The sequence below is a fragment of the Microcebus murinus genome, chromosome 15 (assembly GCF_040939455.1).
Source record: "Microcebus murinus isolate Inina chromosome 15, M.murinus_Inina_mat1.0, whole genome shotgun sequence".
NCBI classification, from domain to species: Eukaryota; Metazoa; Chordata; class Mammalia; order Primates; family Cheirogaleidae; genus Microcebus; species Microcebus murinus.
The window spans coordinates 59,402,599-59,521,831 of NC_134118.1; the positions used below are offsets into that span (position 1 = coordinate 59,402,599).

General features: G+C 39.2%; 1 protein-coding gene across 3 annotated transcripts; it reads left to right on the plus strand.

Annotated features, from left to right (window-relative positions):
- The first annotated feature begins 54,496 nt into the window (after positions 1–54,496).
- On the plus strand, positions 54,497–118,338 carry TRPC3 (transient receptor potential cation channel subfamily C member 3). 3 transcript variants are annotated; one of them, XM_012784198.2, is made up of 12 exons: positions 54,497–54,741; positions 74,660–75,431; positions 82,857–83,045; positions 91,604–91,768; positions 94,744–94,960; positions 96,380–96,613; positions 99,310–99,574; positions 103,192–103,387; positions 104,699–104,908; positions 108,462–108,545; positions 114,192–114,267; positions 116,586–118,338. In XM_012784198.2, exons 1-12 carry the CDS (start codon positions 54,530–54,532, stop codon positions 116,726–116,728), a joined length of 2,763 nt encoding a protein of 920 aa, XP_012639652.1. In that variant the 5' UTR covers positions 54,497–54,529; the 3' UTR covers positions 116,729–118,338. The 3 variants fall into 3 exon arrangements, with proteins under 3 accessions (XP_012639652.1, XP_012639653.1, XP_012639654.1); XM_012784199.2 differs by having other exon boundaries at positions 114,195–114,267; XM_012784200.2 differs by lacking the exon at positions 108,462–108,545.
- The last annotated feature ends 895 nt before the right edge of the window (positions 118,339–119,233 follow it).

Here is a 119,233-nt window from a genome sequence, read left to right on the forward strand (position 1 = left end):
GGCTGCAGGCTATAAACTAGTTCCATGCTTACATTGAACAACTTCTATAGAATATAAATATACACTGACATTTTTGAAGTATTTTGGCTACAATAGTACCCCCATGGAAAGCATACACATTAAAACACATCATCTATGATGTCAACGATTAATAAAGGGACAAGCCCCTTGAGGGATTTAGATTTGAGCAGTGGAGAAGTATCTTTATCACAATCCCATATGGAGTTTATAAATAACTGAGAAAGCCCAGGACTCTATTTATAGATGTTATGTTATGTCTTTCATCTAGTAACATTATTGTACACTGCTGGGCCTTTTGTTAGTTCACTTACCTGTGGTGCCTTATAGGAACTTTCATCTCACTGTCTGGACCATAAGGTTCTTACTTATATTACTTATAAAAATATTGAATACCATCATCCCTGGTAATAAGGCAATTAGCCAGTTACAATGCAGTGGACTTTTTTAATAAGAAGGGAGATTTGTTTTGCACAGTAGTGTAGAAGAATAGTTCAATTCTTTAGCTAAAATTTCAACTTATTAAACATTCACATATAGAAAGTTCAGTTGAGTCAAGAATCTGTGAAAAACTATGGGACTGCAAACAAGTACAACCTCTATGGAAAGTAATGTGGAGATACCTCAAAGAACTAAAAGTAGAACTACCATTTGATCCAGCAATCCCACTACTGGGCATCTACCCAAAGAAAAAAAAGACGTTGTATAATAAAGACACCTGCACTTGAATGTTCATAGCAGCACAATTCACAATTGCAAATATGTGTAACAACCCAAGTGCCCATCAATACATGAGTGAATTAATAAAATGTGGTATAGGTATACCATGGAGTTCTACTCAGCCATAAAAAACAATGGTGAGTTAACACCTCTTGTATTATCCTGGATGGAGGTGGAGCCCATTCTACTAAGTGAAGTATCACAAGAATGGAAAAACAAGCACCACATGTACTCACCATGAAATTGGTACTAATTGATCAACACTTATGTGCACATATGGAAGTAACATTCATTGGGTGCTGGGCAGGTGGGAGGGGGAGGAGGGGATGGGTATATTCACACCTAATGGGTGCAGTATGCACTGTCTGGGGGATGGGTATGCTTGTAGCTCTGACTCAGGCAGTGCAAAGGCAATATATGTAACTTAGAAGTTTGTATCCCTATAATTTATGAAATAAAAATAGATAAATACATTGTTTTAAAAAGACGTAATGTCCTAAACAGAAGTTATAGTGAACTGCATACGAGATGGTCACTGACATAGAAAGTCAAGTGGAAAAAAGTGACAGATTCTGAAAACAGGACGTTAGCAATAAAAGAATTACTAGCTTTTCTACACATAGGTGATAGCAACTTAGGAAATGTAATAGAGAAAAAAGACTAGATTCAAAATAGTAACAGTAAATATAAAGTGTCTACAATAACACCTAACCAAAATAACCACGGTCTTTATGAAGAAAACTATAAAAAAATTAATGAAGTCCATAAAATAAAACTTAAATGAATGTGGAGTTATATTGTGTTCATGGGAAGACTCAGTGTTATAAAACTGCCAATTCTCTACAAATTATAAAAAGTTTTGCAAAAATTTTAAAATTTGCTAATGTCAAGGGCGGATGAGTGTGTGGGCACAGCACTCCCATGACTCCCATGTGCTGCTGAGTGAGTACAAACCACCACAGGTGCCTGGGTGGCATCTTGGTGGTAACTACTAAAATTTAAAACCTGTAACTTCTATCACCTGGAAATTCTGCTACTAGATATTTTCTCTCAAGAAATACTTGCACAAAAGGAGGCACATTGAATGACCTTCTGATACCCTCAATGGTCACCATTAAGGGAAGGACTAAAGAAATGTTGGTGTATTCACATTATGAAATTCTAATGAGCAATCTAAATCTGACCTGATCTTATAAGTATATGCCACTTCATTGAAACATGTGAGTTGTAGAATATGCACAATATGAGACCATACACCTAAACACACACACACACACACACACACACACAAACACACAGATAATCTGTGAAAAATCAATTTAATACTCAGAAAGCCAAGCTCTCTTTTCCCAAAGCTGCCTTCATCACCACTATGCTGTAATTCTAATGTATCCTCCTTTAAGACTGAAGACAGAATATTCAGGAAGAATTTATGTAGCTGAGACTAAAACTAGGATGTAGAGTATTAGAATGACATTTTGATAAAGTCATGGATCAAACTGATACTGTCAGTGAAAACTGGAGCATCTTGGGTTTCACTGATAAGACAAGAAACCCAAAAAGCAATGTTTGGCTACAAAGACAAATAATAGCAAATGTGCATATCCTGAATTTTTCTTCTAGTATTTATGAAGCAAAGCTACTGGCCCTGAGATGCCCCAGCCAGCCCTGCCCCCACTAGGCTTTATTCTAATCTATTCCTGGAAACAGTACAAGGAATCATTGACCAATCTTGAGCTATATTCATGCTAGTGACTGGCAGAGATTAATATCCTTTCTGAATTACAGTAACTTCCTCTGAATCAAACCATGCACAAAACCCCCACTCTGATTATAATATATAACTATGATACAGAATGAAGGAGCAGAATCTCTGGACAGTAAAAGCCAAAATAGATTCTTAACTCTTTTTCCTAAAATAGGTTGCATGAAACCTCTTTTTCTAAAGAGATAATTGGCTACCATAAATAGTATAATAAAAGTAGTCGAGTGTCTGCTGTAAAATTAAAATGTATTCATGACAAAAGAGAATACTCTGAATTCTAACCTTTGATTTTTAAGGCTGAAGTCATTTTGCAAAAATGTAAATGATGTCTTATTTTACATAGCAGTTAAACTAGCTATGAATTTACTACCAACTGATTACTTGCTTGGGCTCTGTTCAAAGGCTTGATTTCCAATATACTTCTTCACTTAGTAATAGGGCTGTTTGTCACGCTTTAGCCCATATAATTTATAAATGATTGATGTGATTAAAATGTAACTCATTATTGTAATTGTGAAAATATGCTTGTGTGCAAAGCAGAGGTTGCAGTGTTAGCACATATTAATACTTTTTAGGGTTGCAAAATATCCACTTGACTAGCCAAATCCTAAGTTTTAAACATTTTGTAAATTAAGGATAATAATGCTATCAAAATAGCAAATGCTATCAAAATACCATTCCTGTTTTGGGTTTTGGGGTTGTCTCTACCTTGTTATTGGAAAGCCAGATTAGAATCCAGTTCTGCTTCACACTGGAAACTCAGAGCTCTTGTCATGTGAGGAACGAGCAAAGACATGATGGCCACAGCTGAAAAGATGTGGGCAGCTGGTTCTACCAGCTGGTGGGGTGTAGTTGTGATGCTAAGTTAGGAGAAATGAGATTGGACAGAGCTGAACTGGATCGGGTTGGCAATTCGAATCCTCTCTCATTTCATGGGCAAGTGATGAGAACTATTCTGTGTATGAAGAATAAATTGAAAGGCAGGATAATGGAGATAAGGACAGTAGTTAGGAGGCTGTTTAGGACACAAGAGTGAGGTGAGTAGACAATGATTACTATGGTGACTAAGAAATTAGTAAGAAAGGCCTTAAAGGGGAAGTATTGAATGAGTTGAGGCAGCTGATTAAGGAAGGAAAAAGATGACAACAGGTCCCAGAGACAGTAACTAAGATGAACTTCAAGCTGGGATCCCAGAGTCCCAGAAGAAAGTGGAGGCCTTTGAATTTTACACAATTGTGAAAGAGCTGCAGGGTTGGAGAGAAGATAGAATGGGAGCAATAGATGTAAATCATCAATTCAGAAAATAAGCCTGTATTTCATGATAAAGAAAACCTTGAGTTGTATCTAAATATCAAAGGGAAAAAAAGAGAGATTTAAAATATTTAAGAATAGGGAAGAATTCCCAATGTGCATGAAAACCATGGTCAGGAGAATCCATGTAGTGAGGACACTACTGAAAAGGAGAAAATGAGATCTTCAGAGACACCTAATGCTATAGTGAGAGGACCCTGAGGGTAAGCAGGTGCAAGCCAGGACACAGTAACACAAGATGACCCCAGGATGTCAGCTTTCTGAAGGGGAGCTGACTGTCTTCAGACCCTAGTCCATCCTGTGATCCTGATTCATGGTAGTGCTGCTCTCCCTGTTCGTTCATTCATCCATTCACTCACTCGACAAAATAATTAGGCACCTAGTATGTAGCAGGCACATGCTAGGATATGAAGATACATAAAAAGATTGTTGGCAGAATCTTTGCCAACAAAAAGCTACCAGACTCACAAAGGCATTGTCAGGTAGGGAAGAGACAGACATGTCCATAACTCAAAGTGATACATTGCAGAAAGTGCTCACTTTGAGAACACCAAGGAGGGCACAAATAATTCAGACTAGGGAGTGAGCAAGACTTCCCAGAGGATATTTGTCAAAAAGTCATGAGCGTAGACACTTATCACCAAATGCTTTTCATGCAAAGACATGTACAAGCATGTCCATAGCAATATAATTCATCAGATCTCCCAACTGGAATCTATCCAAGTACCCATCAACGGTAAAAGGGTAAATAAATTGTGATATATTCGCATGAGAGAATAAGAATGAATGAACTACAAGTACACGCAACAACACAGATGACTCTTAGAAACATAATGCTGTGTGAAAAAAGCCAGATGCAAAGGATTACACACTGTAGGACTCCACTCATGAGATGTGGGAAAAGAGGCAACGTGAATCTGTGGCGTTAGAAGCCAAAGTGATGGTTGTCCTGGGCAGCAGGTAGTGACCAGGTAGGAGTAAGAGGGGTATTCTGTGGGGCTAATAGTGTGTCTTGATCAAGATGCTGTTTACATGGGTCTGTTGAGTTGTAGAAATTCCTCAAGCTATGCTCTTATTGTTTGTGGATTGTTCTGTATAAACCTTATACTTCAATAAAAAATATAATAAAGAGAATTCTTCAATAAAAAGAAGAGAGGTCAAAGTTTGGGACACTGAGGAGTATGAGCCAAGAAGGACACGATGAAAGGAAAGTGCGCTAATTCTTCTCTGTTTGTTCCTCCCCCTCCGATACGCACCCTTCTCCACCTGCCCATGCCCATGCTCTGGAAGGATGACTATTACGGGTTGTGTCCCTTCAGGAGGGATATGTTGAAGTCCTACTCCCCATGACCTCAGAATGTGACCTTATTTGGAAATAGGGTCATTGCAGCTGTAACTGGTTCAGGGGAGGTTGTCTGCAGGGAGAATAAACACATTGTGAAATGAAGGATTGGAGTGATGCATCTACAAGCCAAGGAGTACCAAAGATTTCTGACAAACCACCAGGATCCAGAGAGAGGCAAGGAAGGATTCCTCTACAGTTTAAAGAGGGAGAATGGCCTTGACGACACCTTGATTTTGGACTTCTAGCCTCCAGATGTGTGAGACAATAAATGTGGTACAGCAGCCTCAGGGAATGATTACCCTGACTTTTATAGATGGCAGCAGTGGGCCAATGGGAGGTAGCAGTGGGAGGCGTCACAGACCCCAGGATGGAAGAGCCTGGCTGTGCAGGCAGCTGCTGCGTTTTCCTACCAAAGGCAAGCTCTCTTTGTGGGTTCCTTAACTGCTCCTGCCTCTTAGGCCCAGGGGTGGTAATGGGCCCTGTTCTTGCTAGCTCCAGGTACTTCCCTATCCCCTACAACTCCCCCTTTACACAGCTTATACTTTCGTAAACAGTTTTTCCATTAAACTCTCTTCAATTACCCTATTTGAAGACCCTGAATTATATAAAGGAGGGCACTAGCACTTCCTAAGTATTATACATATGCATACGCACATTATTTTCAGAGCAAGCTTGTGAGAATTATGAAGAGAGGCCCTCAGGAAAATCTCCTACAAAGGACCTAAGACCCTCTGATACTCACATGTAAAGAGAAATGGGATTGACTCATCACAAGTACAGGCTGTTGTTCTTAAGTAAGGTATGCATGCCGTTGCCAGAGCCAGACTGTCTATCTGCAGCAAGAGAGAACTTCTACCTTCAGCAAAGCCCACTCCTAAAAACCACTTTGTTTAGAAATCATGCTTTTATCTCTGCAAAAAGTACAGGGGCAGAGAACTTCTCTCTCAATGTAAGGCAAAAAAAGTTTTGGTTGGCTGTACCATGGCCCATAATTTCTGCACTGGGAAGAGCTACCCAATTGTCTACATGGGCTTGGCTCCAAGCTATAAGCTATAAGAAAAAGCCCTTGGTTATTTGCCCTTAAGTGAGCCATCTACCTCTGGAGTTCAGAACCAATCATCAATTAAGAAGTCCCATCTTCATTGGCAAGAAGTATGCTTCGAACAGTATGGACAATAGCTTCACACTGAGTTTAATAAAGAAAGAAGAGTAAAAGAAATTTAGTCTTATAATTTCTGTCTCATTATAATTAAAAAACAATGACTATTCTGGTCCAAACAGAGGAGACAGCATCAAGTCTGAGATGTGCTAGGTAAAATATGTAGAATGTAGCATGTGCCAGGCTAACCATTTGACATGTTTATCTCTCCAACCCCACAACAGAGGTACTTTTATTATCCCATTTCATAGATAAGGGACCTAAACCTTAAAAAGGTTAAGTAAATTATCCAAAGGCCCACAGCTAGTAAATGTTATAATTTAGGATTCACACCCAAGTCTGTAACATAGACATCAAAGTGTCCTTGTCTTCCCATGACAAATGAGAGGAGAAAGCCTTAGGTTTCCTCTCAAGGACTGAAAAATGTGAGTGTGAGGAAGAACTGAGTTGCATTAAAAACAAATATATTTTTCTTCCAGGTTCTGAATTCTGGCTGAGTCCTGTGACAGACATAATACCCCTATTTTGCAGAAGGGAAAATCAGAGTTCCTAAGAGGTTAAGTAATTTGCTTGAAATCACATAGCTATTAAGTAGCATAACCCAAAGTCTTGCCATCCAGAGATGAATAAAATGTTTATACTAAATTAAGGTTGGTTCTCCACATTGGGAAGCTTGTAAGTATTAACCTTGGAAATTAAAGTGCTGATCAAAACGGAAAGTGTCTTTTGCAGAAAAGACCTCTGCTATTAACTGAATTAACAAACCAGATCTAGTGCCTCAGGGAGGGTACTTTTTCCTCGGGGTAATCAAGTTTAGCCTTTTACAAAATTTTGTGAAATAGAAGTTGGCAATCTGATGAAATATTCAGCAGAATAGATCCTACAGGCCCGGGATCACTCAAGAACTAGGAGACAAAATTGGATTTACTATGTAGTAACAGCTCAATGGGGCCATTATATTAATAGAAAAATTACCAGCCCAGTAGAATTGAACTTAGGTTCATAGTTTGTTATCACAAGTATCTTAAGGTTTATGCTTGTACATTTTATACTATATATTGATGCTAATTGATCGACTAAGATTCGATACATCTTTAAAATATATGAAGGATATTAATAGTATATGTCCAAGGTAACAATAAGAAAATTGAAAAGATAACAGATCACTGGATCTGTTGGATTATCCAGTGGATTATCATTGGATCACAGAGCCTTAGAGATAAGAGGGAATTCATTTTACAGAAAAGGAATGAGGCTCAGAGACATTAAACACCCATTGCCAAGTTCCCCTGGCTGGCAAGGAGTGACTTACAGAAGTCCTGGTGTTCAGATCCAGTGCCCTCTCCATGATGCCTGCCTACAACAGTTCTAAAGACTAAAGACGTTCGGGTTAAAATGGAAAATTCCAGGCTGGAATTTGGGGTCTGGATCTCCCCTGCATACCTGGCACATAATCAGTCTGGTTTCGGTTCCCTCAATTCTAAAATGGGAATGACAATTCCTGCCCCATAGTGTTCTGGGGATTGATGATGGAAGGACTATGATGTCACGTTTTGTAAACCAAAAAGTACTCCACAGATCACAAATACTCTGGTGGTGGATTTGGTATGACTGATAGGCCTGTTGGCATTTTAGAGCTAAATGGGAAGTTATAGACAGAAAGGGACAAGTGTCTTACATAAATAGATTATCCAAAATAAAGAGCAGGTAACAAGTAATTTTGAAAGAATTCCATTTCATATTTCTGGTGCTGAATGGCATATGCTGGCATTAACATTGCATAGAAGACCAGATTTGCATTGGGTTTTTAGAAAAGTCAAAAATGAGCAAGCAGAAAGCAGAAGATTTAACCAAGTCACATCCCATAATATCCAGGTTATCCTGTAGCTTGACATTGGCTGGGAGGAATGAACAGTCACTCTTTAAGCCTTCTGTGTTAGTCACATATTTCATCGAGTTCCTAGGTTAGCTGTAGCTATTCATGACAAGTTGTCTGTCTTCCTGGCTCATTTGGGGAAGTTCTAGGTCAGTAATAACTGGACCTCAACTTTGAAATGGCTTATGACTCTTGCAGTTACCAAGAGACTCCCAAGTGTCTGGTTCTTGGATTAGAATATCCGTGAGACTATCTAACAATACCATGGTCCTTCCAGCTAATGGTGAATGCAGCTGTGGCTCCAAAATCCCATGACTGCAGACACTGCTGGCCTGGGTATTAACTACGAAGCACTAGAAGCAATAGGGTGACCTTTGTGGACAGACTCAAAATAACCAAGGCCAAGCTGAGATGGAATAAGGAAAACTCGGCCTGAATTAGCACCCATAATATACAGCAAGAAAAACAGGGATTACTTGTCTCCACAGTCTATGTTTAGCCGAATGTGCTCCTTCGAAAGCTGGAATGTGTAGCTGTTATTTATAGAAAGCACTGTATGCATGTCCAGAACCTTTCTGTGGTATAAAAAAGTAAACTACAATGAACCATAGAGAAGAATTTCTTGTCAATGTTAATAAACTGAAACCCCGGTGATGGGGGTGTGATAAAGTACCTCACTGGAGTTATTAATATTTCCCTGTCAGTCTTGGGTTCCAAGAGGTAGTTCAGGGCAGTTATGAAGACAGAGATGGAGGAGGGAAACATTGATGATACATGCAACTTTTTAAAAGTTAAAGGAATTGTGTCACTCTTCTGGTGTCCCTATTTGAAAAGAAAAGAGACACCATAAAGATGTCATCAATTCTAATGCTGTTGGGTGGAGTGGGCAAAAAGCAATCATTAGGAAGAAATAAACCGTGAAAGGAAACAGGAGCATATAATTTGAGGCATTTGCTATCACTTTCCTTTTGGCATATTATCAAGTAAATCATTACACTTTTTATTCTATAATGTGTTCATTTAGTTTAATAAGTACTTATGTGCTTAATTTTTATAGGGAAAAGTTGATTTCTGCTACTTTTCTATTAATATGTGTTTCAGAAGAAAGTCTCTTTCTTTCAAGAGTGTTTAGGGCTCTGACAGGTCTGTTTTGCTCAGAGGAGGGCCACCACTGTCCTATATGGGGCCTTTGCGTAGGTGGAGGCAGACTTGTGGGCACATGGCTTAGGGTGTGTAGTGAGGGCTGGATTTCAGCTCCCACTTGTGCCCCAACCCAGCTGTCCTTGGGTAGTGAGCAATCTGCACACCTGCACCTAGTAGCCTGGCTTCCTATAATAAATATATTTCTGAATAAGTTGTATGTGAATTGAATATATGCGGACTCACTATTTCCTTTGGTTTCTCCATAAGGGGAGGTTTTGTAAATTGTCAGAGCAGGATCTTACACTCTAAAAGCAAATACTTGAAGCAGTTCCATGATGTATTTTTTTTTTTTTTTTGGCAAGGTGAAGAGTTACTGCCTAATTTCCTAATAGATCTAGTCTACAAATCAATAATTAATATTAATGGTAATATCATATCAATTATTTAATTATTGCAGAATCATTTAACAGTGAATTAAATTGAACTCTGTTTACTTCTTCATGCTCAAGGTGGCAAAGAACCTCCATCTATGCGCTCCAGAGTTCTTCAGAATAAAAACTTTATTATCAACTATTTTGTAGAAATATGTGGTACCATGACAAATTTATTTCTTGCTACCTAATGATCAGGAAAGCCTCCTTGCAAAATAAGTCTTGGCATTTGGCAAGGGTGACCAGAAAACAAGACTGTTGTTGGCAAATTAGTCCTAAAATGTGTTTCTCTGTCAAGTCTCACCACTCCCCTTCCTTCTGGGGCTGCACAGTCTAAGTTTAGGGATGGAGAAGCATATGCCATATGCAGAGATAGAAGACAGAAAGCATTTTCTCCTTTCTCTTAGGATAAACATGGACTTAATGCGCTAGCGAGAATTTTTATAAACCCCACTGTCTTGGTCAGAACTATTAGGTTGGAAGTGACTAAACCCAGCTCGGATTGGTTAAGGCGGTGCGAGGGCAAGGGTGGAGCTGGGACTTGAGAGCAAACTGATACCAGGTCTTTCTGTCTTTCAATCTCTCAGTTTCTGTTTATAGGTCAGTTGTATATTCTCAGACCCATCTCCTCATGGAAATATGGCCGCTATTATGCCAAGTATCTCCTAGCTTCACCACCAGAGGGAGACGGAGACTAGAGTCTGGTCCCCAGTTTAAACAGGGGGGTCGTGGGAGAACTCTCTCTGATTGGCCTGGCTTGTGTTCATCCCCAGCAGGGGCCCAAACATGCTCCAATCAGCTCTAAGCAGGGCGTGGTTTTTTCTCACCACCAGGGCCAATCAGAGGAGGCACAGAGTGGGCTTTGTACCTGACTGACAGCTTCTATTTGCATGTGCTTAGACTAGGGGAAGGAGCGTTTCCTAGAAGAAAGCTGTACAGTTGTGGACAAACAATGGCAAGTATGCCCATTCTGACACCAAATGATGGTTGAGCCAACAGACTCCTTCGTCCTTGTTTATTCATCACGCACTTACTGACCTCTTCCTTATGCCAGGTAGGAAGGTTGGATTTAGAAGGCATAGTCTATTGTCTATGTATTCCAGAGCATAGTCCAACAGAATGGCATTTAGGGGCAAGCTGCTGAGTGATCAAAAACTTGTGCTCTGAGTTAACAGACAAATTCAAATCTCGGCTTTACCATTTACTTGCTGAGTGATCTTGGGTCAGTTATTTAACCTCCCTCATGCTCAATTCTCCTTATACTCAAAGTACTGGCAAAGTACCTGGCATACAGTAAGCACGCAATAAATGACAGTTATTGTTATTATTCAAAAACATATTAAGAAGCTCTTATTATCCCTATTGTGTTAATAAGATGGTAGCATGGCTCGATGAAGACCAAATAGAATTTGGATCAAAATCCATACTGCTTTATTTGGGTGGAGGTAGGGGCCATAGGCACCCTCACCACAGCAGCCCCTGTTCTGCAGAGAGTACACAAAATCCCCTGTACAAACCAGAATTTACCTGGAATAATCTTCTCCTTATAGAGGCACCTTGTCTTAAATTTCTATGTATCTGGATTTTGTGCCTCTTCCTGCCCGTTCTAATACTTGCCTGCCTTGCAGTCTGTTACAGGTTCATTCCTGATATCCATGTTGTTTCTTACCTTCTCTACCTTCATCTTCCCGGCAGGTGTTCCTGACTCTCCAGACAAGTGAGGCCTACATGCTTTCATGCCATTGCTGGGGTAACTCACTGCATAGAGAGTTGGGAGCACACTGGGATGTCAGCACTGACACAGGAGAGCAAAACTGTAAACAGGGAGGGGTGAGTGAAGATACTGGACTAGAAAGGGATAGAATGTGAGTGAGCGACCAAAGCCCTTAGTAGAAGAGAAACATACATCCCAAGGAACAGCAAGTAGTTAAACTTTGGTGGAGGGGTTTCCATAAGGCAGTCTATGGTCTGGTCCACAAGAAAGTTGGGAAGAGCAAGGCAGGAAAAATACAGACACACAGTGCAAAAAAACATGTGCAGGTGGAAGGATTATTAGGGACTCACTAAATTGCTAGAAGGCAGAAGAATCAGACTTGGAAATGGGCAAGCACTAAGGCAGCTCTGGGAGACCAAAAAGGAGGAAACCTAAGCAAGATGTTCTGATAGGTCAGGATACCACTGGTAAAATTTGTAAAGCTCCTGTGTTCCTCTTGTTGCGTCACCTACTCCAGATTCAAGGCCCTTAGGAGAAAGCATCTGCCTGATGGAGCACAGATTAGTAGATCACCCCCTTGCTGTTCTAGGACTTTGAGAGGAGGGATCAGGTTACTTCAGCTCCTGTGAAGGGAGGTCTCCATATTCACCATCCACAAGCATCACATGCAGTGGACAGAGGTCATTCCCCAAAAAGAAACCAGGGTGCTGCTAGGAAAGGGAGTAGATCCCCGGCAGCCCACAGAATAGCCAATGCCCTCTGCACAGTTCCACAGTTCCCATAACATGACATTTTGGAGGAAAATAAATGTCAATTAATAGATTAATTATATCATTCCGGGATTTTAGGTTTTTTGTTTTGTTTTATTTTTTACAAAATCCATTTTTTAATTGTACATTGTAAAACAAATGTAAAACAAATAAAAAGAAAAACTGCTGGATTGGAAGGGGAGAGAGGGAATGAAGCCCCCACACTCAGCCCATTTTTGGCAGTCCTAAGGTGCCACCATGGAACACATGTGGCTTTGAGAAACAGTTTGAAAACCTCTACTGAAAGTCCTTAATGGTGGCTATTTCTTGTAAACTTCAACCACATATTAAAAGGCAATTCTCACATTAGAGTTTTATAGGGGGAAAATATATGAACCAGTGTATTTGTATCCTAGTTCTTGGCCTTCCTTCCTGTCAACTATAGGTTTAATTATGACTGTTAAGAAATAAAAATGCAAGAATGATAGGCTATCCATAAAATGTTTCTTTGCTTTTCAAATATTTGTGCCATGTTAATATGGTATTTCAAGTTATTCTTGAAAGGCTAGAAAATTTACTCTTCATCATTAATATGTTGTTCTTAGACTTGAAAAGAATGAGACTGAATGCTCTGTAATTGTTAGAACCTCTTATTACAACTAGCAGAGACTGATCTCTATACAAGTAGATTCGATGGAGAAGAAAGTAAAGCCTGGAGGGCATGAACTCTACAATCACAGAGGTATTTTCTCCAGCTCAGAATGAAAAGTGCGTCGACTGGCCAGCAAAGCAAATTGCTAGCACTAAGCCTTCCTGAATGAATAGAGAAGTTCAGAGATATTTGCACCAGTAAAGCCAGCACATTGCAACAGCATCAAAATTTACAGCCAGCGTTTTTAAAAAAATCATTTCCAGCATCTTCAAACAGCAACTTATATAAAATATTAGAATATGTACTTATTTCATATCTCATAGTTCTTAGTCTTTACATTTAAAACAGTTCTTCCCAAGCCCTTGGCTTAATTGCACAATAAATTATGGCTACCTAGAGATTCCCTGAATGATAAATGTTGGCAGCCTGTTCTTCCATCACAATTAGAGAAAGAAAAAAAGAGATGCATATCACTGCTTAACATCTTGGGTCAGAAAGAGGAAATTCAGAAATGTAAAGAAGTATTTATTATTATTATTCGTAGAAAAGTAGGCTCATAAAATCCAGCAAGGATTGTACTAAATCTGCTGACTTTCATTTCAAATGAAGAGCTAAATATGGGTGAGAGAAAATCAGTAGGATAGGGAATTTCAAAAAGATCTCACATTCTAATCCTGTCTTTCACAATTTGGGGTATTGTTTAATATACATTTAGGGGAGAGGCAGAGGAAATGCTAACATTAATTAGCCCTTGAGGAAAAAAGCAAATTGAATGCATTTCTGAACAGTTTATTTATATATAGGCATTAAATTTATCCTCAGAGAATTTGTTGTTGTACCTGTGAGCCTGAATTGCTTGGGTTGAATTTTTATATTTAGCCTATGCTAGAATGATACTATGCTATTTATAGGCCATCTAAAAGCCTTCTATGACTTCTGACTTTTCATGCCTGGTGTGCCACCTACACAGCTTGGTGACAATTGCTTTGGGGGCTTAATAATGATAATAATAACAATAATAATAGTATTTTCCAGTGGGGGATTTATAATCGAGTTGGGTAAGTAAACACATATACATTAAGGGTCAACAAAGCAAAGCAGTCATATTTAAAGTCTGAATAGTACATACAGCAAGTACCCTAGGAGGTCACTGAGAGCTGTAATAGTCATTGAAAAGTTTGTGGATTGGGTAGGACTTTAGTTGGATCTTTAAACATTGGTAGGATTTCGATTAGAAAAAAAAAAAAAATAGAGGAAAGAGAACATCCATTTTAGGCTGGGGGACTTCCGTGCATAATACTGAGGGATGTATTAGGGTAAACAAAGCTAGCTGCACCTCCAAATCTCAGTGGCTTGACACAGTTACCCGTTGTCATTTAAAAGTACTGGAATTCTCCCCTTAGAGAGTTTCACATACTGCAACATTCCATTTTTCATGCTTCTTTCACCTCTCCTAGTTTGCAGAGGTACACACTTTTGGCATCATCATTATGCTGATAGCAACAGCCAGAAGGTCATAATTAACAGTTATTCACATGCCAATCCAATATGCTAGGGGTGAGAGTTGGGGAGAATAAGAGGTTCATCTCCACTCAATCGTTCAGGGCCCTAGGTTCATTCCATCTTTCTATGTGGCCATCTGCCACATGTGGCTTCCAAGTTTGCCACAGAGGAAAATGAATGAATGGAGGATTGTGCACATGAGTTCTTTATACGCCAAGCCTCACTGTGTAAACCACTTCTGCTCGCATTCCACTACCCTAGCCCCAACCTAACTGCAGAGAGCCTGGGAAGTGCAGCTTATCTGTGTGCCCGAGAGCAAACTTACATTGTTGAACCAGGCACTCACTGGTTTTGTTGTAGGAGGTCATATGAGGATCAGTAAGAAGAGGGTATCACAGGGGCAAACTTCAATTGCTATTGCTGGCCACCTCCCTAGTACCTAATTCCCCCTCTTAACATTACCCCAATTCTTACACCCTATGTAACCTCCTTCACTTCCAGAGATATCGACACTACCTTGGAGTACAGCTGGAAGAAAAAGTTCAGTTCAGGCTGGGCGCGGTGGCTCACGCCTGTAATCCTAGCAGGAGGGAGGATTACAATCCTCCCTCTGGGAGGCCGAGGTGGGCGGATTGCTCAAGGTCAAGAGTTCGAAACCAGCCTGAGCAAGAGCAAGACCCCATCTCTACTATAAATAGAAACAAATTAATTGGCCAACTAATATATATAGAAGAAATTAGCCGGGCATGGTGGCGCATACCTGTAGTCCCAGCTACTCGGGAGGCTGAGACAGAAGGATTACTTGAGCCCAGGAGTTTGAGGTTGCTGTGCGCTAGGCTGACGCCATGGCACTCACTCTAGCCTGGACAACAAAGCGAGACCCTGTCTCAAAAACAAAAAAAGAAAAGTTCAGTTCAAGCTAGTTATCATAGGTAGAAGTCAGAAGCCATTTTTCGTCCCTTTGTCAATATCTGCTTTGGTAAAATGATGCTAGTCAATAATAGTATGAAGACTGATTGGAAAGAGGGTAGAGACTTGAAGAGGAATAATATCCTTATAATATTTTTAGTCATATTTTTCTTTTTTGTAATTTTTTTTCCTACTACCTCTTAACTATTGCTAGACCATGAGATTATGGATTATTGCCCTAGGAAACAGGAAGGCAAATACCACCTAAGGAAGGAGAAAGATGCCAAGATGATATTTAAGTATCTGAGAACTTACAAGGCCTCTGGGGAGAAGTGCAGAAGGGGAGGTGGAGAATCCAGACCGGCCAAGCTTAAATGTCAAAGGAACTGATGCTATTATAATCTAAAGAGCCTCTTTTTAACTCAAAGAAGCTGAGTTACCTTGAATACCTTAGAGTTACCCTCTAAGTACTTAGAGGGAAGTACTTAGATAAGTACTTCCCTCTGCCTCCCATTACAACATAGGAGTGAAAACTTGAGCTTTGTTATTGAAAATACAAATATATATATATATATATATATATATATATTTCAACCCACTGCATTTGATAATGAGATAAGAGTGTCTGTTACAGACCAGTTAGGAGGCTGGTTTAGCCTGGGTGTCCCCAGAAAGTGGAGCTCCGAAATAAGGTTTGCCTTCTCTCAGAGTTAGTTCATTTTGAGAAGTGATCTCAACAAGAGTGGGGAACTGGGCAGAGTGAAACAAGGAAGGAGGACAGCCAGCACAATGGTGTACTGTCCAGTTGTCACCACAGTGGGCGACTGGGGCTCGATGCTGATGGCACTGTCCGCAGACCACGTAGAAGGAGCCTCAGAGCTAAGCACTTGAGGGATGGAAGAAAGGAGCATTTTGTTCCCCTGTCCCCATGCACGCACACTTTCAGGCTGCAAGCGAGAGACCCAGCAGTTCCCACAGGCATCCCACGCTGATCCCCAGGGCATTAAGTGAGAGATGCTCAGTGTGCCAGGTGCTGGGTGCTGTGAGGTGACCCTGTGCAGAGCTGGGTGACCCAGCAAAGGCTGGGGCAAGAGGTGGGCTGAGCCGACAGGAGGTGTCTGGGGCAGCTGCGATGATCTAGTCACAGGATGACGAGGGCACAGGCTGGAGCACTAAGAGAGTTGATGAAAAGCCAAAGACATCACACTGCCCTGACCTTTCATCTGCAGGTCTCCCCCGTCCTTTTTAGAAGAGCAATAATCCCAGCCTTCACAAGAAAGCAAGATTTCACTCATGGACATTAATGGATATATATACTACTTAAGGAGGCCTCTTAAAAAAAACAGGAGAAAGGGAAAATACTACCAATTTTCCTTTAAAAAGAATCCCACGGATACAGAAAGTCAGACCAATTTGGGTGTCATGCCCCCTCCGTGTTATCACTTAGTCCAGTGTAAATTGTGGTTTCCTGAGGCTGTGTCTCTGATTAATGCACTTCAATGACTTTTTCGACAGAACTCTGTGATATTTGCTATTACACAGAAAAAAAAAAAAAAGCAGCTAAAATAGTTATGTCCCACATTGACCTCTTCCACCCTGCCCACTATAAATGAAATGTTTTTGGCTTATACCCACAGTCACACAAATGTTTTTACCAGATAATGGTCTCTGGGCACTGGAATTCTTCCTTTAGAGAGTTTCTCATACTGAAACATTCCATTTTCCATGCTGCTTTCACCCCGCTGACTTTCACAGTTACATATTTTTGACATTGTCGATATGCTGATAGCAACAGCCAGTAATGTCATAATTAATAGAGGCACAACTTTCCTGCAGGTTCCAAGAGAAGGGAATTTGACCTGAAAATGAGGATAAAGAAATATCTTGGTGGAATGTTTCTGTTAATCACTGCGCTCTCTTAGATTTTTGTAAGCACAAGAATCCATTTAGATAGTGACACCTACTTTAAATGATTACAACTTCAGTTATTCTGATTGAAAAAATTTCCATGCTGAGTACATAAGACAGAAAATTACAAGCAAGCTGTGCTTCTTTAATATATTGCTAATGTAGTCACTTTTAAAACTGCACGAAAAGGAACTTTTAAGTTGGTGTTAATACATCCACTCCTTCAACAATTATTGTGGAGGTGTTATGTACTAGGTGCTAGGGGTTCACATTTGAGGAAGCCCCTACCCTCAGGGAGTTTATAGTCTAGTGGAGAAGATAGAAAAATAAACTATTATACTACCCATGGAAAATGACGATTAAGAGTAGCGCGCATCATGTGTTGCTGGCTCGGAAAGAACCACTAACACTACCTTGGGTGTGGGGTGGGAGCAGATGAGGAAGAAGGCTGTGAAGAGGAGGCTGCTCCAGGGCAGAGCCTTGAAGGATAGAAGAAAAATCATCAGAAGAACAAGCAGGGGAAGAGCAAGTGTAAAGGTGTGGTGGTGTGACCGGTCATGGTTTATTTATTTAAGTGCTGCAAGATACAGAGTCAAGCTGCCCTGTAGGGTACAACTGGAGATTTGTAAAGAGGTGAAAGCTGATTATGAAGGGTTTGGGTGAGCTTAATATCCAGGCATTGGGAAGACAGTCTGGAGATTTAAGCTTGAGAACAACATCATCACATTTGCATTTTAGAAAGAAAATCTTGGTGGAGGCATGGGAAATGGATTGATAGGCTGTTGAAATGCCCAGGTCCTGAAGTCAGATTGTGGTGATGGAGCCAAGAAAAGGGTATACTTGAGAAATAGTCAGGGCATAAAACTGGCTTGTTCCATAACCAACAGAGGAGGGGATGATGGAAGGAGAGGATAGGGTTTGGAGTGACTGTGTTTGTCCTTCCTTGCCTTGCTGGCTTTGACTCTCCTGATTACAACTGCTGCCTGCTCTCCTACCAACAGTTCTCCCAACATGAGCAGATAAGTGACAGGCAAAAGGGGTGCTTGAGAATGACAGGTGCCTTGTTTGAATGTACTCATTATAGACTTACCTTCCGGCATTTGCCCATTGATGTAGGATGGATCATTTTAAAATATCTGGAGGCCAGTCATGTTTGCAGTAGAATTCTAGAATAATGTCTGGAATTTATACAACTCTTCTCAGTTTTCCATTTGCCCTCTCACTAAAGACTCACAGAGGTGCCGTAGTAGGTAAAGCCAGTGGCCTCACCAGCCCCATATTGCGGCATCCGTGACTGGGAGAGGTCAAGTCACCTGCTCAGGCCCACGCAGCTTCTGAGGACTTGACCCAGGAATTCCGTAGCACCTTTCTCACGCTGTGACTTTATAGTACTCCACATTAGCTGAGCCTTTTAGTTTTTAGTTTGGAATGCCATACACTGCTTTTTCTTTCTATTTTAGTATGAATAATATCTACAACTTGATTATAATTCTCATAAGACTAGGAATTGGGTATTATACTTTTTATTTTTTCCACACATACTAGGTAATCAACAACTGTTTTTAATAATAGTGATTTCTTTGAAAGCTAAAAATATCTAGAAATTCGGGACAGCATTTAAAACCAGCACTCAATGATCCTAAAGGAAAGGAGCGTGGATCGAAGAGTGCCAAGCAGGGCAATAGAGCTGATGGGGGCCCTGGAGAGGGAGTACATGTTGATACAAGCCAGTGGTTAAGAACATGGGCTCTTGTGGTGTAGACCTCTGTTCTCCATTCAGCTTCAGCATTCACCTTTGGCAAATTATTTAATGTCTCCATGTCTCAATTTCTTCATCTCAAAGAGGGAAAGTAAGAAAATCACATGGAATTGTTGTGAGGAATGAACAAGAGAGTACACAAAAGCTCATAGTCTAGGCTCTGGCACACAGTAGATCTTTCAATATATGTTAGTAACTATTAGTATGTTAGCAGCCCACATACCAACTCAAGCTCCCATGCCAGGGTTCGGTGCCAACCCTGGGCTATAGCTGTGACTCTGTGTCCCTGCTCTACAGAGCTCTCATCTCACTAATGCCTTATCTCTACTTCTCTGAGTCACACTACCTTATATGTGGAACACAAGCTGTTTTTCCTTGAATGGCAACCACACCCTCAAAAAAATTACACAATGCATTTCAATGTATAGCATAATTTTGTTAATGATTCAGAGACATGGCAAGAAGGTAACATCACAGGTTTTTAGGACGGACAATGTAAAATATGACGCTGAACTTTCTTCTTCTGAAGACACTTGGGACTTCACCAGCTGTAGCTTCCCCCCCAAGCTGCTCAGCTTTTGCTCTGCCTCCCTCCTTTGCTGCCACAACAACCAAAACAATAATAAGTATGGTTCTTCCAACTGCTCATGGGGTTGGAGAGAACACTGATGTTCTCTGAGCTCCCAATTCAGTGCCAAGCTCCCTCTTGAATGGCCAAAGACCCCACAGATGATGGGTCCCTGCTCCGGGTCTCACTCTCCTCCCCTCTCTCCATAATCCCTGGAAGGAGAAATTTTAGTAAATTCTAGTTTCAGATACTTTTATTTCTTCTTAGTAATATAGTGTTATCATGCATCACAATGATACTCACTGCCCACTTAATAAGATGAAAAAGGATGATATTGAGTGAATTGGGTTTTTTAAAGATATTTCTTAGCTTGATCAAGACCTTCACTCACATCCCAGGATGTACCATTTGCACTGTCTGTAACATTGCACAACTCAATCAGGTGATAACTTAAAAGGAGTTTGGTTTGCATGAGATGCAAGAAACTCCTTGCAAAGAAATGCCATAATTTTGACTCAGATAAACAACCTCTTAAATAGCTAATTTTTCTTCAGCCTTTGGAATAACATGGTGTCTTACAATTACATAGTATCTATAAATTACTGAAGTGTTTTCAAGTTACCTCTATTTGAAATAAAGGATGTCTTGTTATTTTGGGACAAGAAATGAATGTCTTTGTCCTGATGCCAGTGAAAATGAGGCAATCTGAAATTCATGCAGATCTGGAGATCTGGTTCTTAAAAAGGTGAATCCCTGAACTTACATTAAATAAAAAATGCAGTTAGAAATTTGAAGTATGCCTTCCGTTTCACAGGAACCACTTTTTGGGATTTTGCCAGTCACTCAATGTACTCAGTATCTCGTGACTGAAAGCTATTAATACAGGCTGTTTAGAGGAAAGGATGAAACATGCTGCTGCTTTCTAACATCTGATGTCAACTCCTTAACAAACTGTCTTTTCTGATGAGCAGTCAGAAATGTTGGTATGACCCCAATCAAAGTTATATGACTTTATATTTAGGCTTTTTAATTGCCATTTTGATGGAGAGTAATAGATAGTTTCACTCAGGAATCTTGCTTTGTTATCTCTAATCTGTCATCATTTTGATTTGGTAATATACATAATGTCTCTAGTTTCAATTTCATTCCTTTTTCAATTTACATTTGAGGTTCTAGACATATGTGAATTCATAAATCCCCCTCGATTTATGATAGAAATAAAATTAGCTTTTCCTCAGGCCGGGCGCGGTGGCTCACGCCTGTAATCCTAGCACTCTGGGAGGCCGAGGCGGGTGGATTGCTCAAGGTCAGGAGTTCAAAACCAGCCTGAGCGAGACCCCGTCTCTACCATAAAAATAGAAAGAAATTAATTGGCCAACTAATATATATATATATCAGCCGGGCATGGTGGCTCGTGCCTGTAGTCCCAGCTACTCGGGAGGCTGAGGCAGGAGGATCGCTTGAGCCTAGGAGTTTGAGGTTGCTGTGAGCCAGGCTGACGCCACGGCACTCACTCTAGCCTAGGCAAGAAAGCGAGACTCTGTCTCAAAAAAAAAAAAAAGAATTGCTCAACATCACTAATCATTAGGGAAATGCAAATTAAAACCACAATGAGATACCATCTTTTACCTGTTAAAATGTCATTTAAAACTTTTATTATTATTATTGTTTTCAGATCTATTCCTGCAGAACTTTTATTATTATTTTTTGATGAAAAGGAAAGAGAAGTTTATTAATTTGCCAGAAAATATTATTTTTTAATCATCCCATACTTTACTTCAAAACAGGATGTCTTTTATCCATTTTTTCTTTTTTGTATATATATATTTCTTTCTTTTTCTTTTTATTTTTTCTCAGCTGAGGTTGCATATATATTTTTTCAATTTTCTTTTATTTCAATGGCCTAACTAAGCATAGGATGTCTTTTTTTTTAACATTTTTAATTTTTTTTCTTTTTTTTTTTTTTTACCTTCATCAAGTTTTAGCATTAAGCTTGATAGATGTCTTTTGTCAAAAAAGATGAAATATAAATGTTGGTGAGGAGGTGGAGAAAAGGGACCCCTGTATGCTGTCAGTGGGGATGTAAATTGATATACCCATGTGTAAAACAATGTGGAGATTCCTCAAAAAACTAAAAACTACCATATGATCCAGTAATCCCACTGCTGGCTGGTATATATCCAAAAGGAAGGAAATCAGTATATTGCATATTGGGAGATATGCACTCCCATGTTTATTGCAGCATTATTCACAATGGCCAAGATGTCCAATCAACCTAAGTGTCCATCAATTAATTAATGGCTAAAGAAAATGTGACGTATATATACAATGGAAAAAGAATAGTTGTACATTTCAAAATTGCTAAGAGTAAATTTTAAGTGTTCTCATAAAAAATGTATTTGAGGTGATGGATATAGCTTGATTTAATTATTCCACATTGTATTTATAAATTGTAACGTCACTTTGGGGCAGGGGGGAGGGGGGAGGAAGAGTGGGGGTAGGTATGGTCACACCTACTGGGTGTGGTCTGGTCCACACTGTTTGGAGGATGGACACGCTTGTAGCTCTGACTCAGGCAGGGCAAAGGCAATGTATGTAACCTAAACATTTGTAATATTCTGAGATTAAAAAAAAATGACATCACTTTGTATTTCATAAATTAATACAATTATTGTAAATTGTTAATTTACAATAAAAAAGAAAAAAAACTTCAAAAAAAAAAAGAAGGCCGGGCGCTGTGGCTCACGCCTGTAATCCTAGCTCTTGGGAGGCCGAGGCGGGCGGATTGCTCGAGGTCAGGAGTTCAAAACCAGCCTGAGCAAGAGCGAGACCCCGTCTCTACTATAAATAGAAAGAAATTAATTGGCCAACTGATATATATATAAAAAATTAGCCGGGCATGGTGGCGCATGCCTGTAGTCCCAGCCACTCGGGGGGCTGAGGCAGAAGGATCACTCAAGCCCAGGAGTTTGAGGTTGCTGTGAGCTAGGCTGACGCCACGGCACTCACTCTAGCCTGGACAACAAAGTGAGACTCTGTCTCAAAAAAAAAAAAAAAAAAAAGAAATAAAATTAGCTTTTGGAATGATTAGACAAAAGACTAAAATCTTGAGCCAATTCTCAAAACTTAACTGATATATTGGAATCTTAACTTCAAAGTAAATTAGCAGATTCAGAATTCTTTGACTTCTGAATAACATTAGCCTTTTCCTGAAACACTTGCTATTAAAAAGCTAAAATTTCAATACTCATTCATTGCACAATAATTGAAATGTAACATGGTCACTTGTGGTTTGTGCCTTACCAGAATCCTTTTCTTTTTCTTGAGACAAAACCCACCTTCTCCTTGGGAAGCCACCCTTCCCTCAGTCAGTGTAGGTGCCTGGGGTAGGTGAGCCCCTCCTCCTGGTGCCAGGGCAGGGCATGTGAGGAGACCTGCCCAATCAGAGTATTGCATCTCTCAAGGAAAGGCAGAGCTAAGAGATGGAAAAAGAAAGAGCCTCAGTTACATTGAGCCTGGATCCAGCTGGCCCAGAATTCAGTCTACCTTGGAGTCCTTGATTATGTAAGCTTAAGTCAGCTTAAGTTAGTTTTCCTATTACTTACAATAGACAGAGTTCTGACCATAACAAATAGCTTCAGAATATATTTATCTGGCAGTATCGCAAGAAAGATTTCCCTTTATTTTATCTCTATTTCAAGTTTTTAAAGTAGATATAAGTCACTTGCGGTGGTAATTTCAAAGATGACCCGAAAAAGCACATTCAGGGGTTTATTGTTTCTATTTCTGGGTTGGTAGCTCTTACTCACACATTACCGTCAAGAAATCTTATTTGTAAGTCAAAGTTTCTATTATCAGACGTGTTTCTAAAATCTGGGTTTGCATTTCATTTTGTAGGTTTTGTTACTTTGCCTCCTGTTTCTAAACTTTCCATGCATCTGCTTTAACATCTAACCAGAGGGAGAGGGAAGGTAGACTGGAGGAGATGAGCTTTCAGGAGGCCTTAGCCTCCTGTGCTGCACCACGATGTGCATTACCTTCTTTGTTTTCTTCCTGCTCTTGTTTTTATTTAAGAATTTACTTACATTTAAAAATCTCTGATTACTAAGATATATTAATTAAGCCACTTTTGGCTATAAACAGAAAACCCCAACTCAATTGCTTAAACAATATGGAAATTAATTTTACATACCATGAAGTCTAAGCGGGAGTGACTTCGTGGCTCGTTAATTCAACAACTAATTCATAGATTCCTTCTCTTCCCATTTTGCTGACTTTGGGAAAGTGTCCCTCATTAGTAAGATGCCTGCACCAATGCCAAGGATTATTGCACAGGTGATAATGTCTAGGGGGAAAAAGAGCTGTTTCTTCTCATGTGATTCTTTTCATCAAAGATGAAATCAGGTCCCATTGACCAGAACTGTATCATGTGTTCATGATTAAACCAGTTGCTGACAAAGGGGAAGGGAATGCACTGTTGGCTTAATCTACTCTCCTGGAATTGGGGACGGTAACAGCTTCCTCCAAAAGGATGGCCGTGAAGGAGAAGGAATATCTGAGGAGTCATTTGGAAGGTGAACAAGGCTTCTGCCCAGGGTCAGTTTCAAGGGTATATGTCCTGTGCAATTGCACAGAGCCCAGACCCAGAAGGACTCCGTTCTTAGTTGAATGCTCTGATGTCATGAAATCCCAGCACATTTTCAACAAGGAGCCCTGAAGATTATGTAGTCTCTCTTAGTTCTGGCATATCAAATAACCACATCGGGGTCTTAGTAGAGTGTCTTCTTCCTTTTTTTCTTTTCCATCTATCCTTAGAATATTGTGGGGAAAAAATTTTGCTGTGCAGAGGTGAAGCAAAAGAAGCCAAGAGAAGGTGGAAGACAGTAGCTACTTACGTAGAGAGAAAGCTGTCAGTACAGATGTGAGCTGTCCAAAAGAGAACAGAAGGGATGGAGTACAGAGAGTAGAAAGCAGGAAAAGACAAGAAAGGGTTGTTCCCTGGGGATGAGCCAAAACAGGTCCACAGCCTGTTCTCAGGGGGCTTATTACAAAGGTGATTGTTCTCTATAGGAACTACTCCAGGCAAATGTTGTGATTAACTTTATAGCTATTTAATGATCCTTAACTTTGCTTACAGCTATTTTTGTTGGTTTGTTTTCCATCTTTTTTCCATCTCTCTCTCTCTTTTTTTCTGCTTTTGCTATTCCTTTTTTCTGCCGTCTCCCCCATTTTTCTGTTAGAGGAATGCTTTCCTCACATCAGTTATTGCCTCTCTCCTCTTTTTAAGAATAGGTTCTACTGTTTGGTAAAAGAAGGTCTACTTTACCCACATGTGCAAGGGCCTGGTGAGAATGTGGAATTGAAGCTGAACCATTGTAAAACACTCTGACCTACACAGGAATGCAGCACACGTTGTTGCTATTCGTGTGATTGACGCCACAGTCAACCCCATTTCCAGGTGGGCACATGGGGTCAGCCTGGTCTATCAGTGTAGTCCAGTCCTTGGACTCAGTGGTTATTGGAGGAATGGACACCTTCTTCAGCCATTTGTTGAAAAAAAAATCAGCTCTGATATATCTGCTAGAAAATTTGGGAAAGAGGTGCTTACTATCTTCTGGAGTTCTAAACTTGGTAGGCTATAAACCTGGAGTTGCTGGTTTATAGCCTATGACTTGGTCAGAGGCTAAGAATGTAGATGGCGTGGAAGAAAGCTGAGCTGAGAGGTGGCAAGAGAGTTTTGACAGCAGCATCTGAGTGCTCAAGTTCAGATAAGCCAGAACTCTCACCCAGACTTTCAGTTATGAGGACCAACAAATGCTCTTTTTGATTTAATACAGTTTAATCCGGTCACTTTTAATTTAAAGAGATCTGATACATATCATTGTCACACTAGACAACATAAACGTGTATTGTCAGCCACGTTTTAAGAAAAGGTGTTAGGAAATGCTATTTTATCTTTACAACTATTTAGTATTAATACTTAGAAAAATAACGAACAATAAACAGGACCTACCCTTGGGAACGTGCCCTCTGATTGGCCAGGACTAATCAGACCCACTGGATTCAACCAATCAGAACGGAGCAAGGTGCGGTCATCAGCAGCGAGGGCAGTGAGGACTGTTAGCCTTTGCAAGTTGGCAGAACTCAGGGAGGTAGTGCAGGTGCAACTTGATTCAGTGACTCTTGGTAAACAGCACAGACCAACTGAAAGAGTGACTACGCTCAAAATCGTTAGCTTATATACATGGCAGAAATGACTTCAAGTAGTGAAGAAGTTGAAAAGGACAGAGATTTTTAAAATCAGATTATGAAAAAAATATTTAGATAAGGAAGCAACTTTAGAAAAGTTAAACTTTCCCTCTTTTGGACTTGCACTCCATTTCAGCTGCTTTTGAGTTCCATTAACCTCCTTCCCTGTAGAAATAAAAGTAAAAATAAGACAGACATAAAAAATTGTTGTTAAGCATCACTAAAGCCTGTTTTCTGGCAATTTAGTCCCATTAGCCATAGAAACTTTTTCTTTTTCTTTCTTTCTTTTTTTTTTTTTAGAGACAGGGTCTCACTCTGTTGCCTGTGCTGGAGTACAGTGGCCTGATCATAGCTCACTGCAGCCTTGAACTCCTGGCCATCAGGGCTTCTCCCGCCTTGGCCTCCCAAAGTGTTAGGATTACAGATATGAGCCACCATGCCCAGCATACAGAGACTTTTTGAAGAATAAATATATTTATAAATTATATCCATTATGTTAACATCTCCACAATTCAGATTCTAGCATTATAAATGTGTAATGGGTCTTAAACAAATCATCTTCCCCAGGGCTTGAAAATTTGGCTTTACTTAAATAACTATAATCTGATTCCCTTCTCCTTTCCACATTCCCTACACATACAGTTTTTTTTTCTGCCTTCAGAAGGAAATTCTGCCCTGAACTTTAGTGCTAAGGAACCTACCCAGACAAAACAAAAAACAAGGTGGAGCAAATCAGGGAATTTCCAGAGGCCCAGGTAGGTGGAGGTAGAGGCTGGGAAGAGAGAGAGAGTTGGAATCTCACATTGTATTAGCTTCTCCAGCATTCAGGCAAAGTCATCGAGATGGCCTTCTTTTTGTCAAGTCCAGTGAAAACCTTTCAGAACCTAATCATACTGGGCTTCCCTGGGCCTTCTGCTATCGTTGACGATTTCTCTTTCCTGAAACATTCTTCTCCTTTGGCACTTCTGTTCCTTAGGCCTCTAAGAACACAGACTCTCCTGCTTATCTTTCTTTCCCTCCAACCATTCCTTCCTTCTCAGCCTCACATGGTTCTACTTTCACTCCTCTTCTAAGTGAGGCACTTCACTGATCTTCCTGACTCATCTCATCCATTTCCCTGGCTTTGATTACAACCCTTTGCCCAACCACATTCAAACCTTTATTTCTGCCCTATTCCTTGCAAAGGAAATCACTGCCTTGTCTCTCCATGGAGAACAGAACAGAGATGTGTCTGAGTCAGAGAGTGAGGGGCATTTCTTAAGACAAACCCAATATCATGTCTAATATGATTCGTATTTTTCTGAAACTCTGAGTTGAGACAAGACAGGATAGGAAAGTTTTTGCCTACCAGATATTAATGATAAACCAAATGGTATCTCCATCCACAACGAAGCAGTCACAATCAGACCTGTTTACAGTTTGTTCCTTTCACTAGCACTGAATAGAATGCATAATGCAGCAGCTTCATCAAAAGGTTGTAATGTAAGAAATTACATGCTGAACATTCCTAACCCCTCTAAACAGAGCAATAACTCCTTGGAATAAAAACTCTCTAGAATTATGAAAAATGATGAAAGATTGAGATATTTGGCAAATGAATACATATGTAAATTTTAAAAGACACTTGACCTAAGGTATCTTGTTTTTTAAAATTTGAAGAGAAGCATGTTTCTCCAAACATAGAAATAATGTGCTGTATATTCATGTGATTTGGGCATTCAATTGTAAAATTTGGTCTAATTATTCTTTCACTTTTCTTGGATTAGGGCAAATTTTTAATTTACTCTTTTAAAAAAGAATATGCTATAGAATAGACTTTGGGTTATTTATTTTTCACATAAACTGGCCTATTTCCAATTTGTAAGTTATTGGGATTGAGTCAAAGCTGATGTTTTTACAGTGAAAAATTTGAATACATGCATTTATTCAAAATGATATTGTTCAATTTACAGTGGTAAATAAGAAAATATAAAGCTTATCTTCTAAAAAGAAAACAATACTAAAAAAAAAAGATAATTTTTAAAAGTGCTAAGTGGCCTAAGGGAACACAATAAGGTGGTATGACAATACTAATAATTGTTACCATGTATCAAACACTTTCTATGTGCTGGCCCTATTCTTTACATGCAATCCTGTAATGTGGGTACTTTTATTATCCTCATTTATGAATGAGAAAACTGAGGCACAAAGAGGCTAAATAATTTGTCCAAAGTCACATAGCTACAAATGACAGAATGAGGATTTGAAGTGAAGCAGTTTCCTATGTATTGAATCAATAGTTTTGCTGAAAACAACCAAACTAGTTAAAAGAAACATCTTAAAATCATCAAAGAGGTAACAAGATAGTTTTTTAGAAGGCCAAAGGTGAAGGGCAAGTGAAAACTCTGAAGGTAAATGGATACAGAGGGGAAGTGGGCATAGAAACTGGTTTTGCCCTGAAGGCATTTATCAATCTGAGTAAATTAGAAATTTTGTTTTGATGGTCTTGCCAGACAGGAGAGTTGGCACAAAGTGGAGAATCTAGTAGAAGACGCTCAATAAATTCAAAGCCCTCCTCCATAAGGCTGCACATTTAGGACAGGCATGAACCAGAAGTGAAACAGCCCAGAAGAAAATTAAAGCCCCTGATTTAATTGCTATCTCAAGACATAAACTTAGTTTAAGGTGGACATGCCCCCAGAAGTCTAGCAGATACAAGCAAAAATCTCTCTAGACGTTAGTGAGCCTTCATTTGTGGGCCTCAAACTGTTGCCACAAATAATTTTTCAAATACAACGTCCTACACACAAATGAAACTGAAAACATAAGGAAACTAAACTTGAGTAAGAACCAGCAGAAACAATAAACAATTAGACCCACAAAGACTTCAAAGGCAGACAATAAAAGAAAGATATTGACCTTGTTGAAGTAAATAAAAATAAGCTTGAAGACTTCTGTAGGAAACAGAAAACTACAAAATATGGCAAAGTGGATTTGGAAAAAAAAATAGATCATCTAAAAATAAAAAAATATGATAACCAAAATTGAAAAAAAATCAATGAATGAATTTGATATCAGATTAACCTGCAAAGCTGAAGAGAGAATTAATGAACTGGAATACAGTTTGGGTAAATTATCCAGAGTTTGGATGAGGAGACAAAGTGATGAAAACTATAGAAGAAAATGAAAAAGAATTAGAGAATAATATGAAAAGACCTAATCTAAGTTTAACTGGTATTCTAGAAGGAGGCACAGAGGCAATATTTAAAGACATGAAGGCTGAGGATTTTCTGGAACTAAGGAGAGACCCCTAACCTACAGAATCAAGAAACCTAATGAATCTCAACCAACATGAATATAGTATTGTCTAACCTCCTTAGACATGGTTTCACTTTCTGTGGTTTCAGTTACTGTTGGTCAACCATAGTCTGAAAATATTAAATGGAAAATTCTAGAAAGAATTCCTAAGTTTTAAACTCCATGTTGTTCTGAGTAGCATGATAAAATCTCACACCATTTCAGTCTATGCCTCCTGGGACATGAATTATCCATTTGTTCAGCATATCCAGGCTGTGTATTCATTTTCTCATAGGTATGCATGTACTTATGTATAGGAAAAACACAATATATGTAGGGTTTGATATTGTCTGTGACTTCAGGCATATACTAGGGATCTTGGAACATATCCCTCTGGGATACAGGGGGATAACTATACCAAGAAATCTACCATTAGATAAATTAGAGTGAAATATCAGAAAATCAAAAACAAAATGAAATCTTAAAAAGCTTCCCAAGAAAATAGACAGATCACCTTTGAAAGAATAACAACCTGACTTCATAGCAGTCAGTGAATTGACTATCTTTAATGTGCTGAGAGGTGTGCAGAGGCCTGATAGTGTAGAGAATTGTAAACCATGGTAAGAAATTTGCATTCTAATAAATCCAAAGTCATTAAAAGGTTGTCAGCAGGTGGTGACATAATCTGATTGAAGTTTTATAAAGGTCACTCTGGCTGCTTTGTCAAGAAGGAATTTAGGAGGGAAAATGACAAAGACGACGGTTAAAAGGCCATTGCCATAGTTTGCATAAAGGATAATACTTAAAGAATATCAATATATAAATGAACATCAACCAGAAAAATGGATTTGTCTTGGCCATATCTTAACACTGATATTCAAGCTGTAGATAAAATTATAAAAATAAGTCTATCAAATCTGGAGATTATGTGTAGTCAGGAGCAAGGGAGACTACTTTAGGTGATAAAATTAGTACACAGGAAGATTTCAACTTCTTGGTGTGGTGGAACAAATAGAACAAGCTGATATTAAGCAGGGTAGCTGTAATTGCGGTAACAGGACTGAGTGCAGCTCATATAGGAAAACAGGAAAAGTTTTCTTTGAAAGTGAGCCCCAAAGGGTGAGTGAACAGTGAGCTTCATTGTTGGGCTCATTAATAACTGTTAGTGACAGTACCACATTTCTTTGTACCACTTAAACCAAACCTTAAGTGTTAAGATTATTTATGGGCACCTTGCCAAAAAAAATGGGACCAAGGATGATGAGGGAGGGCACAAAACCATATTGCATAGGGATTTTGGAGCAACTGGGAATATTTAACAGTGATAATTCGATTTTATTTCACCAACATTTGTTGAACATTTTCTTTATGCCAGGGACTGTCATAGTTAGTGGAGAAACCAAAATTTATAGGGCTGATTCCTGTTCTCATGGTGTTCATAATTTTATTACAGTGTAAATAAGAATAGAACATTCAGAATAAATTGGATAACTATCTTCAAATAATTTCAAGTTTATTATGTGGAAGAAGAAACAAGTATAACATCTAGGTAAGAATGAGGGTTTGTGAATAAATTATTTGACTTATTAAAACAAACTGTTTCCTAAAATTATAATTTCCCCAAGATGGAATGGATTTTTTATTTTTTTATTTTTTGAGGCAGAGTCTCACTCTGTCACCCTGGGTAGAGGGCGGTGACATCATCATAGCTCACTGCAACCCCAAAATCCAGGGCTCAAGTGATCCTTCTGCCTCAGCCTCCCCAGTAGCTGGGACTACAGGTGCACACCACCATGCACACACCACCATGCCCAGATAGACCTTTTATTATTATTATTAGTTTTGCTCCCCAGGGAAGTAGGGATGGACTACCTTTTATGTTAGTAATTTTTCCATTATTTGAGCCATTTAAACATAAGAAGAATCTTCTTTGAGGAGATTACACATTAGAAGATAAGGTTGAACTGTGTAGATTTTTTTTAGGTTCTTCTTACCTTAAGAATCTATAGTTCTACTTATTTGTTACTTATTAACAAACTACGACAAGCTTAGTGGCTTAAAACAATACAAATTTATTACCTCATAGTTTCTGTGGGTCAGGAATCCAGTAATGGTTTAGCTGAGGTCCTCTGCTTCCTGCAGTTAAAGTTTGACCAGGGCTGGCTGGAGTCTCATCTGAAGGCTGGACTGGGGAAGGATCTGGTTGTTTCAGCTCTTCAGTGGCTGTTGGACTGAAGGCTTCAGTTCCAGGCTGGTTATTGGCTGCAGGCCACTCTTATCTCCTTGCCATATGGGCCTCTCCAACATGGCAACTTGCTTCATCCAAGCTTGTAAGAGAGAGAGGCTGCTGACAAGACAGAAGTCATTGTCATATGTAACTCAATCATAGAATGGACATCCCATCATCTTTGCTATATTCTATTAGTTAGAAACAAGTCACAAGTCCTGCCCACATTCAAGGTGAAGGGATTAGACAAGGACATAAATACCACGAAGTGGGGATCTGTGAGGGCCGTTTCAGAAACTGTCTGCCACACTATAAATAAGGAAAACAAAGGTGTGTTTGGAGGCCTGAGGAAGTTGGAAAATTTTGGAGAATCAGAGTGGGTCATCTAATATAAGAAAGAAGGGATTGTGGAGTAGAATTACAATCCTGGCCAAATTTTAGCAGTCTTCAGAATAATGTTCTTTAGGACAAAATCTGTTACGTTGGAAATTTCACTCTGATAAGAGTTATAACTCAAATACCAAAATCTAACAAATGTAGCACATAAAAGAAAACTGCAGACCATTCAAAAAGAGATCAAATCTTAATACTAACAAAGAGAGTATCCACTGTAATAAAAGAAAAATAACCACGTTCAGGTGAGGTTCTTTCCAGGCATACAGGAAAGATTCAGTATTAGGAAATCTGTTAAAATAATCCACCATATGGTTCAGGAGAAAAACTCTAACCCATGATTATCTTAATACATGCAAAAAAAAAAAAAAAAAAGAAAAAAAGAAGAGTTTTTAGTATGGTAGATTGATCACCTAATGCTTCCAAGTAACAACCTGTCTATATCCACACCTTTTTAATGTGACTTTGCATCTTCTCCCATCAAGAGGTAGAGTCAATTTCCCATGTCTTGAACCTCAGCTGGCCTTGTTACTTGCTCTGGCTTATAGAATGCAGCAGAAGTGAACTTGTGCCAGTGATAAGCCTAGCCCTCAAGAACCCTTGCACGCTTCCACTTTCTCTCTTGGACCCTTGCCTCCACCATGAGCACGAGCTCTGGCCAGCCTGCTGAAGGCTGACAAATCACGTGGACGAGAGCCAAGAGGTCCCAGCTGACAGCCCGCCAAGCCTTGGAAGCAGAGTTAACTGGATGTCACGTGGCTGCACACAGACACATGAGTCCAGGTCAGACCAGCCTAAGTTGCCAACTTGATTTGCAGTGTCATGAGCTAAATAAATGGTTGTTTTAAACTATTAAGTTTTGAGGTTGTTTTTCATGCAACAATAGCTAATTGATACAGCTAATAAGTCCATGGAAATCCTTAATTGATTTCCTTGGTTTTGGAAATGATAATTTCTGGTTCAGGTTATTTTCAATTCACTAATCAATTTCTGAATGGTAACAAAGGGAATCAAGTAATGAAATAATTATTTCATATAGATAAGAGCTTTTATTATTGATTTTTAGATCAGACTCAGAATAGCATTACTTTGCTTCTCTTTTCATGATGAAGTTAGTTCTAAGAATACCTAGATGTATTTAAAAGGCAATTGGCCTGAAAGATAATTTTAGCTGGTTTATACCTTCTTCCCATACTCACATCCTTAAGTATAGAGTCATGATAATTGTGTAGGCTTCTTATTCATTTTTTGGTTTTTTGCCAAGATGCTTACTATAGGCTACAACACTTTAAATCACAGTGAAGACACTGAGTTTCCAGAACCATATTACCTTCATGTTTGGGTTCAAAATCCACCTGCCTCCAGCATATTTTTGTAGCAATTGAGCACTTTTCCCTCTTGCACAGTAAAATGGAAACCTTGTATTTCCATTTCCTTTTGGGAAATTTCCCACATTCCCTATACAAATAATAGTATTGGAAGGATGACTTGGGGAACACTCTCACACTCTCTCCTTACTACTTAATGCTTTCCGTTTTTATGATGTGTTACTAATTGTTCTGCATTAAATGCCCCCTTTCTCTTTTCTGGCACTAGGCAGGATTTGCTACAGTGTAAAATACAACTCAGATATTCCCAGTTATCCTCTGAGGATTAACTAGTCATTCTAATTACTATATGCCGTAAAAACTGGACCTCTAGTTTACATTACACAAAGCAATGAAAATCTGGGAAAATGGTCTGTTAAACAGCCAAAGTCACAATTAAGAAGTCATTGTGAGCTCCAGCCTCTTCTTCAGGAAGAAGTTTGGGGGCTTGGGGATCCTTCACAAGTCCCCAGTGATGTCCTTGAATCCAACAACATTGAAAGGAATGAATCTCTTAAAATCTGTTTAGCGTCTCTGGGACTGGGATTTCAATCTAACCTTACTCCCAACTCTTGAATCAAACCATAAATGAGTGAACCAAATAACCCTCAGGAGTAGATACCCTTCTTTCTTCACTTTTTTCTCTGAAAAGCTATCTATCTTCCAAATAACTGAGAGTAAGACAGGCTCTCCTGCCACAATAGCTTGAAAATTATATCACTGCTCGGGATTTTTCCTATTCTAGGTCTTTTCTTTTTGTTAGAATCTTTTCCTGATATTTATCTCATAGATATTTATAAAGCAACTGATATGATCATGGCACTAGACCCTGGGATAAAGACTATGGTCTTCCCTCTGGAAGAGAAGATAATGAAGTTATTCCTTTAAAATACTGCTTTAAAAGATATTGTTACCTCATCAAGAAAGCTTTTTTTTTTTGGCATCTGTTCCTTAAGGAACACATTCACCATTCCTTCTCTTTGCTAATAAAGAGAACTATGTTTTGGAGTCATGTTCCAAGCTCAGTGTTCTTGCTTAGAAAATGAATGCATTCTAGTGAGTAAACCAAATTCTGAAAAATTATAAAAAATATATCCTGAGTTGCTTGGCTCTGACTCAGTTCTGGCAGGTTCTGATAGTGAGGTGGGAGGACTGTGCAGGTGCAAGGAGCCCCAAACACACCTCTCTTTCCGTTACCATGACCAGATACACAATTTCACTTGGTCCAAAACAGTACTACTGTTAACCCCATGAGAGAAAGGAGTGTTTCTGGCGAACTCTTCTTACATGTAACACTTCATCACTATGTTTTTTTTGTCTCTTTCATTTTGCTACAAATACACTGCCAAAATAGTCTGCGAATTAGAAATCATTTCACTAGCAAGATGGCTATGTGGAAAATGTAACATAGTGTAAAAAAATTATCCACCCCTGGGAGCAGATTTCATGACAATGATGCAGCTCCTCTTAGTCCTGCCGTACTCGCCTGCAGTCAGATATCAACTCCTGTCAAGCTCACCTCCAGAAATTCTTTAGTTTCTCTGCAGTTGATCACAACAACCCTAATTTGGGCCCTCACTTCCTTTCCTCTGTTCTATTGCTTTTAGCTGTAACTTGGCCTCCCCATTTCCTGACTTTTCCTATTCTAGTCCATCCTGATTTTAATCATCTTGAGGCCAACTTCAATCTTATCACTGACGTGTTTAAAATCCTTAAGATTCAAACCTCTGCTGAGGCATTCACCACTCTCCTCCACCTGGACACAAATTCTCCTTCCAACTGTACTCACTCCTCCCACCCTCACACATCCTGCGGCAAACTGATCTACTCACTTTTTCCTATGTTACACTCTGCACTTCCCTGCCTTTTTCTGCCTTCTACCTTCAGTTCCCTTTAACATAAATATCCTTTCCATCACTTCAAATATAAATTCTATCTTTCCCTCACAAGTCACATCAGATGCCACCTTATTCACAAAGTCTCCCTGATATCCCTGTGTAAATGTAGCTGATCTGTCCCACTCCCTCAGCACTGGTGCCAGAAAGAACTGCATGCCCTGTAAATACAGCTTACATCACTCTGAGCTCTACCGCACATTACTGCAGAATGGCCTTCCCGTTGGAGAGTCCTCTCTCCGGTAATTCCCATGCCCTCAGGCATGCTTTCTCAGTCCTAGTGGGCAATGTAATTACTCTTATTTCCAGGAGAAAAACAAAAAGAAACAGAAACCTGCTTGCTTCAGCCCAGAGGCCCTTTCCAAGTCACACTGCAGTGCTGGGGAAATACCAGCAAGTCTGGTTACCCAGGTGCCTTGCTTTGTGTCCATTACTGGAGAATCTTTGCACCCTGCACATGTACTGCTACCAAAATCTGGCAACCTGCCAGCCGGAGCATCCTGGTCCTCTGAAGAAATGCCCCTGGGCTACCTAAGGTTACACCATTTTGTTGCTCTGACCATCCTTTCCTCCCCAGCAAGGACAGAGGAGCAGCCTCCCTACCTGCTGGCACACGCGGCCACCTTTGCCCCCGCCACTCCCAATGTTGCCGTTGTTCTGTTACTCGGTTCCTACTTGAGCCTACAACAAAGTACCCACAGAGCCTTTGCATCCCAGGGTACTGTGAGCAATGCCCAGACAGCTCACTCTTAAGGGCTTTTCATGGCAGCCCATGTTGGGGACGGAGCCCTCCATCCCATGCCACTCTGCCCCTTGCTGCCTGCCTGGCATCCCTTCCCAAGACCAAAGCTTCTACATCACCCTCCATTCAGTTAAATGTGCCTCCAGGAAGTCGTCCAAGTCCTTAGGAGATGTACCAGTTATAACGCTTTTAATTGTGCTTAAAAACAACAACAACAAGAACTCAAACTGGATTAAACAGTAATGCAATTTGATGGGATGACATAACTAGAAACTTAGGTAGGACAGGCTCCCAGATGACTTAGTCCAGTAGCTAGCCCTATTTCCTTGTGATTCTTGGCTCTGTCCTCCTTTTTGCATTCACTTCATACTCAAGGATAAAGGCAATAGGGCATCCGTAGAGGGCTGAGCCTCACACCCACACGTGACACATCCAGAAGAGTGAGCAGGTGACTTCTGCAAGAGTTCCTGGAGTAGCAGGCAAAATGTTCCCCACCAACCCCAGAAAGCCTCTTTTCAGCCTCAGTGGCTGAAATGGAGACTCCTATTCCTGAGCCAATCGCTGGTAAGGGGGAGCAGAATTACCAGTCAGGACGACCCCATCATGAGTCATATGAGCTTTCACATAGAGGGGTGGACACCCGAACAAAACTGGGTTGGTGGGAATGACAAAAAAGAATGCTGAGCAGGCAATCACCACTTCTACTAGAGAGGAATTGCACTCATACCTTATAATAGCCGCCTTCTTTCTGAACTGGAGATATGGAAAACATCTCATATACGTTGATTAAAATCTTAGATACTGCAATATTACCCATTTTTTTAAAAAAAAAAGCTTTTAGAATCTTACAAACATAATATTGAGCAAAAGAAGACAGACACAAAAGAGGATATGTACTGTGTGATTCCATTTATATAAAGTTCAAAAGCACTCTATTGTATTAGAAATAAGAGGAGTAATGACTGGAAAGGGGCAGGAGAAGGATTCTGGGCTCATGTTCTGTTCCTTGATTGATGCTAGTTATAGCATGAGTTTTATTGATGAAAATTCATGGAGCTGGACACATATGATTTATGTACTTTCAGAATGTATGTTCTACTTCGATTAAAAAGTTAATAAAAATGAAATTACAGTGGGAAGCATTGTGCAAGCTGTTACAGATCCCAAGATAAATAACACAGTCTCTTCAAGATTCAGGGACTTGATAGCTGAGTGGAGGAGTCATATGTCAACAGTCCATTACTATACAGTTTTGGGGGTTCTATGAAAAGAAACATCAAAGAAACCATGACACATAAGTGGGAATAAACAAAATGTATGGGTATGAATTTGCCTAGTGAGGGGTGAAGGAGTGAAGGGGTTGCAGCAAATGCACAAAAGTAACGGGGTACGTGAGAATGGTTCGGTATGGCTGGATCTGAGTGAGGAGAAGAGCAAACATAGAGGGTGGAGAGGTCAATGAGGGCCTTTTAGGTTATGTTAAGGAGGTGACTTTATCTTGAGGGCAAAGGAAAGGGGATTCCATGATCTGTCATCAGCTAAGAACACAGTCAGCACCCATAGTGAAGGGACATCTGTGTGTCTAAGAAATTGGAAATAACATCCATAAAGAGGTTGACAGGCAACAGGGCTTGGCTGAAAGGAATTAGCAGGACACCAACCAGCCTGCCAGTCAGATGATCTAGGTTCTTGCCCCTCTTTTATCTACAACCTGGTCTGTACCCTTAGACAAGGTGGAATGGGAAGGGAAAGAATGCTTACTATTTCATCTACTTGCGCATAGGAAGGGCAGACACATCTAATTCATGTCATTTAATAATCTCATTTAATGCATTCCCATGCCATAGCTATTCTTACTCCTGTTTAAGACGGAGCTGAGCGTTGGAATGGCAGAGCTGACCCAGGACTGCTGGGGCCCTGGTGCAGGCTCCTCCTGCAGTATGCTGCAGAAGATGGAAAGTTCCACCTCTTTGGGGCCCGGTTTCCCTCATCTATTAGGTGAAGAATGTGCTCCGGGTTACTTCCAAGGTCCTTTCTAGTTCCTTCCAAGAGTCTATGCTATAATTAGGCTACAAATCCATCACCCACAGATTAAATGAAAAAGAATATGTTTTTAACACACTTCATTTGCAAATTCTTGGCCATAAGTTATGTGCTGCTTTTATTATTTTTTATAAATAAAAGGATGGGCTTTCAGAGATTTGTTCTAAGTTTTATAGGAAATAAAATATTACTTTAATAGTAATTAGGGATCTATCATCTATTTGAAGCCTGGCCTCTATATGTTAAAAAGCAATAATGGAATGAATTTTCATAAAATATCAGTGGAAAAAAAAATCACCCCTACTTGACAGAATAATGACTTTATATAAGTACTTAAGCATGTATTGTTGGGTTTTTGGTCATTAGAGTCACTATTAATTACCCAGTCTTTCCTAATTCTTATGAACCTCACATAACCCATTCCATCCTGCTGTGTCCTGCAAAATAAAAATGTCATTGTTAGTATATTAGTATCCAATATCTTTGGTACTGGGCTCTCGGTATGTTTGTTCTGGTATTGTTGACATCAAATGAATAATCAATGCAGCCCAATAATGACCATATTCAGTGAAATCTTATAATTAGATAAAAATAATTACATGTTTTTACTGCTACTTTTATAACAATGTTTTATAATGATAATCCTGTTATTTTTTTAATATTTTAAACACTATTGATAGAGGGGAGTGCAACAAAGGAAACAACTCTATTAGAATATTCTCTGTAAATGTGAGGGACAAATGATATACACAAAGTTCACACATCTAAAGCCAAGAAAATCTTCTCTGAGCAATAATAGCAATGTCCAAGGACAGTCAATGCCTAAGAGAAGTAAATTAGCAGTTGAGCAACTAAAGCTTCAATCATGACTCCCACAATTATATTAAATTTTCGAAAGGTTTATTGAGTGGCCACATTATGCATTAGGGACACAGAAATGAATAAGATATGGCCCTTTAATACCAAATTGGAAGGCTGATCTCTACCTAAGTTAACCTCTCTGCTTCATTATCGGGGTAATGTTATTGGTGTATTAAGTAGGGAATAATTAATTCTGCCTTGGGAGAGGTGAGGTATGGCAACTAGTGGAGGTTTTCAGAGCAGGTGACTTTACACTAGACTTAGAAGATAGATAGGATTATTCCAGGCAGAAAAGAAAGTGTGGAAGTTCATTGCCTGAGAGTAGGGAAGCATAAGTATAAAGGCTACAGCACAAACAAAGGCATGTGTGTGCTCAGTGTGGTAATGCAAGGTGCCAGACTCAGAGTGGGAGTGCAGTGAGGGAAGGATGCTGAATTAGTGAGAAGCACCAGGATAGGAACTGGAAAGGTAACTTAGGGCTTGAGTTCGATTCTAGCCACATGGCAGACTAGAACCTTGAATGGCTTTCCACTATAATGTCCCCAATTCCTCAATACATCATTAGAAAATCATGCTTTTTAAAGAATTGCTCATCTCACATGAAATCAAGAGAAATAGACTAGGGCTGGCCTCTTCACCCTATACAAAACAAAAACAGTGAGTTGAAATGGAAATGGTGAGAAATAAGCCATCCCTAATCTGAGATTACTATCGGAGCAAGTGCCTATACCAGCATGCGGATCATAATACTAAGCCTAATTTACAACCCCAAACCCTCGGTAAGAGTTTAACCTGAGATTTCAACATTTAAAACTGGATCCTCGGAAGGGCTAGTGTCATCCCAAATCAGAAGAGCCCCCTGGGCCCCAATAGCAGGAAATCCCAATCTTCTCTGGTGAAACATAATCCCACTTCATGCCGTTAGAATTTCCACAGACTACATTCAATCTAATACAAGATTACCATAAAAATCACAATCACAATGAATATAAATGGCCTACTGCTACATACAAAAACACGGATGGATCTTGGAAACATAATGCTGAGCGGGGAAAAAAAAAACAAGTTATGGGAGACTTGATGCCATTTTTATAAAGCTTAAGAATAAGCAAAACTAAATATATAATTTAAGAAAATATACATATGCTGTTAAGCCTTTTTCCAAACAGCAAGAGAATGACAAATGTGGTTTTCAGGTCAGTGGCTATTTTGGGGGGTAGAGAGATAAAACTGAAGGTTCAGACAGGGAGGAGCACCCCGCATGGCTTCAGCAGTGTTGGTAACAGTCTAGTATTTAACTTGAGTGCTGTGATGGTTCATGTGTCAACTTGACTGGCCACGGGGGCACCCACATTAAACATTATTTCTGGGTGTGTGTGTCGGGGTGTTTCTAGATGAGATTAGCATTTGAATTAGTGGACTCAGTAAAGTAGAGAGTCCTCTCCAGTGTGGATGGGCATCATCCAAGCCACTCAGGGCCTGAATAGAACAAAAAGTGCAGGAAGGAGGATTTACTCCTTTCTGCTTCCTGCCTGCCTGAATGAGCTGGGACTTCTCATATTTTCCAGCCCTCCACCTGGGATGTATACCGTCAGCTCCTCTGATTCTCAGGCCTTCAAACTCCTTCTGAATTATACATCATCATGTTTCCTGGGTCTCCAGCTTGCAGACTACAGATAGTGGGATTCTCACCCTCCATATTCATGTGACCCCATTTCTCACAATCATTATCTTCATAGTAGATAATATATATCTCCTGCTGGTTCTGTTTCTCTGGTGAACTCTGACTAATACAAGTGGGTACGCAAGGGTCCGCAAGGGTCCATATTTTATGATGCTTCATAACTTACATATACACTACCTCTATCTACTTTTTTATATCAAATATTACATAAAAGAAAAAAGTCCCTGGCCTTAATTTTTGCAAGGAGTGGGTATAGTGAATCACATATAAAGCTCACATTAGATGATAAATGTGAAATCCTTTCAAACATCAAAAGGGTTATTATTCTTTTCAAATATATGCATATTTTTCTTAGTAAAGCTGTTAAGCTCTTTGAGAAGAGAGACTTTACATTCTTTTGTATTACCTATGATACATATTGAATCACATCCTTATTTGAATTGAAATGTTAAAAACGAAAGAGAAAAGAAAAATAACCTGGACTGTATCCAGGGAGCAACAGGAAGTCATTAAGGGTTATGAAAGAGTGATGGGATCTGGTCTGGATGGGAAAGATGACTGTGGTAGCAGAGATGCAGTGAAGTGGGAGTTGGGGAGGAGAAGAGACCAGGACTGGGGACACCGGACGCTGGCGGAACAAGTAGGAAACTTGCAACAACGCAGACTAGAGGCGATAGTACTGAACTGGGAAGAGGCAGCGGGAATAGAAAGAAGAGGCCAGAGCCAAGATGCAGTTGGGAGGCACAGCTGATGGGAGGTGGGGAGTGACCCGGGAGAGGCGGACAGCTGGAGTGACTTGCTTTCTCATCCTAGGCGACCAGGAGGAAGATAAAGGAGAAAAGGAGTGAGAAGGGCAGGGCTGTGAGGGCATCTGCCAGCCTTGTGACCTTGGGAAGCCAGTTGGCTTCTTCATAGCTCATGCTTCCCTTCACATGTTGGGTAAGGTGGGGCTTGACCCTTCTGACGCTTGACAGCAGAGTGTGTTTCCTTCCAAGCCCTTCAGTACACACCCTGGTGTTTATTCCTCAGATCTGTGCGAGGCAGGGAGAACTCTTGGAAAGATCACAAATTTTCCAGCATCATGTTTTTCTTTTCTGGCTGTCTTCTGGAAAGTTAGAGCCTAAGATGCTATTCAGGACATTTTTCAGGTAAAAATGTAACATCGAGAATATTCTGTTGGTCAAAAGTAGCAGGGAAAATGCAACTGCCATATCATAAAAATAAAAATCCTAAGTTTGCTTCAGAATTTGCTGAATATAAAGTGAATAATATAAACAGTGACCAGTGATTCCTGGTGAGGAGAAGGAAATACTTAGGAGAATGCTTATCTTTATTCCACCAATAATTTGATTAGCAGAATTTCTGGCTTCCGGTGTAGAAAGGTGCTGAATAAATATTATTTTATGTAAATGATATTGCATTCATTTACATGAGGAATGTGTGTGTTTTAATAGGCTTTTAATTATGTAAGAGTGAATATGATGTTGTGAAGCCATCCTTTAACAAAGACTTTTATTTCAGGGAAATAATTCTCCAAAATTATGGGAAAATAGTGATCTCAAATTCTTTTACACCAAATATATTACTTGAATAAAGAATTCATTGTTATATGCTTGATTTTAGTTCAAATTGTTTTTAGTTTTTAAAGGAGCTATTGAAGAGTTCTGTCTCAATAATGAGGCTACTGTTGTTTTTCTTTGAGCAATCATATTTGTTTTGTCCCCAGAGGACATGATTTATAAACTTTTTTATTTAGTAAAGCAATGAGAAAAGATACACTCTGCAACAGTAGCTGTAGAAATTTAATTATAAGGAGGGAGGGAGAAAGGAAGGGAAGAAGAAAGAAGAGAGGGAGGGAGGGAGTCAATAATAAAGAGGAAAAAATTAAAAATTCCTTAGATAAATATAACTCAAAGTGCTGTGGGGAAATATTTATCCCTACATCATTCTCACTTCCCAGGCATGAAGAAATGTCATTAAGACCCTGTTATCACTTTTATGGTACCTTTAAATTTATCCTGTGCTTAAGTCCCCTCTGGGGGGGAATACACATTCTCATGCACGGTTTTGAAAATCACTCTGGAAGGCAATCTTGGAAAATCTATATAGTGTACCAGAAGAATACTATTCAACAATTATTTCTGTACTTATCCGTTGATAACAATTAGGAAAATTTAAACCATCTTTTTTTGTTGTTATAGGTAAAAATACTATTTTTTTTTAATGATGCTAAGTAATGTGTTGCTTTATAGTAGAATTAGCTTCACTGAATAATAATTCTTTCCCAGTTCTTCGCATGGGAAGAATTAAGAAACATTGTTAAATACTGAGGGGTAAATAACCAAAGTTAGAGTTCTTACTTGAAATACATTCAGGTACCTTCAGTTCAACCCTCTTTATTTCGCCACTTCACTGACCGGCATGAAGCATTGCGCTTTCGTGCTAGTACGTTTCCATATATCTCTCGAGAAATACCTATTAACTGACTGAATTCGCTTACTGTACTTTTCCTTTTATGGCTTAAAAAATATGTCAAGAGCTCTGGTGTAAAAAGATGTGGCTTCCCCCTCCACAGCCCCCATCTTTTAATCCACATCAGGAACTAGAGAAGGAAGAAACTTTTACAGCCTATATCTAAATGAGAATCTCAGACGAAGAGTAGGGATTGAAGTGATAAATGTGCACTGTGAAGTTCTTACATGTTACTAAAGTGGCTGGCAGTCAACGAGCTATGAGGCTCCAAAACCGTGTTTTACTAAATGCCACTGACATTGAACTCCAAAACAAAATTATTCACTAATGACGAGGTCACCAGTGAAACACAACCAGGTTTTTGTACAAATAAGAAAGAATAATAAAGCATGGGTTGGTTAGATTCATATTGTATCAGATTAAACACAGGAAAATTAAGCAGAGAAGTGGACCCCCCCCCCAGCAATAACTGCCCCTCTAATTAATCATATGTTGCTTAGCACCCTTCTATTTCTGACTTGACTTATTTAAACCTTATTGATTTTTTAGCAGTTTATATTTTTACATCCAATTCTTCTAAAACTAAAAACTGGAAGCTCCTTGACTGTAGGAAAAACTGTCTTTTTAAAATATCTTCCTACAGGTCAGGCGAGGTGGCTCACACCTGTAATCCTAGCACTCTGGGAGGCTGAGGTGGGAGGATCGCTCAAGGTCAGGAGTTCGAGACCAGCCTGAGCAAGAGCGAGACCCCTGTCTCTACTGAAAATAGAAAGAAATTAATGGCCAACTAAAAATACATAGAAAAACTGAGCCAGGCATGGTAGCATATGCCTGTGGTCCCAGCTACTCAGGAGACTGAGGCAGGAGGATCTCGTGAGCCCAGGAGTTTGAGGTTGCTGTGAGCTAGGCTGATGCCATGGCACTCTAGCCTAGGCAACAGAGTGAGACTCTGTCTCAAAAAAAAAAAAAAAAAAACTTCCTACAGTATCTTGCACTAGGCTGGTGTTCATTAAATATTGGCTGATTTGGATAATGAAATTAAACAAAAGCATTTTAATTTGAGTAGTTAGGTTTAAAATTTTTTTCTACTTGTACAGTTAACAGATGGTCAAAGCTTTGAAAACCACAGAAAAACTAAAGGAAAATGTAAAAGTCATCAGAAATCCTAAACACCTGCCCCCAGAAATAAACATAAGTTCTTATAATCTTTTGACTATGTTGGTTTGTAGGGGGAAAAAATGGCATAAAGGTATAAAGTTCAATAGTCCACAAACTTTTAATTAACAGATATCATGAACATTTTCCCACATCAATAAATATTCTTTTGTGCCAGTTCAGTAATCTATTGCATGGAAACAGTGAATCTTATTTAACACCATAATCTATTGTTTCTAATTTTTTCTATTACAAATTATTGTACTGTGACTATCCATGTTCATTCATATTATATCAAATACACAGAGCAATTAATAATTAATCAAATGATTGATCGATCTATGATAAGGGAAGATGTTTAACAAGAGACAAAGAACAGGATTAAATGGTTTTGTACAATTATGTATTGCATATTTTACATTTTCACATAGGAAAAATACTAACCTATTGAGTTCTAAGAAATAAAATATTGAGATTTTCAGGGAAAAAAGTATGCCTTAAACTAATTGCTTTTCTTAGAGTATAAAATGCTTATAGAAAATCAAAGCCTTAAATAATCATCTTCTTCTTCTTCTCCTCCTCCTCCTCCTCCTTCTTCTTCTTCTTCCTCTTCGTCCTCCTCCTCCTCCTCACTCTGTTCACAGTAGCACATTGGCACAATCACAACTCACATTAGCCTTGAACTCTTGGGCTGAAGGGATCCTCCCACCTCAGCCTCCTGTGTAGCTGGGACTATAGTTGTGCACCACCACACCTAGTTAATTTTTTTTTTCCTTTTTTTAGAGATAGGGGTCTCATTAAGGATACTGTGTTCAAGTGATCTTCTAACTTCAGCCTCCTGAATAGCAGGGATTACAGACATGAGCCGCCATGCTTGGCTCAAAGCTTTAAATCATTTAATAATGGAGCAAACAAAAGGCTTAGAATTTATTTTCTGTCTCATTCATTTATCATATATCAGTGAATGACTAAAAAGAAACATAGGGAAGAATTTTTGCTAATTCAGGAAAGTTTGGAGACAAGTGCATTCTAGATTACTTACCTAAATGCTCAATACAGTGATAATTAATCATTGATCAATCTAAATCTTGACTTATGTCAGATGCAAAAACCTATATGGCTTTTTAAAAACTCTAAAATTCTAGATTATGATTAAGTGTTTATTTAATTATAAAGTATCAGACTGGGATCATCTGTCACATGACAACATCGGTTTTTAATAATTCCATCACCAACACAAATGATAAAAAAAAACCCTCAAAAATATCTCAGAATATGCTATTTAAAGGAAATCAGTTCATGGGCTAATTATTTCTATTCCTCTTCTTTGGTTAGGCACCCTGGTAAATGGTGACTTTTTTTCTAATCCAAAATCTTTTATAGTAAGTAATACATCAGATTATTTATAAGGTCTTATGTGTTAAGTAAAGGACATTATCTGGAAGCAATGAGGAAACCTTGAAGGGTTTTAAGTGGGGGAGATCATATATATTTGGGTTTATTTTAGGTATTCAGGCATCATCCTACAGGTGCTTACATTAAATAGAAGAGAATAGCTGTTGCTACTGTTGATGATGATGATGATGATTTGGGATTCTGGGAGACCTTCAGTGGTCTGGTCTTTACCTATCTCTCCAGCCTTGTCTCCTGCTACCTTTCCTTTGAGACTTTGTGTATGTGTTCCCTCTACCTACAATCCATTCATTCAAAAGAATTATTAAGCACCAACTACGTTTTCTTCCATAAATAGCTACCTGACAAACTTTTCATCCTTCCAGACTCAAAAATATCCTCCTTGTAGTTTCCTTCAAGCCATTTCCCCCTTTAAATAATGCCACCATTGTACCTTGTACGCAAATCTTGTGCAAACTGGAATCACATTGCAACTTTTTATTAAGGTATTGTGTTTCTTGAATTATTTTCCTCTATCTTGTCCTACACCCTACCTAAGTCATTACTCCATGACCATATCCTAGAATTTGTCATAACCACTACCTAAATCCCTGCATAATCTCAATTTCTCACTCTCTTACCTTACCAGCCTTTGTAGTTACACTGTAGACTTTAATCATGGCTGTCTCAAATGATCTACCATCTTATATTTTCTGTATTTAAGATCATTTTGTTTATGGCAACATTGCTATCTTGGGATTTTTAATTTTCTTAGGTATTGTGATTTTTTTCCTGCTTTCCACTCAATTTTGCATTTGTATAAAAGTAGGTTCTGAAAACACATCTGAAGTCATGAATAAGATTGTCTTATATGTTCTCCCAAAAAGTCATTCTATCTAAATTATTCCATTTTCCCCATAACAGTTATACCACATAAATTCTTAGTGCACTCCTGCTGATTGTTATGAGCTTTTATTATTCCTCCTAAACCAACTCATTTCTGGATGTTAGGTTTCTGCTGCATTATCTCCAGAGGTGTCTGTTGATATTTTAATATATTGGCTACAGTATACAAAATATTTCTAGCCAAGGATGAGCTGATTATTTTTAAATGAACTATCATTGGTGGCATAGGCCCTTCAATGCAATTTTGGTAAAAATCCACCTGTGATTCACTAAGCTGACTTCACATAAAAATTGGAGCCATTTATGGTTTGGGAGCCTGCCATCTCCTTTCTGATGTGTGAGAAGTCTCTCTCTCCTTTGGGATTTCAGAAACCGCTAGCCAAACAGTTGAGTGGGAGAAAAGTTCTCGTGAAACAAACAAAACATCCTAAAGAAATGACTCCTTTGTGTCATTCAGTAGCCAAGACTGATATATAACTTTCATGAGAAACACTTCGGTGTGCAGGAATTGTTTGTTTGCTATAGATACTAAGTCTTTTATTATTATTCCTAGCCTCTGCAGAAAATAACACCTTCAGAGGGTGCCAATAAAATCCATTGTACAAAGCTCATTTTCCAGGATAAATCACCTTTAAGCCAAAATTCAAAGCTTCCACTTTCCAATTATATTTTAGATCATTCTCCTCTTCAGTAGTCAAACCTAAATTTTTGCATACAAGAAGATACAACCTGTCTCCTTTTCTGGCTTATGATAACATAGATCCATATTAATTGCCCTCTATCCCCATCCCCAACTGATAATTATAACAGAATTTCCAACTGGGTTATAGCCACGGCTTGAACTTAAAAGGCACAAATTTTTAATAAGGACTCAATCATTTACTGGATTTAATTTTTATATGTCCAGTTGGACTTTTCTAGTCCTTGCAGATATAGGTGGTGTTGGACATCAGTGCTTTCCATGATGCTCATTGACATCACTTAACATGCCCCTCTGAGCACTTATTCCATCACTAAAAGTCACAGCAACCTTCTTTGTAAGGGCAGTTATCACAGACTTGACTCATTGATTAAGATGTAAGCCACACCATGAAATTTTTTTCCTGGCATCTAAACCTCTTCTAAGAAAGGATTTATTACATTAAAAAATAATCTGCAGAGACAAGTGAATTGTATTTTTAAAATGTGTTTACACCTGACTCAAGCATAACAAAAGTGATCCATGTAACCAAAACCATTTGTACCCCCATAATATTTTGAAATAATTAAAAAAAGGGAAAGAAACTATTTACACAATGAAGATATTAATGTGTAAGTAGGAACATTTAGCCAGGACAGTGCAGAGGAATGCAAGCATTATGAGGTGGTCAGACTAGACGAGATGTCCTTTAAAATAAGTCTCGACCCCACACAATTCGTTATTTTCTAAACAGCATAATCTCTTCCCTTTCCTTTATCCCTAAAACCCTGAAAGACATTATAATGATCATAATGTCATTTCAAAAGTATTAACAATTGAGTTATATATTTCTATGTTGCTGTGTGAATATCTCATAAATTTAATTTTTTAATCAAAATTTGCATTAAAATGAGACCCATTGAATATCCTGTATGGGCATTTCAAACATTTGCAAGATAACATATTCCAAGGGAATATAGGGAGAAGCAGATAACTTTTTTATTTTTTAGTCTCCTCTATTTTTCTTTCTTTTTGTCTTATCTTAACACTATTGCCTAACGTTAAGAGTTATAGTATAAAGGAGTTACATTTGGAGATTAGAGCTAATGAGGGTAGGAAGGGCATGGCTTATAGCAATGGGAAAACATTGTCCTTTATATGTCCGGAGTGTTTAGTGAGCTCCACTTTCCCTTCTCTGGATTCATATTTGGCTAAACTTGGGGCATCAGCAAGTTGTGTCTCTCTGCATCTATTGGTGGTGGGTAGATACTTGTGCTTTTAAACAAAATGAAGGACGGTGAAGTGGTTAATCACTAACCTGATAATATGGAGACTAACCAGTTAGCCTAATTCTATTACTGAGCAATTCAGACCTTAGAATGGTGTTGTATTTGGAACTTGTAAGAAATGTGCATGTAGCACAGAATAAATTTGACATAAAAAGGTTGCGTGAACAGGAAAAGTAAAGAGCATTACACTTCTACGTTTTTTTGTTTGTTTGTTTGTTTGTTTGTTTGTTTGTGACAGGACCCTCTCTGTTGCCCAGGCTGGCCTTGAACTTCTGGGCTCAAGTGATCCTCCAGAGTACCTGAGATTACAGGCACACACCACCATGCCTGGCTCCTACACTTAAGTTTTTAATTGACATTATAAATATGTCCTATGAATTCAGCCTGGATAGAATTAATATAAATAAGAAACTATTTTAGCTCATTTCACTAAAGGTAAAACTACCAGGACTGGAAAAACTGACCTACTCTATTTTCACAACTTCCATTTCTGACAGTGACATATATGACCCATTTCTGACAGTTTTTCCCTATTATAAGTGCTTGGTACTCCTTCTTTCCCTCAAGGAAGGACAACTATAACTTTGAGGAACATATCTTTAAATAGTCTTTGGAAGAGGGTAGGCAAGAATCATAGGGATTAGGATGAAGTAGAGTTTTCTTAACCTTGTCAAAAATAGAGCCTGGACAGATTTGATGTCTATATGTTATCATAAAGAGATGTTGAGGAAATGAGTATTAAGCCTTAACCCCCACTTTTCCTCAAATCCCCAAACACAATAGCATTCTGAGTCTTGGAGTCAAGTCACTTTCCAAATTGTCAATAAAAAAACTGTAAGCACTCATCAAGTCTACCTCTTACTAGGTAGAGAAAGCATTGATTCCCTTTGGGACTGATTAAATGTAAAAGAAATTGTATTAACAAGTTTCCAAAAGAATGCTTAGGCATAGAAAAATTGATTAATAATGCACTTAGTTGCATGGGAAAGTTATACAACCCCTCTAAGAACCTAATTTACTCTTAAAAATTTCTTCTCTGGAGAGAGCTGTGGATTTTTTTCATCTATAAAATGTAATAATTGTCAAGAACTATGAAGGATCTGAGATTTTTACCCGACTTGCAAGGTAACAAGGTAGTCAGCCACAGTTTCATGAATGCTGGCAGAAGGCACAAAACTCCCAGGCCAGAAATAAAGGACAGTTTATTACTCATAGCAACAGCAGTAGCCGGATAGCTGAGCCATTTGTGCCAGTTCCCTGAGTCCTAATTCCCACAGAGTGACATGAACCCGGCCAGATAATACCTGCACGTGCTGTGAGTTGCATTACAAGAGAAGAACCCTCAGCCCTGAGTTTAGGTAGCCTGAATCTTGTATAACAATCAATAAAATGCCTGACCTTTGCCCTGAGGGAGAGTGCTGTCTTTATTATACTAGACAATAAGCATATTTGCTCTTTGTACCAGAGAAGGACACTGTCTCTGTCTTTCAAGGCTGTTTGTCATATATACACATCCTTGTAAAGATATTCCAGAACATTGGCAGCCATTGCCTCTGCTTGCAAGATGTGTAGAAATGTAAAGCACTCATGGAGAATTGTCTTCAAACAATAATAAATTTCTATCTCTATTTGCTCAAGATTGAGCCTATACGTAAAGGCCCTAGCTCTACCCCTTAGCCCATTTTCCATTCCTCCTCAAACTAGGAGCCTTTCTTGGCAATGCTATTGATAGATGTTGATGGGGTAGAGGGTGGGGAAAATTTAAATGGGCTGGGAATTACAACTTTAATAGCAGGGAAGATGAAAGTCAGGAACCCTACAGGGGAGTTACCCCAAGTCTGGCCTGCTACTTGGCTGCTCCTCACCCTTCCCTGCTAAAAGCATCTTCCTTTCACTTCACTTTAATACATAACTAGTAATTCCACTAAATGGACAGTTATTGTAGGTTTTGAAAAATGTAAATCCCTTGGAGCATTAAGGACTCTTAGGTATTCACACACATTAAGTGTGAGTTTGTGTAGGATACTTTCCCTTTAACAGCTGGCTGAGACTGGCTGCCCTGAAGGAGGAGTAATTTTGACTGGCAGGGGAAAAAAGGTCGTTGTGAAGCATGGAGCACTTTGAGGGTACAGCAGGCCTGCAAGATAACATTATGGAAGGATTAAAACAATATGATGTCACTGAGCCCATAGGTGCCAGGGAAGACAGGCACCATAAGGTAAAGAAAGATATAGAGAAAGAGTAGAGAGATGCCAAAGAGAAGTTTTGCCCATTATCAAATTTTACTTGGGGTTGGCACAGTGTCCAAAGCAGAGGAAGAAAAGTTCTTCCTTCTTCTCTTTGGATCTCTTCATTTCACAAATATTTATCAAATATCTCTTGGATATTGGATCTCTTCATTTCACAAATATTTATCAAATATCTCCTGTTGCAACTGCCACTGCTGTTATTAGTAGTTATCATTTATTGCACACTCACTATGTTGCCAGATTTGTGATTACATTGGTGTAACATGGTCAAATAAGACACTGTTCCTGCCCCCAAAGAACTTACAGCCCATTGGAAGAGACAGACAAGTAAGTCAACAGTTACATAACTTAGCAAATGCTATCTTAGAGTGGCATCTAAATCAGACAGGATAGATCCTTGCTTTATGACCCAGACTTCAGACTTCTACTGTAGTTCTTAGTTCACAATAGTGACTAACAGTAGCTAATACTTGCTTAGTGCCTACAGTATGCCAGGACAGGTTTTAAGAGCTATTAACATAGAATCCTATAACAACCCTATGAAATGGGTACTATGATTATATCTTCATTTTACAGAGGAATAAACTGAGGCTCAGAGAGGTTAAGTAGCTTTCTCAGGGTCACAGAGCCTGTGGACAGCAGAGGGTAGCATTTGATTCTAGGCTAGGCCTACAGTATATGTTCTTAGATATCTCCCTAGACTGTCATTGAAACAAGTTTAAACTAACTGTCCAGAAAATATAACCATCATTTATAACTTATTTCTGTGTTAAAGTAAATTTTGAGTCTCAAACTTCTGACTTGAAGAAATTTTCAAAACACATGTTTTTATTTAGGAAACTTCCCGACCTGTGAGAGAACTGCAAGCGTTAGTGATAAATAGTTTATAAGACACTGTAAATTCTGTGTGAAAGGCACTAGAATGTTAATTACCACACCATAAGTTCAGGGATCCTGGTTTTGGGAGTTCAATTGTTCTGATATGCAGCATGTCCTATCTTATTAGTTTATACTGTTAACAAAATTAATCACTTAAGTTTACTTTAAAAAGCAAAGCAAAATCCATTTATAAAAGAACTTCTACTCTTAAGAAGGAAAAAAAATGTGTACCATTAGGAATATTATACCTTTTCCCATGCTCCCGCTCCATTCAGAAAATTGCTAAGTGTAACCACGCTGTGATGCAAGAATTACTGCTCAACAGTTCTTTTTATTAGATGTGTCACATATGGCCCTATTTACATGTTAAAATTGTTGTGACACATTGAAATGTTTAATCTTGACTTTTCATGTCTTTTGTTTGTTTGTTTGTGGTTCCTTATATTCCTTTTGAGATCAAACAGTTCCCTTCTATTATAGGCTGAATTGTGTCTCCTCAAACTTCACACATTGAAGTCCCATACTCAGTATGGCAGAATGTGACTGCATTTAGTCTATGGCCATACCACCCTGAACACGCCCAATCTCGTCTGATCTCAGAAGCTAAGCAAGGTCAGGCCAGGTTAGTACTTGGATGGGAGAATGTGACTGCATTTAGAAACAGGGTCTTTAAAGAAGAGATTAAGGTAAAATGAGGTGATGACTCTAATTCAATATCAGTGGTGTCCTTATAAGAAGAGGAGATTAAGACATAGGCACAAAAGAAAGGCCATGTAGAGACAGGGAGAAGACAACCATTTACAAGCCCAGGACAGAGGTCTCAGAAGAAACCGACCCTGTTGACTCTTTGAACTCAGAGTTCTAGTCTCCAGAATTATGAGAGATTATATTACTGTTGCTTAAGCCACCCAGTCTTTAGCACTTTATTATAGCAGCCCTAGGAAATTAATACAGGACCCTAGGATTTCCACAGAGTTTCCATCCTACCAAGAGCTCTGTAAGGGCACTTCATAAACTTGTTAAGGTAATAATAAAGAAACTGTAGATTTCAAGAATTCATTCAACAAACATTTATTGAACTTGCCCTGCACATCAGGAACTGAGCTAAAGGGCAAGGACAAAAAGATGAACCCCTCGAATCAAAGTATTATAGCTCAAAATAAATATGACCTCAAATCACCCTCAAGGAATTCACCGCTTAAAGAGGCACATAAAGAGTAAATTTCAATATGATGTGATCAGTGGTAAGATCTTGGAATGCACAGAGTGGGTAAGGACCATGGGTCATAGGAACTAGGCTGGGATGCAGGAGGGCTGTCAGATTGGAGGCCACAGCAAACCTAGGTCTTTAGGGAAAAGGAGAAGTGTGCGATGGGTGGATGAGGGAAGAGACATCTCAGGAATGCCATAGACAAAGGCAGGAAAGTGGGAAAGTGTCTAGAATGTCAGGTAATGAGTGAGGAGTTCAGGGTAACTGGAGTTAGGATGTGTATGAGAGAGGGTGGGAGGAGAGGCTAAAGAATTGGGGTCAGACAATGAAGGGCTGGCTTTGCCAAATTTGGGTTTTAACCTGAAAGCAGTGGGAAAGCTGCCAGAGGTTTTTATTGAGAAAAGTCATGTTCAGACTTGTTTTGAGTGTGTTCTCTCCAGTAGTGTGGAGAATGAAATGGTATGACAAGTGGGTTGCAGAAAGACTGGACGGAAGGACCATGGAAGCCTATGGTCTGAGGTGGTGGCATGGGATGGAGAAGCGCAGTCCTGCTTTAGAAATATGTCAGAGGTGGAATCTAAGAGGTCTGGTAACTTGCACTGTGAAATTTTTAACACTTTCATGTGTGCCAGCAAGTGAAAGTAACTTACAGCTATAAAGCACTAGACGATATTTACTTGCTTTTTGCTTTTCCCGTATCACATGTATAAATATCATTGCTTCCCTAAACTGTTATAGACTTATTGTAAATTTAATAAAATACACAGTATTTTATTTACTTTTTAAGAATTAAATTCAAAGGTGCTACATTTCCTTACTTGTGTCTTGCTTACGTTTGGGAAGAATTGTTCCTCCAGAAAGTACAGTATAATTGGATGCAGTTAAAAATAAATAAATTTTATTTTATCTCATCATAGCATGTCTGGTATTTTTGTGATTCTTCCAAGTTGTACTTGCTGGGAAGCTGCCTTGTTTGAGGAAATAGAAAGTCTTGGGGAATACACTCTCCTGGGTCTAATCTGAGATTTCTCACTACCCACCTACCTTGAGTAGTTTACTCAGTCTCTCTAGGCCTAGGCTTTTTCACTCCTAAAAGGATAGATTCCTTGATCTCTAAGAGTCCTACTGACTAAAATTCTGTAACTCTTTCCTCCCAGAAGTTTTAAAAAAGAGACTTTAAAATTTTGCTGAGAAATCTTTCTTGGAAAGTATATAAATCTTGTGAGATGCTTTCAACATTCATTAAAAGAACTGAAGCATCATGCGCGTCTAAAACATTACCATTCTGGGACATGAAGGCACGCAGGGAAGTGTACTTAACCCTCTGCAGGTTCAACTAGGGCTTACAGGAAGTAACACAACGAACAAATGATGCTTTTTGAACAAAACTGGAGAGCTGAATGGAGTAAATACGACTGCTGGAAGATTAACAAGCCAGTGGATTCCCTTTTCCCTTCCTCAGAAAACTTGTTATCTGCAGATGCAGAAGGGCCTAGATCTCTGGAAGAGGAAAAGGACCGCGAGGAGGGGAAGTTTCTCCGATTTCTTTACTGCCCACCTGCCGGTCTGATTTGCTCTCCAGCTCGGTCTGATAAGGAACTGATTCCCCCCTCCTCTCCCTCCCCCCGCTCCCTCCCTCCCGTTCTCCGGGGTAGCGACGCTGTCCTAGTAAGTGATGCTGTCGGAGGCAGGCGACGGCACGGAGGAGGCGTCGCCGGCGCCGCGGGGCTGGAGAGCCGTCCCCCGCGCCAGCGCCCCGCTCGGCCCCGGGCTCGCTACTGGCGGCCACGGCCGCGGCGGCTGCTCCCACGGTTTGATGGTGGGCGGCGGCGGCTGCTTGGCTTCGGCTCCCGCCTCTGACTGCTCGGTCGCGGGCCGCGCCGCTCTCTCCGCCCGCCTTCCCGCCCCGGGCTGCCCGGGACTGCGGGCGCCGCGGGAGGCGGGGAAGGGGCGCCGCGGGGCGACCGCGCGGCCGCGGCGGCGGGGGAGGCCGGCCGCCGGCGGCCCCAGGCTCGGACCGCAGCCGGCGCGATGTCCACCAAGGTCAGGAAGTGCAAGGAGCAGGCGAGGGTGACCTTCCCCGCGCCGGAGGAGGAGGAGGACGACGAGGACGAGGGCGCGGAGCCGCAGCGCCGCCGCCGGGGCTGGAGGGGCGTCAACGGGGGTCTGGAGCCGCGCTCGGCGCCCTGGCAGCGGGAGCCGCACGGCCACTGCGCGCCGCCCTTCTCCCCCGGGCCCGACCTGTGAGTACATCCTTCGGGCCGGCGGGGTCTGGGGGGCAGCGCCGCGCGGGGGCGGGAAGGCGCGCCTCGGGCCGCGCCGCGACGTGCCGGGACCTCCGAGCCCCACCCGGCGCGGCCGCCGGGCGACTTCGAGGGCGCAGACCTCGGCCAGGGGCGCGCTCCCTGCAGGGGCTGGCGGGGCGCTGCCTGGGCGGCTGGGGCTCAGTCCTGGCTCGGGCACACGGAACAGCCCGCAGACGGGCGCCCCGACGCCAGACGAGCATCCCGGCCGACGCTCACTCCCTCTCCTCGAGTCGCGGACGCGCGCCCGCCGCGGGGGCTGGGACACGGACCCGGGCTCCCCGAGCCTCCCGGGGAGGCCGAGGAAAGGCGAGGCGAGCGCAGACCCAGGCGCGCCCTCGACCCTGAACTCCCGGGGTCCCAGCCTGACACCACCCTGGGGACGTGGGTCCCCTCCGACGCTCGGGCCGGCGGGGCGGGGGCAGAGAAGCGGGAGTAGGGAGGCGACGGGCGCGACACAGGGTGTGGGCTGAAGGTCCGGACGCCTTGTCTCCCTGTGGTCCAGTCACAACTGGGGTAAAACTGGAAGCGAAGTCTGGGGTTCCCGGAGGGGGGAAGTGGGCACCGGGCAGCTGTGGGAGTCGCTTCAGTGATAACTTCGTGTGCGGTTCTCGGGGGCTTAGGGTCTGTGGCTGTTTTCCTTTTTTTCCCCTTTCCTATCTCCTTTCCTTTCCTCTTTCTTTGCTCTTCCTTCCTTCCTTTCTTCTTCTTTCTTACGTTTTCTTTCCTTCCTTCCTTCCCTCCCTTTCCCGCCCCCCCCCTTTCTTTTTTTCTTTCTTCCTCGAAGGAGCGGCCGGCGCTCTAGTGTGTGAGAAATAGCAACTTTTCTTAATTTTCAATCTGGGAGACAGCCCTTAATCAGCTGTGAGACGCAGAGGAGGTAAGAAGAGGGTGGTCAGTTTTACAGGGTGAGCTGCTCTGCATTTTTCTCGTCACGAACCCTGGGCGTGACGAGAAGCCGCACAGGCTTCCCTGTCTTTTTTAGGAGGAGCCCACGGAGCGCTAGGTAGAGAGCGCGCGTGCGGTCGGCCGGCGGGCGGCTCCGGCCGGCGGGGCGGGCACCGAGGCTCGGCAGCGCCCCCTGCTGCCCGAGGGCCGCCCGCAGCCCGGGGCCGGGCCTCAGGGGCGACCCCGGGACGCACCGAATCGCGCGCCGGCCCGGCCCAGCCCGACCTGGCTGTGGGAAACAGAAACTACCGATGGCTGGGAGTGGGTCCCGCAGGGAAGGGTTCTGATTAAGAATGAGCAACGCGACTGCTGAAGACTACGATGGCGTGGACGCGGCCCAGGAAATGGAGGGAAGGTACATCCTTTGGGGTTAGCTCGCTTCCCCGACTCCCTAAGGTTTTAAGACATTGTCCGTTTTTCCTTTGGCCAAATCGTTTTTTGTGACCTACCTCAGTTTCTTGACTCTTTCACAATTCTTTTCTTTTTTACCTTAAATCGAGACTAAATGGGACGCCCGAACACTCTCATCTGAGAAAGTAGGGCGGAGCAGAAATTACTTCGCCTTTTGAAATTTGAGGTCAATTACACAAAGCCCTGGGGCAAATTCTATTGTAGGCTTGCTGTCTAACTTCTGATGGATAACTTCTGATCTTTCCTCTTTGGTAACTTTACGTAATTCAACAAGTAAATGTGATGTATTGATTTTGTAGAGATCAAGAAGACCCTGTCATTTTAAGGAGATATACGTTAATAAATGTTTTTTTTTTTTTTTCTAGAGGTAGGGCAGCAAGCTCTTCAGGTTTATTTGAGGCCTGTCACTTGGTATCATCAGAGACTAACTTGATGTCTGCAGCAGAGATTAGCTCTTTATTCTACCTTCGAGTAGAATATGGCCACTGTGTAATAAACAGTGTTTATTTATCATTGTTTAAAAGTGAACATGACAGCCCTAGGAGGGACTTAGAGAAAGATACTCAAGGTCATCTTGGTAGGCAGCATAGCATGGTTGAATTTAAAATTCAGCAGGTTGCTGAGGATAGAATCCCACTTTTACCCTCGGGGTAAAAAAAATTCCTCGGGGTAATCCTCTTGCTCATTTTACTGCTCCATTTTTCCAGTATTCCATCTGGGAATTTTAAACAGACTGAGTTAGGAGGAAGAGTGTTATCTACTATACCACTAATGAGATTTTTTTAACCTTTGATAGAACCTGTAATTCAACCATTGAGTCAAACCAAGACTTTCCTTTATTCCAATTGTTTGCAAACCTGGGACCAAGTAATATGTCATCAGAGAGATGAATTCATTCTTGAAATTTTTCAGCTAGTAAATATATCTGATGAACTCCAAAATGGCATTTGAAGGCAGTTGTCATGAGTTTCAATTCAAACATTTCTGAATCATGTAAATGTGCAAAGTGCAGGCTAGGTACAATAAGCCACAAAAACACCTGCACTCAAGGAATTTAAAATCCCATGAGGGAGGCATGGGAATGAGACTAGGCATGAGCGATTATGCTGTGTTAGAATAAAATAACTATCTTTTAAATATATATATAGAGATAGATAGATAGAACTATAAAGTATCAAGTACAAAGAAGAAAGGGACAACATTAGGTTGTAGAGAAATCAAGAAAAGCTTTATGGGTCCTGAAGCATAGATAGGATGACAGGCAAAGATGGGATGGGGAGGGGAATAATTAAGTCAAATTCTGTCTCTCCCCAAAATGCCAGGCATGTCTAGGGAATATTAGTTGAGAATACAGAGTATGAGTAAGGGAGCAGTGAGATTTGACTGGACGTGTTAAGTTTGGGGCATTAATATAGAGGATCTTGTATGCCAACATGAGGCAATAGGGAGCCATTGATTGTTTTGAAGCAGCAGTAATGATCAAAGCCACTCTGAGAGCAAGATGGATTCAAGTGGCAATTGACAAAATGTGAAGAAACAAATGAGGATGTTATTGTAGCCATGTACGCTGAGATTAGGAGCTGTGATTGTGTCCTGTCAGTGGGATGGAAAGGGGAGAGATCGGAAGAGAATAGAATGCACAAATAGAATCTTTTCTATTTGAAAAGATTTTGGGATTTTGCAGCTCCCTAAAGAGAAAGCAGGGGTTTAAAGAGAAAGCAGGATCAGAGATAATTTGGTGATTTTGACCTGAATAACTAAGATTGTCGATATCATTGTTGAGAAGGAAAGAACAAAGAAGAGGATCTGATTTTTCAGATAACTCTGATAGAGGTGTCAAGCAGGAAGATAGAAATTTAAGGTTAGAGTTTGGGAGAATTTGAGAGTCTGCTGTGTAAGGAGAATCGTTACAGAGTTGTGGGAGGCTATGAGATTGCCAAAGAAGGAGTGTGAAGAGAGAAACAAAGACAGCTAAGGTAGTGTTTTGAAGGGAAAAATTTTGTTTAGAGGGCAAAGGGAAAGAGTAGCAAGCAAAGGATAGGGAAAGAGTGGAGGAGCAGGGTGGCACTATGGCAAGGCTACCCAGAGAAAAGAGTTTCAAAGAAAGAGAAAAATATACACACACTTGGCAAACTCTGGAAATCAAGAGAAAAACTTACGAGCCTACTTCTAGTAAGAAGAATCAGTCTTTATATGTATTAACAGAGGCGCACAAAATCATTAGATCTCTCAGCAATGTTATCTTTAACAGAGGAAGATGTCTAGAGAAGAGAATTCTGTTTAGTTTTACTCCAGAGGAAGTGATGCCAAAAATTAGTCATAAGCAAAGCAGTTAATTTGTGTTTGTATACTACTTCATATAGTCATTTATACTCATTAACTTGAATCATACCTCTTTAAAGCAGTTTTTATCATTGTCATCATTTGGAAAATGAGGAAATTGGTACACAGAGAAGTAATTCTGTAGCAATTACACAGCAAATCAATAATAGAGCTTCTATTATGATTGGGGAGCCAAAAATACACAGTGCCTTGTAACCCAGAGTATCTAGTTGTATGTTAGTTTCTGTGGCACTGGCCTTGTGTAAATGTTCCCAATTTTGACTTAGTTTAGCTGTGGGGTTAAGAATAGTGTTGTGTATGGGCATAGACATCAGATTGGAAGTAGCACCTTCCTCCCACCCCTGGATTAGAAATCAGAGATTCTCCAACTAACTGTTGAGTCTTTAGGGGACATGTGTCTGGATTTTGAGGACTAAAGTCAGCCTGACTAGTGTTGATAAGGAAGAGGCAGATTTTTTTCACAGTTGTAGTTTAGTTTTCAAGAGTATCGCAACAGCATGGCATTAGACATGAGGCCTTTAATAATCTGAAACTTTTCATTATATTGTTAGTTTTATACCCTAGAGTAGCAATTTAACTATGTACAGTATGGAGTTGTCATTTTGTTGGTTTGTTTTAAATTATTTTTATATAATCTCAAAGTATTAATAATATATGACTATAGTTTCTAAAGTTTGATAGTCAGCTATTCTGATGGGGAAAAAAGTTAGATAGTGCTAAAAGACATCTAAGAACATCAGTAAGCCCCCAGCAGTTCTCTGGTTCCCTCTCATTTTCTTCCTGTCCCTTGTATTTCACTCCACTGCTATTTTGTTATTCATATTTTTGATGTTATCAGTAGTCTCAGGTGAGAATTTTTTGCTCTTATTACATATACCTCTTAATCTCTCCCTATCTTCCACAACATGGCTTATAACAATTTTGGTAATTCTGGAGAGAGAGAGAAAGAAGAGAGAAAAGAAAGAAAGAAAGAGAGAGAGAGAGGAAGGAAGGAAGGAAGGAAGGAAGGAAGGAAGGAAGGAAGGAAGGAAGGAAGGAAGGAAGGAAGGAAGGAAGGAAGGAAGCTTCCTTTCTGGTTATTAGCTTATTTAATTTCTTCATTGTTATGACCATATAATCATGGTTCACTGCTAAGCAAAGTAGTGTAATAAAACTACATTTTTTTCTTTTGATAATTACCTGTTTTTCTTGGAGTATATATTTGTCACATCTTGTTCTTTCTTTAGCTAAATGTTCTACAGTCTCTAGCTGTGTGTATGTTTTCCTGAAGATAACCCTTCTATAGCCCTCTGACTTCCTTTGTATGTGGTCTTTAATTCATTTTTTGTTCCTTCAGGAAGGTTTTAAAATCGTCTCTATGTTAGTTTTCTTCTGAAGTTGTACCTTGTCATGGATCTTTTTTTCATTACTTAAGCTGGACATTTAGTGAACTTTTCAATCTAGAGATTATGTCCTTTAGTTCTGTGAGATTTACTTGTATTATTTCTTGTATTATTTCCTAAACACTATTTTTATTCATCGCTCTTTCTGGAATTCTTGTTATTAGGATGTTAGACTTCTTGGACTGATCCCCTAGTTTTTGTATCTCTTCTCTTTTGTTTTCCAGTGTTTATCTTCTGTGTTCTTTCTGAGACATTTCCTTGACTCTATCTTCCACCTCTTTCATTGAATTTATTTCCATTTTAGCTATTATATTTTTAATCTCTAAGAGCTCTTTCTTGTTTTATGAATATTCCTTTTTTGTAGCATTCTTTCTTATTTCAGTGATACAATTTAAAAATATATATATTTTAAATATATATATTTCTCAGGGGAAAAGAGATTGGGAAAATACCTGGCTGTTAGTATTGCGGAACTGGGCAGGGGTCCTCCTGTTCTTAGTACCTGGCCTAGGCCCAGTATCCCCATATCTAGAGCATGTCTGTTTCAATATCTCCAGAGAGTCCATATCCTATATCTCTTATAGGGGCGTGGGAGGGTTGTCACTTGACCATATCAGTTAGGAGTTAGTGATTTAGGGAAAAGGTTTCTACCTACTTCTTATATAAACTTTCAGCCAGTTCTCTCATTTTTAGGCTCCAGCCTCATCTTTACTTTCTGGAATTTCTTTTGCCTTCAATTTCTTTTTTTTTTTTTTTTTTTTTTTTTTTTGAGACAGAGTCTCACTCTGTTGCCCAAGCTAGAGTGCCATGGCATAAGCCTAGCTCACAGCAACCTCAAACTCCTGGGCTCAAGCAATCCTTCCACCTCAGCCTCCTGAGTAGCTGGGACTACAGGTATGTGTCACCATGCCTGGCTAATTTTTTCTATATATTTTTAGTTGGCCAATTAATTTCTTTCTATTTATAGTAGAGATGGGGTCTCGCTCTTGCTCAGGCTGGTTTCAACTCCTGACCTTGAGCGATCTACCCACCTGGGCCTCCCAGAGTGCTAGGATTATAGGCGTGAGCCACCACGCCCGGCCACCTTCAATTTCTGGACCCTCTCTGGCATTGGTGGATCAGCTTGCTTCCTGTTACAGGCATCATTCTAGCTAGAACTTCTTTCTCTCCACTTAATGATTTACTGTTCTTCCAACTGATCTCCTTTCTGTCTTTGTATATTGTGATTTGGGGTTACAAATGTCTTCTGGGTTTCATGGAAGATAAAATTTGTGTTGCTGTTCTTTTTTCTCTTTATTATTTAGGGGGTGATTTTGAAAAGAAGCAGGGGTGAGAAAGACTTTCGTTCCATCATCTTGAAATCAAGCATCCCTACAATTATGTTTTTTTTTTCTTTCTTTCTTTCTTTTTTTTTTTTTTTTGAGACACAGTCTCATTCTGTTGCCCAGGCTAGAGTGCCGTGGCATCAGCCTAGCTCACAGCAACCTCAAACTCCTGAGTTTAAGTGGTCCTTCTGCCTCAGCCTCCTGAGTAGCTGGGACCATGCCTGGCTAATATTTTCTATGTATACTTTTAGTTGTCAAGATAATTTCTTTCTATTTTTAGTTGAGACAGCGTCTAGCTCTTGCTCAGGCTGGTCTCAAACTTCTGACCTTGAGTGATCCTCCCACCTAGGCCTCCCAGAGTGCTAGGATTACAGGTGTGAGCCACCACACCCGGTCTACAATTGTGTTTGAAATGTTTATTTAAGCCCAATATTCTTTAACAGAACCAAGATTGCAGAAGGAAGAATATTCTGAACTCATGACTGATCTTGTTAGGCACATGCCATGGATAGTAACCTGCACCATGTGATAAGAAGGTCATCTGAATCCCCCACCTAAAATCATCTTAGCACCACACTTCCTAAATTTAGCTAATATAGAATATTTTAGAGAATAATAAAATGTTTGAGTTGGAAAGGATTTCGTCGAGTCCAGTCTCTTATTTCACAAATTAAGAAACGGAAGCTGCAGGTTGACATCTAATTCACAGCAGCTCCAGGCCATCTGAAATCTCCAGGTTCCCAGGGCTATACTGTTGCCTCGGTGGCCTCCTTTGGGTTAAGCCTCAAATAAATCTTAAAATGCTTTTACTCCTGGGAGGAGCAATACACCAAACTATTAATTAGTATTAATTCATTTATGAGATCCAATTAATTCATCATTTCAATTTGGCTGTGATGGCAGATCAACTTGTGAAAGTTTGTAAGCTAAAGAGGACAACTAAGAAAAGGGACAAAGAGGAGAAAATGATATTTCAATGCACAATTGACCCCCTGCCAAATATAAGTTATGATTATCTCTTTTTTTAATATCAAAGACATAAAAGGTTCCCGGTCCAGGACCAGGCCATCATCTAAGGACTAAGTTGAATTTTCAGGGATTTTTCATTACTGTGTTGGGTTAGCAAATGTCTCTCTGCTTTTCTCTGCTTTTCTCTCTCTCTCTCTCTCTCTCCCTCTCTTTCCTTTCTCTTTCTCTTTCTCTTGAAATTATTCTTAACCATTGAACTTATTCTTTGCCTACAATATCCCATAAACTCTTACCCCCAGTTACAGTAGGCAATTAAACTCCATAGGAAATGCAGAAGGAGGAAGAAGATGCTTTATTAAGCTCCTGTGCCCTTGATAGGAAGGACTATGAACTTCTTGGCTCGGGATTGAGATTGCCTCCTTCAGAAAATTTGCTTAAGTAACAGTGTTGAGCAATATTATAAGGAGGGGAGGCCACCAGTCTTGCTCTCAGTCCTTGCCCTATGCTGCCCTCAACATCGCATAACATTGCTCTAGAAAGGGAGCCGTATCAGTGGCCTGTGCATGGTGAACACAGAGGAGTCTGACCCTAGATAGAGGGTCTGGAGTTGTGGACTATGGGATGACCAATGTCACACTTGTGCATAAGGGGCTCAGCAGTGACTTTATGAGAATAATTAGGATTGTTATAGCATTTTTGTCTTTAATTGAGCATCTAGGTCAAGGATTTTATCTATAATTATATAGTCAAAAATTACCCTATTAAAAACATCTCACCTATTTGCAGTATTCAAATAATAGATGATAATATGGATTTGGTCCTAGAGCTTTTTTTTTTAATCCTTCTGCCTCAGCCTCCCAAGTAGCTGGGACTACAGGCATGTGCCACCATGCCCGGCTAATTTTTTTTTTTTATATATATATATATCAGTTGGCCAATTAATTTCTTTCTATTTATAGTAGAGACGGGGTCTCGCTCTTGCTCAGGCTGGTTTTGAACTCCTGACCTTGAGCAATCCGCCCGCCTCTGCCTCCCAGAGAGCTAGGATTACAGGCGTGAGCCACCGCGCCCGGCGGTCCTAGAGCTTTTTAAAAGACGAGATTTAAATGTCTGCAAATGTGTGACCTGTTAAGGAAAGAGTTTGACAGTGCTAATATACTATACCACTTTCACATTTTTAAACACATTTTGTCAAGTAGGACTGATGCATGTGGACTCTTGAAAAGTAGATTGCAAGGTGATGAGGTGGGAGCAAACATCTAAAAATCTCAGACTTTTGACTTCAGATATGGATGATAATGATAGAAAAATACATCCCTTCCTTCTAATAACACTAGAGGTTAAAAATATATATAATTGATAGTGACTAATATATTTAAATACCCAAATATGTACTTCTCTTGGGTCAGTAGAAATTTTTATTTTATTATTTGAAGTCATTTTATCTCAGTTCTTGTTCAAGTATAAACTGGATTCATATGACTTCTAATTTCATTGTCACTAATCTTCCTGAAATAATAAAAATTAGTTTTAAAAAGCATTGTGAAAATGAGAGTTAGAGGATATACTGAATTATTAATTATTAAATGTTATTAATTTTAAGATTTGTCTCCTGTTTCCCCCTAGATTATCCTAATAAAACATAATGTTATGTAAAATCAAAATCAAAAGACGTAGAATGCATCAAATACTTTGGTGGTGTAACTGAGAATTTGATGTTATTAAGCAGAAATCTTCACAAAAAAATATTTCCATTACTTTGATTTCTGATTATTAATTTATATTAAGGTATCCTTTTTTTATAGAAGGATCACTTTAATTCCTTTTCACCACTACTTCCACACATTATCATATGTGACCAAGGGTATTCTTTAATCTGGAGGGGAAAATTATCCCTTAGGTCTTCAGTGGTATGGTTTAAGTATGTGTATGTATATATGTGCATTTATCCCTCCAACAGATATTCACTATATACGAAAAGCCAGGCATATAGAGATAAAAAAGAAATTTCTGCTTTTATGAATGTTAAAATATCATTGAGGAGACAAGCATGAAGACAGATAATTACAAAGCAATGCAATAGTTGGTTTAATGCAGTTATACACAAAACACAGTTCCTGGAAACATAAACATCAAAGTTCTAGAAGGCATTTGCATGAATGCTGCCTTCGGTACATATGTTTAAGAAGTATGTCCAAGAAGTCATGCAGGTAATGGCTAGAAGTTCTCACTTCTGCTCCTGGTGGACTTTTAGAGGGAGCAACACACTGTTCAATGTCTGTTTGCTTTTCTGGTTTTAGCTGCTAAGGAGTCTGGCAAAAACCTACTCATGCTTTCATGAGAAGATGACAGGCAAAGCCATGAAGATGGCAGGCAGTGTTCCCCCACTTAAATAAACAACAGCTTCTTGTCTCTGACAGTCATTAGGGCAAATGAAAATATTTGCATATATCTAATAGATTTATTGAAATTTTACATAAACAATTGTGAATATGACACAGGCAACAGAGACTCTCAGGGAATTCATTACTGTGGAGACCTAAATATCTCTCTGGGCTTGTATGTGCTAGAATCTCTACATTTTAACTTTTTGTGTGGGATGAGAATCTTTAGAAACAAAAGCTGTGGTCTACAGCCGGACTACCCTGAATGTGCCTGATCTCAGAAGCTACGCAGGGTCAGGCCTGGTTAGCACTTGGATGGGAGAAATGAAAGCTGTGCTTTCCTCTTTCTTCAACGAGGCACCTTATCTTGCTGGTCTGGTTGTTACCATGACAATGTGTTATTGTGCTCTGTGGTGTGTAGGTAGGTGCAGGCTCAGCAGGAGGTGGTAGGAGACAGGACTACCTGTGGCCAGGTACCCTCACTACTAGACAATTGAACTGATAGGCTGCCTTTCCCTAGCCATGCATGCTAGTCACTTAAGGGACCACTGAAGGTCAGAGTGTCCCCCACTCCACTTCTTCCCCTCCCCAAATATATATATATGTATATATATACATATATATATACATATATATATATATTAAGAGATGTTCAAATGATGCATTTTTGATGATATTATTAAGACTGTTCGTCAGATTCCGTGTGCTCCTTCCAGCCCCACACACGGCCTACTGCGTAGATGTCAGATGTCTCCAGGGGCAGCCGCTTTGACTGACAGGTGCCTGCTTGCCAGGGGGACCAGGAGATTTTTCTATTTTTTGACTTTTCATCTCTGACTTTCTTATCCTCTGTCAGCACCTGCTGCTTCTCACCCTCGTTACCACTTCCAATTATCACCACCTCCAATACTGGCACGAACATGGTGGCTGCTCTCTGACACTTGTCCCCTTCTCCGTGCTTTTCTCACTGCTTATCTCTGTGGCTCCGTCTGCTCTTCGTGCCCTTCACACAATGATGGACTGGATCCTGGCTGGTTGGCACAGTCACCCTCTTCATTGTGGCAAACTGCTCGGTCAAAATATTTTGGGTGTTATTCTCATTACTTTAACTCACATCGGTGGTCTTCTCACTTTGCTTGCTTGGTGCACGGATAGAGTAGTTGGTTAATTCTCCACCTCATCTCAGTAAAGGATTTGAGGAGACTTCTTTAATAATGCTCATTTGTTGCAGGGTGCCAGGGAGCTTGTGATTGAATCCAAAAAGCCATTTTGGATGTTTGCAGATGGTTCTACAGCTATTCTTTGTAGAACCAAAATGTTCCAACACATAAGCTCAGCATCTATTTTAACAATGATATTTTGATTTACAACCCATTGTTCATTTTTCTTATTCCCTAGAGGCAACATGGTAAAGTAGAGAGCGCCTTTAGGAGGACCTCTGAGCTCTAATCTTCTTTTTCTTAATCCCTCGGTGACTTTAAGGAAGTTACTTCCCATTCTAACAGTCTTTTTATCTGCAGAATTAGTATCAGTTGATGAGTATTTTTTAGTGTATGCTGCATTGTATTAGGTACTATAGAGATGGCACACAAAGTGTAAAGCCTAACGTAAAAAGCATGAAACATTTACTGTCAGTTGAACTTGAGTACGGGTGTTATCACAGAAGGCAATAGTCAAGGAGACAAAAATCAAGGAGATGAAACAAAATCAAGAGTCTAGGTTCAGGGCAGACTACCAGTATTACAAAAGCTCAGGCTAAAGTGGTCAGGAATGGCGTGGAAAGAGTCAAAAGATTCAATGTTTCGGAATGAACAGTCTTGCAGGTCATATAGGCATTACCCCGTGATACTTAAATAAATAACAGCTTCTTTGATAGTCATTAGGAAAAATTAAAATATTTGCATATATCTAATAGATTTATTGAAATTTTACATGAACAATTTTGAATATAACACAGGCCAACAGAGACTCTCAGGGAATTCATTACTGTGGAGACCTAAATCTCTGTTTACAGAGCTGTAACATAAACTGGACCTTGGTAGGAAGATAGGAAGGATTTGAATAGGTGAGGGGCAGAGTTAAGAGTATGTTTGGGGATGGAAACAAAAAGAGGAACATCCCAGAGGCAAGTGTAGAAGTCAAGAAATCCCCCAGGCTGGGTGCGGTGGCTGACGCCTGTAGTCCCAGCACTTTGAGAGGTTGAATTGGGAGGATTGCTTGAGGCCAGGAGTTCGAGACCAGCATGGACAACATGGCGAGACCCTGTCTCTACAAAAAATTTAAAAATTAGCCAGGCATGGTTGTGCACATTTGTAGTCCCAGCTACTCAGGAGCCCAGGAGTTTGAGGTTGCAGTGAGCAGAGTGCATTCCAGCCTATGTGACAGAGGAAGACCCTGTCTCCATAAATAAATAAATAGATAAATAAAAAAAAGAAAAATCATCCACAACTTGGATGAGTGGCAACATGTAGCTCCCGTAATCTGCCTATTAAAAAAGTCTCCTGAGTCTCCCACCTGGTGAGTAGGAGAGAAAAAATAACCAAATGTCCAATTTGTGGTTTGAATTAGTTTTTAAATGTTTGTTTTGTTTTTTGCTTACTACACAGATACTTACTCTCATTCAACAAGTGAATTGAGCCATCAATAAATTAAGCAATTAAGTCAATTAAGCAATTATGTGAGTTGACAAGGAAGGAAGGCTTGTCCTGTATTATGGCAGGGATTTGGTCAACTGGTACAGTTCCTCCCTGCACCTTGAGCCAGTGTGTAAGGGGCTTTTGCTTTTTAATTCTTCCCCCCAATATCCAAAAGGGCCCAGTGTCTCTGTGGCCTGCCTGTCTGCCACCATTCAGCACACTGCAGAAAGAGGCTGGGAGGCCAACCACATTTATCTTAGTTTGATATTCTAAAGTAAATGTTTTTTTTTTTAAGAAATACTCTCTCATTTGGATAAAATTGTTCAGGCTATCAGGGAAACTTCCCTTTCCCCTGCTTTTCTTTGTAGCCTCTGGGCACTGGGGGAAGGGAGCTTATGTGTCCCTGGAGGGGTGTCTTCTGGTCTCTGGGTGATGTTCCTTGTCGACTTAGGTGCTGGCAGCAGAAGTAACTTGGTCTTGGCTGATTTGCCTTTGTTAGAAACCCAGATGTGCTTCCTGGTGTACTTGGTTTCAGCTCAGCTCCCACAGCTGCAGAGCTGAGTGCCTGTGACATCCTCCATCCTGCTCACGGCACCAGCCTTGGTGCAGGCTGTCTGGCTCTCATCACAGGGTCCACACCACGTGGGAACTGAGGGTGGCTGGAGAAAGCTCTTTGCCCACACCATTCCACTTCTCAACCAGACTGGGCTGTCCTAGATCTCCAAATAAAATAAACCTGGCAAGAACCCCCTGTCCTCAGTACTTCCTCACTGTCTTGGATCACATCTTGACTTTTACTTCCCTTCTGTTCTTTCTTTCTTCTCCCAGGACAGTAAGCATCATGGCTTTACTGTCAAAAAGTGAGAGAATTATCTTGTTTGCATGATGAGAGCTCCTATGATCAGAGTCCTTCAGGATGAATCAGGGAAATAAAGAAATTGAGCAAATCTTTCCTTTAGATAATTTCCCTTTTCCAAAATTCTGCTTGCAAAAATCCCATTTTTCCTGCAAAAATCTAAACATTCCCGTGATCTTTTTCTTTGCACTCCTCTAAAATTTATCTTCTATGCCCCCCCCCTCCAACACACCCACCCTACTCTATACTGCACCACTCACCTTCCGGACAGAGATGTCCTGAGTCAACCAGGGCAGAGATCTTGTCTTTGGAAAGGCGAAAGAGAAGAGCACCTTAATAAATGCTCCAAAAAAATCCTTGATAGTACAGGAATACCCTTGATAGTACAGGAATAGCAGAATATTATGTTTGCAGGACAGTGAAGAATGAATCTGAGGAAGAATGGCAGGAAGGCTGGGTAGGCAGGGTGGGGCGGGCTGTGACCATCCTGGAAAGTCAACCAGAGGAGTCTGGATTGATGGGATAAGCAGTAGGGGGAATAGTGACTTTTTTTTTTTTTTTAAAGAGAAGTGTACTGTGGTAAAAGCAGAGTTTACACAGAGCAAAGTGCTGGGGATGGTTGCAAGGTCTAAAGGGGGAATCCGGAGCAGTCTGAGGCACTGGAAAGAGCAGAAGTCAGACAGATTCCAGATTCCAGGTTGAATTGCAGTTCTGCATGTGACTCTCTGTGTTACCTTGGGCAATTTCCTTTGAGCTCAGTTTTCTTATTAATGAAACAGAGAAAATAGTACCTGTTTATAGCATTGTCAGGAGAATTAAATACGATAATGCATCGAAAATAGTACATACAGACCAGGTGCTCAGGAAAGCTTAGGTGCCTTGCCTCGTGCATTTCTGCTGGAAAGCTGTTGTACCATCCAGCTATGATTTGATAAAGATCTGGTGCTGGCAATGAGAATTAGGACGCATCCAGTGCAAGAAACATTCCAAAGGAGAAGCCTCAGAACTTTGTGACTGACAGGATCAAGACAATGAGTCACAGATGACCTTGAAATTTCTAAACTTGAAAAGCAAGTAGCCTGATATAATACAAATGTTAGGAGGGGGATCTGGTTTAAGAGAGAAAGTGATCTGGGGCATTTTAGAGTGACCAGGGAACAGATAGTTGTGCATATGAGACCTAAGGTCAGGTCCAGGAAGAGATTTGGGAACGTAGTAGAACAGATATTTATTGAGTACCTACTTTCTGTGGGGCACTGGGCTGTCCCCTGCTGGTGAAGATAAATCAAACATGACTTTACTATCCAGGAATGTGTGCTGTAGTGGCAGCTATGAGGGGGTATTTATTAATACCCTCTTTAAAAAAAAAGGATTCAGACAACTTAAAACAGGTTTAAAACGTATAGGATAATTGGTTTAAAATTTGTATGAGGAATCATTTGAAAAAAGGAGAAAGACTGTGTCAGAAACTTGGGATAAGATAGTAATGGTAATTGAACACTTTGAGATCTAAGCTAAATTCCTGGATACTCTGGGCCAAAAAGAAAAACAAAAGTGAGAGTTATATGGCTTATATTATTAAAGGATAAAAACTCATTTGGAGAAAGATGCTTCCTGATACACAATTCTAGGATCACTTTAGCACTTGAATTCTCATAAAAGGTACAGTGAAAACTATACTGAACAATTTCTTTAACTCGTTAATTGCAGTTTTTGAGAAGATACAGTAACCTTTTTAAAATTCCTTCACAAAAGCAAGATTATGACATTAAATGGTCACTGGTAAAGGCACTTCTGTAGGCTGCTAATTTGGTTCAGCTAAGTAGCTCCCTGGAGATGTAATTTTAAATATAATACTAGTAAAGCATAGAGAAACTAAATTAATGTAAGGCTACTTGTCCCTTAGCCTTTGCTGTTCAGACATACTATCTCAACCTCATTTTTGGCAGGGCCAGAGTGACCACTGCTTAACGACCTTTGTAGTCTGGGGTCTAGGATAGCTCCATCGTTTTTATACTGGAGGTTCCCAACCCTGGCATGCATAGGGATTGTAAAGGATGCTTATTTAAAGTGCATGTTCCAGGACCTCCCCACAAGAGATTCTGAGTTAGTCCATGTGGAATAGGGCTCAGAAATCTGATGTTAACCAAACACTCCAAGTGACCTTGAGGCAGGTGGTCCTCAGGTTGCACATAGAGACCCTGCTGGAGGGCATATGAGTCAGTGCAAAGTTGTGAAAAACTGAGGAGTGTTACTTGTGTTTTTGCTTCTGAGTGGAGCAGAGGGTTCCCTATGGCTACACCAAAATATTTCTCAGAAATAACTTTTCATCTGCTTAAGTGTTTGGGCAAATTCTAAGACTCCAGAAACCAGGGGGAAACTTTTTTTTTTGCTTTAAAATTTATGGTCAGTGTCTTAGTTCATGCCACATAACAAAATACCACAGACCGAGTGGCTTAAAAGACAGATGTTTATTTTCTCTCAGTTCTTGGAAGGTGGAAATCTGAGATCAGGATGCCAGTGTGTTTGATTTCTGGTGAGGGCTCTTTTTCTGCCTTGCAGATGGCCACTTTCTGGATGTATCCTCATGTAAGAGGTGGGCGGGTGGGAAGGAGCAAGCTCTCTAGTGTCTCTTCTTACGAGGTCACTAATCCCATCATGAGGGCCCTACCTTCATGATCTCATCTGAACCTAATAATCTCCCTCCCAAAGGCCCCATCGCCAAATATCACACTGCGGCTTAGGGCTTCAACATATAAATTTTGTGAGGACAAAATTCAGTCCGTGGCAGTCAGATATTACTAGCCATCCATGTTAGCCACACAGGAACTTAAACACAGCCCTTGTAGATCATCTGATTTTAGATCAGTGGTGCTCCAATGCTCTGACCAGAAAGAAGTCCCTGCAGACTGTACTCTCGCAGTGCTGAATGAGTTGACCCATTGGATGGGGATCTGAAGTAGGAAAATTCTTGGCAAAATGATTTTAGTGCCGGCATTACTAGAGTTAAGCATTCTCGTCCATTCACCCTCATTCCTTCCTTATTTCTCCTACTAGAAAAGATGAATTGTCAAGACCAGCCGAGATTGGGGCCATGTTTATGCACCGTGAATGATGTGAATGTTGACTCACACCATTCCGTCAGTCCAGATTAATGAAATTTATCTTAGTACAACAAGGATAGTTTAAAAAAAAAAAAAAGACACTTTTGTGGATTCACCATGAAGATAAGTAGCATTAAGTCAGCTCTTTTATTTTGAAATAGCAGTATAATTTATTCTAATTGAGATATCGGACTTCACACTTAACTCAGTGTTAGAATATTTTAAAGACAAAATAAAAATTACTCATATACTTTGTGTTGTATGGTACTAAAATCACACATTTCAGTTCAAATATACAATATGGAGGTATAGGTTCTAAAAGAAGAAATATTAAGAAAAGCTTAAAAATACTAAGAAACACAAATAAAAATTCATGAAAGAATCATTTCCTAGTATTCTCAAACTAGTCTCTTTTGGGGTAAATGTTGTAGGTAGCAATTATTAAATTAAAAAAGCCCTTCCACCAAGATGTGACACTTAAGAGTTTATTTCCCAAAGATAACCTTCTGAGTATAAATTGAGATTCTGCTGATATATACTTTGCATATATATTCTCTTTTATATATAATCTTTTATACAATATGGAAATTTTAGCCATTTGAAGAGTATCAGTTCATAGCTTAATAGTAAAAACCTTAACCCAATGAAGTCAATACCATTAATAGTAATAAAATGTACTCATTTATTACAATAATATTTACAAGATTTGTTTAAAATCCTTGTCACATAGAATTTGGTCTTGAAACAAAGTTCTCTTCTGTGCAGTTCAGTCAGTGCTATTTCCCAGTTCTTTTCCACCTAAAAATCATCGTCATACCGACACACACAAAACACACGCAAACCTCTACCCAGCCTTGCACTCCCCTCGTCTCCCACTCGCACCACACCCATACGCCCCACTCCACACCCTCCCTCACACATCACACACTGCTCTTAACAGCCAAGTATATGACATTTATTTAGCTTCAGAAAGATGATAATGTAATGGCTGCCAGTAAGTACCTGCACTTTAACACTTTTGTCAACTAAGGGATTAAAAGAAATAAAAATGTAAAACATTATAATAAAAATATTCAGACTGTGGTTAAAACTATTGAAAATGTGCAAGAGGGTATAAGTGAAAAGTAAAAGTCCCCTTTCCCCTGTGGCTCCTCAGTACCAGTCCTCAGAGCCCCAGGCAAATAAGCTTTTCCCGTCTGGGGGTAGTGGCTCACGCCTGTAATCCTAGCACTCTGGGAGGCCGAGGGGGGAGGATCTCTCAAGGTCAGGAGTTTGAAACCAGCCTGAGCAAGAGCGAGACCTTGTCTCTACCAAAAATAGAAAGAAATTAATTGGCCAACTAAAAATATATATAGAAAAATTAGCCAGGCATGGTGGTACATGCCTTTTAGTCTCAGCTACTCAGGAGGCTGAGGCAGTAGGATCGCTTGAGCCCAGGAGTCTGAGGTTGCTGTGAGTTAGGCTGATGCCACAGCACTCTAGCCTGGGCAACAGAGGGAGACTCTGTCTCAAAAAAAGAAAGCTTTTTGTGTTCATTTTGAGAAATTGCTATAAATACATGTATGTATATAAAATGAATATGTTTATTTGATTTTTGGAAGTTGATGACCTGACACTAGTTGAGCAGTTAGAATTGGGTGCCAGTCACAGCACTCTCTGGCCTTGGATAAATAAACAATCCTCTCTGGGGATCTCTTTAGTGTCCTTTCCTCTGTAGACTGAGGTTTGCCTGGCCACGTTTGCTTCAGTCTCTATCTGGGAAACCTTCTGCCAGTGGCTTCTGTGCCCATTTTTGGGTTGGAGCCCTCTGAGCTGAGAACGGAGTGGGGACTGGTAACCGCCTCTGATTCCTCCTGCCGGAGAAGCTTCCCAATTTCATTGTCTACCTCAGGCCCCCAGGGAGGCCAGTGTCCTCTAGTTACTTTTCAACTCCTGACTCTATGAATACAATTTTTTTTAATGGTAAGAGGTACTTGATCATAACTCACTGCAACCTCAAACTCCTGGGCTCTGCCTCAGCCTCCAGAGTAGCTACAGGCAGCCACTACCATGCCCAGCTAAATTTTCTATTTTGTGTAGAGATGGGGTCTTGCTCTTGGTCGGGCTGGTCTTTAACTGCTGGCCTCAAGCTTTTGATCCTCCCACTTCACACACCCAAAGTGCTAAGATTATAGGCGTGAGCCACTGAGCCCTGCCTAATCATTCACTTTTAACTTTGACTTATTTGCTTCAAAAGTCAGTAGTGTGAAAAAAGCTTTATCTGGTATATTTTGGTACAACTCATCACCACCACCCCCAATCACAGATTTTAAAAAGGAGGCTATCTTGAATGTACAAGGTAAAAGTAATGAGGCAGATTTGTACATTTGTGCAATATTTCAGCCACTGAAATGTTGTACAGCTCATTGAAATATTATAGATAGTCATAATGTTTGTTTATTTAGCATTGTTTTTCAGAGGCTCAGAATTTCTGGAAAAACTTTATTCACGAGCTCATGAGGAAAATCTAGAGAACTTTATAAATTTCCATTTTACAGCTAGGGTGAGGAAGCACAAGGAAATGAAATTATTTACCCAACATCAAAGAAATTAGGATGGGAACTCAAATCACTGCACACATCAGTTAATGATATGACTTTTATAATGCAGCTAAATCTCAACTAATGTGGTTGGTGTTAGGATTTCAGTGAGCATTCATCTGGATATACAATTAATGCCCAGTTGCTTTATTCACAAAATAATGCTAGTGATTTTTAAACCATAAATCAAACCATATCCTTTTAGTTCAAAGAGGCAAATATATAATGTTGGTAATTAAAGAATTCTTATTACAAAGGCACAGTTATTTTCAATAAAATAAATCTAGGTTGATGCTCAAATTTTATAATTGCTAAATCTTGTCTGTCTTTTAAAAGATGAATCCTGTAAATTGGAGGGCAGATACCCTTAAGAGAAAAAGATAATAAAACTAAGATCCTGCAAGACGATACTTGGCCTAAATACTGGGGTGTTTTGTTGTTGTCAATGATTTTATTTAGTTAAAAGTATTCAATGACTTGAGTGGACTGTGCTGGCCTAATTCTTTAAAATATTAGCTTCTTTTAGCCTTTAAGCCTAGTGTTTTGGTGCCAAGCACCTGCCAGACACTATTGCCAAGACTTTTAAGAGCAGGAGTAAGGTTATTGCCATAAGATGAGTCCCATCTTTACCAGGGTCACAAGGGAGGCTTGGATGTGTGGAGATTGTTTTTATTATTATTCCATCTGAATGCCATTTTCTAGAGGACAGGATCTCCTGTTCCCAACGAGCGGCTTCTCTCTGGGATAAAGCAGCCCATGTTGGACACAGGTGTCAATTTCAGGGGCGTCCTTAGCAACCGCCTCATTAGCAACTGAGCCGGCCTCCCGCCGGCCACAGGTCTGCAGAAAGGGCCCCCTGTGTGTGGGAGGAAGCAATATACCCTAATATTCTACAGTCGCTTTATCGTTGCTGCTGATTAGGTCCATGGACGGAAGCCCATCCCTGAGGCGCATGACGGTGATGCGGGAGAAGGGCCGGCGCCAGGCCGTGCGGGGCCCGGCCTTCATGTTCAATGACCGGGGCACCAGCCTCACGGCCGAGGAGGAGCGCTTCCTCGACGCCGCCGAGTACGGCAACATCCCGGTGGTGCGCAAGATGCTGGAGGAGTCCAAGACGCTGAACGTCAACTGCGTGGACTACATGGGCCAGAACGCGCTGCAGCTGGCCGTGGGCAACGAGCACCTGGAGGTGACCGAGCTGCTGCTCAAGAAGGAGAACCTGGCGCGCATCGGCGACGCCCTGCTGCTCGCCATCAGCAAGGGCTACGTGCGCATCGTGGAGGCCATCCTCAACCACCCCGGCTTCGCGGCCAGCAAGCGCCTGACCCTGAGCCCCTGCGAGCAGGAGCTGCAGGACGACGACTTCTACGCCTACGACGAGGACGGCACGCGCTTCTCGCCCGACATCACCCCCATCATCCTGGCGGCGCACTGCCAGAAGTACGAGGTGGTGCACATGCTGCTGATGAAGGGCGCCAGGATCGAGCGGCCGCACGACTACTTCTGCAAGTGCGGGGACTGCACGGAGAAGCAGAGACACGACTCCTTCAGCCACTCGCGCTCGAGGATCAACGCCTACAAGGGGCTGGCCAGCCCGGCGTACCTGTCTCTGTCCAGCGAGGACCCGGTGCTCACAGCCCTGGAGCTGAGCAACGAGCTGGCCAAGCTGGCCAACATAGAGAAGGAGTTCAAGGTAAGCTGTGCGCTCCACCCGGCCGCGCCGCGCGCCCACCCTCCTCGCGGCTGCTGCCTGGCCCCTGCCGTAATTTGCTCCAGAATCAGTTTTGTCTGGTGGATTTAAAATCTCGAGGCATTGGGAGCGTGGTCCAGAGCTGATCTGATGTTTTCTTTTTCCCTCTCAATGATGGTGCAGTGACAAATTCGCTTTGGGGATGTATATACAGTATTCTGGGTCAGAGAGCTGTAATTATGGTGCCACTCTATGTTCTAGGTAAGCATTAAACAAAACCGAAGACGTCTCCCCCCTTTTATTAAAAGGAGGGATTTGGTGTGACGTTCTCCCTTTCACATTCTTCCTCCTGTCTTGTAGATAGTTGTGTGGTGGCACCCAACACAGAAGTAGTAGTAGTAGGTTTCTGGTTTGTTTGTTTGTTTATTCCCCCGAGGGGATGCACCGTTCCTCACGCTACTGCAACACTGGGTCCACGGGTGGAGTGGACGGAGAAAGTTCCTCTTCTATCTCTCTGTAGGAGTATTAATTTTTAGTGCACTGTTCATTGACCCAAGCATTTGTATATCCCTTTAGAATGAAAAGTCAAAAGACCAACATAAAATACTGTGAAAGTAATTTCACTAATGTGACAAAAATTCCTCTCCTTGAATTCCACAAATATATATTCAGAGTGGTGAGCCGTAGATATCATGTCAATGCAGAGATAGAAGGACAGCAAAGTAGTTTGTTTTAATGGACTGTTTTTTCTTTTTATCCAGTGGATGTTTTTTCTGGACATCATTTCCCGTCAAACAATATTATTTATTTTTATAAAAATTATATATTAATGATAGACCATTTTTATTTTTTAATCAATTGCTACATCCTCCTGCGCATTTTGAATGGTTCTAGGCACTAAAACTGAAGCAAAGATTGTTTTGTGGTTCTGGCCAAAATCATTCAGACTCTTTTCAGCAGGTTCCTGTCTCCTGTTTTCCACCAAAGAGGATGATTGTAGAAACCAGTTTCTTGAATTATATTCCAGATGCTAAGTTAATATTTTTAGTTTAGTGTTTTAGTGTCAGATCACAGAAAGAATGATTATTCTGTCATTTACATCTTAATACAGTTTTCATACTTAAGGGAGATTCACACAAATGCAACTAGCAATGTAAGTCAGGGTAAGAAATCTTACCCTGGGGTTGCAAGAAAATGATGGGAAAGTGGTCCCTCCTCCACCCTTTCATACACACTGAATTCCCTAGATATTGGCGTCAGCCTCGCTCACAGCAACCTCAAATTCCTGGGCTCAAGCAATCCTCCTTCCTCAGCCTCCTGAGTAGCTGGGACTACAGGTGGGAGCCATTGAGGTCTAGCTAGCCATTTCCCCCCCTTTTTTTAGTAGAGATGGGGTCTTGCTCTTGCTCAGGCTGGTCTCGAACTCCTGATCTCAAGCAACTCTCTTGCTTTGGCCTCCCAGAGTGCTAGCAATATGAGTTTTTTTTTAAGATAAAATTCGGATAGAGCAAGTTGAAAACTTCAAATTCTGTTTAGAGAGAGTATAAAAGCCTTCAGGTAAAATGCTTCTAAATGTAACTTCATTATTTTGAGATAGTAATAAAAATATAATTCTAAATTTGTTTATTTGACTTTATGACTGCATGACTTCAGATGTCACACATACCTTGTTTTGATGAATTTTACTTGATATATATTGAAAGTCTGCAAAAGAGAGTCTATAAAAGGGAATATTTTCTAAGATTATATTTTAATAATTTACTAAAGATGATGATGTTTGCAATTCTATCCAGAGAAGTCATCTCAGTGAAGCAGTGGTAAGAGAATTTGTTATTCATAGTTTTCCTCTGAAGCTGGCTAAATCCATATTGGTAATGCTTAGAATCTTCTTTACTCTAACTTAAAGACTCACCTCTGATAACCTTTCAAAGGTGAGAAAATATCACAAGAGGCAAAAAGAGGCGAAAACACAACTGGGCTCTAGAGGACATCCATAAAGCTGCCAAATATCTAAGGATATGCAAAGATCATCTAAATCTCCAAGTTCTTTTTCCTGGATTATGTGGAAAGCACTCGTGTAGCATAGCCCTCACCGAGCCAAAATTAGAACAGTTGTTCAGCAGTTATGGTCTCTAAGGACTGCAAGTCTCTCTCCCCTGGCTGCGTGTGCCTTCTTTCCCCCCCTTCTTACCTGTTCTTATTATTCCTTTCTTATCTGCCTTCCTTTCACCTTTTCGCCCTCTCATCCCAGGCTCATGTCCATCTGTCAGGGCTGTAGACAGACAGAGAAAATAGTGCCTTCATAGCACTGATCCAGAGACTCTGAGCTCTGAAAGGGCAGTGAAAGTGAAACTCATTCCTGAGGCAAGCAGGTAACCTAATTTGCCCTATTCCATGATGTTCGCTGTATTCTTTCCATGGGGAGTTTAAGCTCAAAGTAGTAGCCTTGAAATGAAAAAATAGATAATGTATTCCCTAGTGGGAAAGAGGTGACTCTTTTTTCCCTCTTCAAACGCTTATCCCAATTTTATCCTATCAATGGCCTATAATATCTAGTACCTGAAATTGGCATCATGTAGGTGCTCCAGAGAAGATTCTCAGCTGTGCAGTTTCAAAAGTTTCTTAAGGAATACAGTAGGCTTGGGGCTGAAATATGAAGGTCATTACCCCAAGAGGTCAAACATTCTAGGATATAGATTTAGATAAATTAATGGAGGACAGCTCAGTGACAGGTTATTAAAGAAATATTCTGGATGTGCAAATGTTGTCTGAAGCTATTCTGAGAAACAGAATATTGGGCAGGATGGACTCTAGGTCTAATCCTCCAAATGTCAGTGGCAAGGAAGCCAGTCATTTATTAAGCCGTGAGAACACAAATTGAAATTTCCTAATTCTTAATCAAGCATGCATTTTTAAAAAAAAAAAACAAAAAACAAAAGGAAAAACCATTTGCTTTCTCTGCGCCTCAGTTTTCCTCTTCTTAAAGTAGAAAAGCACTTCTAATTTATATCACACTAGAGCTGTAAAGAAGAAAAAAATAAATATAATCCAAAAGCAAGATAACATTATATAGCAGGAAGATAGTCTAAGAGTCATCTGGTTATACAGCCCTTTCAGTTTGCAAACGAGAAGACAAAGGCTATGGCCAACATTCCATCTGCTGAGCCAAGATTTGAGTGTCTTGGCTCCCAGTCTTAGATATTATATCTAATATAATGTACCTGGTAATACTGAGGCACTTCTATGGTATTTAATGTGTACCAAGCATGTTCTAGGCATTTAATTCTCATAGTACAAATATTAGGTAGGCTTATTCTCATCAGAGAGGTTAAGTGAATTTCATAAGATCACACAGCTAGTAAGTGGTAAAAGCAGTATTTGAGCTCAGGAAGTCTGGCTTCAGATTCTATGCTTTTAACTACTGCAGTATCCTGCCTCTTTTGTTATTAGGGAAAGGGCCTAACAGAATTAAGCCTGTTTAGAATTGAATTTCAATTTTCCTCTTAAGGATAAAAAGGGATTAGGATGATGATTGAATCATATACATTAGAAGGAGTATGCAGAAACCTTTTGATAGGTGGTGGTGAAGACTGAACTTCGTTGCTCTTCGTCTGGCATGAGCAGATCCGCAGGGTTTTGAATTCCTGCTCTGTCATCTGTGCATTAGGTCCCCCTGTCAGCTTTGCGGAGGGCCGTGGTAATGGACGAGTGATACAATAAAGGCCAGTAAACAAAACTAAATTAGGAAAATTTGTTAGAAATATAGATCATACAAGTGGTCTGAGCTGTAAAGTAACCTGAGACAGGACCTCGTGGTGGAACTAACAGTCAGTGTAGACTTCAGATAGATAGTAGCTTTTGCACCTGAGGAGAGTCTGCCTTTAGCTGGAGCTCTCCGTCTTTCCCTAAGAACTCTGCATCTGTTTGAAAAATGGTATCGGTCTCCAATGATTGTAATAAAATAAATTGCCACTGTATCTAGTTCTGATTATTTTCTGTACTTGGGCAACAGACTTCTTCTAGTGGGAAATGTTTAAATTGTTAGTAAAACAAAGTGTTGTCTTTGCAACTTGTATGATTACCAACTTTTTTTTTCTTTTTTTTTTTTTTTTTCTTCCTTTTTTTTTGAAACAGAGTCTCACTTTGTTGCCTAGGCTAGAGTGAGTGCCGTGCGTCAGCCTAGCTCACAGCAACCTCAAACTCCTGGGCTCAAGCAATCCTGCTGCCTCAGTCTCCCGAGTAGCTGGGACTACAGGCTGCGCCACCAGGCCCAGTTAATTTTTTTCTATATATATTAGTTGGCCAATTAATTTCTTTCTATTTATAGTAGAGACAGGGTCTCACTCTTGCTCAGTCTGGTTTTGAACTCCTAACCTTGAGCGATCTGCCCGCCTCGGCCTCCCAGAGTGCTAGGATTATAGGCGTGAGCCACCGCGCCCGGCCAACTTTTTGTTTCTTGACTGATCTTTCAGTGGATGTGGAAAAAACACACAGCTTTTTTAAAAATTGGATGATTTAAAGTTTATAATTTTAAAGGATAATGAATCATTATTTAGGTATTACCGAAGAAGTGGGTACTAAGTTTTCTTCAACGCATGGAAAGTAGTCTCTTTTATTTCTGATTAATGGAGAAATGGCCATCCTATGTTGTACCAAATCTTAAGGAACAGTCTGAACTAAAGAATAACATGAGGAAATTTCATCTACAAAATTGTTATATTAAAAGGAGAGCTTTATATGGAAACAGGCATGGATTTAATACTTCTTCTGGATGCTATAATAAAATATTTCATTAGTCTTTCAGGAATGGAAGGCAGATGGATATTTAACTGACACTCTGCATAGAAACCAGAGACTGAACATTTTATTAATTTTATCAGTTGCATGGTACCAACTTGAATGGAAACCAAAGATTGAAGTTTTATTCATTTTATCTGTTCCCTTATGTGGGGAAAAGGATTAACTGTAACTGTTCTTTATCTGAATTTCTGATATCTGAAATGGAAACTATTCTAGTCTTTAAACAGTCTCTCCTCTTCTTGTTTATTTTAGTTGGTGATGTGGTTTTGCCCATTAAAGCAAATTAATTATTTAAGGAAAAAAAATTGGAATTCTTCATGTGTTTTTTTAATGCCTGATTTTTAGAAGCCCAAAATGTCACTGTGCTGAGTATTGCGTGGTTCTATAGACACATAGAGTGTTTCAGGACATGCTGAAATGAGGAATTCTGTTCTTTTCGTGTACCAAATTAGATAACTATTAATTAAAGTTAATTTATTAAATTAAATTACTAAAATTAATATCTGGTTAACTTTCCTAATGGGCTAGAATTAGTGAAAGTCATAAAAGTAGAATTGGGGTTTCCAAAAGTGAGACATTTCCCCAAGAGATGGTTGTGGACACCTTGACTGGAACCCATTGGCTAGAAGTCAAGCTCCTCCGCTCAGAAGGTAACAGGGAAAGCTACCAGCTGCCTTCCTTATACTAGTACATGGCGCTATATAAATATGCAAGTGAAATTAAAGATTCACAGATTATTTTTAGCAAGGTGTTAGTTCCAGTGGCCTGGAAATTTTTCTCTCAGGTATTGATAGTCTGTAACCCTTGAGAATTCAATTACATATAATCAGATATTTCTCTCCTTCCAGCTCCACAGGGCGTGGTAATATGCCCTTCATACAAACTAGGAAAAAAAACCCTCTCTATCCCAGTGGGTACCTTTTGACCTCTATTATCTTCACTATAAACCCGTCATTCTCAAGCATTAACATGTATTAGAATCACCTGGAAGGTGTGTTAAAACAGAGATTACAGGGCCCTTCCTCAGTTTCCAAATCAAGACATCTGGAGTAGGGTCTAAGAATTTGCATTTCTTTTTCTTTTCTTGTTTTAGAAACAGGGTCTTACTCTGTTACCCAGGCTAGAATGTGGTAGTGGGATCATAGCTCACTATAACCTCTAACTCCTGGGCTCAAGCAATACTCCTGTCCCAGCCTCCAAAGTAGCTGGGAGTGGCTCTCCTGAGTAGGGCACTGAGCCCAGCTAATGAGAATTTGATCTCTAACACATTCCCAGGTGCTGTTGATGCTGCTGGTGTGAGGACAACTCTTTGAGAAGCAATGTCTCCAAGAAGGCAAGGGATAGTAAGCTGGACAAGTTATTTTCACTGTGAACCTAAATAACAGAGAGAAGTTTTCCAAAAGAAAATGGTATTTATTTGGGACTAGGACATTGAAATGGGACTAAGTGTGCCATTGTAAACTATTTATGTATTGAAGGACAAAGATTTTTAAAGGAAAAATGAGAAGGATTAAATAATCACTTTGAGATCATTATCCTTGGCTACAAGGATCAATAACAAGGGTGGGCAGGCAGTTGCTGGGCAGATATCCTTGCAGAAGTATTTTTTTATGTAAGGTTGTGATGGCCTTTGTGCAAGATCGCAGTTTTTTCAGAGACTTTTGTGATAGTTATTCTCAGGCATTCATGCATGAGAACCCTCACTTCATGGCCTTCCTTGGCTCTTTTTCTCAGAGGTTTTTTTTTTTTTTTTTAACACAAGTGACTCCATTTTCATTATGATACCTTTTATGTCACATAACTGATTTTCTTTGTCAAATTGCCATTTCAAAAAAATTGCCATTTTAGAAAAATTTCCACTATAGAAATGGTCTTGGATTGGCTTTAAAAGAACTATTGTTTGTACTCTTTAATCTTTTGGTCTGTCAGCATTGGCATTTATCCAACATTGCTTAATACAAACCAGTAACTTATGTGCATATAATGTTTTTAAGTAAATTTTACAAAATTTTTAATTGACATATAATTGTATGTTTATGAGGTACATACGATGTTTTGATATATGTATACAATGTGGAATGATTAAATCAAGCTACTTAACATATCTATCACCTCACTTCATGTCTTCTGTAGTGAGACATTTGAAATTTACTCTCTTAGCAATTTGGAAATATACATTATTATAACTACAGTCACCATGCTGGGAAAATAGATCTCAAAAACTTATTCCTTCTATCTAACTGAAACTTTGTACCTATTGACTAATATCTCCCCATTCCCTCCCCACCCCACCCCACCCGCCACCCCCCAGTCTCTGGTAACCACTATTCTACTCTCTACTTCTATGAGTTTGACTTTTTTAGGTTCCACATATTAGTGAGATCATGTACATACCATTTTCAGAGCTGCCTCATATGGTTGGGCTGGTTGCAGAAGGAAACCTGGCTAAGGAGGTGTGTGGGGGCAAATCTAGCTTGTACCTGACTCAACAAGCCTTGCATCCAGGTAGGGGGTGCAGCTTTCTACCCAGAAAAAGGGACACCTTTTTCCAATTCACACAAACCCTAAACGCTTTCCACTGAATGGGAGTAAATTCTTTGTATTAAACACTAAACCTCTTGTTCTTAGAATGACTATCGGAAGCTCTCCATGCAGTGCAAAGACTTTGTAGTGGGTGTGCTGGATCTCTGCCGAGACTCAGAAGAAGTAGAAGCCATTCTGAACGGAGATCTGGAATCAGCAGAGCCCCTGGAGGTGCACAGGCATAAAGCTTCACTGAGTCGTGTCAAACTTGCCATTAAGTATGAAGTAAAAAAGGTGAGTGGGCCCATTTTCATCCGGCACCATAGTAGAATAAACGTGTGGTATCGACTATGCCATAATCCCAGGACATTTTTTAAAATAAAAATAGAAGCTATTGATAAATTCTTTTTTCTTCACGACAGAGGTTAAGTGAAGAATCATAGTAAAGTTTCAAGCTAAATGTCTAGCTTCTGATCCTTTCCGCTTTTTACCCATTGTCGGACCTTGGATAAGTTATACATCTTTAAATTTCAGTTTCCTCATATAAAAAGAGGATAATATCTCTTACCCATCTCAGGGCTTTAGTGAAATTTAAATAGTTTAAGATATACAAAAGTATTCTATAACTTTTAATTATAATACAATTAATAATAATGGTATTTTTTATTCGTATGCACTTTTGTAAGGCACTGTTACATACATTCTTATGTTAATCCTTGCAGCAAGCCTATGTTACTGTTTGTTTTGCCTATAAAATACATAAGATATATGATGAGGTTTCTATTCTACAAGGAAACTGAGGTTTGTCAAGCTTAATGACACATCTTAAGTCACACAGCTATGGAGTTGGTCATGCAGGTGCCAGAAATAAAAATGATTATTTTTTACTCTGATTACTACAAAAAAAAAACCTGTTATGTGTATCTGTTTGCTAACTCATATGGGGCATTTAAGTAATTCATAAAAATTGTAGTTAAGATGTTTTACAATAATAAAAATCTTGGTTATACAAAATCTGACAGTTTATACATGTAAGATTTTTTTTTTTTGTACTTTGAGAGAAGCTGATATATCACAAAGAAGTAAGCTGTTATCAGGAATAGACCTGGTTTTAGGGACTGGTCAATCTATATACAGCCAAGTCTGCTGTCCTTCCTGCAGTGTGGCATGATTCTTAAGAAGACAGGCACTAGAGCCAGCCTGCAGGGTTTCATGTCCTGATGTCACCACACATTTCCTGTGTGACCATGGGCAAGTCATCTAACCATCTAAGCCTTGGTCTGCCCATTAGTAAAACAAGGACAATAATAGTACCTACTTATGCAGTTGTTTGAGGATTACATGAGATAATGCATGTAATTAGCACAGGGTAGTACATGGTGATTGTTTAATAAGTATTAGCTAATAACATTTCTACGTTACGAAAATTCACACTCTGAATGATGACTTTTAAGCAAGTTCAATCTTCAGTCATCAAAGGCAGTTATCATATTCCTTATACTGATTCTAGTCCTTAGTAGCAGACCATAGCCACTTTAAGCAGGAAGGAATTTAGTAAGGGATATTGGGGAAGCTCACAGAATTCTAATGAGAGGTGGAGGAAGAAGCTGATCTAATCTGTGCTTCCAGAAACCTCACCCAGAACTAGACCCAGAACTGACCTGGTAAAGGAATTTCTCTGACCCAAACAGAATAATTCTGCCTTTGCTACAGATAGCTGGTTTCTACAGATGGCACAAAGGATGCTGTGAGCCATACCTGTTATCATATGACCCCTCCCACTGGTCAAAATGCCTCTGATCAGTGGAACCGAAGCCAGTGTTTGAACTCAGTAGCAAGTAAAGATGGAGAAATCTCTCTCTCTTTCCACATATACACAAATATACACACACACACACACATACACACATTACCACAATGTAGAGAACCTCCACATGTAGTGTTCACAAGATGTTGGTCAGCTATTAATGACAAATCTCCCCTCTTAAGACAGTCAAACACGAAGATTCTCAGTAAAAATTGAAATAAAATAACTTTTCAAGGAAATTATCAGTTACAAGATAATTAAATTGGCTAGACTGCCCTCCTCTCAGAGCATTCTTTCTAGTTGAGGTTCTGCTGTATTGAGGGAAAAAGATAATTTTGAATAAGATTGATAGTAAATCATTTTTTAGAAAACCATCTGGACATATATTCACAGATCTTGCAATATGTATCTATTCTCTTTGGCATCTGAGAGGAGAGAATTGATTGCAGTTGTCACTGGTTTTTTATCATTGCTTTAAAAGTGTCATATTAGCAGAGATAGCTCATCTACAGATGTGCTTCTGTTAACCAAACTGTCTTGAAGAGTGAGTGTCTTCCTGCATGTTAATTTTAAATAAATTGGTATGTAGGATACAATGTATGAGGTGTCATTAATAATAAATTTGCTATCAGTCAACCACCAGAAAAACCCCCAAAAAAAGGTATTTAGAACTGAAAGAAGATGTAGGACTTTGTAAGCATTTCTGGTTGTGTTTGTTTTCTGCCACAAAAGGAATATTAGTTAAAGTCTTTGACTTGGAATCTTCACAAAAAATGTATATAAGAACTCTATTCTGGAATGCACAAGAAAGTCCCAATTTCTCCTTTCTTTCTTCCTCTCCCAAGGCTTCCTTCGTTTTCACTCAACACTCACCATCTCCACTCTAGCAAGCAGGAAGAATTTTACTTGTACTTACTCCTGCTGCTTCCTTTTTCTACCATCTGATTTCTAGTCCCCATGCAAAACCACCTCTTGGGTTGTAAGGATGCATGAACCCTACCCAGTGTGGCACAGAGGTAGTCTGTGGCTACATATGAGCCATTGAGATTTCAAACTAACCTTACATGTTATGGATTTCCCACCCCACCCCAACCCTGATAACATAATAAACTTATATTTATTCAAATCAACCCATAATTCCACCAAGGAAACCAATTTTATGTAATGATAGCTGTGTAGGCCCCATATGGGACTCAGGGAGTCTCTCTTCTGCCACCTGCCCAAGATCTACCACCAGCTCTGGTTCTGAGTCTATTATTGGCTTCTATTTAGGCTCAGAATTCCCAGAGCTCAGGTCTTCCCTAGGAATCAAAACATGAGTTCATCCCAGGCCTTACAGAGCTCAGTGACACTTAACCCAGAAAATGAAAATATAAAAGACCGGAATAGGAGATATGTGACCATGAATTTAATGTATGTGTTGAAAAGGACGTTCTAATATAAAAGCAGCAGAAGCAATCTCAAAACAAAAATATAAAAAATTTGACCACATACAACTTAAAACCTCTGCATCAGAAAGAACATAAACAAAAAAGTGAAGGGCAAACTGGGGCAAATGTTTTTCTCTTTGGATATTGAGAATATCAATCCTTATAATGTGGGTTGACCCACATTATTTCATAAAAAAAGAATGGAATAGAGTGGAAGATGAAATTTGATTTTCTGAGAATGGGTACAAGAAAATTAACTTTTAGGCAAAAACACTAATTTTGTCCAATTAGAATAATGGATTATTTGCCTTTGCCCCAGAGTCTTGAGTTATAATTCTGATTATATCTCTGTCCTGCTCTGCGATGTGAAGCTGAACGTAAATTCTCCTCACTTCAGTAGAAATAACAAGAGCTCTACCTACTTCATAGTGAGCTCTGCTGCCAGCGTTGGTGGTATAGTGGTGAGCATGGCTGCCTTCCATAATGAGCTCTGCCTATCATGGGAAAGTTCCTGACAAAAGATACCACAGTTGGTAGAAGATTGAATCTGGACAACTGGGCTTTCAAGAAAGAGCAGGAGAACATTTCCTGTGTTCTTCCTCCCTGCTCTCCTATTTCCTCCATGGTGGGATAAGGTGTAACTGTAGAAAATTCACATAAAATAGAGACATGTAGCAATGTAAACAGATCGAATTACCCATTGTGCATCCACTTTCCGTGCAGAAAATGTGTGTGTGTGGGGGGAGGGGGGACCCAGAATTTGAGAAATGCATTGAGAGAGTGTTAAATACTCTGCAGAGACTTTGAGTTGCAAGCACTGGCAGACACAGTCCTGACTCCTGCCCTGTGCAGCCTCTTGTCCTGGTTTATATTCAAGCACCAAGAGATAAGAGATTCTTTTGCACTTGGCAGGTTCAAAAATCCAGAAAACTTGTACAATGTAAGTTTTTGCTTTATATTTCATAATTCAATGAGCTTTTTAAAAAAGTTGCATTGTTTAGTTTTTATTCACAAGAATATTTTCTTTTAAATTATATGAATTTTGGCATTAACCCTTTGCACTCGGATGTTGAGTGTGGATAATGTCGAGTGGATAATGAGAAAAAAGCAAGTGAGTACAAAGTTAACAGTGTCATTAAAAACAAAAACAGAGTGTTTCTACCATGTTTTTACACAATAGTATTCTCATGAAGACAGTTCTTGTGAAGGCTGATTGGATCAAAAGAACAGTGTAACATGGAAGTTTAAAATTAAATTATTTTCCATAGCCTGCCTTGGTTGGTGGTTCAGTTTAAAATCTATTAGTCATCTGGTAGGGGGGAAAACAGTTTATAATGAATGCTATGGTAGTTTTGTTCCATTGAAAGATTGATATTTTCTTGTGTCAAACGTTCTCCTTTTCAATCAGAAAACCTCAAATAAGAGTATTATTTTCGTTATGACTTCAATTTGCTGGTCCACTGAAGTTGGAAAATAGCATACAAATTTTATCCAGCTGGCCATGACTGGTATGGTAACATAAGTAGATTTTTCAGAAGGTGAAACAGTTTTAAGGGATAAAGGTCACTGTCCTATTTTTAAGTCATTGAAAAGAGCAAAACTCATCTCCTAGAGGGATTAGCTTTTTTTTGCCTTCACTTGCTATTATTGTATTGGTTTTACTTTCTTTTTTTAAAAAAATGCCCCATGTATACTTGAATCAGGATTTAAATCATTGGAGGGAAATACATTTGTGTGAATTAAAAGGAATCAACAGAGTCCATGAGGTTGTATATTATAATATTATTTCAAATAAGAAAAGAGTAGAATTCGTAGTACAGGAAATATACCTGTTAAGGTGAATCTTAAAGTGTCACTAGTAAACTGCAAACACCACAATTTTGGCTAGTGTTTAACATATAGTAAGTGTTTGTCCTGTATTGTACAAGTTACATCAAGTCAAAAATTGATCAATCTATGTGTGCCATGTGAAAAGGATTGATTTTCATCAAATCTTTGAAGCTGTGCAATCTTTATATAGATGTAGTTAATGCCATAAAGCATGTCTTCACATTTAAAGATTAGTGCAAAGAGGAGGAACAGGAAAAGAGAGCTATACTGTAACACTAATTTTCTGTCCTCAAGAGTTTAAAACCTAAGAAAGACCAGTGTCTTAGTCCATTTGTGTTGCTATAACAGAACACCTGAGACCGGATAATTTATAAGAACAAAAGTTTTTTTTCTCATAGTTCTAGAAGCTGGAAATTCTAAGATCAAGGCACCAGCAGGTTTGGTTTTCTGGTGAGGGCTGTATCCTTCGGAGGAGAGAAATGCTATGTCTTCACATGGCTGAAGAGCGAGCTAGCCAACTGCTATATGAAGCCTCTTTTATGAGGGTCTCAATACTATTAACAAGGGGGCAGTCCTTATAGTCTAATCATCTCTTGAAGGCCCCACCTCATAATACCATCACATTGGCAACACCATTTTGGAAAGGACACATTCAAACCATGGCCACCAGATGCTTGCAAAAGGGAAATTTGTCCATCAATCCCATATGGACACATGCTTACCTGTTTCTTAACTTCATGGGATTTTGTGTCATACAGAAACCGTTGGTCCATAAATAAAAGTTCATAGTTGACTTCTCAAGTGGTAATTTGATTTGATGTCATTATATGCTCCTCCTGTAGCTTTGTCTGAGTGTACCATTACCTGTCCTAAATCTAGCCTGGCTGTAGTCACCAGGGATACCTTTTATTTGCATCCATCTAACTTCCCACATATGCAGATCTTCCAGATACCAAGACATTTAGGTCAACACTCAAATTAAGACTATTTTAAATTCTGATTGGGTCTCTTGACAAGCATTCGAGTTCAAGTCTCCAATTAAAAGATTTTATTTTGCACTTATTTCAGAGCTGCTGTGTGCCCCAGAACAATGACTGCTTATCACTCAATGTAACACTGATACTCCCATTTTTGTCTTCTTGTACTAATACAGTGCCTGGCTCCTAAGAGGGGCTTAAGACATTTTGATGAGTGAATGAATGAATGAGATGGACATTCAAGGACTGTAGAGGGAAGGGTGACACAGGAAGGAAATGATCCAAATACAGTACAGGGACGGAAGTGGAAGTTTGAAGAAGTTCTCAGAAAGAATCCTAAAAATCATCACATAGACCCATGAAGTCTTCAGCCTTGACTATATCCACACATTTTATCATCAGTTCAAATAAGGACTGCATTGGTTTGTGACACACTGTTTTCAAAAATCAGAACCTTGGAAAAGTCACAAAATCTTGGATTTGGAGAGAAGATCTAATGTATATTAATATTTCGCAACTAGCAGTGACTACTGAACATCAGGACCTGGGATTTTAAAAACTGAATTAAAAGGAATTTACAAGATAAAAGTAATTGTCTTAGTCAATTTAGGCTGCTACAACAAAGTACCATAGATGGGGTAGTTCATAAACAACAGAAATTTATTTCTCACAGTTCTGGAGGCTAGAAGTCTGAGATCAGGATGTCAGTATGGTTGAATTTCAGGAAAGGCTCTCCTCTGGGTTACAGACTTCTCATTGTACCCTCACATGGTGGAAAAAAGAGCCAGAGATTTCTCTGGGGTCTCTTTTATAAGAGTGCTAATCCTGTTCATGAGAGCTCCACCCTCTTGACCTGATTATCTCCCCAAAGCCCCACCTCCTAATACCATGTCAGAGAGGATTAAGATTTCAACATATGAATTCTGGAGGAACACAAACATTCAGTCCATAACAATATGCTTTTCCACATTGAGTCATTGAATGAGAAAAGGTAGCATCTTCTTTGTAGTACTTTAAGCCCCCATATACAGGAGAGAACATTCACCCATCTAACTTCATTGTTGGTTTGTCCATTAAATTTAAGGCAGAAAGTTTGTCGTTTTGATCAGGTTTGATGACTCGACTAAGTTCTTTTGTTATACATCATAGAAAATTACTTCAAGACTCTTCAAATACATAAACACTAAAGACTAAAAATTATAAATAATATGAGAGAGCATGTAATAAAGCAACAATTGTATCCCACCTAAACTACTAGTTAGTATCATTGCAAAGAATTCAGTTAAGTATTTCAAATCTAAATATCATAAATACCTTCTTACCACCCCTGTTGAATTCTCATGCACAGCTGCCAGAGTGATCATCAGTGGACTTCCTTAAGGGGGCGTTGCATGCTGGGGGCAAGAATGGGGATTTGGGGGAAAATTGTGCCTACATTGCCTACCCTGAGAGATGAGATGATTTAATTTTTTTAAATTAAAATCGCTTATAGGGGTATTGGGGAGATGTAAAAAAAAAAATGGTGATGGGAATCTAGGTAGCAGTAAGTGGAAACCTGCCCATTTCTTTGTAGGTGTGCTATTGATGAATAGCCAAATTGAGGAATTGCCTGGCATTATCAAGAATCATTAGGGTCATTAACTAGATAGAACTTGACTAAAGAGGAAGCCTTTGACAAATGGGAACCTTAGCTGCTCTGTTTGCCTCTCAGAGCAAACATTTCCAAAAATGTTTCATGGATACTTCCAACAGGTTCATTGTTATTGTTTATTCTGTTTTTTAGAAGATAGTGATACCTTGATTTTTATGTTGCTAAGAACTCCTTTAAAAAAATAAATTGGCACTTAAAGTTGATTTTTTAATGACCCTTAGTAATTACCACACTTGGACAAAGCACATGTGGCCATTCAAAAAAGGCATATCTAGCAACAAATGGGCAGGGCACCTTTTGACATAGGGATCTTTAACCTTTACGTGAGCCTGACTACAAATACATTCTGCTACCTGAATAAGGACAGGGCCTTAAAGAAATCCCAGTCCCTCTGAATGACGCAGACAGATGACTTAGCAAAATCAAATAGAAAAGAAAAATTCAATGGCCGGGCTGAAATAAGTATAATTTGCTCATTTTTCATGATTAGAACTGTAATTATTGAACTGCTGAAGATAATAAATGTTTTTATTCTTTTGACCTTTTGATAGAGGAAGCAATAAAAGAGAACAGATTACTGAAATAGGAGGGAAGCAGCATTTTATGCCAGTTCCTAGAAGCAGCATAATATCTGCAGGTTCATTGACATTTTTTCAGATCTTTTGCAGATTTGCAGTAACAATACATACATACACATAGGGCACATCATGTATGCATTTTTCATACATGTAGCATTTTAGGGGTTGCTTATGAAACTTAATACATTTTTCTTTTAGCTGTAGTCTACAATAAACCAAATGACATTTTTTTTCTCTTCCATTTTGAAGTGAAAGCAAGTAAGCTAGAAAGCAGCAAGATGAGACACATTTGCACAAAAGAAATCCCATATCACCCAGATTCCACAGAGGGAAAAATGGAGGGAAGGCAGAGAAGAATATTATCAGAATTTTCCAGTGCCTATATTCTGGGAAAATATGCATTAATATATTTAGGATGCACATGTATTCAGTAGCTGAACTGTTCAAAATGATATGGTAACCTACCCCTCTCTCTCTTCTTCTTTAACTCTCTCTCTCTCTTTCCCCCTCCCTCCCTCCCTCTCTCTCTCCCTCTCTCTCTCCCCCTCCCTCCCTCTCTCTTTCTCTCTCTCCCAACAGTTTGTGGCTCACCCCAACTGCCAGCAGCAGCTCTTGACAATCTGGTACGAGAACCTCTCGGGCTTGCGGGAACAGACCATAGCTATCAAGTGTCTTGTTGTGCTGGTCGTGGCCTTGGGCCTTCCATTCCTCGCCATTGGCTACTGGATTGCACCTTGCAGCAGGGTACTGGCTTCCTACACCTGTTTCCTAAGTGATGGGTGAACCGTGTCCCTTTTGGATAAAAAAAGAAAAAGCTTCATACTTAAGGCTCTTATCAGTTTTACCCTGAATGTTAATTGATTGAAGAACACAGATTCTGCTTTTTAATGACTGGATCAATTCAAATAAAGATAAAAAAGGATTTGGTACTAGTGGAATAGATCACATTTGCAGGAATAAACTACTTAGGCTTTCAAGATAAAATCCCCATGGTATACAGAGAGGAGAAAAGGCTGCTTGAGTGAAGTAGCACTAGTGCCAGTTTTATTGACAGATTAATAAGTAAAATGCCAATGGGGCTGGCTGTGGAAGGAAAGAGAATACATAGCCCTACTGTAGTAGTATAAGGAAACAGTTAACCTGGGTACTAGAGGAACAACTCACTTGGACCTGTCAGAAGAAATCTAAGGCTGAGTGCATTAAGCATAATTCAGAACAGTGGTGTTATCCAAAGTCTTCAAGAAAGTACATGTTGGGGTTCCCTAGCCCTTTGTTCCTTCAGAAGGTTCTAAAAAAGGTAGAATTGGGGTTTGGGATTTTTGAATTTTTTAGATTGTTTATTTAGTTTTACTTGGATCATTTCGTTCAGCACCTTTAGTCTCCTCTCATCTTGCCAGTGTTGAGCCAATTTATTTGTGCCTAAGAGATCCCTTAAACAAGATGTGGAAAGGAATACTAGTCATGCTAACGGAATCTGTATTAGGTTAATAAAGGGCACTGGCAGAGAGAAGGAGCTGTTCTGAGATCCTTTAATCCTGTTTTTATATCCTGAAATCTGGTTTTGTTTAAATCAGAGGTAGTTTCAGGCAAAATGAGTCAAGGCCACTTACAGATGATCCTGGAAACCTGTCAACTCTCTGGCTCAGCAGTCTCCCTGGCAGAGTCCTGCTCTGCAGGCACCATATACGTGCAAGAATATCCATCTGTCTCACTTCAGTGTTGAGTTGCCCATGCAATTTAAGGCAGAGAGTTTGTCATTTTGATCGAGTTTGATGACTAAGTTCTTTTGTTTTGTATCATGGAAAAGTACTTTAAGGTTCTGCAAATATATAAACACTAAAGACTAGAAACCGTAAATAATATACGAGAGCATACAATAAAGCAAAAATCATATCCTACCCAAATAATTTTCCTTTCTGGAGGAAATGATTTGGAAACTTTAAGTTTAGCAGTGATTGTCTCAGCTGGGCATGGTGGCTCACACTTGTAATCCTAGCATTCTGGGAGGCCTAGGCAGGTGGATCCCTCAAGGTCAGGAGTTTCAAAACCAGCCTCAGCAAGAGCGAGACCCCATCTCTACTAAAAATAGAAAGAAATTAATTGGCCAACTAAAAATACATAGAAAAAATTAGCCGGGCATGGTGGCACATGCCTGTAGTCCCAGCTACTCAGGAGGCTGAGGCAGAAGGACTGCTTGAGCCCAGGAGTTTGAGATTGCTGTGAGCTAGGCTGACGCCACGGCACTCTAGCCCAGGCAACAAAGTGAGACTCTGTCTCAAAAAAAATAAAAATAAATAAAGGGATTGTCTCTTAGGGCAGCTTAATGAGTTAAGTTCGAAGTAGGCATTTTGAAGTCCACTCTTTATTTCTCTTTGCTTGTAAAAGTGCAAGTAACAGTGTGGTGAGCTCTGCTGAGCAGAGAAGGGAAACGTGGGAATTGAGCCATTTCTGGAGCCCTTGTTTATAGTTGCAGTATACCACCAATCTTACAGTAAAGGCAACATAACAAGAATCCTCCACATATATCCCATTTTTAAGATAGGCATGCTGCTTTCTTTTCATGTTATTTAAAGTTTTAAAAGATCAACCTTTAGAAGAAACAGACTTGGCAACCCCCAAGAAATCTCTATGTGTTACGGATAAGCTATTCCAAGCATGCCCTCTTTGCAGCTGTGTAACAGAAGAGTGATGTGTAAATGTGTTGTTGTTTATTTTTCTGTGTCTAATATGGAAAATGTGACATTTGTCCATGTGCATTCATGTTCAATCCCAGAAATGCTTGACATTCTTTGGTCTTTTGTTGACATCAAATTAAGGTTCTGGACCTACAAAAACATTTGTTTGAAGTTACAGTCTTAAATGTGAACCTCAGTACTTTTTAAGGTCACAGACTGAGATAAAAAGCAGGGTCTGTGTAGGTAGAATAGAAAACTTATTTGATAACTCTCCCAAATGTACCTAATTCTTGGACTGTGGAAACCCTTGGGACAAGAGGAATTGTTTTCCATTTTTATTAGAACGTGGGACTTTTAAGGACATTATATCACAGGGGATTTTTAAGAAGTCACCTTAAAATAATTATAAACTGAACCTTGGAAGTCCTTTTGTACTATTTACATGATTTTCCAAACTCAGAGACAATTTTTAATTAAGTTAACCTACTTAGAGATTTTAATTATTGTGTATCTCCCTCTTTTTATGGGTGTATTAATGGATAAAATATTTATCTTGATTCTAATATTTTCTGCTTTTTTATAGCATATAAGGTATAACTTGATTTCGGAATATTTAGAAATGAGAACTGGAATTTACTTCTGTACTAATAATTTTTTTAATCTTCAAAGCGTGTTTAATGTCCTATATGAGTCTATAAACTCATCATAACATTTCAATTACAAAGCAATAAAGAATTACACAGCACAAATTTTTAGAGTCTTTTCATAGATAAGAGCAGGAACCATTATATGCCCTGTGATTTTGGATCTGTGTGAATGTAGTCTATCCAAAGAAAAATCTTAAGATATGTAGAAGAAATGAATTTTGAAGACTTAATTACATTATTTTTGGAGAAAGCATCCCTCTAAGTTTTCACAATATAGAAACAGAAGCAGAATTTTGAGTGTTCTCAATTTCGTTTTTTTTTTTTTTTAATCCTCTATAATAGTTGTCACAAGCAGAAGCCAGATTTTCTAAAGCAAACTTTTCCTGTTTTGTTGCAGCTGGGGAAAATTCTGCGAAGCCCTTTTATGAAGTTTGTGGCACACGCGGCTTCCTTCATCATCTTCTTGGGCCTGCTTGTGTTCAATGCCTCAGACAGGTTCGAAGGCATCAGCACGCTGCCCAATATCACTGTTATTGATTATCCCAAACAGATCTTCAGGGTGAAAACTACCCAGTTCACATGGACAGAAATGCTAATTATGGTCTGGGTTCTTGGTAAGCCTTTTAAGTACCCTAATTTCTACCAAAAAATAATTATATAAATGATTGTCACCTTTTCTATTAAAAAATGTTGTTATGTCTTATATGGTGATAACATCCCTATTGTAAAATAAGCTAAATAGCAAAATAATCAAATATTTTGGCAGCTAATGCTAAAATGTATCCCTTGACACGAAATGAATTTTTTATGAGTACCTTGAGCCTCATTACAAACAAACATGTTTTAGAAATCTAACTTCAGTTATTGAACAAAATGTAAGTTTTTAAATGTGACTCACTTTGGTAATCAATTATTTAATTGAAATAGCTGTGAAATAACCCAGGAGCTGAGGAAACTTAACTGATGACTAAAGAACTTTTATACTGCTTTAGTTCCAAAGATTTTAGGAGAGTTTTCATTTTCAGAATGTTTGTTACTTCACCTCACAATAACATTTTGGAAAGCTGTGTTAAAGTAAAAATTTGAAGTAATGTGAGAAAGAAGATTTATTTTTCACCAAATAATAAATAGAAGTTTCACCATAATAAACAGAAGTTGGAACCAATTTGCCTATTGATTATTAATGCAAAGTTGTTTTTGTATATGCTTTCTATTTTATCCATTGGTATTCTTGGTGTCTTCTCATTTGCTGAATTAATAGATTAGTTCCTCCTCTACCTCATTTACTTCTGTGGCCTCAGCCTAGGTCAAGTAATTATTTTATGAATTTTGCTTTGAGACACTACATTTCTTTTTAAAATTCTACAACATTTCCCCTTTATATGATCAGGACGATTTGTTAAATTGGAATGTTTTGACTTCTTGTCCCAGAATGGCATTTTCTGCTTTCAGTTTCTTCATCATGTCCTAGAACCTCCTACTTAAGGGTATTGTCTTTTTCAAATGATGTTACTCACTTCCTCAGCATGAAGCAGAAATGAGAAGAGAGACTAGGGGCATGATGTAAGTGTTCGTGGATGATTGGGAAATTGGTCTTACTGTTAAAAATCTTGGGGACTTATTTCTCCAATAATCACTATGGTTTGATAGCTGCATTTTCGTCTATGCTCCAAAAGTCTTATAGGGCAAAATCCTACTTGAAGAGCCTTGCTGGTTTATTTGCTTCCCTCCTCCTTCCCTTCCTCCACCTGTATAAGAATAGAGACATTTCTGGTGCCACTTGTGGAACTGTTTCTCCAATTCCAACTTGGTAGGGTGAATCATTTCTTTAGTAGAACCTGCTTCTTCCATTTAACTCTGCCCAGGGCTTTGGTGACTGGACAGTCAGGGACAGTCAGTCCCTGCTTTGTGATTCCTAGCACAGTGCTTTGTAGACGGGGCATTTTAGAGATGTGGCCTGATGGGGGGCAAAATAATGGCTTCTCAATCTAAGCTATAAAACTAACCCGTACCCTCTGTATTTGTTGTGACAGGAATGATGTGGTCCGAGTGTAAGGAGCTCTGGTTGGAAGGACCTAGGGAATACATTTTGCAGTTGTGGAACGTGCTCGACTTCGGGATGCTCTCCATCTTCATCGCCGCTTTCACGGCCAGATTCCTGGCTTTCCTTCAGGCAACGAAAGCACAACAGTATGTGGACAGTTATGTCCAAGAGAGTGACCTCAGTGAAGTCACACTCCCACCCGAAATACAGTATTTCACTTACGGTAAGTTGTTAGCTGCAAGGTATTCGTAGGTTTCAGGAAGGGTATCGGAACCCCATTTTGGAAGGAAAAGCAAATTAAGAATATGTTTAATACAAGGGGTGTGTTGAATGTTTATGGACAATGGAGAGAGACAGCATGAGCTTTGGGGCTTTAAAAAGCTAGATTCATATCCAGGCTGTGATTCTCCCTTGCTGCGTGACCTTGTTCAAGTTAATTTGCTTCTCTGTGCCTCAGTTTTCATAAATATAAAAAGAAGATTTTGCAAGGTGGGAGAAGATTACCTTTAAGCCTAACAACGTAGTTACTCTTAGGGCAGGAGCCTGACTTGATTAGGGAAGAAAAACAGCTTGATAAACTAACTGCTTGATGTGGAAGGTGAGTGCCTGACTGCGTGGATTCGAAGAGGTAAGATAATAATAGGTACCAAACTGCTCTGCAAGCAAAGTGAACAAAAATTCAGCAGAGACAGGAAGTGGCACTAAAATGACCATGAGAATGTAAGCTCTGGAGAACCAGCAGAAATATTGAAGATGTTGTGCTTTTCACATAGCATGGAATGAGGTTCATGTCAAACTCCTCTATATCATGAAGAGCAGCTGACATCCAGTGTGCAAAGATACTGATGGCTTCCTTGCCCAGCACAAACCCCTGGTGATATTAGCTCTGCTTCCCTTGAGCCCAGATTGAGGAGCTGCAGTTAGCAAATTTCACATAGTTGTAAAATCTTAAATTTGGAAAAGACTTTAAAAAGTATCATCTAATCCTCATTTTATAAGTAAGGAAACTCAAGCACAGAGTTTAAATGTGTTTTGGTTGTGAAATGCAAGTCTTTTTTATTTTATTTTTTTAAATTTTTTGAGACAGAGTCTCACTTTGTTGCCCAGGCTAGAGTGAGTGCCGTGGCATCAGCCTAGCTCACAGCAACCTCAAACTCCTGGGCTCAAGCAATCCTACTGCCGAGTAGCTGGGACTACAGGCATGCGCCACCATGCCTGGCTAATTTTTTCTATATATATTAGTTGGCCAATTTCTTTCTTTTTATAGTAGAGACGGGGTCTTGCTCTTGCTCAGGCTGGTTGTGAACTCCTGACCTCGAGCAATCTGCCTGCCTCAGCCTCCCAGAGTGCTAGGATTACAGGCGTGAGCCACCGAGCCCGGCCGAAATACAAGTCTTTGTGAGTGTAATTAGGGCTTATATTGTTATGAGTGCAAGCCATGTTAACAATATTGAAGGATGGACTCCTGCTACAAAACATAAGATGTAAATTTCACACACTGTGAAATTGAAACAGGTATCTTTTAATGTTAGCAAAGATTTTTATATACCAAAGAGACCTGTTCAAATCAGCAAATGATCACTGTTTGTAATTAAAGAATTAACTTAGATTGTATTTATGTGTGAAATCTATCTAGTCTATTTCATAGTCTATTTATTTAAACTTGTCATGTGTATTTGGAGCCTGTTGTTTGGAGGAGAATTTGTGATTGGCCTTGATCAAATTTTTAACCTTTCAAAGTCTCGGTTTCTGCACCTGTAAAAAGATGATAATAATAACATCAAATCCATAGGGTCACTGAAAGCAGTGTCTGACACCTATTAAGCAATCAAGAAATATTCATTTTCGTTGCTGTTCCAAATGTCTACAATGCATCCATTCTTCTGGGAGTGACTCAGTTCACACGAAGTCAGCGTAGTGTTGCACTGCCAGGTCTGCTGCAAACTTAATAAGTGACCTTGAAAAGGTAGTTAAGGGTCCTCATTCAGCATCTGTGTCCAAAAGTTTTTCAGTTCAATGGCATTTTACATTTTCTAGAGACAAATTATATTGCTTAGGTATCGTCAGCACCAATGTGATTCAGTGACATTCTCACTCCTTGCAATGTGACATTTTATTTGCATAAACAGTAGGATGAACTAATTTCCCCACAAAACATGGAAAAGAAGTTTCACTCTAACTGTGCCTATAGGATGACAAACTATTTGGTCAATAAGCCTAGTAACTTGGGACAAATCAGTCAGGTCAGTTGTTTTGTCGTCCTGGACACAGTCTGTGTCTATGAAGTCTTTTAAAACCTTTCTTCATCTTTTATATTTTATTCTGTTTCTGCTCAATGTGAAGTCAACTTAGTATTTTTTTTTTTTTTGAGACAGAGTCTCGCTTTGTTGTCCAGGCTAGAGTGAGTGCCGTGGCGTCAGCCTAGCTCACAGCAACCTCAAACTCCTGGGCTCCAGCGATCCTTCTGCCTCAGCCTCCCAAGTAGCTGGGACTACAGGCATGCGCCACCATGCCCGGCTAATTTTTTATATACATATCAGTTGGCCAATTAATTTCTTTCTATTTATAGTAGAGATGGGGTCTCGCTCTTGCTCAGGCTGGTTTTTGAACTCCTGACCTTGAGCAATCCGCCCGCCTCGGCCTCCCAGAGAGCTAGGATTACAGGCGTGAGCCACCGCGCCCGGCCAACTTAGTATTTTTATAATGGTATTTCCTCCATTGAAAGTAATGTAGAATTTGTGTTTCTGGTTTAACATGAAAAATAATGTCTGAACAATCATTAATAATTAAATCTAGAGTGGTTTCAACTGAGATGATAACCACCTACCTATAAGATAGATCCTATTTAAGGTATTTACTTTGAATAGTTAGCAATGAATAGAAAGCTCCATTTTTAATCTCTTTCTTTCTTTTTTCTAGCTAGAGATAAATGGCTCCCTTCTGACCCTCAGATCATATCTGAAGGCCTTTATGCCATAGCTGTTGTGCTCAGCTTCTCTCGGATCGCGTACATCCTCCCTGCAAACGAGAGCTTTGGCCCCTTGCAGATTTCTCTGGGAAGGACTGTAAAGGACATATTCAAGTTCATGGTTCTCTTTATCATGGTGTTTCTTGCCTTTATGATTGGCATGTTCATACTTTATTCTTACTACCTTGGGGCTAAAGTAAATGCTGCTTTTACCACGTAAGTAAGACATCTTATTGAAAAGGTATGATAAAGAGAAATTCTAACAATTCTAGATGAAGCAAAGGAAAAAGTTCAATGATTATAATAAATATGTTTTTAAGAGCAGTAAAAAAAAAATCCATTAAAAAGTTAGTGCTTGTATGTGATTACATTTCTCTGAAGGCTCATCTCTGAGCTTAGTGAGTGTCTGACCACAGAATGGATCATAGTTTAGTAAAACCCTAGACAAAACTGGCCATTTTAGGAGAATGGGATAACAAATTTCTAATACTGGAGGTCTCTTATATTATGTATGACATTAAATTTAGTTTATCATTTTGTAGCCAGTCCTACTCTTTCAAAAAAGAAGCTTTTGTTTTAATGTATTCACTGATCAATACAGGGAGTTGAGTAAGAGGAAATTATTGCTGAATGTTTGACAGCCCACTAGAATGGTAATACCACTTCCTTCCTTTGGTCATACTGGTTTCTGCACTGAAGACTCAACTCCTCTGTGAAGTCTTCCTTGATTAAGCTTCCTTAGTCATTCATTGTCCCTTTAAGATTCCGTAACATGGAGACATCCAGATTGTGAGGGCCTTTCTCAGCCATTAGTGTTTGGTTGTCACAGAGGTAGGGCACTGTCTCTGTGTTGGAGTCCTTCCCAGTAGCGAGATCCATAAACCCTCTCCTTTTGTTCCCTATAATGAACAACTAGAAACAAACTACACATTTAATAAGTTCCCTGTTCACTAAAGTAGAATATCAAGTCCTTGCAGGCATCTAGATTGTTCTGAATTGAATTTTTAAAATAGTAAATATAGAACAGGTTTTAGAGGTGAAAGAGACTTAAAACTCATTTTATTGTAATGAAGAAAAAAATCTGTTTTAACCTAGTGGAGAAAGGACAGAATGATCCTACACCCAATGCCACCTTTGCTCCCTTCCTCCTTTTAACTCTTTGGTAATGCACTTTATACATTACATTTTCCTCACTGTTTTGTTTCGGAAATTGGCAACATGATGTGGTGGAAAGAACATAGGCTGAAAAGTCAGGCAAACCTGGATTTGAATGCATTCTCTGCTAGTTTCTAGCTGTGACCTTTGGTCAAATTAGTGAACATTTCTCAGTGTCAATTTCCTTATTTTTAAAATAAGCACAATAAGGTTTAAATAAGGTCGTTGTGAGGATTATGCAAGTGAAGTTATATAAAGCCTCTTGCCCACAGTAGGAGCTCAGAACTGCTAGTGTCCTTTCCTTTTTTTCTCTCATGCACACACATGCACTTCCATATAGATTGCAAGAGAAGTTAGTGGCAGGAAGGTTTGCCAAGGAGCAGGAGAATTTTGTGATACAGTTAAATAAATGGCAGGAACAAAGAGCTTATGGTTTTTCTTAGTCCCCTATCAGCGTCTGTGCTATAACATCATGCAATCAAATGTTCCATAATAAAGAGTAACTCTATAGGAATAGAAACCTTTCTATTCAACCCTCTCTCCCCAGGGTCTAGCAAAATTTCTAGAACATAATAAGTGCTCCATCAATATCTGTTGAATGAATAAATTAATAAACTAGCACTTAAATCTACAAATCTATAGAACTCATTGTTATTTAGAATCTGCTATAACAAATTTTAAAAAGTATTATTTCCATAAATCTTTCTCTGGAAAAAAGACTTATTTTGAACCTTTCTTTATAATGAAATTTTATCTATGTCATTGTTTAAGGATTATTTATTTGGTTCACCGATCAATGATTACAACTTGGTTATATGACAAAACCAGCCAAATACGTGTTGCCAAAGGTCACTTAAAGCAGCGGTCCTCAACCTTTTTGGCACCAGGGACTGGTTTCATGGAAGACAATTTTTCCACAGAATGGGGGACGGAGAGTGGTTTGGGGATGATTCAAGCGCATTACATTTATTGTGCACTTTATTTCTATTGTTATTACATTGTCACTTGCCACTCACTGATAGAGTTTTGAGAGGAGTCTACAAGCAATTGATTTACTATGGTCTCTGTGCAGTCAAACCTGTCTGCTAATGATAATCTGCATTTGCAGCCGCTCCCCAGCGCTAGCGTCACCTCCTCAGCTCCACCTCAGATCACCTGGCGTTAGAATCTCGTAAGGAACACGCAACCTAGATCCGTCACACATGCAAGTTTGCAGTAGGGTTCAAGCTCCTATAAGAATCCAATGCCACAGCTGATCTAACAGGAGGCAGAGCTCAGGCAGTGATGTGAGCTGTAAATACAGATGAGGCTTCGCTCTGGCTCTGCTGCGACTCCATTCCTGCTGTGCGGGCAGGTTCTTAACAGGCCACGTACTGTGCAGGTGCTGGGGAGGGGAGAGCTGGGACTGCAGATTTAAAGGACAAAAGTAGATAATTAGTCTGATGAGAGCCTAAGTGCTAATTGTTGTGATAGAAGAATCAGGAAGTAGAGTATATAAATTAAAGGGAAAGAATAGGAGTCTTTCATTTCTAGTTAAGTGTTATTTCTAGGTAGGTAATATATTCTTGTGACAAAAATTCCAATAGAGAGAGAGGTGTCTATAGGGAAAAACCTGTCCTCCTCTCCACCTTGGCCTAGTCTCATAGTTCTCCTTAGTTCCCAGAGGCTGTGGTTTCTTTCTTTCGTTCTTTTTTCTTCCTAGAGGTGGGTCTCACTCTGTCGCCCAGGCTGGAGTGCAGTGGTACTATCATAGCTCACTGCAGTTCAAACTCCTAGACTCAAGTTGTCCTCCGCTTCAGCCTCCTGAGTAGCTGGGACTACAGGCATATGCATCCACACTGGCTAATTTTTTTAATTTTTTTCAGAAATGGGTATTTTTGTGTTGACCAGGCTGGTCTCAAACTCTTGGCCTCAAGCAATCCTACCACCTCTGCCTCCCAAGTTCCTAGAGGCAATGATTTCTTTAGGATACTTCCAGAGATATGTTTTACATAAATAAGAATATAAGTATTTGTATACCCTTCTTTTTTATTCAAGTAATGGAATATTTCACACTTGCTATATGTTATTTTTCACTTAATATAATATCTTGGATATAATGTTATATAAACACATGAAGATCAATTTGTCTCATTTTCCCCCAATGTGTGCGTAGCATTCCATTGTATGGATGTAGCAGAATTATTTAGCCTGCCCTCTATTGATGGATATTTAGATTATTTTCAGTCTTTCCTACTGCAAATGATGCTACAAGGAATACGTTTGCATATACTTTTTTTGAAGTAATATATAATTTTAATTCCAACCTCGTTATACTTCAGAAAACCAGATTTAAACTTCTAAACCACCTGCAAAATCAAACCCCAAATTTCCATCCTTCTAGGAGAAGGGAATGGGCATTGTGACATGACTTCAGCTTTCTCTTGCCGAGTTCAGGGAATTTTCACTTGAGGATAACTTAGAAAAGCTAGACATTGGCACCATTTAATCACCAGTTCCTGAAAACCTGGGAGAATAATTTCTGTTACATATTCATAGCAAAATAATTCTATTCTGGGAGTATTTTATGATGGCATTTTACATCTTTACAGTAGTCAGACCCTAACTTGTTTTTACTTTTGACTTTTTAATACTGAAAACTGTCAATTTACTTACTTTGTACCTTATTTTTTCAACAGTGTAGAAGAAAGTTTCAAGACTTTATTTTGGTCAATATTTGGGTTGTCCGAAGTGACTTCTGTTGTGCTCAAATATGATCACAAATTCATAGAGAATATTGGATACGTTCTTTATGGAATATACAATGTAACTATGGTGGTCGTTTTACTCAACATGCTAATTGCTATGATTAATAGCTCATATCAAGAAATTGAGGTAAACCTGTCTTCTATCCATGGTGTCTATGCTTGTCATCCCATTCTGATAACATGCTATGTCTGCTTCTGTAGGCTAGGCTGGAGTTCCAGCTATGTGGCAAAGAGGCTTATATCCAAGCAGAGAGAGCCTGGACCTTTCCCTGTGTTTGCCACCTGGTTAGGTAGTCACACACTTTCTAGTGTCTCCTAGGAGCACCACAGGGGTGACCCTGAATTTACTACCACTGTGCCTTCTCTCAGGGTACATTTCAGAAGTTTTGAAATTAGTAGCTAGAAAAAGTATTGGCCCTAGGGAAATTATTCTCTCCTTGGTTAGCCAGCCAACCCTTCTTCCCAGTAGAAGAATTACAAGACACTTGGCAGAGACTGACGATGTTCTTTATCCATTCAGAATATTTAGTATTCTTTTGATTTGGGATTAGGCTTGGTTTGGGACCCTTCTTCACCATTGTAGGTATGTTCTCCAGTTTAGTGTTCAGTATTTTTTTAGTGCTTTGCTGTTTGTTAACTCCACCGAGTCTCTGTGTGTTTTAGAAGCTCATAATACCTGTTCTCAAAGCAGAAGTCAGATCCTCTGTAAATAAAAACTCTGGTCCTCTGAACTCCTGCTTGGGGGTGTGATAATGGGCATCTGGGCCGTGTGAACTGCGTGGGCCAGCTTCCTCCACCCATGGGCCCCTCCAGTTCATTTCTACTGTCCACTTAGGGTGGTTATACCTATTACCATGGGCAGCACTGAGGATAGAAGGATATGTGAGACAGATGTAAGCTACTGAGGCACTTTCGTGACATTTGGGGATATTTGGCAGACACATAAACTCCATAAAGCAATTCATCTGAGTACCATTTTTTTCCTTTGCCCTTGAAGTATAATATGCAGTGTTTACAACCTGACTTGGATGGGTCTAGGTGAGGAGGGAGGGTGGGTGCAGAGTGGGGAACTGTTTTTGAACATGCATAAATGGCTGCGGTAGGAGATGGAGGGAGGAATTAACCTTTCTATTCTTCCTGGCCTCTGAGTTTTTCTTGTCTTTTTGCTTTGTTTTGGATGATAGACGGGAAACTCTGGTTAAATTTCAGTGAGTACAGACAGAGGCATAAAGAAGAGAAAATATTTAAAAAATGAGTATCTTTTTATTTGTAAAATAAGAATATTATATAGACCTGTTGAGATTATATGTAGGTAAATGTGTATAAGTCACCTATTTCAAAAACATAATTTAGGTTCATTGTAAGAACCTGTGGGTATCAGTTACTAGAATGTTTAGTTTCTAAAATTAGTTATTTCTTTTTTGTTTTTGTGACACAGGATGACAGTGACGTAGAATGGAAGTTTGCTCGTTCAAAACTTTGGTTATCCTATTTTGATGATGGCAAAACATTACCTCCACCCTTCAGTCTAGTTCCTAGTCCAAAATCGTTTGTTTATTTCATCATGCGAATTATTAACTTTCCCAAATGCAGAAGGAGAAGGCTTCAGAAGGATATAGAAATGGGAATGGGTAACTCAAAGTCCAGGGTAGGTATCAAAAACTTACCAAGACCTTAAAATAAATGTTTGTCTCTTTCTCCTTGTCTTTTGATGTTTGTTCAATAACTTTTATATGTGAACTTAGAAGATGTTGGAAGTAACTGTCCATTCCATAGTCTTTCATAGACTAATACCTAGTATCCTCATAACATTTTGAGAAATCACTTAGTCTATGCCCTGCTTTGGATGAGAACCTCATGTAAACTACCAGATTAAAAACAAACAAAAAACGTCTTTAACTTGTTCAAAGTTACCAAAAAGGGTGTTAGAAAACACTTTGTTTTTGTGTGTTCTGTGCTTCTCATCTGTTATACTGAAGTCAAATAGTTTTAACCTCCAATTTCCTCTTGGTATATGTATAGTTCACCACCACCATATTCTCCTTTTTTTGTAGAAACCTTTTACTGAACTAAATGATTTTTTTTCCTTTAGTGTCATAAAATAGATACAGGCCTAAAAGCATCCTCAAATAACTATAAATACAGCTTTATAAATAAGCAAGAGTGGTTTGCCCTTGAGTTGTCCCAGTTGAGTCATACTTTAATTTTAACAAAGAAGATAATTTTCATGATGGCGCTTCATTATCGTGAACTTAATTTTCAGAGATAGAATTGGTATAGGAGACAGAAGGATATAGGCAAACCTCAAATACCAAGGAACGAGGCAGGTAGGAGCAAATGTGTGGGGCTAAAATATAATTTTGGGGTAGAGCCTGGTGCCACATGCCTGTAGTCCTAGGTACTTGGGTGGCTGAAGTGGAAGGATCACCTGAGCCCAGGAGTTCAAGGCTGCAGCAAGCTGTGATTCCACCACTGCTCTTCAGCATGGACAAGAGAAAGACCCTGTCTCTTAAAAAAAAATTATATATATAAAATATATATAATATATAATTTTTGCCTAAAATTGTGAAAATGGTCTCTAGCTGTAATATCCTAGAAGCCCAGAGGATATCAATGTTATCTCCATAAAGAATAGGCCTTCCTGAGCAAAGGCAGATATTTTTCTCAGTTGAAGCTAGGGAAAAAACAGGATTAAAGCTAATTTGTTGCTTTTTAAGATAGATATGAGTTTTCAAGATTTGTAATACTCTAGAATTTTATTGTTTAAGAAAGCGGCCTTTTAAATCTTTTTTTTTCTTTGATCTGGATTGGGGCTTTACAGGCTAGTAGGTTACAAGGCAGTGACTGGCTGTGACAGCCCATGATTTAAGATAATACCTCATATGTATGCAGTCGGAAGCAGTGCAGTGTAAGGAAGAGAGCTTTGGTGTTAAACCTGGATTTACATTCCGATACCCATGACTTATGAGCAAGTAACATGGATAAATCACTTCACCACTCTGATCCTTAATCGTCTCACCTGAAAGAGAACTTTTTAGGGTTATTATGAGGATTATATGAGAAAACACAAAGTTCCAGCCTCAACAAGTATCAGTACCCTCTCTCATTCACACTTTACAAAGTGCTTTACTGCACATTGGAACCTCATGCAATGCTGAGAGGTACATATCATCATTATTCCCACTTAATAGAACAGACAGCTGAAACCATTCAAATAACTCACTTATGCAAGATCACAGAAGCTAGCCACTGCAGGGGTGAGTGTGGTGGAGTTCAAGTTTGCTGGCATCAGAGGCCCAGCTGTCTCTGCTGAGTGCAGCCTTGATTGACTTCCTCCCCACAAGCCATACCTTCAGCTGCAGGATAACTGGGCAGCTCCTGCTGCGGAAATTGACTTTGTTTTTGAAGAAGCTGTGTTCTTCTGTGGATTTATTAACTGAGGCTTTATTACTAAAAAGGAGGTCTCTCCAGTGTGGGCACTCACAGCCCTCGCACTTCATGGAACACACCTTGAAGTTTTCTTTGTGAAGAAACAGGTTTCACTAGCTTAGTTCCTGATACTGTGGTAATGTAGAAGGGGAAATGCTAAAAATCAGCCTCTTGGGTGGAGGCTACCTGGACCTCTCTAAAGGAAACGTGCGAGGGAAGCTTTCCATTTAGGCTGTCCGCTCCTGCCTGTATGGCGCCCCTGACAGGAAAGACTGGCTTTTCTCAGAAAGCCTGGAAACAGAAGGAACACCAAGCTCTGACCTCTCAGGAGGCGTGCCTCTTGGCTTCCCAGGCTTCCCACATCTGGTGAAAACTGCCATTTTGATTTCATCTTTTAAATTGTACAGAGAGCTGTTTAAATCTCTTTAATACTATCCATCAATACTCTGTGTATATTGAATGTAGTAGAAATTCGGAGAAATCCTATTTTTCCTTTTTAGAAGACAGGAAGAAGCCTCCAGAAACCTTTCCAGCTAACTTAACACAACTAACCTCAGCCAACAGGCAAATACTGACCCCCAGTGGCACATAGGAGAATTAACTTTGTTAGCCACGGTTTTCTCCTGGCACAATTTTAAGAGAACAAAGTTAGGAGGTTCCTTGCCTATCAGTGCCGCTTGCTTCCTCCCTAGCATCCCACACCTTCCTGAGTTATAAGAGTGGGAAGTCGGGTTTTTTTGGACAAGGGGCCCTGCCTTTGCATCACACTTTATAGGTGGCAGCTTACCCAGAGATAAGATGTCATATACATGAAGAGTAGACAGTACCTGTGTGCTCTGCTTACTTTTTCTTCTTACCCACTCAAAAGCCAAACCTAAAAAGAAAAAGAGAGAAAAAGGCCGGCACGGTGGCTCACGCCTGTAATCCTAGCACTCTGGGAGGCCAACGTGGGAGGATTGCTCGAGGTCAGGAGTTCAAAACCAGCCTGAGCAAGAGTGAGACCCTGTCTCTACTATAAATAGAAAGAAATTAATTGGCCAACTAATATATATAGAAAAAAATAGCCGAGCATGGTGGCACATGCCTGTAGTCCCAGCTACTCGGGAGGCTGAGGCAGCAGGATTGCTTGAGCCCAGGACTTTGAGGTTGCTGTGAGCTAGGCTGACACCATAGCACTCACTGTAGCCTGGGCAACAAAGCGAGACTCTGTCTCAAAAAAAAGAGAAAAGAAATGAAAATGAAAATTCTTTAGTGCAATTCTCTCCAAAGTTGTAAACTGGGCTCAGTATAAGGCCAAGTTCCTTTGGAAGGTGTGTTATTTTGGCTAATACTGTAGGGCTACAGAATACCAGATGGTACCAGCTGGACCTATAGTGTGTTTCTGTTCAAGTCTAGTAGAACTTAGGCTTGTGATCAGATTGAACTGCTTCATGGAACTTTGCCTTTTAGAGGCAATGAATACATTTTGATAAACTCCACAAAGTCCCGAGGAAAAATGATTTAGTATGAGCCAATTTTTTAACATATATTTTCAATTAAACATTTCTACAATAGTAGTACATCTTGCCAACATTTTAATAAATGTAAACATATTGCTCACCTTAATTTTACCTTTGGGAATATATCAAATGGCTTCTAAAACTCAGCTTGGACAAAATGTTCCTCAGAAATGTTGACCCCAAATAAATTATCAAGGAGAATAAAGTGGATTATATTTTTTTATTCCAAATGAATGTATTCTGATTTACTAGGTTAATTGTATTTTTTCCTAGTTAAACCTCTTCACTCAGTCTAACTCAAGAGTTTTTGAATCACACAGTTTTAACAGCATTCTCAATCAGCCAACACGTTATCAGGTAAGCATTCATTAGTCGTATCTCTTGATCTGTCTGTGGTTCCGTGTGTGTGTGTGTGCGCGTATGTGTGTATAGTGAGTAGAATTATACTCTTTAGATGTACTATCAGAATAGTACAGAACAGAGGAAATGAGAAAATAGTATGGTAGTGGGAGGGGCCTTTAGAACAGACTCCAAGCCCGCCCCCCCCTTTTTTTTAGCTGAGTGAGAAGAGTTTCTTTTGCAATATTGAAAATAAAGTGTTGCTACCATTTCCAAAAAACACTTAAGGTATACTTTAAGCTGGAGAAAACAGTGAGAAATACAGTGTATATGAGAATGAATAATGCTCTCGCAGTAGGAAAACCTGGTACATCTCCCTAGGTTTTTCTTTAAAGTGATCGCTTTTTAAATGGCTTGTTAGGCTATCCTGTTTCATCAGCACTACTTTAAAATATCTTTTGCATTTTGATATTGGATGTGATAGTTGAACACTATTCTCTAACTCAAAAGAGATTAAATTTCTTTACTTTTCATCTGGTTGGTCATTTTGAACATCAAATCTTTAAATTTCTCATGTATATAAGGTCACAGATATGAGGATCAAGAAATGTATAACAGGCCGGGTGCGGTGGCTCACGCCTGTAATCCTAGCACTCTGGGAGGCCGAGGCGGGCGGATTGCTCGAGGTCAGGAGTTCGAAACCAGCCTGAGCAAGAGTGAGACCCCGTCTCTACTATAAACAGAAAGAAATTAATTGGCCAACTAATATATATATAGAAAAAATTAGCCAGGCATGGTGGCGCATGCCTGTAGTCCCAGCTACTCGGGAGGCTGAGGCAGGAGGATTGCTTGAGCCCAGGAGTTTGAGGTTGCTATGAGCTAGGCTGACGCCACGGCACTCACTCTAGCCTGGGCAACAAAGTGAGACCCTGTCTCAAAAGAAAAAAAAAAAAGAAATGTATAATGTATTGGTGATGTCAATTAATAGGTATAGTCCTCTTCTTTATACAGTTTTCTTAAGAGCAGGAAATTCTGCACAACTGCTTGGCACACTGATTGTCAAAGCCTTGCTTTTAAACTTGTGTTTATGTTACATTATATGGTTGTGCTTTATTTATTCATTCTTCTATTGATGGACATAGATATATTGCCAATATTTAGCTATTATAAACAATACTGCAATAAGTAATCTTGTATACATAACATTTCAAACATGTAAATGTATAGGATTTTCTGGTTAAAGTATATGTACATTTTAATTTTTTAGCTGTTATCAAACTGGTATCGATGGAGCTTGTACCAATTTACATTCTTACAATAAATGTATGACAGTGCCCGTTTCATCCTCACTTTGCCAATAATGTGTTACCAAAGGTTTTTATCTTAGCCAAATAAGTGAAAATGATTTTGCTTTGCATTTCCTTATCATGAATGAACTTGACCTTCATTTTATGTGTAATGTTCTGTATACTTATGACTCAATATATATTTGCTTTTCTTGATGGGTTTTTGTTATCAATTAAGATGAATTTTTTATATTTTAAGAATATCAGCTTTTGATAGGAACTGAGAATTTTTCACCAGTTTGTTGTGTGTCTTTTAAATATTTAAACTGTTTTTCCCCCATCCACAGCTTTTTTATTTTTGTTTAGTTAGCTTTACAAATTTTTCATGGCATCAGGTTTTGTGTACTATTTAGAAAGATCTTCCCCTATGTGAGATAATTTAGTAATTTTTAACCCATATTTCTTTAGTACTTTTACTTTTCATATGAAAACATTTTATTCATATAGAATAAAACATCCAAATATATATTTTTTTCAGATAATTTCACAGCTGGGTGTGTTGAATAACCTATTGATTTGAAATGCCACTTTTATCATTTGCTAAATTCCTATTTATATTTAAACTTATTTCTAAGCTTTCCATTCTGTTCCATTGATCTAACTATTCATGCTATAGAACTACATTATTTTAATTATTGTAGTTTAAAACAAAAGTCAAGCAAATGACGATGTCAAACAAAAAACCAAATTCTGCCAAAATATTTAAAGAGGTTTATTCTGAGCCAGTGAGTGACCATGGCCTAGAGAAGGACAAATGCAAGGGTTTCTTTTAAAAGAGCACTAATCCTACGGCCATACCACCCTGAACGCGCCAGATTTCGTCTGATCTCGGAAAAGAGCACTAATCCCATTCATGAGAGCTCCACCATCATGACTTAATCACCTTCTAATACCATCACCTTGGGGGTTAAGATTTTAACACATGAATTTGGGGTGGACAAAACATTCAGTCCACGACAATGAATGATAACAATTGTTTAGTTGTTATGGATTTTTGTTTCATAAAGTGTGATTATGATAGATAAAACTTACCTTTAAAAAATTCCAGAGCATAGTCTGCTAAATGAGGATTTTCCTTCAGAGTGTAACCCCTGGGATACACTAATTCTAATAGTGCTATCACAACTCTGAACATTTTTAGAACATCTTTAAAGAATTACTTTTATAATTAGTTCATCAGACACAAAAGAATTTCATTACTTTCTAGTTACTGAACTCAGCTAATTATTCATATTAAGAAGACATAATGCCATGCCTTTGCATTTTTTCAAAAATAGTTGTATCCAGCTTCAAAAAAAAACATACCCTTCACCAACAGGATCATCACCTTATGTGTTTTACATCCAAATGAAGGTTTCTCCTCCAAAACAATTTCTTCAAAGACAAAGACTCAAATGTGCCCCAATGGGGCAGCAGAGGAAGAGGTTCAAAAATGCTCTGATCAGTGGCAGTATTTATTCTAAAATTCATTATTAATAGCATGCTGAGATAATTCTTTTTGTGCAAAGAATTGTCTTAAAAACTGAGGGTGTTTTTTTCTTATTTGATCTTAGTCAAAAGGCAGAGAAGCAATAGGGGTAGTTTTTCTCAAGGACATAAAGACTTGGAAGGATGGCTATGATTGAATTCTGCTAATTTTAACAATGTTTTATTGAAAACATGTATTAGTTTGGTTATGTAACGTTAAAAGTACACAAACTAAGCTATGTGAATAAATAGAAATTTATTATAAGAGTCCACAGAAGCTATGCTGTTAAGTTCTTAAGACTTATTCTCTTTGTTGCCTCTTGTTGGCAGCCAACTATTAAGCTGGCTTCATTAAGCTGGCTTCGCCTTGGGAACACCTTTGTCCCAGATAGTGCTGGATGGTCTTTGGACCAGGTGGTGGTCTCTGGTCCAATCCATGAGGGCTATCATTACAGGCTTGGTTTTACTGGAAGCATTCGGGAATTTTTCTCTGAAGGGGGCAAAACGACACATTCACATTGAGTTCCACTCAATGATCTTCCGGGCACATTCAAGATAACCCCTGTTAATGCGTGGTCTTAGGTTATATGGATACAAAGATACAGTCATTCCTTCAGGGATCTCTCCACTGGAGTAGATGGCAGTGTTGAGTGAGGAGGAAGCAAGCATTCACCCATCACTGCAGTATGGCTATGTGGAATAGCTATGCCTACATATGAAATAGAAATAAATATAAATGAAATGAAATATAAATAAGTGGTATGGGAACCCAGAGGAACCCAAAAGAGGGGATATTTAAAAGTCAATCAAGTAGGAAAAACAGAAAATTTATTTTCTGTTGCCCCAAAGAGCAGAACTTAGACCAGTGGTTAGAAGGTACAGTGAAGCAGGTTGAGGCTCAGTGCAAAGGAGTTGTTTTCTAACAGCCGCAATCGTCCAAAAATGGATTAGACCGGCTGTCTGGACAAAGTAGCAGGCTCCCAATCACAGGTGTTTACACCAAGGCTATCTATTACATAGATTTACTTGTTATCGAGCTTTATAAAAACAGTTTCATACTTTGCGAAGTCTTCTGCAACTGGCATTTTTCATTCAACATTATGCTTCTAAGATTCATCCACACTGTTGTGTGTGGCTGGGGTTCATTAATTTTATTAATGAACATAGTGACATTAATTTTAATAAAATTAATGAACACAGTGACATTATATTGTGTAACATACCGTGAATTGTCTGTTTTCCTATTGATATTCGTTTAGATTGTTTCCAGGTTTTTTGCTATTTTAGATAGAGCTACTATAAACATTGTTGTCTCTTCCTTCACATGTGCATAGTTTCTCTAGGCTCTATACCAAGGAGTGCACTTTCTGGGAGAAAGGGTATGTAAATGTTCAACTTTAAAAGATAATACTGGCCAGGTGTAGTGGCTCTCCAGCTACTAGGGAGACTGAGGTGGGAGGATAGCCTTGAGCCCAGGAGTTCAGGCCAGCCTCCCAACATAGTTGAGACCCTATCTCTAAACAAAATTTTAAAATAACAATGTAAAAAGTAAAAAAAATAATAATGCCAAATTGTTTTCAAAATTGTCTGTTTATACTCATGCCAGTAAAGTATAAAAGTCCCCATTGATTCATATCCTTTCCAATACTTGGCATTATCAGATTTATTAATTTTTCCATTTGTCAGATAGAAAATTGTATCTCCTTTACTAATAATTTGTATTTCCCCCAAAAAGGAGTTTCAGATTATTTAATAAGCTTGTTGACCATCACATCTCCATCTCTCTGAAACACTTGTTTGTATTTTGCCCATTTTTAAATTAGGTTATTTGAGTTTTTCTTATTGATTGAAGTTCCTTATATATTTAGATTCGAATTATTTGTCAGGTATAAGTATTACCAGTATTTTCTCAAAGTCTGTGGCTTACCTTTTCACTTTTGTTATGGTATCTTTATGTGGAAGTTTTAAATTGTAATGAAGTTGAATTTATTAATCTTTTCTATTATTATTAAAATCCTTTATCTTATTTTTTTAAAAAAATCCAGCTCTACCCTGAATTTATAAATATGTTCTCCTATACTTTTTTTTTTAGAGGATTCAAAAGCTTTGTCTTTCTCATTAAAAATGCACATGAAATTAATGTTTCTGTTCATGGTATGAAGTAGGGCTCCAATTTAATTTTTTCCATATGTATAAGCAATTATCCTGTGAGAGCATTTATTGAGATTGAAAAATAGTCACAATATATATTGCTATGAGAGGAAAACACATAATATAACAGAATATATGGTATTCAGAAAACATAAAATATAATACATAATTAGTATATATATAAAATTTAAAGAAAAGATATTCGAAGAGCATACACCAGAATAACAGTTGTGATTATCTTTGGATGGTGGAATTATCAATGATTTTGTTTATTTCTTTTGTTCTTCTCTGTATTTTCCAAATTTCTTCTACAGAGCATATATTCATATATTTTTCTAAATAGTGAGAAAGAAGGTAGTGTCTATAGGTGATAATATAGGGTCATTGCACCTTAATAAGAAACCATTAGTTGAAAGAGAAACTATGAATTGAAATCTTCCAACTTAACTTTTTTTAAAAGCTTCTTTCATTTCTGAGGCCAAAGGGAGGAAAACATAGTGTTTGTGGATCATGCATTAAGTCTCAGTAGAAGGTGAGAAGGGGTTAAGCTGAAACCCTAATAATTCTTTTATAAATAGTTACATAAAATTCATTTCCCCTGAGTTGTTTGTTTTACAGGTATGTAAGGCTCTTTGGAAAATAGGATCCAGGGCACTTATGTGTATCATTGGTGATCTAATCTTTTTGTTTTGCCCAACAGCAGATAATGAAAAGACTTATAAAGCGGTATGTTTTGAAAGCACAAGTAGACAAAGAAAATGATGAAGTTAATGAAGGTAAGCATCTCCAATTTGAGAAACATCCTATTATAACTTAATGAACCTGGAAAACTTCATATTGAAGCATACTTTAAAAATACAATCCCAGGTTACAGTTTGGTTTCTTCCAAGATTGACGGGAGAATCTTGTGTTTCATTTCTAAAACTTCATCTTTTTAAAGAAACAACTGTTAAAAAATGTTGATCAGAGGCAATTTGTCTCCACTCAGAGTACCCTAACTGATTCTTAGAATGCAAAGACTGCTATCTTTCTAGGAGTTTTTAAAATCCTTACATAAAATATTCAGTAAAATAGTCTGTTTTTAGTGAGTTCAAATTAGTGCTAACATTTTTCCAGTGATGTAGGTTAAACAGTGACTCAAATAGAATTCACATGTCTGTAGAAAAACCTCTATTTTGTTGTCCAGAAACAAATTTCTAACCCAATTTTTTTGTCTAGTGTTTCTCTTTTGAATTTCACTTTTCTCCTTGGCTCCTGACTTAAGCATGCTTCTTTTTTTAAGGCATATCTGAGACAGCGCATCTGTCTAGACTATAAAAAGTTTTTAGCAAAGCATAGGCCCAGAGTTGGAAAGAAATCAACCTGGTAGAAATAAATTGCCCTAAAAATGGAAACTATACCTTCCAACACCAATGAGGTGCCACTAGATCTACCTGTACTGATAAGGGAAGAAAAGGCTAAACTTAGTAAAATTGTTGAGGGCTTGGAAGCCATCACTTAATGGGAATCCCTTGCAAATCTGAGTTAATCCAGTGGTATGTGTATGCAGGAAAGAAATCTGTGAATGTGTGATTGAGAACCAGCAAAAATCCAATCATAGTGACCTAGAAATAGTCTCAGCAAGACAGGATTGGAGTGAAGTTTAGAAAGCAGAAATCTGATCAGTTGTACCATAATCTCCCTTGGGTGTGGGGGAAAACTAAGTGGGAGGAATTGTATGGCCATAACAACATCAAAAACAAGGAACATTTTCTAAGCCCTTGCACAAAAAAGGAAAATTAATGAGAATTTGATGTTTTAAATAAAGTTCTTATTAAGAAAGTAGATCCTATAGCTCAACCTCCTCATTCAAGAAATGAGAAAACGAATGTCCAGAGAGGTTGAGTGATTTGTGTTCCCTGAACTGACAAACTGAATACAACACGTAGGGTGCAGTTGCCCCATGACTCAGGAACAAGGAAGGTGGGATATGGTAGCAGGAGGTGAAAGGGTGTCCACAACGGTACTGAATGGTGGTCCACAGTGGTTATGAATAATGTGGGAACCCATTTCTTCCACCAAAGACTGGCCTCGGGATTTCAAATTAGATCGTTTTACTCCCTTTATATTGCCATATGCCAAAGCACCTTTTTTTGTTGTTGCCACAAAAGGAATCCATAAATGTTTTTTGTGCATTTTTGAGGAAGAGTTAGAATTACTTAAAGTGAAAAGGTTCTGACTTTTATATAATAGAAGAACATTGAAATTATACTTTAAAGCATCATGAAGACACAAGGAAATGTCATCAAAGGTGTGTTTTATATGCTATTCTATTATTAAAAGGTAAGTCAAAGTACTAATGATTTGAAGAATCATTTCTTAGATTCAAGATTAATTTCTGCCCCCACTTTCACTTTTCAAGGTCAGTGGCTTAACTTACATTATAGTCATTTGCAAGAGAATCCAGTTTTTAATTGTAGTCTACATATGCTCAAAATACTGCCAAGCTGAATTACGGGAGCTTCTTGTCACTTCCTTATGCATGGATCTTCTGTGCCAGGCAAATGAATTTCTGTTCCTCCACTCCAAGTTCATTACCATTGCCTTTCCTAATAAACGCTCCTGCTCTTTTTCCTTCCCTTCCCTTACTTCAAATATGACTTAAAATTTATTTCTTCTATGTATTGCCTGTTAAATAGATTGATTCATTTTTAATAAAGCTTAAAGCTTTGCTATCCTAGCAATGGGAGATAGTTGATGTAGGTGTCAACCCTTATGCATGAGGGAAACAAAGGGACACCCTTGTATTTAGAAAGGAGATCAGGTAACAGAGAATCACCCCATGTTAAAAGTTGGGTAAGCCAAAGGATAACACTTTAAGCTGAGTTTTACTGTTAAAAAACGTAAGTGGACTATTTTTATACTTTTTGCAAAGGTCAATATATCTTTAAAGACAGATGTTTCTTAAACACTTTAAAGGGAAAAAAATTGAAATAGCTACCTTGGAGACTTTATGAAGCAAATATATTCATATTATATGAATTTCATTCTTTGTTCTTTTCTAAATCCAAAGAGCAAATTACCAATTATATATTTTTTAATACAAATACTATAGGTGAATTAAAAGAAATCAAGCAAGATATCTCCAGCCTTCGTTATGAACTTTTGGAGGACAAGAGCCAAGCAACTGAAGAATTAGCCATTCTTATTCATAAACTTAGTGAGAAACTCAATCCCAGCATGCTGAGATGTGAATGACGCAGCAACCTGGAATTATGGCTTTGACTATAGCACAAATGTGGGCAATAATATTTCTAAGTGTGAAATACTTGAAAAACTATGGTGTACATTTTTAGTATTAACTACCTTTATCATGTGAATCTTTAAAAGTTAGGTCTTAATGATTTTACTGTTTTATCATGAAAAAGCATTTTATTTCTCTGCCTTGACATTATAAACAATGACATACCATTGTATTTAAAGGCCCAATATTACTACATTACTGACATTTTTATCCATTTTAGAGTAAACTCTACATCTTTGCACTACCTGTTTGCCCCCAAGAGACTGCCAGCTTCTTGGGGACTGGGACCACGTCTTATTCATCTTTGTGTCTCCAGCATCTAGTACAGTGCCTGGTACATAGTAGGTGCTCAATAAATGTTGAAACCAACCGAACTGCCAACAAAATACAAATAAAAATAAAAGGTTATCATTATGTAGCATACCTTCCCTTGTCCAAGTGCTGAAGAGATTTTTTTAAAAATAGAAACTGAAGAAATTTTCAACCAGCTATGAGTTGGTGAGATTTTCTTAGAATTTTAGGTGTCACTGATAATCTTAGATCTATTGAGCCCTGAATGAAGAATTTAACAATGAAATGGGTTAATAGAAAATATGATTACATTACATATTTAAGTTTCATAGAATTGTCCAAAATAATGCATTAAAGATTTTTCTAAAATATATACCGTTTGCTTTCTGTCTTAGACTTTCATTTATTGTTTTTCAGTAATGTGAATTATTTTAAAGGTGGGGCTATGCAGGGTTGTTATTTTGTTATACCCTTCTAATTTCTGCCTCTGATGCTTTAATGCTAAATAAGATATCTTGCCCATTAGCTCCATTCTGAGTTTTGGAGGGTCTGCTTGTAGTAAGAAATAGGAAAGGACCATGACTGTGTATGTACCTGGAAAGACATGGCCAAGCATTGCCAGGTGTGTTTCATTTCCTTTTGAGACATTTTTTGCCATCATCGCTTACGATGATTGACATCTTTTTTCTTATCAGAGGATTTCAGTTCCACTTTGTATACAAAATAGATTATGATCTATCTGTATTTACCTTAGTACATAACTCATCTGAATACCGGTAATATCCACAATGCCTCATGACTTTACAGGAAAGAGGATACAGGCCAATAAGTCCCCTGGTCTTGTCACAGACTATACAACACTCAAAGCACTTTTTAACCAGCTGAATTTAAATCTCTCATAGAGTTATCTTTAGCATCTTGAGTCCCTTCAGTCAGTTTCCATCAAGTTTTACAGGAATGCAAATTGTGACCATAGCTCAAGGAGTTTTATAGGTCCTTAAAACCAGTTAAATACATGATATTTTAAAATCATGACTATCACACAGGAAGGTTTTGTAGACATGAAGACAAAAATGAACACTAAATGGAACTACATAAAGCTCTTTAAAGATTATTTCTTAATTTCTACTTTTTTGGGAGTTAAAACAAATTAAGAGAAAAACTTTATACATTTTTTGCTATCATTATAGACTATTGCATTAACTTTTGTGCTATGCTAATATGTGTCTTAAACATTTTTCAAACTTTATGTACTTTTATGTCATGCCTTAGAACTGAATAAAATATTGAATTTTTCAATTGTTATATATTGATATACATTGTATTAAAATAGTAAATATATGGAGTTTTTATAATAGATGATAGTTTTTAGTTTTATGGTATGGTCTAGGATTTCAGGTGTGGAAGTTTTTGCTTATACCTAGGGAACAGGGTATTTACTAATTTTCCTGTTTGGGGTTGGAAAAATGTTGAATGAAAAAGTGGCAGATGCAGCCAGCTGGGGACATTCAGCCAAGGATCCTTGGAATCTGGTGATCAGAGAGGTATGAAGATAAAGCTCATGCCCATGGCATTTGCATCATGTGTGCACATTCTTTCTATGTTTTCTTTGTTTGTGTGTGTGTTTTTTTTTTTTTTTGGTCTGTGCCTCTCACTACTATAGCACTCTTAACAGGTTATTTTTTTTTATTTACTATGCTTATATAAAACTAATATAGTTTTATTAGTTCATCTTTTTATTTATTTAATTTTTTTAAGATAGGATCTCTCACCCTGTTGACTGGGCTAGAGTGCGATGGCATCATCATAGCTCACTGCAACCTCAGATTCCTGGGCTCAAGGGATCTTCCTGCCTCAGCTTCTTGAGTAGTTGGAACTATAGGTGGGTGCCGTTATGCCTGACTAATTTTTCTTTGGTTTTGTTTTTTCGTTTTTGTTTGTTTTTTTTGCTGTTGATATCTTTGATGCCCTGCCCAGATCTCCTCTACTGGGCCAGTGCACCCATCTCCCAGGTACTCCTGTGCAGTTCCCAGCTAATCACTTTCCCCAGAGAATTGCCTTCAGCAGAACGAAAGCAGCCTTGCCCTGGATGTTATGCCTCACCCTCCCCATGGCTGACAGGGATGGGGGCCAAAAAAGGCTGGCCCCTGTCTCAAGGTGGGGTCAAC

What these genes read in the sequence shown, in the direction of transcription:
- TRPC3 (XM_012784198.2), top strand. Translation starts at nt 54,530, where the DNA reads ATGTCCACCAAGGTCAGGAAGTGCAAGGAGCAGGCGAGGGTGACCTTC. An exon ending in AATACAGTATTTCACTTACG is followed by an intron (nt 96,614 to 99,309) that starts GTAAGTTGTTAG and finishes TCTTTTTTCTAG; the next exon opens with CTAGAGATAAATGGCTCCCT. An exon ending in ATCAGCCAACACGTTATCAG is followed by an intron (nt 108,546 to 114,191) that starts GTAAGCATTCAT and finishes TTTGCCCAACAG; the next exon opens with CAGATAATGAAAAGACTTAT.